At 36.6% G+C, this 129,319-nt stretch overlaps 3 protein-coding genes across 6 annotated transcripts; all 3 read right to left on the bottom strand.

Moving 5' to 3' along the window:
• Nucleotides 1-3,471: 3,471 nt before the first annotated feature.
• LOC141514363 (protein phosphatase 1 regulatory subunit 3C-like) lies at nucleotides 3,472-5,518 on the bottom strand. Its single transcript, XM_074225152.1, has one exon. The coding sequence runs from the start codon at nucleotides 5,421-5,423 to the stop codon at nucleotides 4,740-4,742; it is 684 nt and encodes a 227-aa protein (XP_074081253.1). The 5' UTR covers nucleotides 5,424-5,518; the 3' UTR covers nucleotides 3,472-4,739.
• A 16,244-nt stretch (nucleotides 5,519-21,762) lies between these two features.
• GINS4 (GINS complex subunit 4) lies at nucleotides 21,763-43,225 on the bottom strand. 3 transcript variants are annotated; one of them, XM_074208996.1, is made up of 8 exons: nucleotides 43,135-43,225; nucleotides 40,605-40,710; nucleotides 36,921-37,007; nucleotides 36,118-36,231; nucleotides 35,467-35,564; nucleotides 32,402-32,490; nucleotides 27,712-27,802; nucleotides 21,763-27,617 (listed from the first exon to the last, which is right to left on the bottom strand). In XM_074208996.1, the coding sequence occupies exons 2-8, from the start codon at nucleotides 40,698-40,700 to the stop codon at nucleotides 27,521-27,523; spliced, it is 672 nt and encodes a 223-aa protein (XP_074065097.1). In that variant the 5' UTR covers nucleotides 40,701-40,710; nucleotides 43,135-43,225; the 3' UTR covers nucleotides 21,763-27,520. The 3 variants fall into 3 exon arrangements, with proteins under 3 accessions (XP_074065097.1, XP_074065098.1, XP_074065099.1); XM_074208997.1 differs by lacking the exon at nucleotides 43,135-43,225 and adding an exon at nucleotides 43,045-43,128; XM_074208998.1 differs by lacking the exon at nucleotides 43,135-43,225 and adding an exon at nucleotides 42,084-42,499.
• A 24,406-nt stretch (nucleotides 43,226-67,631) lies between these two features.
• Nucleotides 67,632-85,941, bottom strand: GOLGA7 (golgin A7). 2 transcript variants are annotated; one of them, XR_012473243.1, is made up of 7 exons: nucleotides 85,861-85,941; nucleotides 85,518-85,657; nucleotides 78,598-78,750; nucleotides 72,794-72,895; nucleotides 71,475-71,537; nucleotides 71,075-71,148; nucleotides 67,632-69,089 (listed from the first exon to the last, which is right to left on the bottom strand). XR_012473243.1 is itself a non-coding variant. In XM_074208995.1 (6 exons), exons 2-5 carry the CDS (start codon nucleotides 85,626-85,628, stop codon nucleotides 71,490-71,492), a joined length of 414 nt encoding a protein of 137 aa, XP_074065096.1. In that variant the 5' UTR covers nucleotides 85,629-85,657; nucleotides 85,861-85,941; the 3' UTR covers nucleotides 67,632-69,089; nucleotides 71,475-71,489. The 2 variants fall into 2 exon arrangements, 1 of the variants encoding a protein (XP_074065096.1); XM_074208995.1 differs by lacking the exon at nucleotides 71,075-71,148.
• Nucleotides 85,942-129,319: the final 43,378 nt, after the last annotated feature.

The following is a 129,319-nucleotide window of genomic DNA, read 5'->3' as shown; positions in this document are numbered from 1 at the left end:
TGAGCAATTGAAGGTTTTTGATATGGTCAAACATTTCTACTGAATTGTTACCTACTTGGATAACCCATTTTCACCTCAAACTCAACATGCCTAATGTTGAAAAGTATGAATTTCCCCAGTCAGCAATTTGATCTGACTTATCTGTTTCTGTAACTCACATGAATGAGATGTGTACATACTCTGCCCAAACGATTGTAAAATTTGATCATGGAAACTAGCAAGATACTTTGAAGTTTATCCCCTAGATTTCTTAAAAATCATGCTTTAAACAAAAATCACTTTGACTCTCATTGATTGATCCCACTTGGCCATTATTTAGGCCCTGATTGGCTCTGAGGCAATGTAAATATCAATTGCTATTGTTTTTTGGGGGATCAGAAATCTTAAGGATTTTTTTCCTTCAGATTGATTTTTTTTAAAACTAGGTTAAAGGGGCGGCTAGGTGCAGTAGTGGATAAAGCACTGGCCTTGGGAGTCAGGAGTACCTGGGTTCAGATCCAGTCTCAGACACTTGATAATTACCTAGCTGTGTGGCCTCGGGCAAGCCACTTAGCCCCGTTTGCCTTGCAAAAAAAAAAAAAAAAAACTAGGTTAAAGAGGCCAATCTTTGCCTCATTTCTTGCTTACCTAGCCTTAATTACTGAATGGGCATTGCCTTAGTCAGACTGAGAACTAGAAAGACCTTAGCTCTAAAGAGCTAAGGATCATGGACCCAGATGACCCCAGAGGAGAAAGTAAGACTGGTGACTTGCCCAACCCTCCCTTACTGAAACCCAATTCACTTGCATGTCATGGCATTATCTCTTTGATGTAATCATCCTCCTGTAGAACGGAAGGATAAATGACATTTCTGTGATCAGTTTAAAAACTTGCCTCAAAATTTTAAGCATTTTTTACTTCTCTTTTCCTTTCAATATCATCACCAAACCAACTTTCTTTCACAATTCCTTTTTTTTTTCCTAGTGTTACATTCATCACCCATCATTTAGACTATTACTATGCTTGGCTTATAGCCGTCACCCTAGATCTGACAATTAACATAATTGAACCATTACCAGACTACTATAACAACCTGCTACCTAGCCTCATTGTCTCAAATCATTTCCTTATTCTGTTCCCAGATGTCTTCCTAAAGAATTACATTTTCCTAAATTTTACCAATGAATCATTTGCTTGCTCACAAAACTAAAAATTATCCAGAGGTTAAGGGGTAACCATAGGAATACCTGGTATATTATGTTAAAAGAGAATTTTGATTTTCATATAGATCAGTATCAATATGAAATAATCTAGTTTCTAGAGATCCTTTTCACAGGCAGACTTGTCTGGGAAGCAGGAAAAAGTAGCCTAGAGTAATTTGTTAACCCCAACAAACCTATATTCTTTCCCTAACCTATATTTGCCTGTATTGAGTGAAGTTAATCAGAAAACTGTATAACCACTTGTGTTCCCAAGCAAAATGATTAAAATACCAAGTATACAATCAATTCCCACAGGACTTGAGGACACTTGTGATGTCAGAGCTCAAAACTTGCTGTAATTCTTATATTGCACCAGTGGGCTTATCTTGAGAAAATCATTCAAGCTCCTAAAATGATTTTTTTTGTGATCTACCTCCCCCCCTTCCAATTTGTAAACATGTATATAATCTCTGTTTTCAATGCAGCAAAGTGGAGCATTCCCAATTTGAAAATCTCTTTGCAATGAAAGTAATTAAACTCTTCTTGATTACTGGCACTCTGTCTCTGGCCTGCTCTGTTTCACCCAGATTAGAGACTGGCTCAGAAAAATTCTGTTAACTAAATTAGCTCATAGCCAACCTTAAGAATGTTTCAGGGGACAGCTAGGGGGTGCAGTGGATAGAGCACCGGCCCTGGATTCAGGAGTACCTGAGTTCAAATCCGGCCTCAGACACTTAAAAATTACCTAGCTGTGTGGCCTTGGGCAAGCCACAACCCCATTGCCTTGCAAAAAAAAATGTTTGGGGGGGGGGCAGCTAGGTGGTGCAGTGGATAGAGCACTGATTCTGGAGTCAACTAGAGTTCAAATGTGGCCTCCTAGTTGTGTGACCTTGGGCAAGTCACTCAACCCCATTGCCTTGCAAAAAAAGTGTTTCAGGAGATATGGGGAAAATACCATATATCCAGGAGACACCTGTTACTGGAATGTATATGTAAGGGTTTCATAAAACTACCCATATGTTGGTAACATTCAGTGAGGAATAATTTATACTTGTGACACTGCAGAGAGATGCCCATTTTTTGCTCCCTGATGAGTATCACACCGTATTTCTGCCATTAACCATTCTCACCTCTGGCCCCCCTTTTTTTTTCCTACTGGGTCTTTATTTCTTCTGCTGACTTTTGTGGGTAATAATACACAAAATACAGGTGATTTATGAGCATTTATTTTATATTCTGAAAGATAATATATCATCCCAGGATATTTTTTAAGGCAGAACAAAATATATTCTGTCTTCTTTCAGAATTTAAGCTCCTATTACTGATCATGGAGAATGCAACTTCTGACAGAGAAGTAACAGTAAAGATGCACAGATTTTTAGGATATATTTTAATATATAACCAATGTGGGTATTTGTTTTGTGTATTTACTATAGCTATTTGAAGGTTCCCCCTTCCCCCAAGGAAGGTGGGAAAGAAAAAAATTACTTGTTAACTGAAAAGAGATTCATTAAAAATAAAACAAGTAAAAAAAAGACCTAAAAAATAAATAAATAAATAAAACAAGTAGAAAAAAGCTCCATGAGTTAAATGATTGTCTTCTTTTTACCATGTACACACTGTGGTTTCTCAAAATATAATTAATTCATGGAAGGTCTAAGATTTTAGCCAAAAGAGATATTTTCTACTGAAGTCTCTATACTTTGAGAAACTATAGTGTCATGTAAATTTACTCTCCAAATCTGGCTACCAGCATATGGTTACATTTTTATTTCCATTCTTCTTTTTTTTTTTTTTTTTAGGTTTTTTTGGCAGGGCAAATGGGGTTAAGTGGCTTGCCCAAAGCCACATAGCTAGGTAATTATGGTCTGAGGCCACATTTGAACTCATGTACTCCTGACTCCAGGGCTGATGCTCTATCCACTGCGCCACCTAGCTGTCCCTCCATTATTCTTAACAATGAAATAATGCTTCAGATTTGCAGTTGGCCACAAAAGTTTCCCCTAGTGGAGTCCACTTTGAAAGACATAATAGGTAGGGATGAGTATGAAGGGGAGGGAGAAATGTTCCCAAAGATACTGATGGGACATGCTGCTTGTGATACACTGGAAGTTAATCTGCTGGGAGCATTAGTCAGAGAAATAAAATGTAGCTTGCTCATTATTACCCCAACTTTCACTCCCAAGGACTGCATTTATGAAGCAAGTCAAGTAATCAGACAAAATGTAAGAAAATAAGTTTTATTAAAGCTCTTAAATTATCAGTTAAACTTGGAGTTCAGATAGCCCAAGATATTTTACTAGAATCACAGAGGAACCATGTACATTGGCATAGAGCATGAATTGCAACCCTAAATTATTTTTAAAGTTTTAAATATATACTTATATATTACATTTTAAATAACATCTTTTAATCAAGAGAAAGACAAAGTTGAAATGTGAAGGATTTACTGTTACACAAATGGGAAATTAAAAAAAATTCTTATGTAGGTGGAGGAAGAAAGCTTAGATGCAATAAATATACCTCAAATTATCATAAATGTAATAACACAAGGAATAGAAGGGAACTCTGCCTTTCCTATCATTAGTATGACAAACAAAAAGCACCCTCTTTCCTATAGACACTTTCTATTAGAGTATGTTGCTGTTCAATCCTTCCTGACTGGACCAAAGCATGCCAATACTGTCCATGGGAGTTTTCTTGGCAGTGTGACATAAAAAGTTGAGACATAGTTTCTGAGTAATTAATCATTTTAGTTATTATTAAATTATTAATTAAAATATTAAAGAATTGGTCATTTGACCATCCATCTCATAAACCAAAGGTAGATCTGGGCAGCTTCTTGATGCTCAAAAGCCCAAGAATGGGGCATTCAACTCTAATTGTTTAACAAAGAGAGACTTAATGAGGGGCTGGGGGATGTAACTGATTATATATTCTATCCCAGGCACCCCAATTTAGGCAATACAGACAAAGTGTCTAAACCCTCCCCCTAAGCCTGAGTGGAACACAATGGGCTGGCTCCTCTACTCGGAGTCTAAATAAGATTGAGGAGAAAGTTCGTCCAATCTCTTTATCAGCAAGGTCTTTCAGATGTTGGCTTGATCTAGTAGAGGTAAAATACCAAGGGTCAACACGACTAATAAGTTTCTGAACCCTGAATCCTGACCCACATTAAACAGTTAATGAAAACATTAACTGAGCCCCCCCAACACACACTTTAAAAGGAAACTTAAAATTCTGCAAAAGAACAGTACAGTAACCAGTGGCTTCTAAAGGAAGCTTCACATCTTGAAATAACACCATACTCTCACACACAGAAGCTAGGAGGGTGATTTCAGCTTTGTGGGAGGATGAAAAGCTTGAATCCCAAGCCCAATTAGCAACTTCGTTCAGGAATTTATTGGTATTACTGTAACTCTAGCAGCAGAATACGAAAGAAAACATGCCTTCCTACCTCAAATGAGGTAGAACCCTGCTAGTCAGAGGAAATCCCTCCAGATGTCGGCAAAGAAAATAGGCAGCCGGCGTGTGGAGGCTCAAAGGGGCGCTTCAGGGCTAGGTGCGCTCAGGGGCGCCCGAAGGGGTCTGAGGCTTCAGGTGGTAGTTATAACCCTGATTATTGTCCCAGTAAATCTGCTGAGCGCACCGAAAAGAGAAGCAGAACTGGATGGTGCCGGCTGGGCCTGGGGGCCCGGCGGGCAAGGCCACCTGGAAAGTGAAGGTGTCTGTGTCTCCTCCGAAAAGCATCGGCGCGTAGACACAGGGCTCATCCAGGTAGGCGGTCCAGGCACTGAAGGTGATGCGCATCTGCACAGTCTTCTCGTAGCCCACGTTGCACACCTGGACGGTCCCTTGCAGGCAGCGGCCCCGAACGGTGCATAGCTCCAGACACACCTTCTGGGCCTCCAGGCACCTGCGGAAGCGGTCGTAGTCGTCCAGGGGCTGAGAGAAGCCAAGGGCATAGGCGGCCGGGCCCGGCGGCGGCACCCTGCCCGGCCCCGGCGGCTCGGCTCCAGGCTGCGGGGCGTCGCGGGGGAAGCTGTGCACCGTGATGAGGGCCAGCCCCTTCAAGTCCGCGAAGACCACCCGTTTCTTCGCGCGCGGGCGCTCGGGCCGCCGAACCAAGCAGGGACGGAGGGGCCGCTGGGGCCGCAGCTCGGCCGCGCAGGAGCTGAGGAAGCGCTGCAAGAGCGAGCTGTGGCCCCGCGAGAGGCACAGGGGCAGGTCCAGCCTGAGCATCCTTGGAGGGGCCGGGAAAAGGGCTGGGAGGAAGGAGGAGAAGTTGGAGGAGCTGCGGGGCTCCACATCAGCCTGGCCCTCCCAGTCCCCTTGGGGGTCCCGCCCAACCCTGCCGTGATGGAGGCGCTGCCCGAGCCAGGAGGTGAAGGCGGCTCGCCCCTAGCCAGGACTCACCTAGCGCGGCCGCCGGACGCCGGCGCCTCCGGCAAGTTCCGCGCCCTCTTAGCAGAGGCAGAGCACCCCAGCCCTAGGCGTAAGTCCTCTGGGACTGGCCGGCCCCGGGCTGGCTACTCTTGACCCGGTCGGGTTTAGATTCGGCCAATCAAAAAAATCCCCACTCTTGTAGTTAGCCAATCAGCTAAAGGAGAAAAGTGGACCCAGGTGTCTCCCTTTGATTCTAGAGCCCGACTCTACCAGTCTAGTTTCCAGCTTCATCTGCCAGGTTACTCGCCCTTGGGGTTTTCTTTTTCCGGTGCTTCTGGCATTCAGAACAACCGTAGTCCATCTACTGAGGAAGAGTCAGAGGGCAAAAACCACAACTGCCGGATAATTACTTTTAAAGATGCCATAAAAAAACGTAAGGTGCTTTATTTAACCGAACTAGTTCTGCTTTTAGTTTATTTCTACAAGTCAGTACCACTTAGGATTGTGCTGCATCAATTTAATAGGACTTCCAAAATTACTGTTTGATGTGGTCCCATAAGGTTTAGGGTTCACTGCCTATTGGAACTGAAAGAACTTTCAACCGAACTTTATTTCAAACTTTGTTTTATTAAGGAGGAAATTGAGGTCCATCCAGGCAAAGTGATTTGTCTAAAGTCACAAAGAAAGTTGAGGTCACAAGTGGAATTATAAACTGGATCTTTTGACTCACTCTCCAGTGCTCTTTCTGAAGCAAGGGGATGCTTAAAGGGTTAAAAAAGGGTTAAAAAAAACTTCGATTATCATCATCTCTCCCAGTGGAGATCAGGACCTGTCATTGATTTGCAATAACCAAACCGACAAAATATTGATTTGTAAACAGGAATACTAATTTATTAATTTATGAAAAGGGCAAGAAATAATTAGTACTATCTTTTTGTTTTCTAATGTTCAAGTTCTCCCAACCAGACCATGTTTTTCCAGCATCAAAGAACTTATCTGGAAAAGTCAGACAAATGATTGAACAAAACAATATTGTTTGATGATCATGGCATTACAGAAAAATGAAATTACTTGATTTTTAGGAATCAATTTCTTTCAAATCAAAAGTTTAAATCTTTCCAGTTACTCATATTACTCATAACTTCTTTTAGGAAGTGTAGTAATAACAGACCTGGGTTTGGAGTTAGGAAGACCTGAGTTTACAGACACTTCTGAGTAAGTCACCTAACCTGTGTGTAACCCCTGTTCCAAAGACCATTGGTATGGGTCTTTCTCCTTATTAGTGAATATGAATGCCCTGGGTTTTTTTGGTTTGTTTGGTTTTTTTTTATAAATGGTGGGGCAGAGGAGTTGGTGAAGACAAGAACTTCAGGTCTCAATTAGTCCTCCCTTTGATGAGGACTTCAAGTAGGAGTTTCCTTTCAGGACTCTTTTAGTGAGTCTTCTTCAAGCTTGGCATTCACTTGGCTGTGCAATAAAAGTTAGAAGAATCTGACCTCATTTCAGAATTTTGAAGGAAAAGACTCTTGGGAAGACATGAGAGTGAGCAGTTTCCATCACATCCCTATTTCCAGCTTGCTAATTTAGACTGATGAATGTCCCCTTGGGTAAATTTCCCAATAGTAAAACTACTTTCTTCACTCTCTATTGCCTAGTATATATGCTTTTATGTTTAACTTCTCTGATTTATGTTTTGCTATAATTCAGATAAATAGACCTCTTTGCTATTTGCTATATGTGTACACTGTTAGAACTTGGGGTCTCCCTGCTCCCCAGAAGAGGCAAAGTGAACAAAAGTTAGCTCAAACCTGATCATATCCCTTAGAGTATTTAAGGGAGCAGATAGATACTTCTATCTTGGAACTCAACTTTTTTTTTTTTTGCAAAGCAAACAGGGTTAAGTGGCTTGCCCAAGGCCACATAACTAGGTCATTATTAAGTGTCTGAGACCAGATTTGAACCCAGGTACTCCTGACTACAGGGCTAGTGCTTTGTCCACTATGCCACCTAGCCGCCCCTGGAACTCAACTTCTAACCTGGAACTCAGTCACCCTTTCTGAGAAAATCTTTTGACTAGTAACAATATCTGGGTCTAATGATAAAGACATTTTAGTGTCTTTATTTGCGTAATTCCACATTGTTTTCCAAAATGCATTGGTCCATAGCTCTATTAGCAATGCACTCTTGTACCAATCTTCATAGAATTAATTATTCCCATCTTTTAACACCTTTTCCAATTTTCAGAATATAGGTTAAAAAAGTGGTTTGTTTTAATTTGCATTTTCTTTATTATTAAGAATTTGGAACATTCTTTTGAAAAACTATTTTATTTTTTCCCAGTTACATGTTAAGACAATTTTTAGCATTCATTAATAAAAAATTTAAGTTCCAAATTTTCTCCCTTCTCTCTGTCACCTCTCCCTTCCCTATGACAGTAAGCAATGTGAGATGTTTTGCATATTCTATCATGCAAAAGATATGAGTATATGGTTTCCCAAAGGGAAAAAATATGAAAAAAGTGAACAAATAGTATTCTGTCTGTATTTAGACCCCATCAGTTCTTTCTTTGGAGGTAGATAGGATTTTTAATAAGTCCATTGGAATTGTCTTAGATCCTTGTATTTTGGAGATAGCTAAGTTTTTCATAGTTGATCAATGTACAGAATATTATTGTATATAATATTCTCCTGGTTCTACTTAATTCAGTTTGCATCCATTCTTAAGTCTTTCCAGGTTTTTCCTAAAACAACCTGATCATTTCTTATAGCACAGTAATATTCCATTAAAATTCATTTACTACAACTTGCTTAGTCATTTCCCAAATGATGGGAGCTCCCTAAATTGATTTGGAATTCTCAGATTATTGTTAATAGTTTGTCATTCTCCTTTTGAGAATTTTTTATTCATATCTATCCATTGTTGTTCAGTCATTTTTCAATTATGTTCAACTCTTTGTGATCTCACTTGGGGTTTCCTTGGTAGAAATAATGGAGTAGATTGCCATTTCCTTCTCCAGTTCATTTTAAAGATGCATAAATTGAGGCAAACAGGATTAAATGACTTACCCAGGATTAAGGGACTTTGAATTTAGGAAAGTGATTTTTCCTGACTCCTGACCTAGCACTTTAACCACTGTGCCACCTAAGCTGTTCTATATCCTCTGACTACTTACCGATTGAGGAATGGCTTTTAGTTCTATATAACTGTTAACTATTTGTATATCTTGAATATACCAAACCCTCATGAGAGAAATTTTATGCAGTTTTTTCTTTTCAAATGCCTCTCTTCTTATAAGTCAATTAATTTTGTACAGAAAGTTTTCAGTTTCTTGGAATCAGTTATTTATTTTACATCTTATAATTTCTTCTATCTCTTATTTTGTTAAGAATATATTCCCCAATGTATGGGGAATGGCTTAGCAAATTGTGGTATATGTATGTCATGGAATACTGTTGTTCCATTAGAAACCAGGAGAGACGGGATTTCAGGGAAGCCTGAAGGGATTTGCATGAACCGATGCTGAGTGAGATGAGCAGAACCAGAACAACACTGTACACCCTAACAGCAACATGGGAGTGATAATCAACCTCGAAGGACTTGCTCATTCCAGCAGTGCAACAATTGGGAGCAATTTGGGGCTGTTGGCATAGGAGAGTGCCATCTGCTCCAGTTAAGGAGCTGTGGAGTTTGAACAAAGTTCAAAAGACTATTCCCTTTAATTTAGGAAAAAACAGATATCTTATTGTCTGATCTTGTTACCTCTTAGAATTCTTGTCTTTTCTCTAAGGATATGATTTCTCTCTCATCACACCCAATTTGGATCAAGGTACAACATGGAAACAAAGTAAAGACTGACAGATTGCTTCCTGTGGGGGGGGGGAGAGAAGTAAGATGGGGGGGAATTGTAAAACTCAAATAATATTGTTAATAAAAATTAATTAAAAAAAGAATATATTCCCCAATGTAAAGAATATATTCCCTACTCATAGCTGTGAGAGGCATATATGACTTGTTTCTCTTCAAAATGTTTTATAGCATGATCTTTAATATTTAAGTCATGTGTGAAATATAGTATAAGAGAAATTGAGTTCACATTTTGTAAAAAATATAATATGGAGACCCAAGAGGAGACATTTGTAAGACAGTGCCCACCTTTGCCAAGAAGCTTGCTATGTACCATCAATCTAATTTTAAAGAAGTCAGTCTAACAGAAAATTACCAAGTTATGGTCCAGTTCCTTGCCTTCTGGAAAGGGATTTTTCTTTTTTTGCATTAAAGATGAAATAATAACATTTGACTGGAGTATGATGGAAGGTCATCCTAGACAGATAACTACTTGTCTTTTTTTTTTTTTTGAAGAGCATCAGAAATAGATTCTTTTTATTTTTCAAGATTCTATTCCATTTTTCCATTATCTTGATAGTTAAGATCACCCTTCTTTCTGTTCTCCTGATTTGAAAGAATTGAAAGTGTTCTCAGAGTCTCCTAGTGCAAACTATATCCAAACAGAAATTTCCCTTTATATCATCTCATCTGGTGATGGGAGGACTTCATATTTTCAAAGGCATTTTATTATATTTTTTAAAATTTAACTTTATTTTTTTTGTTACATTTCGAATTCTGAACTACCTCCCTCCCTCTCCATGTGGCTCTACACAAGGCCAGCATTTGACTAAGATACACACACACACACACACACACACACACACACACACGTAAAACTATACTATGAATACTTTTATTTATCAGTTAATATCTTTGGAGGTGGATAGCATCTTCCTTCATGGGTCCTTTGTTGTTGATCTGAATATTTATAATATTCAGAATAGCTTATTTGTTTACAATTATTCTTCAAACAAAATGTTACTGTAAATAGTGTTCTTTTGATTTTGCTCATTTAACTCCATTATTTCATTCAATCTTTCCATGTTTTTCTAAAATGGAACTCTGCCACTTATTATCTATGTAACCTTAGTTAATCATTTGGCCTTAGTTTATGAATCTTTACAGATTCGTGAAAAGTTTGCTCTAAGGTCTCCTCAACTTATATTGTTTTTCATTCCAACTAATACCCGATCCTTTAAAGGATGCCCTTCCTGATTCTTAATGTTAGTACATTCTCTCTGTTGATTAATTGTAATTTATTCTATTTATACTTTATTTTTAAATATATATAATTGTTTGCATGCTGTCTCCCCTATTAGATTTTGAGCTCCTTGAACAAGGACATCATTTTTCACATGCTTTTGCCATTCATTAACCATATGGTTAACATAATGCCTAGGATGTATTAGTTACTTGATATTTATTAACTGATTGATGACTGATGTTCTGTAGTTTTATCTTATTTCCTTAAATAATTCTCCAGTGCAATGTAATCAGGCCCTGTTAATATAATCGTCTTGAATTTTTCTAGAAACACTTTCAGCCTCACTTTCCTTATCTAGAAAATCAGGGTGTTGGACTAACTGATCTCTAAGCTCTAAATCTTATGATACTATGATTTATTTTAATTTGTTCTTTTATCTGTCAATCACATCTTGGAGAGTAAAAAGTTTTTTTTTTGTTTTTTGGAAAAGACAAAACATTAAAATTCTATCTAAAGACCATTCTTTTTTTTAATCAAGAAAATGAATTTTTCTCTGGTCCACCATTGCTTAATATATTTAAAAATTAAAAAATAATACCTGTAGTAATTTCATGTAATTTCTACTTCATATAGCTTCTTTATTTGCCTTTTAACTCTAAAAAGAATTCTGGGTTTAGTTAACTTTATCTCTCCTTTAAGCTTTTCAATACTGTCAAAGTTGGTTCATTTTCAAGAATAATAATAACTCTTACATAGCACTTCAAAGTTTACATAGAATTTTACATATATCTCATTTAAGCCTCACAACAACCCCATGAGGTAGGTAATTTCTTTTAAGTTTTCAATAATCTTTTTTTGCTAGGTCTTGAGTTTTACATTTTCCTCCCTCCTTTTCTTCCCTCCCCTTCCCCTGACAGAAAGCAATTTAATATAGACTCTACAAGTACAACCATTTTAAACACAAATCCATATTAATCATGTGAAAGAAGCATCAAAGTGGAAAAAATATTTTTGAGAAGAAAAATATCTAAGATGTTAAAAAATTGAAGATAGTAAGCTTTGGTCTGCATTTAAACTTCACAGTTCCTTCTCTGGCCATGGATGTTATTTTTCCTTCAAAGTCTTTTAGAATTGTCTTTGATTATTGTATTGCTGAAATGAACAAATTCATCATAGCTGATTATCACTTAATATTGCTGTTAGTGTGTACAGTATTCTTCTGGTTCTGCTCATTTCACTTAGCATCAGTTCATGCAAGTCTTTCCAGGCTATTCTGAAGTCTCATCCCTCATGATTTCCTATAGAAGAATAGTGTTCCATCACATTCATATACCATTTATTCAGCCATTCCTCAATTGGTGGGCATCCCCTTAATTTCCAATTCTTTGCCACTATGAAAAGAGCTGCTGTAAATATTTTTGTACATGTCTGTATTTTAACCCTTTTTCATGATCTCTTTGGGATTCAGACCTAGTAGAGGTATTTCTAGATCAAAGGATATGCACAGTTTTATTGTCTTTTGGGCATAATTCCAAATTCTTTTCTAGAAATGTTGGATCAGTTCATAATTCTACCAATGTTTTAGTGTCCCAGTTTTCCCACATCGAGGTAGGTCATTTTTATCAGAATTATGCAGAGGAAGATACTGAAGCTCAGTAGCTAAGTAATTTGTCCATGATCTTAGGAATTATTTGAAACAGATCTTCCTTACTCCCAGTTCATTTATGTTCCATACCTGCTGCCTCTCTCAATACTAGATTTTTTTTAAACAACAGCCTGCTTTACTAGACTTTTCCTCTTAAGCTTTTATTTTACCTAGTCTTATTTTGGTAAAATTGGTTTTCTTGATATTTATTTTCTTAATCTTGCTGCTTAGTTTAGAATTTCCAATTAAATAATTTTTATTACCTTCCCTAAAGTTAATTTTTAGGTCATCAATTAATTCTTCCTTTTTCGGTTGAAATCTGTTAGAGACTGTTGTGTATAGGAGTACGGTAAATTATCTTCACCTGGTGTCCTTGAGCACCAGAGCCTTATCTTACTAAGTGCCATAGGAGTGGGAGTGGATTAGAGACTGGGGAGGTATTTAAGCGCTGGTATTTGGTTCAATAAATGGAGACCTTGGAGACCTTGCTGTACAAAGGGAGAACTTGTCTTCCTTGTCTCCCACCCCTTCAATGCTCACCTGGGGAAAGATTGAGGGAGTCCAGAAAGGGACTCAACAGAAATCAAATCCAAAAAGTCATCAGTCATAGTTTAGATGCAGCCCAGAAACCCATCTTATAATATGTGTCTCATGGAATTACTTCCGGAAGATATCTTCATAATTAGAAATCCTCCATCACATGACTCTGACACTAAAATTCTTTGGCAAATCAATTCCAATACCATATTGAACTATAGATGCTCTCACATTTATGATTCCTTCAATTCTCTGAATTCTAACCAAATATTAATCACAGAAAATAAAAGCTAAAAGAATCTTCCAGAGATTATGTGGTATAGTTTTCAGATATGTAACTAATCTACTTCATTCATTTAACAGTAACTTGTTAGTCCTTTTTTGAAAGTTTTTGGGTTTGGAGATTCCATTATCCACTCTGTAGTCCATTTTACTGTTTGTTTTCATGTTTGAAGTGTAAACTTTTCCTTTTGACCAAGCATAATTTTTCTTATTTTTAGTCCCTTTTGGAATCTATGCGAAAATAAAGAACTGATCATTATGTGTCTAAAAAACTCATGTTCTTGAAGACAGTAATTGCTGACCATTAGCTGTCTTATTTCAGTTAAACAATAACAGTTTCAGAGGCAGCTAAGTGACACAGTGGACACAGCACCAGCCCTGGAGTCAAGAGGACCTGAGTTCAAATATTCCCTCATATACTTAATAATTACCTAGCTGTGTGACCTTAGGCAAGTCACTTAACCTCATGCCTTGCCAAAAGAAATACCAGTTTAGGGGGCAGCTAGGTGGTGCAGTGGATAGAGCACTGGCCCTGGAGTCAGGAGTACCTGAGCTCAAATCCAGCCTCAGACACTTCATAATTACCTAGCTGTGTGGCCTTGGGCAAGCCACTTAACCCCATTGCCTTGCAAAAAAAACCAACCCAGAACTAGAATTGGGCAAGGAGAAGCTAATGACTTAAGACACCAATAAATAATAAAGCAAAATCAAAAGAATTAAAAAATAGAAGAGAACATGAAAAATCTTATTAAAAAAAAACAACTGGGGCAGAGACAAGATGGCAGCATGAGAACAACCTGTCCTAGAAGCTGTCTCTAAAATATTCCAAAAATCTTAAAATTATGGTTCTAACTAAATTTTTAAGAGATAGAACTCACAGAAAGATCCAGTGAGACAATTCTCCAGCTCAAGGTAACCTGGAAGATCATGGGAAAGCTCTGTTCCATGGAGGTAGAGGGGGTGGCAGCAAAGCCAGGAACATTGCACTGGAGTGAAGGAGTTCCAGTCTTCTAGGAACAGCCCCATGGGTGCCTGGGCACTTGGGTCCTGGGAAGCACCAGCTCCCAGCAACCAAAGCAGTTTCCTGACCTGGCAACTGAGGGAACACCAAGCACAACTTGGCAGATCAGCAGGGAAACCTCTGCTAGAGTGAGTGGGAGCCATTGTAGCCCTTCTCAGTGTGGCCACGGCCCTCATTGCAGCCCAGATCTCAGGAAATGGAAGCAGGCCTGCAGAGCCGCCCAGCAGGGAGCTCCCCAGAAGCTGCTTCCAGAACACTCAGCCCACAGAAGATAAGGGGGTGGGGGGAGACTGTTGAGGTCTCTCCTCTGGCCCTGGGACATATTAAGACCCTGATTGTAATCTGAGGGCCCCCTATTTTCATAGAGCAAGGACCCTCCTAATAGCCCCAGGGCAAAGGGGTGTCCTTATGGTCATACACAGATTAGAGCACAAGCAAGAGGGCAGTCAGACCCCCCCATAAGACTGTGAAGGAACTGAGGTCTTGTGGGGGTGTCCCAATAGTATTCAAAAGCTCAGGAAGCACCCCCCCAAACCAGGCAAAGGCTGGGGAAATGAGTAAACAGAAAAAAAGGAATGGGACCATAGACAATTACTTTGGTTCCATGGAGGACCAAAGCATACTCCAAACTTCTGCATCTAAATCCTCCAAAAAATATAGAAGTTGGTCTCAGGGCTATTTCAGAGCTCAAAAAAGAGTTTGAAAATCAAATAAGGGAGGTAGAGGAAAAATTGGGAAGAGAAATGAGGGAGATGCAGGAAAAATGTGAAAACCAAGTCAGCAGCTTAGTCATGGAGATCTACAAAAAAAGTGCTGAAGAAAATAACATACTAAAAACTAGTATAGGTCAAATGGAAAAAAACAGTTCAAAAAGTTAATGAGGAGAAATATACCTTAAAAAGCAGAATTAGACAGATGGAAAAGGAGATAAGAAAACTCTCTGAAGAAAACAAATCCTTCAAATGTAGAATGGAGCTAAAGGAAGCCAACGACTTTGTAAGGAATCAAGACACAATAAAACAATATTAAAAGAATGAAAAACTAAAAGAAAACATGAAATAGCTTACTGGGAAAAAATGGATCTGGAAAAAGAGATATAGGAGAGAATTTAAAAATGATTGGGCTATCTGAAAGTCATGATCAGGAAAAGAGCCTTGACTTCATTTTTAAAGAATTCCTACAGGAAAATTGCCCTGATAACGTAGAAGCAGAGGGCAAAATAGAAATTGAGAGAATCCACTGATCTTCTCCTGAAAGAGATCCAAAAAAATAACCTCCAGGAATATTATAGCCAAGTTCTAGAATTCCCAAGTCAAAGAGAAAATACTACAAGCAGCCATAACAGAACAATTCCAATATCGTGGAGTGGCAGTCAGGATCACACAGGACTTAACAGCATCCACATTAAGGGCTCGTATGGTTTGGAATATAATATTTCAGAAGGCAAAAGAGCTTGGAATGCAACCAAGAATCAATTACCCAGCAAAACTGAACATCATCTTCCAGGAGAAAAAATTGACTTTCAATGAAATGGAATTTCAAATGCTCCTGTTGAAATGACCAGAGTTGAACAGAAAGTTTGATCTTCAAGTATAGGACTCAGGTGTAGCATAGAGAGTAGATGAGAAGGGTAAATTATGAGGGATTTACTGCTGATGAACTGTGTGTACTCCTCCATGGGAAGATGATACTCATATGAACCTTCTCATTTAATAGAACAGTTAGAGGGGTGGCTAGGTGATGCAGTGGATAGAGCACCTGTCCTGGAGTCAGGAGTAGTTGAGTTCAAATCCAGCCTCAGACACTTCATAATTACCTAGCTGTGTGGCCTTGGGCAAGCCACTTAACCCCATTTGCCTTGCAAAAACCTTTAAAAAAAGAAACTAATAGAGCAGTTAGAAGGAGCTTTTATAGTTGAGACACAGGAGAGAGCCAAATTTGAAGGTATAATATGTTTTTAAATGGAGTCAATGGGTGAAAGGGAAATGTACTGGGAGAAAGGAAAAGAGGGAGAACAGAATAAGATATTCCATGTAAGAGTCAAGAAATATCTTTTGCAATGGTATGGAAGGGGGGAAAGTGAGAGGGATTGAAGGAGCCTTCATTCTCATTGGAAATGGCTCAGAAAGGAAACAATATACATAATAGAGCATAGAAATTGAGAAGAAAAAGCAGAGAAAGGGGATGGGAGAGGGGATGTAGGAGATAGAGGAGATGATAAATTATGGGAGTGGATAATCAGAACACATTTTGTTTTTTACTTTTTTGCAAGGTGGTGGGATTAGATGGCCTGTCTGGGGCCATGGAGTTAGGTGGGTGTGGGGTCTCTGGGGTGGGATGTAGGCTTGGGGCCTCCTGGCCCCAAGACCAATGCTCTGTCTGCTGTGCCACTCAGCTGCCCTACAGTACATTTTTGAAGAGGGATAGAGTGAAAGGAGAGAGAAAAAATATAATAAATGGTAGTGGGGAGAAATGGATGAAGGGCATTACAAGCAGCAATAGCAATTGTGGGGGAAAAAATAAGTAACTTCTCTGATGGACTTATGATAAAGAATGCAATCTACCCCAGAAAGAGAGCTGATGGTATCAGAACATAGACTGAGGCACTTTTTTCCCCTCTTTCATTTTATTTCTTGTGAGGTTTTTTATTTTTCTTGGGAGAGGTGAGGATTATGTTTACTCTTACAATAGGACTGTTTTTAGTATTGTGTAAATAAATAAAAAATGTAAAATATTATAAAAATGTTATTGATTAATTGGTTGATTTCCCACATTCCAAGAGGAGAAAAATGAACTACTTAATGAGGTACAGAATGAGCAGTTAGGCAAAAAGAGAACCAAGAGAACATAGCATCATGAAAGCCAAAGGATGAAGGTGTGTTAGAAAAATGGTTATAATTTAAATTTGTGTGGCATTACATTATGATGGTAAGAGGCAACATGACTATTCCTAGTTGGGAAGACCTGGGTTCAAATCTAGATCATACAAGTTCACCTTTGAGAGGTCAGTTTCAGAAAAAAAATGAATGTAATCCATTCCATTTGCATCTAGACTATAAATTATTCCACCCATTCTGGAGAACTTTAGGACTATGCTGAATGGGTTATAAAACTACATATACCCTTTGATCCAGTAATACAATTCCTAGGTCTATATCCAAAAGAGATCAAAGGGAAAAGGACTTTTTTGTACAAAATATTTATAGGGGCTCTTTTTTGTGGGAGCAAAGAATTGGAAATTGAAGGAGAATGACTAAATAAATTATGATATATATATATATATATATACATATATATATGTATATATATATATATATATATAATTATATTTTTGTGTGTGGCAATGGGATTGGGTGATATACCCAAGGTTACATAGTAAGTTTCAAGTGTCTGAGCCTGGATTTGAACTCAGGTCCTCCTAACTTCAGGGTTGGTGCTAAATTCACTGTACCACCTAATTACCCTTATGATATAATTTATTGTTTTTAGCCATGTCTGACTCTTTGTGAGTCCTTTTGAGGTTTTTCTAGACAAAGAAATGAAAGTAGTTTGCTATTTCTTTCTTTGGCTTATTTTTATAGAAAAGTAATAATTGAGGCAAACAGAGTTAGATAATTTGCTTTAGGTCACATAGCTAGTAGGTGTTTGAACTCACAAGGATGAATCTTCCTGATCCCAAACCCAGTGCTTTAACCATTGTGTCACCTAACTCCAATATAAGAAATGATAATAAGGGAGGTGGTTTCAGAAAAGCCTGGGAAGACTTACATGAACTGATGTAGAAAATGAATTTAGCAGAACCAAGAGAACATTATCCTCAGTAAGAACAGTATTATAAAAATGATCAATTATGATAGATTTAGGTATTCTGATTATGGCAATTATCCAAAACAGTTCCAAAATGCTATCTACCTTCATATAGAGAACTGTTGAACTCTTGAGTGCATATTGAAACATACTTTTTTTTAATTTCATTTTCTTGTGTGTGTGTATGTTTTCTTTTGCAAAATGGCTAATCTTGAAAGATGTTTTGGCTGACTTCACATGTATAATCTATGTTGTCTTACTCATCTTCTCAGGGTGGAATTTAAATTTAAATTCAATTTAAAAAGTGAACATTAATTTTTTTACATGTAATTAGGAAATATTTAATGAAAAAATATAAAAAAGAAAAACAACAGATTTGGTGAACAGATCAAGAAAAGACTGTAAGAATTGTTGGATTACCTGAAAGTTACAATTTTAAAAAGGTGATACAATATTACAAGAAATTATTAAAGAAAACTGCCCTGAAGTTTTAGAATGAGAGAGTAAAGTACAAACTACATACTAAGGCAATAAATATAAAAACTATTTGGTACTAGTTAAGAGATAGAAAGATAGATCAGTGAATGGAGTAGATATACAACACACAGTAGTGAAGGATTATAGTAACCTTGTGTTTGACAAATGTGAAGATTTAAGTTTTGGGGATTAGAATTCATTATTTGGTAAAAAAAAATTATTGAGAAAGCTAGAAAGCAATCTGGCAGAAATTGGCCATAAATCATGAACCAAAATAAAGTAAAAATGGATTCATGACCTAGATAGAAAGGGAGAGATCACAAGAAAATTAGAAGAACATGGAACATATTATTTATCAGGCTTATGAGAGAGAACTATTTTTGAATAAATGAGATAGAGAGCACTGTGAGGTATAAAAAGGATAATTTCAATAATATTAAATTTAAAAGTTCATGTCCAAATAAAACCTATGTGGCTGAGATCAGAAGGAAAGCAGAAAATTGGGAGAAAATTTTGATGGACACTCTGAAATAAAGGTCTCATTTCTCAAATACACAAAGAATTTTGTTAAATTTATAAGAATATTTATCATTCCCTGAGAATCAAAGAATATGAACAAGCAGTATTTTGATAAATCAAAACTATAGCTCATGAAAAAATGCACTAAATCATTATTGGTAAGAGAAATTCAAGTTAAATCAACTTTGATATATCATCTTACACCTATCAAATTTGCTAAAATGTTAGATGTTCTTCAATTGAGGAATGCCAGAACAAGTTGTGATATATAGTTGTGATAGAATACCACTGTGTTATAAGGAATGATGAGTAGGTACCATGAAAAGACTTGGACCTATGAAGGAAGATACTATTCACTTCCAGAGAAACTGATAAATAGAAATATATATCAGATGGCTGTGTGTGTGTGTGTGTGTGTAGATAGACTTGGCTCTATGAAGGTACTATCCACTTCCAGAGAAATCAATACATAGAAGTATGTACCAAATGGCCATGGGTGTGTGTGTGTGTGTGTGTGTGTGTGTGTATGTGTGTGCAGACCTGGAACTATGAAGGAAGATACTGTCTACTTTTTTATATTTTATTTATTTTGTTTTACAATTTTTTTCCCTAATCATACTTGCCTCCCCCAATCCCCCACAAAAGGCAATTTGCCAATCTTTACATTGTTTCCATGGTATACATTGATCCAAATTGAATGTGATGAGAAATTATATCCTTAAGGAAGAAACATAAAGTATGAGAGATAGCAAGATTAGACAATTAAGATATCAGTTTCTTTTTCTAAATTTAAGTTAATAGTCCTTGATCTTTGTTCAAACGCCACAGTTCTTTCTCTGGATACAAATGGTATTCTCCATTGCAGAAAGCACTAAATTGTCCCTGGTTGTTGCTCTGATGGAATGAGTGAGTCCATCAAGGTTGATCATCAGCCCCATGTTGGATACTGTCCACTTCTGGAGAAATTATAAATAGAAGTATATATAGGATGGCCTAATGTATATGTGTGTATGTGTGAGGGAGAGAGAAAAAAGTGCATAGCAGAGAACAAAAGAAAACTTAGAAGTAAGCAAAGCTGGATAGCTTTGAAAAAATATTATTACATAATTTTTCAAAATGAAGTAGTTCGAAATAGAAATTTATGATTTTATATTAAATCTTCTGTGTTGTGCTGGGTACGTGGAAGTTTTTTCTATTTTGTATCTTAGTTTAAAATGAATAAAAATTAAAAAAATATTTAAAAACCCAGTTAGTTACTGTGGTACCATATATTGTAGGAACAGGATAAAATATCACTTCCCCCACCTCAGATCCTGGGGCACACTCTTCCAAAAGTACAGAGAAGTGAACTCAAGCTTTGAGTATATGTGACAAAGGGGGAAACAGAGCTGCTGAAAGTTTTCTTCCCTTCCATTTAGGTATATTGTAGCATTTTGCTGGACCACTTGTAATCATGAAACTGCCTTTCTTCAAGTGAATCTAGCTTGTCCTTAGCTCCCAATGCTGACATTACTAAGAAGTCCACATTTTCAGTCTTTTAAAGGATGGAACACTCAATTTATGTTTCCCTCAATAGCTTATGAACTTGAGGGAAAAGGCTGTTTTCTTGTCTTTACATATCCAATGCCTAACACAGGGCCTGGACTATAAAGAGCAAAAGCAGGTGGCCTCTAGAGGCAGATTTCTTGAATGAGAAGCAAACCACATGTTTATCTTGGAAGAAGCAGTTATACAAGTACAGCATGAAGTGATGAATATAAGTTACATCCAATTCACCAGTTGCTCACCAATGGGCAGGACTGCTGTTACTTTAGTTCTTATCTTCTGTAGAATATATGGTAGATTGAAGAAAAAAATAAACACCTCTCCCATTTCTGGAGGGGGGGGGAGAGGAGAGTCACTTAAAGAAACAGGCTCAAAATGGTGTTAGAGATAATATTGGTTTACCAAGTGCTTTCTTAAATTGTGCAAAGTAAGTTGCAGGGTAAGGTATTATTCCTTCATGATAGCTCTTATTAAATTTCATAAGGCTTGTCATATATAAGACAGATGGACTAGCTATGTTCTTTTCAAACAAATTTTATTTAAGGCAATGGGGTTAAATGATTTGCCCAAAGTCACACAGGCAATTATTAAGTGAATGAAGTTGCATTTAAACTCAGATCCTCCTGACTCCAGGGCTGGTTCTCTAGCCACTGCACCATCTTGCTGTCCCTAGATATGATAATGTCCCTAAGGGGCATTAGAAGATGTAAAATGTTGCTTACCATCCCAACTAGAGAGTGGAACTGTTTAATCCCCAAGGCAGTGAGCTCCTCATCCCTGGATAGCTTCAGGGAGAGGCTGCACACCAGCCTGGAGGACTTCAAGTAGAAGCCAGGAAGGATTCCTGTTCAGTTTGGGGGTCCATTTAGTTTTTGCAAGGCAATGGGGTTAAGTGGCTTGCCCAAGGCCACACAGAGGCCAGATTTGAACTAAGGTACTCCTGACTCCAGGGCCAGTGCTGTATCCACTGCGCCACCTAGCCACCCCTGGGGGATCCACTCACATAAACTTTCAGCTTCTTTGAATTCTGTGACTGTTGCCATTTTTAGAACTCCTCTTTTGGTGCTGGTTTCAGTTTTCTGCTTAATAACTTCAGTGACAGTTTTCTGAGGGTGACTAAATCAGTCAACAAGCATTTACTATTATTATCCCAGACACTTAGGAATATAAAATTTAAAAAAATCTGATCTAGAGGGGCATACAATTTTTTTTGGAAGATTTTATTTTGAGTTTTACAACCCCCCCCCCCATTCTTGCTTCCCTCCTCCCACAGAAGGCAGTCTGTTAGTCTTTACATTGTTTCCATGATATACATTGATCTCAGTTGAATGTGATGACAGAGAAATCAGATCCTTAAGGAAGAAAAATGAAGTATGAGATAGTAAAATTACATAGTAACTTCCCCCGCCCCAATTTGAAGGTAATAGTCTTTGTTCAAACTCCACAATTCTTTCTCTGGATACAGATGGCATTCTCCATTGCAGATAGCTCAAAAACTGTCCCTGGTTGTTGCACTGATGGAATGAGCAAGTCCATCAAGGTTGATCATCACCCCCATGAGGGGTATATATTCTTAAATCACTAGATACATACACAATCTAGAGTAGATGAAGGGGAAGGAGTGAGCATCTGGAGGGTGAAAGTGGAAAGGTTCAGATTTGAGTCATTTTTTTCTTACATTAAAAGATAAAATTTATTTAATTTTATATCAATAGGGTGCAAATCAGGATTTACTGAAATTACACTGCAAGGGGGATGGAACCCCTCCAAAAGTTGTCAGTTTGGGGTGTGGAAGGTGAGTGTCCAATTAGTAACCATGTCACGAGTCATTCATCATGAACGAGGTGGTTCTCATACTGTTGTAGGGGCAAGTAGGCAATTAAAGGGGCACAGGCAGGGAGCCTGGTGGAGGGTGGAGAATACCTCTCTAGAGAAATGCTCAGGGAGCAGCTGAATAGCAGTGAGCAGAAAGATGAGTTGACTGGACAGAGAATCGTGCCCACAGGCTTTGTGGGGTGTCAGGAGAAAAGATGGGTGTGATAGGCTTAGTGAAGAGCACATAAATGAGGGAGCGCTGGAGTACAGTGTAAAATTAGAGTGCCAGGGACATATTTGAGGTACACCCTGACCCTGGGCACAGGCCTTTTCACACTGGATGGTTCGGTGACTGGGGATAACTTTGGAAATAGAAATCCTGTTCCTTTTCAACACAGCTAAGCAGGATCAGAGTAGCACAGGAGGCCTCCTCGTTCCTGCCTGTCATACATGGGGTGTAAATCCCATGTTCACTGAGAGAGCTGGGTGACACTCTGCCCCCCCATCCCCAGTACCAGGGCTCAACTTGAAGGCTACTCAGCAAAGACAAAATGACAAGTGGAGGAGTCCCCCTGCCAGTCCTCTACAGCCTTCACTCTTCAGATCCTCATAAAGTCACACAGGCACCAGCTGATGTGTGATCTAATGTTCACTGAATGGCTGGAGCATCTCTATCATGCCAGGGATGGGATTGTCTCTCAACTCTGAGCCTACAGGCTTGGTCTTTTAGTGCAACACAGCCTTAGTCTTTGTCAGCAATTATTGACATTCTGAAGTGGCTCCACATCAGGTTGGTGACCTACCTCCCGCAGGTCTAGCAGGAGGAGCTGAAGGGTTTGCTTAAGGTGGGATAGTCTATTCTGGCTTGCCCTCTGCTCTTACATCATCCTTTCAGGGCAGTGGGAGTCCTCCTACAGAAAGAAGTTTTGTAGACTCCAATATTCTTTCATCATGGTTTTCCAGTTGACAGCAGCTTCCTCAAACTCCGAATGTGGTGGAACTTCTTCCAGTAATTGTAAAAAGCCTCACCTACAGAAGACAGCATGGAAGCCCCATGCTAGGGGGTATGGCAACAATCATATCTGGTCATCTTTACCAAAGAGTTGGAGCACTTCCTTTGTGAGTGGCACAATGGTTTTGTCCTTCAGTGCTCTGCAAAAGCTGGCAACTGAGCTCTTTGCTCACTAACTACAGGGAATTCTCTGACCTGGGTCACCTGCCCATATTTAAGGCAAGAGAAAATGTGGCTTCAACTCTTCAGCTCCAGGAGAGATGCTTGGCAAAAGCCATGTCCATGCCCAATGGTGACTGGTTCAGAGAAGTAGCTCCCACAGATGCCATGGGTGACCTTCTACACTTCCAGCAGGGTCTCCTTAGCAGCAGTCATTCTTCTCTTTCCAGTTGCTTCTTTTCGGCAGCACCTGAGACTTGAGTTCTACTCCAGGCAACTTTGTTATCTTCCCAGGTGTGGGATTCCCCTGGCTTGGAATCCCGAACCACAACCTGTTTAATCCTTGCTTGTTGCAGCAGCCTGAGCTCTCAGAGTTCATATTTCTGGTTGACTCATGGTTGAGATGGACAGGTTTCACCATACTCAGAGGGCTCCTGTGTCTGTGAGGGGCAATGCTTTGAAATCACGGAGGTTTAATTCAATGGATTTTCAAGATTTGAGTTATCTGAGAGGAAGAGATGGAGGTGACAAGAGCATTCCAAGTGCTAGGGACCAACAATGTTAAGGTACAGAGATGGGAGATGAGCATCAAATTTGAGGAACTGCAAGTAGGCCAATGTAGTTGGATCAAAGGGGTAATAAAGTATAAGAAGGCTGGAAAGTTAGGAAGGAATAGATTAAAAACAATTCTAAATGTCAAAGGACTTCATATTTGATCCATCATTGGGGCTGGGGGAGGGAAGTGGAATGGAGTGGTTTGGTTAAGACCCATTCTTCTGAAATAACACTTTGACAGTTGAGTGAAAGACAAATTGGTGCGGGAAGACTCAAGGAAGAAATACTGAGACCATTGAGAAAGTCTAGACATGAGGTGATGAAGCCTGCACCACCATGATGGCTTTTTGAGTGGAGCAAAGGGGAACAAATGTGAGAAAATGTGAAGGTAGAATATACATTATTTGGCAATGACTGGATGTATGGGGTCACTGAGAAATCAAGGATGATGCTGAAACCATGGACCTGGCTGAATGGGGAAGTGATGCCTTTGAGAATATAAGGGAAGTTCAGAAGGGAGGGAGGGTTAGAGGAAAAGATAAGTTCTATTTTGGTTATTTTTTAAGGTGCTTATGGAATATTTGGTTCAAGATGTTCAAGAGGCATTTAAAGATATGTAACTGTAACTTAACACAGAGACCAGGGAGAGCTATATAAAGCTGTTAATCATTTGCAAAGAAATGATAAATGAACTCCTGGGAGCTAATGAGACAATAAGATTCTATAAAGCAGGGGTTCTTATCCTTTTTGTGGTGTCATAGGTCATAGAATGTTTCTAAATAATGAAGGAAATGTTAAATTTCAATTAAGGGCTGGTGAAAATACAGATTTTTTTTCTCCCCACATAAGTTCATGAATCTCCTGTTAATTAAGAAACCACTGATATAAAGGGAAGGACAGAACCTCTTTGGAATAGGTAGTGGGCATTCATTAATGAAAACTGAAAAGTGGTTAGCTAGACAGAACCAGAAGAAAGCAGTGTCGCAACATTTGCAGTAGTATCTATTAGGTGAATGATAGGTTAAATGCTGCCAAAAGGTCAAAGAAGAACAGGATTGACAAAAGACCATTTGATTTGGCATTTCAGAAACCACTGGTAACTATAGAGGGAAATGACAGTTGAATGATTACCTAGTTGAATAATACAGGTTTCTGATAAAGGAGTTTCATGATGAAGGGGTTAGTTGTATACATTTCAGAAAGAACACTGAATTTGAAGTCAGAAAATTGGAGTTTCAAACTACCTTAGTTACTTTGGGTAAGTGATTTAATTTATTTAGCCTTAGCAAAATGAACTTCATTAGATCTCAAAGATTCCTTCTAGCTCTAAAGCTTTAATAACTATCAATGAAGGTAATTTCAAAAATGGTAGCAATATTAAAGGGGCAGATGGGAACACTGGGTTTGAACTCAGGAAGACTCCTCTTCTAAGTCAAATATTGTCTCAGGTACCTATTAAATCCTGGGCAAGTACTTACCCCCATTTGCCTCAGTTTATTCCTCTGTAAAATGAGTTGGAGGAAATGGCAAACCACTCCTGTCTTTTCAAAGAAAATTCGAAAAGGGGCCACAAAGAGTTGGATATGACTGAAATGACTAAATAACAACAGTAACATTAACATAGACAGCTTTTTATGATGACTACTCAGAACACCTATGTGAATGTGTAAGCTTTGGTATAGTTCTTTTTAAAAAAGTAACTCATTTCTCTATCATCACATTTTCATATATCACAGAATTGTACAAAGGTTTGACATTAAGCCATTGCTGGCAGCCAAAATAGTAGCAGGTAAAAAAGTAGTCTGAGTTTCATTACAAGGTTATACCCTCGTACACAGGAAATGATCAAAGTGTCTTTCTTGAAAACCCTTTTCCAAACGTAATAAAAGAAAACTCCTCCTTTCCTTATGACTGACTGCCTATATGAGGCTGCCAAACCTGGTTCTGAATCATATCAAATGTACCATCTCCAAGAAATTTATGGTCAGTGACTTTTGAGAAAATGATGAAATGAACCTTGTAATCCACCCCAACTCTTCCTTCCATTCAACTTTAAAAGTATAAAATTCAGCAGTGCCACATCATTTCCTCTCCACCTTTATTTTGAAATGCAACTTCCTTTTTATTTTTAACTTGTGTTTCTAAATCATCATCTTCAGAAATGGCCCAGGAAATGTGGCAATCAGCTTTAGAGGCAACTATGGCTACGTGTAGTCTGTCATAAACATAATGGAAATTGATGATATTTAGACATAAGGGAAAAGTCTGGATTTGGCTAGAGAGCAGTCTACCAGTAGTAAGAGTCAAGAAACATGGGATGCTTATTACTATCTAGTAATTAATCTAATTAACTAGTAAATAGTCAATTACTAACTAGCAATAAACCCAACTCTGCTACTAACTAGCTGTAACAGGTGTCAACTTCTCCATTTACACTCATTTTATACACACACACACACAGACTTAAAAATGTCAGAAATGTCTATCTAACATTCTCCATTCCTTCCCAACCAACATCAGGTTCACCTTGGACTATTTCCCACAGAAATAAAGCTAAGAGCAGAACTGGCTTGGAAACCTCCTACTTGATATCAGTAAATTGATATTCCCATGACAATGAAGCATCAATAAAAGATAAGTCAGACTCTCTAAATTAAAGCATAGCCCAAGTTGCTCAAGACTGAGGGCTTTAGTTTCACAACAAAATAAATGTCTTGTGGGGCGGCTAGGTGGTGTAGTGGATAAAGCACTGGCCCTGGAGTCAGGAGTACCTGGGTTCAAATCTGGTCTCAGACACTTAATAATTACCTAGCCGTGTGGCCTTGGGCAAGCCACTTAACCCTGTTTGCCTTGCAAAAACCTAAAAATTAAAAATAAAAAAAAATGTCTTTTAAGACTCAAGATTATGAATTTTCCAGGAATTTATTTTACAGAAGTATAACTAACATATTAATTTTAATATAACTATTAATTGGGTTAAGGTTCTTAGTTGAGCATGTTCAGAAATAAAGGTAGTTTCACAAAAGATTGGGCTTTTCCCCATAATGATCCTATATTCTAAAATAAACACCTCAATACCTACATGCATTTAGTTGTATTGTGCTAGTCCAGGAAGTAATACAAAATGATCCATTATCTTCATAATACACTCATTCTCCCTAGGTACAAGTAATAGTTCCTACTTAATACTACCACTTAATACACGTTTGGTAAACAGTCCCTTAAAGTCCAAAAGATCCTGTTGTCTTATATTCAGAAGAGAATTATGGCCCCATCTGCTGACAAAGGGATACAATAGCAGGTTAGATTTACAATGTTATAATTTCTGCTTTCTTTTTCAGTCCCATATAGTCCATTAGCTCTATTAAAAAAAGATTGAGCTATCTGCAAAAATGTTAAAATTATCACTAGCAAAGACAGAGTTCTCCAAGATATTCCAGTACTCTTCAATGACCTCATAATTTTATCACTTTTCATTTTTTTTTTAGCTTTAAATCAGTTGAACAGCTCCAGAGGCCACAAGAGGTGCAATGGTTTTATATCTGATCAAGTGTTGAGAGCCCTCCTCCAAGTCAATCACATATTCCCTGAAAGGGAAAAAAAAATATGGATTTATAATAGAATATGCCTATTTTTCTTAAGAGTATGACTTTTTGCCTCTGTGATAACTAAGTTACTTACCTTTGTTCATCTGTTTCTGGCTCTACCAAAATATTTTCTTGTCTTTCCTTCACTCTCAGAAATACATATGAATCTAGATCAGGTTTGGGAACTGCCAGAAAAACAATGAATGATTAATGGTAGAAAAAGGGAAGACAAAGACAATATGAAGACAATGTGAAAGATTCCTTCCTGATTCAAGCACAGCTTACACATTCATTCAACAAGTATTTACCACAGTAAATAACCAAAGTAACAATGTTCGATAAACACAAAGACACAGGATTCTGGAACAAGAACTCATTATCTGACAAAAACTGCTGGGAAAGCAGGAAAACACTAGGGTAAAACTAGGTAGAAATCCACATCTCACACCATATAGCAAGATAAAGTCAAAAACAGTACTTGATTTAGACATAAGGGGTGATCCCATAAGCAAATTAGAAAAGCAAGGAATAGTCTACCCATCACATCTATAGGGAAGGAAAGCAGGAGATAGGATTACAAAATACAAAACAAATGAGAAGTAAAATTGAAAGCTGAGACTTTTTTACAGCAAGTATCTATGATAGATGTCTCATATCTCAAATAAATAGAAAATTGAATCAAGTTAAAAATATAAGCCATTCCCCAAATGATTGTCAAAGGATGTGAAAAAAACAGTATTCAGATAAAGAAATAAAAGCTATCAACAGGCATACAAAAAAGTACTCTAAATCACTTTTGATCACAGAAATGCAAATTAAAAACCAACTCTGAAATACCACCTCGCCTCTATCAGATTAGCTAATGTGACAAAAAAGGAAAACGATCAATGTTGGAGAGGAAAACTCTGTTGATGGAGTTGAGAACTGATCCAACCTTTCCGAAAGAATTATTATTTTTTTAAGGTTTTAAAAAAAGGCAGATGGGGTTAAGTGGCTTGCCCAAGGCCACATGGCTAGGTAATAAGTGTCTGAGGCTGGATTTGGACTCAGGTACTCCTGACTTTGGGGTCAGTGCTCTATCCACTGCATCACCTAGCCACCCCTGATCCAACTTTTCTGGAGAGCAATTTGGACTATGCCTAAAGGGTAATGAAATTTTATACCCTTTGATCCAGCAATACCATTATTGGGTCTGGATCCCAAAGAGATCATAGAAAAGGCAAAAGGACCTAAATGTGCAAAATACATAGCTGCTCTCTTCATGGGCAAAATAATGGAAACTGAGAGGATGCTCATCAAATGGGAAATAGCTGAACAAGTTGTGGTATATGAACGTAATGGAATACTACTGTGCAATAAGAAATGATGAGTAGGGAGATTTCAGAAAAACTTGGAAAGTCTGGTATGAACTGATTCAAAGTGAAATGAGCAGAACCAAGAAAACATTGTATACAGGATCAGCAACTTTGTGTGAAGACATGAATAACTTAGCTCTTCTCAGCAACACCATGATCCAAGATAAATCAAAGGACTCATGAATGAAATGCTATCCATATCCAGATAAAGAACTGATGAACGCTAAATGCAGAACAAAGAACACTTTTCTGATTTTTTTATTGCATGGTTTTTTCCTTTTGATTTTTTCTTCTACCATAACTGTGACTAATACAGAAAATGTTTTACAGAACTGCACATATATAATTTATATCAAATCGTTATCATTACATAGTTGTGTGGCCTTGGGCACACCACTTAACCCCATTGCCTTGCCAAAAAAAAAAAAATGAGTACTAAAAATTGTTTTGACATAATTGGGAAAAATTCTATTAAAAAAACTCCCCAAAGACAAAATAGTATTTACTGAACACTGATAATACTTAGCATTATAGAAGAAATGAGCAAATGACTGAGTATCCAGTCCTTGCATTACCCTTAAAATAATGCCAAATAAAAAAATGAGAAGGAAAAAGAAACTTCACAGGAAATAATTTCCAACAAAAGAGAAAAAAATCAAAGTTGTGAATAAGCAAAAATGTCCCAAATACAATGAAGAAAACTGAAAAGGGTCAAAGCAGGAGAAATATATAGAAGGATAAGACTACAACAACTACACATCTAAAACAGAGAATGAACATTTCCAAAGAATCCTCAGAATAGTACAGGATGACTAAAGGAAGATCTGTCATAGAAAAGATGGTTGAATAAAGAATTCAGGAAAATATAAGAATAAACTTTGTAGAAATTTGTATGAGAATATGCATAAAAACAATGGATGTTCTTAAGAGCAGAACAAATTAAATATATGTGAATATGTGAATATATATTTCTATATTTAATTATTTTAAACTGCACCATTAAAGAGTTAGACCCAGCCCAGAATTATGTTCAAAATCACTAATAGTAATAAAAATGCAAATTAAAATAATTAAGACAAAGAACTTTATATTCAAATTATCAATGATGGCAAAATAGGAAAAAATTCAATTTTGCCAGATTTGAGAAAAGGGCTGGTACAAATGAGAATTAGTTCAATGACTTCAAAAATGTAGTATTATGCAAAAAAAAGTATAAAACTATTCATACTTTAAAAACATGACTAGGCAGATAGAGGTGAGATTACCTTGTCTCATAATTTACTCATTGAGAGCAAACCTAATGATACAGAGGCATCTAGAAAAGCCACTCACATAAGCCTAGAGACCTTGCCTCTGCTACATTCCTCTGCCTAGAGGAATGTTCATGTTGTGCTATTCTGATGCTGTCTATCTTGATGATAACTATTTGGGAAGGGGAAAAGATTAGGATTACCAGGGTTCTTTTGGAAGATAATAAGTATCTGGGTTAGCCTACAACTCTGACACTGTAACCAGGACTGGACCATGGACTCAGCCCTTTGACTTAAGACACAGGCTGGCAGATCCAGCTAAGCAAAGAGGGCAGAGTCACCCCCAGGACGAGCCTACAACTCTGCCTCTCTGAACCTGCTGCAGCATAATGGATTGGGGTGGCATGAAGCAAAGCAGGCCAAGGTGCAAATCCAGTTCCAGATGTCTACTAACTGTGTGACACTGTACAAATTCCTTAACCTGCAGGCTTCAGTTTCCTAGTGTAAAATGTACCCACCTTTTAGGGTTGCTGTGACTGTCAAATAAAATATTTTTAATAGGCTTAGTAGTACACTGTTAGTGCTAAATGTCTGTTCCCTTCCCTGCCTACTAAAACACCCTGGAAAATAGGCTGAGGAAATGCATTTAATATACTACCTAAAAAACATGAGAAAAAAAAAAGAATATGGATATCATATTTCAAGAAATTATTGTTTAGATCAGGTGTCCAACCTTTTAGCTCTTCTGGGCCACCTTGCCTGATAAAACCCCTCAAGGGTCACATACAGAATTCAATACCCATTCATGAACATGATGCAACCCACATCATGGAAGAGCACAACTCCAGTGATTGGAATGGTCCCCTGAAGGTTAGACAGACCTGGTCTAGATCAAGTAGAACCAGAGGGTTAAATGAAAGTTAGAAGAATACAATTGGTCTTCTCCTGAAAGGAATCCCAGGATGAAAACTCCCAGGAATATCATAATCAAATCCTAGTAAAAGAACCCCCCCCCCCAAAAAAAATCCAAAACACTGCAAGCAGTCAGAAAGCAAGAGTTCAGAAACAAAGCCACAGTCAGGATTACATAAGATTTGGTGGTTACGATAAAGAGGACTTGGAATATAACATTACAATAGGCAAAAGAGAAGGATTTTAAGCAAGAATAAGTTGGTCAGAAAAAGTAAGGGGGGAAAATGGATCTTTAATGGGTGGGGAAAAGGCAATGAATCTTGAATCTCAATTTCATCTGAACTGGTCAAAGGAGGGTAGAACACACAAAGAGTTTGAGATACACACACATTAAACTCAACAGGGAAATAGGGAATATGGAGAGGATTTTTTCTTTTTTGTTTTTTTTGCAAGGCTATGGGGTTAAGTGACTTGCCCAAGGTCACACAGCTTAGTGAGTATTAAGTGTCCGAGGCCACATTTGAACTCAGGACCTTCTAACTATAGAGTCAGTGGTCTATCCACTGTGTCAACTAGCTGCCCCAAGTGGAGTGGATTTTTTATTCGAAAGCTAATTTGTGACTTACTCAGTTTCTATTTCTGCAATTAGGGTATTTAAATTCTCTATTTCTTGTTTTATTAATATGAGCATTTTATATATATTTTTTCTAACTGCTTCCATTTAAGTTTTCAGTTTTATTGACATAGACAAAAGTTTCTAATAATTTCCTTAATTTTTTTTCTTTTGCTGTGAAATTAAAGGAAAAAAAGATTACAAGATGCTGAGAACAAGTATTTCACTCTTTATTCTTGTACAGCAGGGACAGGGTACAGGTAGAAAAGTGCTGTATAAGGTCCAAAAAATCACTAAGTCTGGGTGCTGCCATGGCAACTACAGGTGGTACTCAAATTCAATAAATCTAGGAGCTTTTTTGGGGTGAATTAATTAAATGTTTGACCAAATATTGCAGACAGGGCGGCTAGGTGGCACAGTGGATAGAGCACCGGCCCTGGAGCCAGGAGGACCTGAATTCAAATCTGAATTCAGACACTTAATTACCTAGCTGTGTGGCCTTGGGCAAGCCACTTAACCCCTTGCCTTGCAAAACAAAAAACAAACCTATAAAAAAAGACAAATATTGCAGACAAATGATGTTATAAATATCCAAACAGTCCTTGGCAGAAAAAAAAGTTCCCCAACCCTGTTGTAAAGGGAGGTTTCACTTACCTGACCTAAGGAGATCCACCTTCTGCAAGTTAGGAGGCATGTGCTTTAAGGCCACAGTTTTCAGAAAGGTTTCCATGTTGGCCATATACCTGTAATATGCAATTCCTGACTATGATGTAGGTAATAGGAAGGAACTGCCATTTTCCAAATATTTAAATAATGTATTCCCAATGTACTTAACAGGGTTTCAAAGACACATAACACCTTGGCCTGATTTAGCCAGGTTATCTTCTGACAAATCTAGCATCAGGGTTGGAAGGGCAGGAGTGTCATTGTTCTAAAAAGAAAGCTTTTAAGTAGGGATAAAATTCACTCAAAGCAAAAAAAAATGACTGTTAAGAACAAAATGGGGTTTTTAAGCTATATAGAGAACAGGGCAAAAGGAAATGAATTACTTTTCTGGGCTGATAAGAAGGTAATTATGAATAGAGATAAGGAAGAACTAAATACCTATTTTGTTGATTTTCAGTAATAAGGAGAATGATCCTCAGAACAGGAAGAACAGAATTAAAAAGGTCAACAAGAAAATGAATCTTAAGACTGAGGAAGATGGCAGCAGTTAGACCTCACAGTAGATAGAGCACTGGCCTTGGAATCAGAAGAATCTGAGCTCCAAATTCAGTCTCAGGCAGACTGACACAATAGCTATGTAACCCTGGACAAGACATACTTAACCCTAACTGCTTAGCAAAAAAACCAACCAAAAAAACCAAAAAGATTGAGGGAGATAAATGAGAGCACCAATCTTTAACAAGTTCCAGTCATCTGGCCAAGATAAACTGCAATATATACTAGAATATCAAAGAACTTGTAAATATAATTGTCAATGATTTCTGAAAAGAGAGGTATTGCAAAAAATGAAAACTGACTATTTCTAACTATATAACTGTGAACTAGAATTCATAGCTGGCAAAATTCCAGCAGTAGCCCCACAACTCAGCACCATGCCTATCAATATAAGCTTGCTACTTAACTCAAGAACAAATCATGCTAAAACCAACTCGTTTTCTTTTCTGACCTCATACCAGACTGGTAGATCAGAGAAATGCTATACTCACTATATATCTGAATTTCAACATAGTATTTAACAGTTTCTCACAATATTCTTATTAGAGAGTTTAACTAGATTACAGAACAGTTAAGTAGATTTGGAACAGGTTAACAGATTTGACCTTTAAATGTGAACATACCCAATGGGGCAATGACAACCTATATCTTCAATCTAGTTCTGTTCATTCTGACCAGTAATTTGTATAAAGACATAGATGACATGTTTATCAAATGTACAAATAACAGGAATCTGAAGTAGATATGTAATATTTTGGATGGTAGATGTGAGATCCAAAAAGATCCTAGTAAGTTGAAATGGGGAATCATATTAATATGCAATTTAAGAGATAAAACATAAATCTAGAAACTGGGGCCCAAAATAGCAACAATAGAAGATAGGAAAGAGCTGACTAAAAAGTAGTTCATTTAAAAAAAAATCCTTCCATGTCAAGTATGAGTTTTAATAGATTTTAAGCTCATTATAGGATGACTGAAAAGGTGACTGACTTTATTGTAAACTGCTTTAATAGAAGTATTTATTTTACAAGACTGTAGGGAGTAAAGCTTACTAGGTAAGTTTGTAGAATAAGGGAGATCATTAGCTCTGCCTAATCTCTTTTGTTCAGACTAGATTTGGCAAATTGTGCACAGCTCTGAGCTCCAAATTTCAGTAGGAATAAAACACCAAAAAACTTGGCAAATTGTGCACAACTCTGAGCTCCAAATTTCAGGAGGAATAAAGCACCAAAAAACTCCACAAATCCATCATGATGTATATGAGAGCTATGCTCCTGAGGAGGCTGAGTATCACTTGAACTTGGGAGATCTAAGTTGCAGTAGGACTAAGCCAGCTGGGAGTCTGCACTAAGTCTGGCATCAATATGTGAAGCCCCTGGGAAAAGAGGCCTCCAGGTTGCCCAAGGAGGGACAAACCAGTTCAGGTTCCCCAACTGGAAACAGAAGTCAATTTCCATACTAATCCAGTAGTGAGAGCAGGTCCATGAGTAGCCAAGAGCCTGAGAGAGCTAGTCTCAAAAAGAAAGAAAGAAAGAAAGAAAGAAAGAAAGAAAGAAAGAAAGAAAGAAAGAAAGAAAGAAAGAAAGAAAGAAAGAAAGAAAGAAAGAAAGAAAAGAAAAGAAAAAAAGGTGGAGGGATACTGGGTACTCAAAGGCTATGCCAGACTAGTCAAGCTCTACTGAATTTATCAACCCCAAAAAGTTTTGGATGTAGAAGTGATAGTAGATTATGTCTACTGCCCAAGGACAAGACTAGCTAAGTATGTAAAGGCTGATCATCAGCAGCCTAGAAGCTAGTCATAGCAACCCATGAAACAAAAAACAGAAAATGGCACTCCTTCCTGTGCAGACTCCTACTTCTGTAGTAAGTGACAGAAAAATGGGGAAAAGTCTTTAGGAATCAGTTTTTATACTATATGGAAGGAAGAGAATAAATACTTATAATTCTACCACATGTCCAGGATTGTGCCAAGTGCTTTTTACAAATGTTATCTCATTTGATCTTTACAACTGCCCTGGAAGGGGGGTGCTATTAAGGTCTGAGGTCATATTTGAACTCAGGTCTTTCTGATTGCAGATCTACTGCTCTATCCACTGAAAAGTTGTATAATCACCCATCAATAATGTAAAGGAGTTAATTTTTCCGGTATGGGTCCAACTAGCTGGACTCTGAGGTCCTTTCCAACTAGTAGAGGGAGTACTATAATAGATGAGTAGAAGCATGAGGATTTCTAACCTGGATAAGAGATGACTTAGTTAGGGATATGACTTAAAAAAACCTTCCAAAAATAGAATAGGTTGACTCAGAAAAGGAATGAGTCTGCTAGTAGCCTGATAATTATATATTATCTTATCAATGAAGGTGTCTCTTAAAAGTGGAATCTGGAAGACCCTCTGTCTGTAATGTGTTACTTAGGACCCATAGTGGGTAAGACTTGGCCTAGATGACCTCCAAAATTCCTTCCATCTCTGAGATGATATGACTTACTGGTCACTCACTCTTTGGCAAAGGCAAACTCTTCTGGGGAGAGAATGGAAGGTTCTCCTTTAGAACGTGTCTTCTCCTTTTCAAGAACATGAGGGAAAAACTTCTCTATCTGTCACAGAGAAGAAAAGTTATTATTCACCAACTCCCACTGTCAAATAACTTTTTCAAAAACAGACACATATCAATTTATCATATCTATCAGAAATAAAAGGCCCAACATTAACTTTAAAAATATATATACTTTTAACAATTGAAATAGTTTTTGATGACCAAAAGGGATGATATCAGCATCTTCTTAAAAGTGTTTTATTTTTATTATCATCATTATAATCTAAATGACTACAAGGCTCAGAAGCCTTACTATGCTTTTAAACATTTCTTATTCTATTGGAAATGTCCAATTCTCTAGTCAAAAGGTATACTCATGGTCTACTTAATCTCTGTTGTATAATAGATTCCATTTAATTGTTCAAACCTGCTATTCCTCTACCCAAATAAGCCAAATTTCTTTCCCTTTTCCACTTTTTTTCATAATAATGCTTACCTTATTTTTCTAGCAGCAGCACTTTTTGCTCCTGTGGAATTTTACAGACTACAAAGCAGTTCTTAGGGACTTTTGCTATACACAAAACTGACCTAATGAAGAAATCTTAATGTCTAACCTTCATCAGTCGACATCTCAAGTAGCTGCTGAGAACATAGCGGATTCTTTCGACCTCCATATGATGGATACTAACCTTCAAATCACCCTTCTTTGCTCGTCTGAGATTGTTTTCCTATTGAAGAAAAAATTCTAATTAAAATATTCTTACTACTAAGTATAAATATAGCTTTGGCAGTTTGTAGTCTACAAAGAAAAATAATACTGAACTTAAAACATATCTGCATTCTAAGATACAAGAAGCTTTTTTTCATTTTCATTTTTAGTTTTTTTTTTTAATACCCCACCCCCCCCAAGGCAATGGGGTTAAGTGGCTTGCCCAAGGCCACACAGCTAGGTAATTATTGAGTGTCTGAGGTCGGATCTGAACTCAGGTACTCCTGACTCCAGGGCTGGTGTTCTATGCACTGTGCCACCTAGCTGCCTCCAGAAGATTTTTTCCAGAAAGACAATCAGTAAACTGCAAATGCCCCAAGTTTGTATTTACCTTGTGACTGAATTTATTTGTACAAATTCTGAAATCCAAGCATCATCAAAAAGAAATAAGAGCCACACCTCTAATAATTAACAATGGTTAGCCACAGATATTTTCAAACAAATAATCTTTAAGATGATGATACAAGAAACATAGGGACAGTACCAAAAAGATATAAACACTAGTTTGAAAATAGCTAAAAATAGGATTTTTGATATTAACTTGTCCTTTTGATAATGATATACTAAAAACAACTTCAGCCTAGGTCAACTATATTAACCAAACCCATTTTGCTTTCTCCTGTTCTGCATTCTGAGACTGACTCTTACCATATGATCCAGCTGTTCTATGACACATTCTACAATTTCACATTTGTTCTCCAGCAGCTCAGGGGAAAATTTTTCATTTAACCAGGCCTATGGAGGAAAGCACAATAACATGAGCACTCACATAAGAAAGCTTTGAAACTGTGTGTCAGTTCCCTCCCCCCACCTGTCCCCTTATACAAGAAAACTATTATTTCCCTAGTAACTGAAAGTACTGGAAATATTCTTAAGATAAAACTGTATTTTAAAGAATACTTGGATGGATCTTCCTTTTTTCTTTGTTTTAATCTGAAAGCTTGAAAGATCTCACATTTGGCAAACACAAAAATGACAGTTTACTTCAAAAAATACATCAGGGCAATATTTTTTTCTCCTGATGTTCAAATAGTACCTCTCCCAAGTAGTAACAACAAAACTTCTATCTCTAGATATTTATGCACTGGTGACATTTCCCCATAAGTTGGCATTTCTCACCACAACGCAGTGGCACTACTTTTGTAATAACAGTTTTTGAAATAACAGTTTGTACATTTACATATCTATTCATCCACATAACTCAAAGAATTTTAGAAGAATTATTACACTCATCTTCCTAAATATCCTTTTGATGTGAACAGGAAATAGTTATTATTAGCAGGTTTTACTGGGAGGAAAACAGAATGAAAGGTCAAATAATTTTTTAAATGCCTAACAATGTGACAGGGATCACACTGGAAATTCCCTAAATATTCTCATTCATTCATAAAGATAGAAGTCTTAATTTTGTCTTAGACATTAAACATGGCTAGTCTACATTTATATACCTGACCATATCTACATTAATTTTTCTTTTACAAGGAATGATTACAATTTTATTTTAGCTTGTGGACTATAGACCTGATTCCTTCCCTTTCTCTTAACTGAATTCTTAGCCTTCCAATCAACACCATTAACAAATATTAAATAAATGCTTTCCAACAGAATTTCTCAAGTACTTGTGGTAAAATTAATCAAATTAGGGGCAGCTAGGTGGTGCAGTGGATAGAGTATAGGCCCTGGAGTCAGGAGGACCTGAGTTCAAATCTGGCCTCAGACACTTAATAATTACCTAGGTGTATGACTGTGGGCAAGTCACTTAACCCCATTGCCTTCCAAAATAAACAAAAACAAAAAAAAAAAAAACAGCAAAAAAGAAATTAAGCAAAAAGATGAAACCTATCCATAAATAGTTTATAGACTAGGAAGATACATTAAAGATAGAGTAAAAATATGTGATTTTTTCAAATAATTTAAAAATTTGTTTCTAAAAGAGCTTTCCCCCCCATTTTAGTCAATTCAACAAAAATTTACTGAAGCTCTATTATGCAATCTCAGCTACAGACCCACTTCTCTGTTTCATCATGACTAGAAATGACGCTGGTTACTTGAAAACTCTGCCATCAAGAACAAGATCTGGAAGACCTTGGACCAAGCTTCACAGATTTTAATGATGCCCTAATGTGCAGGTGAATGAGGCTCATTACCAGAAAACTACCAGGCAATGATGAACTAATTTTGTCTACTATAACTTCTAGAGAGTAAAAGTTACAATTTGATTTAATGAAGGTAGAACTCACATTGATAAAATAAGAGAGACTGAATATCAAGGCAATATGCTAGACATGGAGGGAGAAACAAAACAAATAAGACCTGAAATGTCTGCCATTGGAATAAGCAGATATATGAGGAAAGAAGAGAAGATCACTTCTGTTGGGGGTGGGGGGATGGGTATAGAAGGTAGGAAATTAGAGAAAATTATAAAGAGATGGCATTTGAGCTGTCTTAAAGAATAGCAATCTTTCTAGGGGCAGCTAGGTGGCGTAGTGGATAAAGCACTGGCCTTGGAGTCAGGAGTACCTGGGTTCAAATCCAGTCTTAGACACTTAATAATTACCTAGCTGTGTGGCCTTGGGCAAGCCACTTAACCCCATTTGCCTTGCAAAAATCTAAAAAGAAAAAAAAAAAGAATAGCAATCTTTCAAATAGAGAAATAGTATGAGGGAAGAGTAGAAGAATATTATTCTGGATTTAGGAAACAGAATAGATAAAGGTATAAATTTGGTAAAGCGTGGAATGCATGTTGGGGGTGGTAAGGACTGATTGTGAAGGAAAATAATGATAAGACAGGAAAGAGTCAGATTCTAGAAGGGCTTGAATTTCAAGCTAAGGAGATTGAATTTTAGTTGGTAGGCAATGGAGAGCCCCTGGAATCCTTTGAACAAGGAAATGACATGATGAAAACTACACATTAAGACAACAGCTGAAGATTTGGATTGAAAGTGAGGATATGGGTTTACAGGGTCATGGCTCTAGAGCTAGAAGGAACCTTGGAAGTAATCTCATACACATGAATCTCAAGAGAATGGAAGCCTAGGAAGATTGAGTTATTTTCATTGTACCATGTTGCTTTGAAATATTAAAACAAGAAGGAATGAGGGTTCTAATTATGGCAATGGCAAGATGCTAGAGACATTTCAGAAGTGGAATTAAGAGGATTCCCCTGGCTAATTTGATGTAAATTACAAAGGAAAAGTATGAAGATAGAGTTCAGGTGACACGTAACATCATCATTAATAGAACTCAGGATAGCAGGAAGTCCACATTTTGTGGGGAAGAAGTCAAGACAAAATCAATATGCTGACTTTAAGGTCTCAGATGGAAATATAGAACTAGAACATAGGAGAGAAGTTGGAACTAAACAGCATCATAAGAGATAAAATTGTAGTAATATAATTATGGTAATCTGCTCATTATGAAGTTTATTTATAGAGAGAAAAAGATTAGGAAGGGATAAGGATACTGAAAAGCAAGAGTGTTCCGCTAAGGGATATGAGATAAGGAAGTAGGCAGTAGGATGGAATTTTTAAAAGGTAAGGAGATGAGGAATAGAAATTGTTTCAGAATATAAATAGTGGGGGGGGGGGAGCTTATAAGGAAAAATATAAGAGGAAATAAAAGAGTGACCAAGAATACAGCTGCCAATTTTATTTGCAAGAAGAGATAATTTAGCACTGTTTTCCTATCCCCAATTTTCTCTAATGAGCCACAACAGATATTAAAAGAAGTCAACAGATGTTAAAAGATGGCCAAGTTTTTTTCAACAGTATATAATCAGAAATTCATGTGTATAGGAGTCATAAGTTCTTTATGATTACTAATCAATATAAGCTTGATAGCTTGATTTCAGTCATATAAATAGTAAGTGAATCATTAGTCCCTACTGACCTATTACTTTATTAGGTATGCTAGGTAATCTGGTAGAAGTTTTTGCTAAAAAAGTTTTTTGCTCAAAAAAAAAATTTGGCCCACAGATCTGCAAGTTGAATGGTTAAAGGTTAAGGTATGAAAGCTCTTAAGGTCTCTACATCTCTGTTTCTGCACTTACTGAAAATAACAGAATATGTTAGGTCTCTGCTTCTCTTTAACTGTTCCATCAAATATATCCAAAGGTGTTTCTCATTATTACCATCAGTAGGGGGTAAGAAAGACTTCCTTAGTAGGTCAGTGAAGAATTGAAGGATATTGTTAAATATTAGAATACTCTTTTGGCAAGATTGGTCCCTGTGCTCTTGAGATTAGCTTTGATTTTGTTCCTATTATCTGTAAGTTTTAAAAATATAGCATGTAAAAAACTAAAGTCTAGAGCAAAGTTCTCTTTGAGATGCTTACCTGCTCCAGTTTTCCAATAAGTTCTGCAGGAGTTAGTACCACCTCTTCACTACCTCCATCAGAGTCTTGCTCAGTGAAATCTGTCTCTTCTGTCATTTTCTGAAATCTGAAACCAGATGAATTCATTAAAGAAAGACTTTCATCATGTAATAATAAGAATGATGGCTCATATTTACATAGCAGTTTACAAAAACACTTTCCTCACAACAGCTTGAGGTCTTACCCCAGTAAAGGAAACTGAACAACAGGAAGGTGAAATGGCTTAATATGATTGGGTCTGGAGATAAAAAGACCTCAGAGATAATTTCATCCAATCCCCTTAACTTTACAAAAAAAGTAAAGTGAGCTTTAGAGATAAAACTTTTTTGTTAATTTATTTTGAGGCAATGGGATTAAGTGACTTGTCCAAGGTCACATAGCTGGGTAATTATTAAGTGTCTGAGGCTGGATTTGAGACCTCCTGACTCCAGGGCCAATGCTTTATCCACTGTGCCATCTAGCTACCCCAAGATAAAACGTTCTTAAGATCACAGGTATTAGATAAAAGAATTCAGCACAGAGTCTCTGACCCTAAATCTTATGCTTCTTTCCTAATTTTTAAAAAAATCATTTATTATCCTTTCCCACCACTCCACTTGCCCTATTGAACAGTGTTAAAAAGCTCTTAGTAAATATATTTAGTTCCATTACAACAAATTTCTACATCGTCCAAGGACAAAACTGTGTTTCATTCTGCATTTTAAGTCTATCACACTTCTCACAGGAGATGGAGGTGGGGAGGATGTTTTTATCTACAATCCACTGGATTCACTGATCAGCATTCTAAATCTTTCAAAGTTGTTTTTCCTTATATTATTGTCATTGTATAAATTGCTCATTGTTCTGCTCATTTTAATCTCCATATGATCAGGTCTTCCCAGTTTTCCCTGAAACTATTTTATTATAGTACAATAATATTCTATTACTACACTATAATTTGTTTAGTCATAAAGAAATTTGGTTTACAAGCCTAATAGTGATTCTGCTTGTTCAAAGTACTAATAAGAGTTAATATTTATATAGTGCTTACTATGTGCCTAGACATTCTACAATTATCTCATTTGAAATCACATCAAGTGTGAGAGACAGGTACTATTAACTATCTTTTCACAGATGAAAAAACTGACATGCCCAGGTATATGAGATCAAACTGAACTCAGATCTTCCTAATTTCACTGCTCCATCTAGCTGTTACCTATGCATAATTTATTGTATAAGGTGAAGTTCCAAAACGTTTTCCAGTACTGGACCTATATACACAGCTCCAACAATAGAATGGTAGTGTGTCTATTTGCTATCTACCTTTTTAGTTTTTGCAAGGCGATGGCGTTGTGACTTGCCCAAGGCCATACAGCTAGGTAATTATCATATAAATTTGAACTCGGGTCCTCCTGACTCCAGAGTCAGTGTTCTATGCACTGTGCCACCTAAAAAATTCACCTTTGTCAGTCTGATGAAATGAACTTCAGAGTTCCTTTAATTTGCATTTCTCTTGAAGCAATATTTTGATAGCTTGCATTTATATAATCTTTACAAAAACAATTTCGTTGGATCTTCAACAGTTAATTCGAAGTTAGTGGTAGTTCTAATATTATTAACCTCTTTTAAATGAAGAAACTGAGGCTCAGGGAGATTAACCTATTTCCTTAAGAACACTGAGCCTGGGAGGAAGTGAGATGAGGGGGGAAAATTGTAAAACTCAAAATAAATGAAATCTTTAATTAAAAAAAGCAACATGAAACAATGTAAAGACTGACAAATTGCTTTCTGTGGGAGGGGGTGAGAGGGAAGTGAGATTGGGGGGAAAAATTGTAAAACTCAAAATCTTTAAAAAAAAAGCAACATGAAACAATGTAAAGACTGACAAATTGCTTTCTGTGGGGGTCGGGAAGTGAGACTGGGGGGAAAAATTGCAAAACTCAAAATAAATAAAATCTTTAAAGATAAAAGAAAAGAGGACACTGAGCTGGGAAGCCGTCCGGCAGGGCGGGAAAGATGGATTGGCCTGCTCCTGCTACCCCAGGTCCGGCCGGTTCACTTGAATGAGACCCTGCCCGTCCCCGGGGCCTTCGGAAGCATTCCGGCATCTTCGGCCTCTTCCGGGCGGCGCTTTTAACGGCATAAACTCTATTAAAATCATCATATTCGCTCTAATTCTATAGAACTATTACGTAAACATGTTGGAACAACGAGGCAATTTTTCCCCATCCGCCTTCAAGGGTTCAACCCTGCTGACGGCCCTAAGAATCCGGGGGTCCCGGCGGCGGCGCCCCACACCCGCGGGTGTCTCCGGGGTCACGGAGGTCAGCTCGGACCCCCGGCCCGGCCAGTCGCGGGGTCGGGGGTGGAAGGGCACACAGAGGCCTCAGCCCCCGCCCCCTCCCTGTTGCACCCTCCTCACCTCCACCCCCGGCCCCGGCTTCGGGCTCTGGGCCTCGCCTCCGAGAGCGGGGAGGGAGTCGGAGAAGCGGCGGGGAGGCTCTTACGTTACCTGCTCTTCTCCAAGCAGCTCCGTTTCCCGCCTTTCCCTCTCCGGCGCTGACGTCAGCACGCCAACGTGCACTGGCGCGCGGGGCCAATCACAGCTCGAACTCAGCCTCCACTCGGGCGGGGCTACGAGCGACGGTCGACTGACGCGAGCCCCGCCCTCTCGGTGCCCCAGCCCCCGGCACGCCTCCTCCCCGGCCTGTGATTGGTGGGCGCAGGAGGCGGGGCTCCGCAGGCAGCCTCTGGTTGGCCTGGAGGGGGCGCGCCGGCACCGCGCCTGGGAAGGAAGCGCTTTGTCTGTGGGAGCGGGCTGGTGGGGCGGACTCCTGCGGAATCCGTGGCTTGCTACGGTTTTATAGCCGGAAACTGTCCCTCTTGTCATCTTAACGAAAGTTTGTAAAACGCTCCCCAGGCCTTGTTTTCATGCGCAGCCCTCGCGGACCAATTTGTGAGTCGCGCAGTGTGTAACAGTTACCGGGGGCAGCAGGTGGCGCCATGGAGCACAGCGCGCGGGTCCTGCAGGTCGGTTTGAGTCACGCCACCCTCTCTGCCTCAGTTTCCTCAGCTGTAAGATGAGCCCGAGAAGGAAATGGTAGTGTCTTGGTCAAAAGAAACCCCGGCTGGGGTCACGAAGACTCTGACAGGCTGAACAGTGATCAAAACATTGCCCGTTCTCATGGGCCCCACTGAAGATGATGACCGGGCCATGGGCTAGTCCACGAGTGGCACGCCGTGGCAGCGCAGGGCACGCTGCGGATGCAAAGACACAGGCAGGGATCACTGCCTTCAGGGAGCACAAGGGGGGCTTTGGTGTTGTTCATTCACTATTTTAGCTTTTTTATGTCATACGAGTCATAAACCTATTACATCAGACATAAATACACAGTAACACATTTTACAACAAAATATTTTAAAGTCAATAGCCAACCTATGCACCAATGCCTATCTCAAAAATATTCAAAACATTAATATTTTTAGTAAAAATTTCTAGAAGAAACCAAGTTGACTACTGTAGTAACTCTTATCACAGCACCAAGGGACAACCATGTTGCCATTTCACAGATATAGTTTTCTTCTTCTTCTTCTTTTTTTTTTTTTTTAGGTTTTTTGGAAGGCAAATGGGGTTAAATAGCTTGTCCAAGGCCACACAGCTAGGTAATTATTAAGTGTCTGAGGCTAGATTTGAACCCAGGTACTCCTGACTCCAGAGCCGATGCTTTATCCACTACACCACCTAGCTGCCCCCTCACAGATATAGTTTTAAAAACAATTTGGGGCAGCTAGGTGTCACAGTGGATAGAGCACCGGCTCTGGAGTCAGGAGAACCTGAGTTCAAATCTGGCCTCAGACACTTAATAATTACCTAGCTGTGTGACCTTGAGCAAGCCACTTAAGCCCACTGCCTTGCAAAAACCTAAAAAAAACCCCAAAACAATTGCAAGCATGTATACATATGTGAATATAGGCATCCAGATATCATGTGTACATGCATAGACATATATATTTTTTAAAGGGACTGCACAGGTCTAATAGAAAGGACTTTTTTGTTATTAATAATAAGCAGGATTCCAGAGGGCCCAATGGAAGGGCAAGAAAATGCCTGGTAGGGATCCTGGAAAGATGAGAATGAAGAATGGGCAGGCAGGGAGGCTGTACAGAGGGTGGTCAGTGGAGGGAGCCTCCACCTAGCCTCTGCCTCAGAATCAAAGGGATTTGGGAAGCACAGGGTAATAGATTATCCCCATCTTTCACAAAAGAAAAGATGGTGCTGATTTAATTATCAGTTTCTGAGAAAGAGATGGAAAGAGGGATATGGATGGTGGGCTAAAGTGGACAGGACCAAGGGTAGGAGTGTAATCCTTGATCTTGTCTGATGACAATAATTAATAGTAATAATAGCTGAATTTATTTAGCACCATTATAAATACCATTTCATTCAATCCTCACAACAACCCTGAAAGATTAGTAATGCCTAATGGTAGTGTCCTGGACATTGGAGAATACTAAAATAAAAAAAAAGGTTACTCCCCTCAAGGAGTTCATATTGAACCTGTTTAATCTGGTAATTAGCCTTCCTTATCTAGCAATGTAGCTAGGTAGTATAGTGGTTTAAAGTGATAGGCTAAGGTCAGGAAGATCCAAGTTCAATTCCACCTTTAGACACTACCCTCCTTGGCAAGTCATTTAACCCCTGTTTGCCTCAGTTTCCCCAACTATAAAATAGGGATATTAATGCCTGTCTCACAAGGTTTCTGGCACTATATAAATGCTTAGTCTCTTCCCTTTTCCCACCTCACTTAGATAAGCCTGTCCTCAGATGATACTGTTCACTACCCTTTTCCTTTATATTTTAGTAGGACCTGCCAGATTTGGACTTTAGTGGAGTTTCAAAACTTCAAGGATCCAATTAAAAATAAAAAAGATGTTCCCTTACCTAGCTTACTTCATTGAGATACAACAGATATAAAAGTAGTCACTGTTTGTCATTTATAAGGTTTTTTTTATTTTGTTGGGGTCATCACAACTCCTGTTTCTCTAGTCCCTAAAAGTTGTCCAAGAAGTCTTCTCACAACATTGTGAAGTGGGCATGCAAGCATCCTTATTATTATTCCCATTTTGCTGATGAAACAACTGAGACCTTAGAGATAAAATAACTTGCTCTTCTTGAGGTAAGAACTAGGCTTCTGACTTTTCCCCAATTCTCACATGCCATCCATATTATCTGCCAAGGTTGATCTTTTCTCATGTGACTGGGAATGGATTTCTTCTTCAGAGTAGGAGTGGGCACATGGTTTCATATAGCAGTGAAGTCAGTATGTGAATGCTCTGCTTTTATCCTTCATCTTGTTCCTTAGGACCCTTTAATTCACCACAATCTCCCTGCATTTTCTATTTTAATCTATTGACACCTTCCCTCCTCTACTTACATACACATGGTCTAGTGGAAAGAACAGGCTCAGGAAGCATCTCTAAGGCTACTTGCCTCTGTGACTCTGGGTAAGTGACATATTATTCCCCAATCTGTTTCCTTGTACATGAAATTAAGGCAGTCTAATAAAATCTAGCATTTAAATAGACTCGGAGGTTTGAAAAATGCTACACAGATATTGTCTCATTTGATCCTCACAACATTCCTGAGAGGAGTATTATTGCTACCATTATATGGAAGAAGAAACTGAGGCTGAGAGAGGTTAATTGATTTGAACTCAAGTGGGCAGTCTTCTATCTGCCTCATTTAGGTCTTCTCAACCCTAAACCACCTTTTCTTCCACCTGCATCCTCTTCAGGTTATAATCCTATCTCTTCCTTTCACCACCAAATTTCTAGTAAAAGCAATTTATATTCCTTTATTGGGAGTCTGACTCACGGGTCTTTCCCTTCTTAGACCATCTTTATGTGGAGAGGTTACAACAGTTGATGGAGTCTGAAACTTCATTTTATTCCAATTCCCCCAAAATCATTTTTATATAGGACTTTAAGGTTTATGAATTGTTTTAGTTACACCAATTCATTTTATATTCAAGGAAACAGAACAAAATAGAGGGTTTATGATTGGTAACATGGCTTACAGATGACTGAGCCTGACTTGGTGCCATTTCTACTATACTTCTCTATACTAATTTTTTAATCCTTCACAATTTGGTTTCTGTTCCAACTGCTTTATAAAAATAATTATTTTAAGTCACCAGTGAGTTACTCAACAAATCCAAAGGCTTATTCTCAGTTCTTACCCTCTTTAGTTGCTCTGCAACATGGGACACTGTGGCTTGAGGATCTCTTCTTTTTGATATTCATATTTTCTTTGACTCTTGTGACAATGCACTGTCTTGTCTTTCCTCTAGTTCTTTTCAGTCACCTTCCCTGGCTTCACTACTCTCTTTATAATCTCTCCTAAGGTAACCTTTCTCACTCCCATGACCTCGATGGCCCCATCTGTGTGGATGATTGATTCTCCATTCTCTACTTCTCTTCTAGCTACAGACTCAAATTTGCAAATGTCTGCTTCCCATACATCAAACACAGTATGTTTAAACCATCAACTTTCCTCCAAACCTGTTCTTCCTTTTAACTTCTTCATGCTCAAAATTCTCCCAGGGTTGTTGAGGGGATCAAATGAGATAATTCTTGTAAAATGCTTGTAGCATGGTAGGCATGAAATAAATGTTAGCCATTATTATTAATTATTATTACTACCTGGCAAAACTAAGACTTGGACCCCTGCCCTAGGTCCTGTCTACCTCAGTATCCTGAACTCCTCTTTCCACTTCTTTCTCAAATCAGCATTACTTTTCTTATTAGGAAAGGTGGGGCACCCACCCTATGGCTCCCAAATCCCTTTGATTCTGAGCTGTGGATGGCTAGATCAATGCTTCCTTTCCTGACCACTCCTCTCTACAGAGTCCCACATATACCCATTCCTCAGGCTCATTACTCCAGGGTCCCTACCTTACTTTTTCTTATCCTTCCATTGCACCCTCTAAAAGTGATCTTTTTCTCCCTCAGTCCTCAGTAGATTCAATTATTTATCACATCTTCCAAGTGACATTTTAATCAATTCCTCCTTTTGATTTCTTTTGTTACTGATTATATCTTAGAAGAACTATGGAAATTGTGGTACAAAAATGATATCCTTATCTCCCTCTAGGTTTCCTTCCACTTGGTTCTACACACTCTGGTTAGGTTAATCTTCATTATAATAAATAGGTCTGATGATATCACTCTTGTTTGAAAACTTTCAAAGGCTCCCTATTACTCACTGCATAAATCTGAATTCCTTAGTTTAGCATTTAAAATCCTCTAAGATCAGACTGCATTATATATGTCTAGTTTTATCTCACATTACTCCCTGGCATGCATACTGCATTCTAAGGAACCAAATTATTCATTGTTCTCTAAACATCTCTCACTTTCCTACATCTGAGGATTTTCATTTCATTCTCTGTGTTTAAGCTATCTTCTTCCCTTTCCTCATTTATTTCTTTTTAGCTACTATACATTCTTCAAAGCTCATCTCAAAGCCACCTCTTTTATGGTTATGAATATTAATTTGGCTATTTCCCTCCTTCATATCCTCTTATATGTTTTCCTCTCTTTGAATTTTGTACCCTTTCTCTAAAGAAATAAGTGGTGAGAGAGGAGTGAACTTTAAAATAAATACATTTTGATAACTATTTTAGTTAAGCAACTAGTTGGTACAGGGGATAGTGGGTCCCACCTGGAGTAAAGAAAACTCATCTTTGTGAGCTTGGTCTCAGACACCTTCCAGCTGTGGGAACATAGGCAACTCACTTCACCCTGTTTGCCTCAGTTCCTTATTTGGAAAAATGACTTGGAAAAAGAAATGGTAAATACTCTAATATCTTTGCAAAGAAAGTCCCAAGTGAGTTTACAAATGAAAAACAAGTGAATAACAACAAACCTTATCCTTTCCCAAGTTTTTTTCATCTTTGTTTTAATATTTGTTCTTGTGGGGGCAGCTAGGTGGAGCAGTGGATAGAGCACCAGCCCTGGAATCAGCGCTGCCTGAGTTCAAATCCAGCCTCAGACAATAATTACCTAGTTGTGTGGCCTTGGGCAAGCCCCATTGCCTTGCAAAAACTAAAAAAAAAAAAAAAAATTGTTCTTGTCCCATGGCATCATTGATTTTTGTTTAGTCAATTCTAATTTTCAGGGAGCCTTTTACTTAGGGTAATGCACTTCTTGTATTACAATGCTCCTTTCAGGTCTTTTTACTAGAAGTCTCATTTCTTTTCTAATTATTTCTTCTTCTTTTCAATGTAATTTTTAAAAAATACCCCATTTCTAGGGGCAGCTAGGTGGCGTAGTGGATAAAGTACCGGCCTTGGAGTCAGGAGCTCCTGGGTTCAAATCCGGTCTCAGACACTTAATAATTACCTAGCTGTGTGGCCTTCGGCAAGCCACTTAACCCCATTTGCCTTGCAAAACCCTAAAAAAAAAAAATACCCCATTTCTTCTAGAAATTCTAATTGACCTTGTGGCCAAGCTTAGTTTTTATTTGATTCTTTGCTTGCAATGCTGTAGAATTTTTTCTTTTCCTAAATTCATATCTTGAAGGTCCCTAGAACCATAAAATTTCTTTTGTTTACTCATTTTTCTAGCCTGATGACCTAAATTAGGACTGTTACATCCAGATTTAACATACTTCTGGAAGGAATGGTGAAGTCTTGTTTAGTCCAGATCTATTCTATCATATCTAGATTTCTTTCATTGTTTCCCCTGTGACTTGAGTTTTGTGTTCTTCAAAGGACTCAGGGATGGCTCAGGTCAATGAGATGAGAACTTTCAATGCTCTAAGTAATCTGATCTAGGCTACAGTCTGAGGTCTACCCTCTTTAGCTTTAAAGGCTTTCGGGGTCTGGACAACATAGCTTCAAGTTCACCTCTGACTGAAGATAAAGTAGACAGGTGCCAGTCCTAGTCTGTGGTTTAGGGTACAAGTGATGCCTGATAACTGCAGGCCCACCTCTGATCTGTGCTCCCTCCCTTGGGTACACAAGTGTAGACCCCAGACTCATGACTGGAATGTTTCTACATGAGCTTTCCTGGATAAACCCCCTCCTGAGGGGTTTTAGCTATTTCTGTGAGCTTTTTGCTTTTTGCTTTTGGTTATTTCTCTGAGCTGACCTTGGCTGGAAAAAACATTTTGTCCTTTCCCTTGATATTTCCTGGAGTAGTTCTATGAGAGAGCAGGGCTGTACTTGCTCCTCTGATTTCATCATCTTTGCAAATTCCAGTCACCTACTTCATGAACCTTTCCCTGATCATTCCATTGCAAAATTTTACCTCCTATATTCATGGAATGTTTAACCTTAAAGGCATCTTATGACTCTAAAAACAAAAACCCCTATTAGACCCTCAGAAGCTAGTGCAGTTTTTCTTTCCCTGCTCCACTAAAGGGCCCCTCTATATTGGACTTGGGCACATGATCCTGACCAGGTTCAGTCCTAGGAGATCTTGGCCTCTAATGAGAGGGATTAGGCTTCCTTTTCTCACTTTCTTTGATTCATTATTCTTCCACCCCAGTGCCCTGGAGACGATTTCCTTAGAGCTTAAGTTTTGTCTCATGTCTGAAATCTTCCAAAAGGGGAAAGTAGGAAGGTATTCGATGTACAATATAAATTATGTACAGGACAGGCAGATGGCCAGTCAAAACCAGTTAGGGGTTTCATTATCCCCCAAATACCCAGTCTCTGGGCTAGAAGCAGGAAGGGAAGTTCTGTGGGTATTCTCTATGAGGGCTCCTTACAACTTTCTAGAAGGTAAGCTTTTAGAGAATAAGATTTGGTTTCCATATTTTTCCTTGTATTCCCAATGCTTTTCATAGAGTAGGTGCTGAATAAATATGTGTTGAATTGAATTGAATTCTATCCAATCTATTTTCCAGGAAAGGAAGCTGATGGCCTGCCAGAAAAGGTGATGTACCTCGGGTAAAGCCATAGGGAATACAATCCAGATCTCATGGCCCATGACTCAGGGTTCATTGGTCACTCTGGTTCCTAATCTCACAGAGTTGTCCAGACCCAGGTCCCAAAACCATCATCCTGGGCAGCAGCTGGAGGTGCCACAGCTCCTCAGCAGCTGCAGCTAAGAAAGACCCAGAAAAGAAAGTTCCCACTATTGAAAGTCCTTGGTGCCTTCAAATGTCCAGCATCAGAAATGGATGCAGTTTATCAGTGGAAATAATATTGAAGATCCATTCAGATCTGCTTTGTTGTTGTTGCATTCTAGGGATGGTGGGACCTTTCCACTTGATTTGTCTCTGAAACTTCCCACATTTGTTATCATTCATTGCCATTTGTTTTGAGGAAGGTAAGAGCAGCAGCAATTAGGAGAGGATGGTTTAAGGAAAAGCCTTAAGAGGAAAGCCAAGCCTAAGAGGAAAGCCAGAATACTGAGATAATATTCTGAATTAGGCCTGAAGATTGGAATGAATGAAAGAAGAACTGGAAGAATGAAAGAGAAAACTAAGACAATAGAAAGGTCTATGATGATTAGAAGCTGACTGTAATAATAATAATCATTTTTTATAGTACTTGCCATGAACCAGACACTGTACTAAGTACTTCACAGTATTTTATCTCATTTGATCCTTGCAACAATCCCATTTTACAATTGAAGAAACTGAGGCAACCAGGAGTGAGGTGACTTGCCTAGGGTCACAATGTTTGAGATCAAATTTAAACTCAGGTCTTCCTGACTCCAGACCCAGCACTCTATCCTCTGTGCCACTAACTGTAATTGCCAGCAGTAATAATTTACCCAGTTAGAAGTAGAATAAAAGAAATGATCAAAGATATGCATGACTGAAAAATGAGGTGGATGTACAATTTATTTTTTGTGATTACTATTGGCTCAATAAAGGGAGCAATAGCAGACATTTGCAAATGGGTAGATTTTATTTTTGTTGGTAGTATTGTTCTAATTGATAATCTGTCATTTGGTGGCTTAACACAGACATATTAGGTAGAATGGAAAAAGTTTTATTGCAGACACAAGACATGGATTTCAATCTCGGCTCTCATTTATTGCCTCTGTGTCCCTGGCAAGTCACTGCTATGCACCTCATTTTCCTTAACTGTAAAATGAGAGGTTAGATGAAATGACTTCCAAGGTCTTTTCTAGCTTTAAATCTATGAGTCCATGAATAATTCTGAATATCAACTATAACATTCATTCCACAGATATTTTATGAAGCACCAACTAATTCCAAGTCATTGTGCAATTTCACTTATAGAGGATAAGATGCTACCATTGCCTTTATGGAGCTTACATGTTACAAAGGGAGTTGGCACATAAAAACAAACAACTAGAACAAAGAACACTAGAGCCTAAAATAATCTTATTAAAAAAGAAAAGAAAAAAGGGATGTATCAGTCATATAGTGAGAGTGAAGTATAACAGTGCTCTAGCATCAGTAAAATATTAATTTCCAAATTTCCTTCTTCCTGTTGAGGGAACCATTCTCTTTCCTTTCAAGCCCTTGATAACTTTAGTATCATCCTCAACTCCCTCCCCCTTATTCATAGTCACATATTCATTCAGCTGCCAGTGTTTTTTGTACCCTCAGTTCCACTCAGAGGCTGCAAATTTCTCCCCCCCCAGTTGAACACCATCAGGAAGAAAGATAGAGATTTCATCTTTTCATGCCTTTTGTATATACAGTCACTTCTGGCTTAGCAGGTAATTAAAAGGCTTTTCATTTTAACACAGTTATAGTCACAAAATACTGGTTTGCATTTTGACAGGGAAGGCAGAGTAATTCTATTATCTACCATCACATATTCCAAATGCATCTTCTCTAAGCCTGTATTTGAACTGGCTTTAGGTGGAACCTAATTCATACTCATACTCAAAGGGCTGGACCATTTATTGGCCAGTATCTGTTGCAAAAGAAATAGAAAAACTGTCCCTGACCTCAAAGCACTTAGATTCTAATGAGAGAGAAAACATGTATATTATAACAAAATCATTGTTGTTATTTATCCTTCTTTCTTTTTTCCCTAAAACATTATAATTTTTATTTTTTAATTGATCCTCAGTAGAAACAAGTTACTTAATATATTTAAAGTTACAAGAATGTAACTCTTTCTCTCTCTTCCTTGCTCCTTCTTGGGCTTAAGTTTATCCTTGTCTCTTGTAGAGAACAGTGACATCACAAGAATTATGTCTGGATTTGGCTGTGACAGAGTATATGGAAGGCAACCTTATAAGGAATGGGCTTAACTGCATCATATTCCACTTCAGAAACCAAGGTGTTGCCATAAAATACCTTGTTTTTACTCTTGTTCTGTTATACTGCCTCTAGATTAAAGTATAGACTCATTTAGCATTTAAAGTACTTCACAAACTGGAGGAAGTGGCTCTTGAAGTCAGTGTTAAAGGAAACCGGGCATTCTACAAGTTTAAAGGTTGAGAGGAAAAGCATTTTTAAATTGAGGGAAATGGACAGCATAAAGCTACAGAGACAGGAGATTGATTGTTAAATATAAGAAACAGCAAGTCTTAATATGAATGAATCAAGGACTATTTTGGTTTATTTTTTATTTTTTAGGTTTTTGTAAGGCAATGGGGTTAAATGACTTGCCCAAGGTCACACAGCTAGGTAATTATTAAGTGTCTGAGGCCTGATTTGAACTCAGGTACTTCTGACTCCAGGGCCGGTGCTCTATCCACTGTGCTACCTAGCCACCCCCACAAAGACTATTTGGAAAGAATTAGAGTGATAGATAGCATAAGTCCAGTTCTAAAGAGCAATAAATGCCAGTTGCCAAAATATGGAAGTTTCTAACACCCCAGTATCTCTCACATCTGACTCGTCTCTGTTCACATGGCCATTGCTTTAATCTGGGACCTCTTCATCTCTTGACTGGACTCTTGTAATACTTTCTAATTGATCTCCCAGATCATGTTTCTCTTCTTTCTAATTCATCCTTTATACAAGTGCCAGTGATTTTCCTGTAGTGCAGGACTAACTTTGTCACTGCCCTATTCAGTAAGCCAGATTTTAGCTCATTAAAATGTACTTGCTAAAAAATAACAAACAAACAAAAAACAACCTATAGATTTGAATTCCTGCAATCCCCTTATCTGATAAAGCTCCAAAGGATCTTTCCAATAGAGTACACCTCCCATAATTTTTCCAAGCATATTCGTCAGCCCACTGAAATAAAGGTAGCTCTGTTTAGTTTTCCCCAAACACTTTCTCATGTTCATATTCATTTCTTCAATCATGCTTTTACTTTTCCAGCCATCAAAATCCTAACCATAAAAAAAAACCCTAGCCATCTTTTAAGAATTCTCTCAAAAGCTACCTCCTCTATGACACCTACAAGATTGTAAACTTCAAGAAAGCAAAGCCTATGTGTAATTTTTTCTATTCCCCACTTAATGACTGACATGATGAAATGCATAATGTTATTCTCAATTTATGCTTTTTGGCAGTTCTCTTCTGGACTTCTATAACACCTTCTAGCTTTCATATGTTGTCTTATATTAGTTATTTGCCTCATCTTCCTTATTAGCTCATTTTTTTCTTAAGAGCAAGAATGAAGAGTCTTATGCATCTTTGTTTTACAGTGCATCTGTTTTATAGTACATACTAGGTGTGAATAATAATAATTAGTTGAATAATGTTGTTTTTCAGTGGACTCAGTCCCATTTGGGATTTTCTTGACAAAGCTATTGGAGTGCCATTTCCTTCTCCAGCTCATGTTATAGGTAAGGAAACAGAGGCAAAGAAGATTAAATGACTTGCCCAGCTCCCATAGTTATCTTCTAAGTGTCTGAGGCAAGATTTGAATTTAGGTCTTTATAACTCGATGTTTTATCTATTGTACTGTCTAGCTGCCAAGGTACATAGGTGGACAAATTAGGCCCCTAACAAAGTCTTATTGAATGAAAAAATTGATCATAAAACTATGGAATTCTAGATTTGTCAGTTCCTTCAGAGATCTAAGATCCTTTGTCCAATCTTTTTTTTTTCTGGTAAAAAGTAAAATAGAACTGAAGAAGTTTACAGGAAGATTTTGAGAGAAAAATGAATATAATAAATTTGGAAAGTAAGAAGATTAAGATAATGATGGCATACATATGGTATACATTTGATTCTCATAGCCACTTGGTGAGGTAGATACTATTATTACTCCCATTTTACAGACAAGGAAACTGAGACTCAGAGAAGATAGTTGATGTGCTCAGTTTCATACAGTAAATATATGATATAAGATTTGTGCCCTGGTCTTCTTGATTCCATGTTCAGAACTGTAGTCTCTCTGTGGATCTTTCAAGAAAGCATAAGAAAAGAAATGGAAATGTGAAAGATCTGGATGTCATTCTGTAAGAGATGATATCTTCTTTGCTTCCAATCCTTTTCCTCCTTGTTAAATAACACTATAACCAGAATTCAATTTCTTATAGCAATGATTCTTTGTTATAGTTTGGAATATCAAACTACTTTTATAAAATGACACCATATTTATTGAAAAGAATTAAGGAGAGAGAATTGAAAGCCATAAAATGTTAGCACTAATAAAAGCCTAAACTTTATCTAGTCTGATCATCTAAATTTACAGAAGCAAAAAATTAAGGCCCAAAAGAATATCGAAGTTGGTATATAAAAAGTCAATAGAAAAATCAGAACTAAAATAGAAAAATCTAGCCTAGGTCATAGCTCTTACCACTGTGATTCCACACTTCTGTATCAGGACCAATCAGTTGAATCATGACCACAACCCTTTGTATAATAAAGTAAAGGAATATGATCAGGTCAGGAAGCAATGCTTGGGAAATGCTTATAGGCTTTCAGTTTCACTCTATCCTTGAACTTTTATGTATTGATTTTTTTTTCTATTTAACCTGATTAGAGGAAGTATTAGTAAGGATATGGCTAAAGGAATACCTCAGACCACTAATAAGTATATTAAATTGTAGGCAAGTCATGAGCCTCAGTTATCTCATCTACAAAACAAGTATAAAATGGACAATAAGATTGTAAAGCAGATAACTAAAGTTGTCTTAAGATCCTGTCCAGATCTAAGATGCTTTAAAATTCTAACCAAAAGACACCATACAAAAGTTGTTAGAAGGGAAAGTCAGTTCACAATTAGGTGGGGTAAGATGTGAGGAAAAAAGATTAATGGAATATCAAGAAATTAAAACTATATTAAATGATTAACTACTATTACATTAAAATTACTATTATACCTGAGAGGTGGTAGCAACAAAGGTTTGATGGGCCAGAATGAGAAATTGGTGGTGATAGGGTGATGAAAAGTTTAAGAAGGTGGGAAAAAAGACATGCTGAAGTCAACTTGTGGAGACTGGAGAGAAAACTAGGAATATCTTGTCGATGAGAAGACAATAGAAGAAACTCAAAAAAAAAACAATTACAAAGAAATAGAGATAACATTCATTAAAAACTTGTCATGTGAAAAACTATACAGGGTCTATGCACAAAACAATAGAGTTTGTCATTTGTAAATACAATGAAGCAGATTTTTTCATTTTATTTATTTCAAACTTAATAAATGCCAAGTTGAATGACTATTTCCATATACAGAGCAGAATAGAAAAAGAAGATTGTACATGAAATTGAGAATTTCTATTAGATATAGTTTGCTTTTCCTTTTAAGCATATAATAAATCCAACATGTAATTTTCAAAACCAAAACAGATTTTTAAAGAGATAACCACAGTAGTAAAGATTGTAAGAATGAGATGAACATGCCAAAATTATTTTCAGAGCAAATAAAATATGAAGTCACAAACACAGCAAATAAAAAAAGAAGCTACTTTACAGAAAAGAGGTTGAAAATAAAACAGAGCTTCCTAGAGCTAAGGCAAGTCACTAACTTAATGCAGTTTCCAGCTATCATTTAATGTTTTAGGTTAAAATTTTGATGAACGAAGATAAATGAGTAAGTTAGCAGTATAGAAATAGCCAGTTGCAAGAGCCAAAATTTTTGTGGATATCTAAGGAAATGAATATTAACTATTGCAAGAAGGAAATCTATCCACATAATTAACTTTGACTAGTTTTATATTGGCAGGATAAAGAATCTGTTCTTTATAAAGCTCCATGAGTGAAAGATGCTATATAAATACAGTCTCATACTATTATTCTCATATAATCACTGCTTGCAAGGTGTGGTCAGCAGCTGTTTCTCATCGACTCCTTCTTCTTCTAGGCACCACCACACACTGGGCCTAATTTGTTGTGAGTTAAAGCCAAGTTTCACATGGCATCCTAAAGGAGATGAAGCGGTAGGTGCTTGTGAGGATGTGAGCTAAGTGCATTCCCCAGTATTTCTAAATAAATGAAAACTTGTGGGAAAGGAACTACATGACAAGGGAGGGAAAAAACCTGTTCTTTATAACATTTCACTTCATTTCCCCCCAAGTAAGACTATTCAAAGGTGAGCTATCTCAACATTCCTCTACCAAACATTAAACATTTTTCCTTCATCAGCGATGCCTGGAGAGTTCATGAGGTTAAGGGTTATAGGGCACACATTGGGGTAGACCCCTATCCTCCTCGATAAATGTCAAATGTGGTTGGTTTGTGGTATTCTCAATCCCTTAATTAGTTTCCCTTTTAATGTTCCCTCTTTATCCCTTAATCCTCTCTTCTTGAACTTGGCCACTTTTTAGTTTGGGTCATGGACATCCTCATCAGAGGTATACACTTTTCAAACCTCTACTTTTTGTTTTAGAGCTCAGTAATTTTTAGTAGTCAAAGAGGAATGAATCCTTAAGTATTTCAATATTACTATGAATTTTCATCTCATTGATAGTGATATAGCCTCAATTTAGTTCTACATTATTTAAATTAAGAGCAAATTCCAGCTCAGTCCTAAGTCCTATTTGTTTTGTGGAAGATTCTTAGGAGAGATTCTGGTGCATTCACTTGAAATTTTATTACAGTCTGATATCTGCACTATAAATCCTTGTTTTAACTGCTGTGTTTTACATGCCACCTCATAGTTAGCATAAAAGTGGCATATTACTTGACAAAGATACTGGAGTAGTCTAGTATTAACCTGAGAAAAGCAATCTAGATTCAATAGAGAGAGTTCTGGATCTTCTAACTAGAACAATGATTATTGAGAACCAGAAAAGTTGGTTTTACTTTTGAACTCTGACGGTCATTTTCTGTGTTTCCTTGGAGAAGTCATTTCCTTTCTATAGTAACTAATTTTTTTGTTCTGTTTTTGGTTGAGGAAATTCATCAGATGCAGTCAAAACCTGCCTGTCTTACTTAATGAGCTATAACTTCAAAGTTCCTTATATAAAAATATAGCTTAATAATCATACTACTAAAATAGTAATAGTAATAGTAATAGCAATAACAATAATAATAATAATAATAATAATAATAATAATAATAATAATTGTTCAGGAAAAATCTGTGATTTCAGATTTCATCATTGTTGGAACTCCCAGAGATAATCCCTAGAGAGTATCTTCCCTGAGAAGCTCTGGAATTTATTTTTATTTATAGATTTATATCTGTATATGCATTTTTCACATATTACTAGTATGTATATACTTATATGTCAGTATCTGTATGTTTTGCATTGCTGTCTCCTTCTCATATACCACATTGCCATATGAGAAACCTTTTGGTCTTCATTGTCTACTTCTTTCTTGAACCACCATTTTAGAAAGTACAGCTATGTACTTCATGTATCTCATTCATAACTGAACTATTTTTGGAATACTCTTCCTTCTCCTCATCTGCCCTCTCTTGATTAACCTCCCCCCCCTTCTATTGTAGTATCTTCCCCTCTAAAATTTAAGTTTCTTGAGGGAAGGGACTGTCTTATTTGCTTGCATTTTTATCTCCTTAGCACAGTATCTGGAGTTTTTTTGTTTTTGTGCAGCCAGTTCAGTCTTGTCTGACTCTTTGTGGTCCCATTTGGAATTTTCTTGACAAAGACACTGGAGTAGCTTTCCATTTTATTTCTCCAGCTCATTGTATACATGAGGAAATGGAGGCAGAGTTAAGTAATTTGCTCAGGGTCACCTAACTAGTAAGTATCTGAGGCCAAATTTGAACTCAGGTTTTCCTTAGTCTAGACCAGCTAATTTAATTACCTCTACTTCCTCTTCCCTTTTCTTATTTCACTTCTCAACTCATTGCAATCTTGTTTTAGGCCCCCATCATTGTACTGAAGTTGTTTTTACCAAGATTACCAAGAAAGTCTAAATTACTAAATCCAATGACCCTTCTCATTTTTCATCTTTTTTTTGACATCTACACAATTTGTTTGCCAACCTCTTTTCCTAGGTTCTCTTATCTCCTATCTCCATTTTCTTCTTTCCTACTTAGATGAGCACTATTCCTTTTCTTCATTCATAATTCTTTTTCTATTCCTTTTGCAAAGCTGGATCATGGACCATTCTTCCTGAGTGATTTCATCAGCTCCAATGGGTTCAATGATAATTTCTGTGTATCAACTTTCATCTCTATAAATTCAGTCATATTATCTGACTTGAACATCAGTCTTGCCTTTCCAGCTGTCTGAAGGACAATTAGAACAGAATGCCCCTTTCACACTTCAAACTTAACATGTTTTTTATAGTGTTTTTCCCAATTACATGTAAAAACAATTTTAACATTCATTTTTTGTAAAATTTTGAGTTTCAAATTTTCTCTCTTCCTACCTTCTCCCTTCCCTAAGACAGTAAGCAATATATATGCAATATATATGCAATCATGTAAAACCTATTTCCATGTTAGTTATGTTGTGAAAGAGAAAAGAGTTTGCAAAACAATTGCAGTTTGTAAAAGGGGAAAAAACATGAAAAAATAAAGAAAAAGTGAAAATAGCATGCTTCAATCTGCATTCAGACTCCATCAGTTCTTTCACTGGATATGGATCTGTCTTTTGGAGTTGTCTTAGATTATTGTAGTTCTGAGAAGAGCTAAGTCAATCATAGTTGAACATCACACAATATTGCTTATTTGTACAGTGTTCTCCTGGTTCTACTCACTTCACTTTGCATCTTATACTTAACATTTCTAAAATGGAATAGATCTCTTCCAAACTCAACCACCTTCATTAAGCTTTCCTATTTCTGTTAAGGATATACCATTTTCCCACTTATCTAAGCTTGTAACAAAAGACCCATTCTAGGTTCTTTTGTTTCCTCCTCCATTCAAAATCTTACCAAATCTTATTAATTTTATTGCCACAACATTTCCTGTATCTGTTCCTTTCTTATCACTGACTCTCCCCCCCCCCACTAGATTTGAAGTCAGAGGCTCTGGGTTCAAATCCTTTTTTATAGTTACAGCTTATTGCTTGTATAACTGGGACAATATAATTAACCTTTTTAGTTTTCTCAAAATGGTAGAGTTGCACAGTGCTGTAATAAGCTCCCAGTTGATCTCCTCATTTCCATTCTTTCTGACTTCTTAATCTGTCCTACATGCAACTATCAAAATAGTCTTTCTCAGTCACAGATCTATGTCATTCTCTTGCTAGAATAAACAAAAACAAAGACCCCAACTTCAGTGACTCCCTATTACTTCTAAGAAATAAACTCAACATGACATTTAAGATCCTCCACAATCTGGTTTCAATCAACATTTCCAATCTCATGTCATATTATTTATTTCTTCATGTCCTATGCTTCAGTCAAACTGAACTACTCACTATTGTCTGAACTTGATATTTCATTTCCACCTCCATGAATATGCCAAAACTATCTTCTAGTCTTGAGATGCATTCCTTTTCGATGCCTCTCCTTTTTCTTTCTTCTGGGTTCAGGTGCTTCCTCCTATGTGAAACTTTTCCTGATCCTTCAGTTGTTAAGGCTTTCTCTCTCCTCTGTTTATCTATTATTATCAGTAATATGAAGCAGTTAATAAACATTTAATATATGAAGAAATAAACATTTGATATAAAGAAAGGTATATAACAGTCCCTACTCTGAAAGAGCTCATATTCTAGTGAGGGAAGGGAACATACAAACAACTATGTAAAGCTAAACTATACAAAATATACAAATTAGCTATACAAATTAGCAGGTAAGTTTGATGAGGGCAGAGATTGTTTTATTTGTGTCTTTGTTCTCCCAGTACCTAGCATGGTGCCTTCTATGCTCTAATAAATGTTGGCTGAATTGGGAAATATAGAAGTGGGTAGGTACAAAGATTCTTCCTTTAGGCTGGAGATTATCAATTTTTCTCTTAGAAGAAATACATTGACTTGAATTCAGGCATATTTTAGCTTAATCAGTGGTTTCCTTGTTCCTTGTCTGGCATCCAATAGTCCAACTCAGACTTCATAAGATATAATAAGCTTCATTCTACAAATTATTATTGCTCCAAAGTTTCTAATTAGAGCCAGTGCTATGGTAAGATAACCTGTACTATAATTTACAAACGTGAACATTTTCTTTCCTACAGGGAGCTTCTAGGGAATATATATCTCCTCAAATAGAAAAAACTCTAATGAGATATGGATGACCTGAGTTGACATGGGATAGTTTTTCCATTTCAAGCATGAATGAAATCTTGAAAACTTCCTGGCACTTGGTTAAAGTTTACAATTGAATAGTTCTCTAGCAATTTTTTTGGAACAGTTACCTCCTTTCTGTTAGTGAAACTAAAGACCTTAGTTAATTAATGAAGTCTGTAATTCTCCCTTCTTCTGATCAGAAGGCATTTGAAAGGATGGAATGATTAACTACACTCTGTCATACATGGATATCTGATTATTGTGTCAATCTCAAGTTAGTTTAGGCAGATGTTACAATTCCACCTCAATGGCATTCTAAAATGATGGAAATTTAGCTTTTCAGGTTATATTTTAGATTAGCTTTTCAGCTGAAAATACTTTTACATTGTGGTCATGAAATTGTGTTAATTGTTCCCTGAAGTTGGTATTTTTTTGAAATAAGAACCCAGAGCATTGAGTCACTTGGTCTGTTGTGGCCTTGCTAAGGAGCAGCTGCCATTTTTGTGAGTTACTTAAACAGTTCTAGTGTGCAAAATTTGCTCAGGAATTGGATTTGCAACTGGATTTCCCTCTTTTCTTGGGGAGGCAAAAATATAAAGTGTCCTGGTCATTTTTTCTTTGGATTTATCTTTGTTATTAAGCATATTTACTTGTTAAAAAAAACTTGTCTTATGTATATTTTTTTCCTCTCTAATGTTTTTCTTTTTCCATTTTGATTTATTCTTTCACAACTTGATTAATATGGATTGATGTTTAGCATGGTTATACAAATATAGCTTAGATTGCTTTTTGCTTGGGGGGGGAGAAAGGGAAGGAGAAAAATGTGATATTTGAACCTTGCAAAAAGAAAAATGTTGAAATCTACCATTGTTTGTAGTTGGAAAAATAAATATTTAAAAAAAAATAAAAAATGCAGGTTGATTTCCAACTTTGACCTTATAGGCTACTTTTGAGACTCAACCCACCATTTTCTAAACAAGTGATCGTCATTTGTCCCTTTTCTTTTCTAGTAGTGTCTGTTTGAATCCACAAGCGATTAATAACAAATTTGTAGAAGTCTACAGGTATTTTCTTTTTTGGGTTTACCACCATAACCAAGTATTGACAGTGGGTGACAAAAGTGGAAATCCCACTTCAGTACAAAATAGTGGATTAAGTGATCAATTGTTCTCTTTGTCTAATTTGGTAATTCTGTGCAGAGTGGGCTTTTGAAGATTTCACTTAATGAACACAGAACTTGGATTCTGATCATTTGTACAAATGATTCAATTTCCTAATTGGAATTCCTTACTAAATAAGTTATTTTGAGTAAATTCCTATTCTATGTTTGTTGAAATCTCTGCAATTTTAAGGACATCTTAAGTTTTTGTATAAGATTGCTATGCCCTGGTGACCAAAACCATTATATTATTATTATTATTTAATCATATTTGGGATTATTTGGGACATCAAAAAAGTTACAGACAAAAGTAACAGTTACATATAAATGTAGGAATCAGCATAGAAAATGACCTTACATGACCTTAAAGTGATAAAATTATATACTCCAAAACATGTTAGGTGAGGATATGTTTGGATTGGTTCATTAGATGTGAACATGAACTGGACACATCCCCTGAGTCTACAGGAAGTCTGGTTGGTTGAGGAGCTTGGTAACTGGTAATTAAGTCTGATTGAATAATTTATTTCACTGATAATCCTGGAGGAACAACATAGTCTGGGTCATGAATTATATGGCATTAAAAAAAAATACTCCCTCAGCGTTACCCTTTGAGCCTTGTAAGGATATAGTGCCCACCTCTATCATACTCTGCCAGTGGGAGTTGAGATGGTTACCTCAGAGCCTATGTCACACTAGTAAGCTTGTAACACTTATTTTTTTTGCAAGGCAAATGGGGTTAAGTGGCTTGCTCAAGGCCACACAGCTAGGTAATTAAGTGTCCAAGGCTGGATTTGAACCCAGGTACTCCTGACTCCAGGGCAAGTGCTTTATCCACTATGCCACCTAGCTGCCCCCAACACTTGTTCTTATAAAAACTTCCCCCCAGAAAATCTGGTTGTGATCAGATTTTTTTTTTCACTTTCATCTCTATAATCCTTGTAGTCTAGCTTTGTTAATGATACTTTGACAAATGGTTTCATTCCCCCCCCCCCCTTTTTGGAGTATTGGCTTCTTTGTCAAGATGTTGGAAAGTTAGATTTTGTTTGTTAATATATATTCCAAATGAAAATCAGGTGCATTTATAGATAAAATACTCTATTTCCACCCCCAAAACATGAATAATGTTGCCAATTTTCTACTGCAATCTTTGAGTTTTATATTTAGACACAATAATGTGGGTATGCATACATTATAGGTAAATAATATACATGCTAAATCAAAATTTGCCTTAGTTATTGACCTACCTCTCATTTACATTCATATGTGACTGCAAAATGAAAATCTTTTTATAGTAATTTCTTTCATATACCAAGTCTTTTCCTTCTTTTGCTACCTGGGGTAATTCAATCTCTTCTTATTTCTTATTTAGACATATTCTTCTTTCCAACAAAGTTCCTTTTTCCAGCTCAAATCCTTTAAGTATTTGAGAACACAGGCATTAGAGTAAATGAAACACTTGCACATTGTATGAGACACACACAGATGTGCAAAGGCTATACACATTATTCCTTTAATTGTAAAGAAAATGCCAAATGACATCCATGTTTCTGAGCCCTCCTATATACCACAGGACCTGTGGTTACATAGTCATGTTGTTCAACAGTTGGTTGCCCCCAAAAGTGTAATTGCAAAAACATTTTCAGTACAAATTATTACATTAATTTCCTGGCAATAAACTGGTCTGTGAAAATATGAGGGAAAGCAGCATGTACATGAACAGAAACTTTAGGATCAAGGAAGTCAGCTCTGGGAGCCTGTGGCTTCAGATTTCTGATTTTTAAGGCATTCCGATTTTTTTAAAGAAACTTTGTAAGGAGAAAGGAAAAGAAATTCTTCAAAGACAAAGTGATTTATGAACCTCAATATTAAAGATTCTACTATCAGGGTAGTAAAGTGACTGCCTAAGTTGCAGGTTGTCTATTCCTACAGTCCATCAATATGAAACTCTTGCTAGCATTAATTTGTGCTTTTTATTTGGTAATGACTCCTGAATTCCTTGGTTCAGTCTTTTTGTAGGGTTTGCCCCATTGTTTCCTAATGTAGTAATTTTTTCCTCAGTACTGTCAAAAGCAATACTTCCACCCCTCTGAAAAACATCTTATTTTTTTTCTTTTTCTTGGAAGGTATGGGGATGACTGGGAGGTTTCCCTAGTTTATGAAAAGATTTATCACGGAATCCACTGGATGGATTTTAATTTTATACAGTTTCAAACACTGTACACCTTTTGGGGTGGGTAAAACAGGATAGCATAGAGAATAAAAAGGTGGCTTGGAGACCAGGAAGGCATGGGTTCCAGTTCTGTCTAACACATATTGACTATGTGATCTTGGGCGATCACAACATTTCAGTGTTCTAGACAATTCTAAGATTATAAGTTGCAAAGATGGTGCCAATATGCATTAGAAAAGGAGTTTTCTCATTTGGAAATTCTCCACAGCAACAGCAAAGAAAATCAGATAGTCTATATCTCCTGTGTAAGAGATTAGTATGAGATTAGCATGGAGAACGAATCAGCATTTATATTTTCATAATTTAAACAGTCTTTAGCTTACTACTTGTGGTGGCAAAACATACTGATTTTACAAGTTATTCCAAAATTCACATTATATGTTCAACCAATAATTCATGGATAGTAATCTGTCAAATGTATACAATTTCTACTTTCTGTGCACTCGAGCAAAATGTCTAATAAAGAAGTTATTAGCATTCCTTTCAATGTCCATCTAAGCCACCCACCATAGCTCTTCAGAAGGGAAGAATGGAGCCTTTCACATTGATTTCATTTTCTTAAACTAAGGCCAAGTCAGGTTGTCATTTCATCCTCTCTCTAATAAGCATGAAGGATGAAGTCTGACAATCCCTAAAGAAAACATGCTTCTCTATATAAGCTCTTTTCTTAATAACTTGAGCACAAAATTTTTGTGTACCTGGAAATGGAACAAAACTTTTAGGAAAGAAAATTTCTTGCTCCATTTTATTCACTATTACTCTCTTGGATTAGGGTTATTTTTTAAGTTTAGATTAAAAGCTTTTTTTGTTCATGTGATCTATTTCTAAGGGATAACCAATACTTTTTCCACACTGCTCATTATTTAAATTGTACACAGAGAAAACAAGTAGTACAGACCTCAGTTGTGTACAAAGTATTAGTCATCCTTTTATTGGCTCCTTAGAGAATTTTGAAAAATGGAAACTTTCTTAAAAATCAAGTTTTATCAAAAAGCTATATGCAAAAAGATAATTTGAGATCTAAAAAATAAAATTTGAAAAACATTTTCACTTTCAATCATAGCCAAGATTTATTAACACAATAAATTAGCTATGTCAATGGATTTTATAGTGTCATAAAAAGGGAAAAGTATGAGTTGGAGGGTAGCTCATTATTTGCCCAAATTACTACTTAGGTTGTCATGAATGCAATCCATCTGCTGTTCCTCTGACCCTCTTACTAACTTAGTGAAATCCTCAAATTTTAGGTGATGAGGTTCCAGAAAATTTAGCACTACTTTTTAGGCCAAATAGTATTTTACATATAAATAAGATACATTTTTAGTTGCTCTTTTGCTTTTACATCATTTCCAACTACTTCTCTCTCTTCATCCTTCATAATAAAATTTTTTTAAAATGGAGTTAAAAATGATTTCAGTAAAAATAACCAATGTATTAAAGAAATTTGACAACATATGGCACTATACTTCTCTATATATTCATCATATTCATGTGTATGTGCCAAGAAACCACTTTCCCCATGCCTTAAACCACCATCTCTTCTCAGACCTCATGAAGACAGTCCAGGACTGTAAACCCAAGTACCTTGGGATTAGTATTGCCTCAGCAGACCAATGGCCCTGATGCCACCATCCAGAAAAATCAATCCTTAGAAATATAAAATGCTGCCACCAAGGTCACTGGCATCATGAAATGGTTCAACATTAGAACTAGATATAGCATTCAAGATTGCCATCCAACAGGTAGTTGAAATTTTCTTTGATTTCTCCTAAGACACTGAGGAACCATATAGATTTTTTATTTGTAATCTCAGCAGATATAGCACAGAAGTTTGAAGCCATTCTTCAAATGATATGTATCTTTATTTTCTAGTTCTTTGCAAACACAAAGGATTGCTATATGCATTTTGGTACAGAGTACTTGTCTTTTCTTCTGTCATTCATTTTGGGGTATATACCTAGTAGTGATCCTTTTAGTCCCTCTTCACATAATTTCAAATTTCTTTCCAGAAACGAAAACCAATATATTCTTGTTTTTCTTTTTCTTCAGAGCCTCAGGCCAATTCATACCTGAAGAACAGTTATCTCTAATGCCTCCTGCTATCAAGCTCATTAAAATAAATATAAAAGACAGACATATTTTCTCCTCTCACACACTATGGAACATTAGAAATTTCTTTAGGGCAAGAATATTTAGGGTCTCAGCAATCCTGAATGAAGACCCTACGTCCAGCAAAGACAGGGTACTACTAAAGAGAGGCCTAATCCTCAAGTTTAGTCAGTACTAGACCATCACAGATCTCTCCCCTGAAATTTAATTCAGGCACTATTGTACTTTCCCTTCAATGTTTATAGACTTCAAAGATCAGTGATTTTATCAATGTGGTCTCACCACCACCCAGTGGAACCTTTCCACTCTTTAGGAGACAGTACTCATGAGTATCTGAATGGCCACCTGGTGGCCAACTTTGTGGTAAGACTATAACTTGACTACACCTAAAGTAGTCCTTGAACAATAGAGCTTATCTTTGGTAATATATGTAGAGCCTTTCCAATTAAATGGATCTGGGTTCACCTTCATGCCAGATGAGGTAAAATGGAAATTTATTGTTAGTACTGATATAAATTATGACTCTAACTAGGGCTTAAATCCAGAGAAACTTTAATTCTAAACTCATCATGTTGAAAAGCACTTACCTAAAGTCTTAGTAATTTCAATTTCTTTTGTAAGTAAAAGGAGATAACTACTGATATTTCAGGTGTGGAAGAAGCTTAAAACTTAGGGTGATAAACTTCCTTAAGTGAGAGGATGAATGCACACAAAATTGCCTTTCAACCTATCAAAGCTGATTATCAAATATTATAAGAGATTACTCATCTCTCCCTGTCCACCCTAAAGAAAACAACTATCACTAAGATGCTCTTCCATTAACCAGCATTTTTGGCTGATGGAATGCTTCGATAAACTGACTTACGGAAAGAACTCTGAAAAGTATAAAGTGCTATACAAACATAAGGAATTATTATTTTTAAAAAGGAAAATAGGAAACTCAGGAGTCACAGAATATTTTAAAAACAATTAGGAAGATATACAACATTGTCAAATGAGATTTACCACCAAACTATCAAGCAAACATAACGGAGCCAATTTATTTAAGAAAAGTTTTACTAATGCATTAATATTTGGGCAAAGTTATTGCAATGGGTGTGAAAGGCAGACAGACATACTGTTACAGGCTATAGAAAAACAAAAAGGGTTTTATACAATTAAAATACTAAACAAGCTTCTTGGGATTTAGATGAATGACTTAACAAATCCATAACAGAAATTAAATCTGGAAGATTAGATCCAGTTTTAGCACCTACAATATCACTGGAAGTAGAACTTTAAATTTTTCTTTCTTTTCTAGTAAATAAATTCCTTGGCTCTTCCCAAAGAACAATGCTCTCAAACCATAATGATTAACTTAATTTCAAGGTCTTAGAAAACACTGCCATGTAGGTAAAAGAAAAACAAATATTAACTTAGGTTTTGGGGAATTTTACTCAGGAAACATTCATATTATTTTACCTGAACTAATTACAAGATCTATGTGCATCCTGAATACTGAATTAAAATGAAAAGTTTATGATTCATAAGTTTTGCCAGTGGAAATAGTTAAAAATGAGCACATACATACAGTATTATTCCTACCAGATTATTTTCCCCATAAGTTATATTTATAATAAAGCCATAAGGAAAATGTTCATTACACTTGCTTATTACACATTAAGGGACAGAGCAAGGATGTCTATGTCTGATGGTTTAGCATCCACTTTATTGTGCTTACATAGTTTTAATAAAACAAGCAACATATACTACATCCTCCCAACATTCATGGCAATGCAGTAATGATATAAAATTCTCCAAGGAGAATCAAGGTAACTGGAAATCACATGAAATACTGGTTCATTTAGTAATAAGTGCTACATTAAAAACAAATAGCATTATACATTATCTTTCCAATGACTTCAATATGAGAAACCAACAGTAGAAACAGATCTTCTGGCAATCCTGTGAGTTCTTTGAGGTCTGGGAGATGTATCAGCAGGTCACAGGCATAGCTTAACCCTCAGCAAAAAACATGCCTGGAAGAAAAAACATTCTTCAATTCAGGGGAAATGAAACCAAACCTGGATATGACTTGCTGAAATCAAAAAACCACCTGGTAGAGATGACAGCATAAATACTGAGCAGAACCAATAGTCCTGGTGGCAGATAAGAAATGGATTTTGGATTGGGCTGATATATACAGCTCATCATCTTATTAAATTGTTTTGAATTAAAAAAGTGAAATGCTTCATTATATTTTCTCAGAAATAACTACAAAGATTACAGAGTCCTACACAGTTTAAAGACACAAAGTGGATGCTGAGTGACTAGATGTCACCCCAGGAGCGGAATTTTAGAAAGTTAGTCCTTGGAGTAGAATGGCACCGTGACTCTGGCAGCAGATACAAAGGAATGATGCTTGGAGAGGAGGTAGGGGACACTCTGCAGTTGGCCGGTGGACAGAAGAGAGTCCCATTCTGAGATGGACTCTGAAAAAGGAATCAACACAAGGTTTTAGAAAGTTATACAGAAATATTCAAATGTATGCTTTTACTCATCTCTCCTGAATCAACTGACACAGACTCATAGAACACTTTTATTTTGTGAGTCTTCTGGATTTGCATGTTTATATTGCATCTAACTCAATGACCTACATAGAAACCAAGTACTGTGAATTTAAATTCTTAAAAAGTCATTACTTTACTGTGACACTGAGCAAATCACTTCTCTTTTTTCACATGAGAAGCCTGACAAAGATAACATCAGATACTTCACAGGGCTGTGAGGGTAGAGAGATCAATGGCACATTTACAATATGTTTTCCATAGTACTTTACCAAAAGTTTAACAAAAACTAAAATAAATGAAACAAACCAAAAAAAGCTCAAGTGACAAAATGCTACTTTACTAAAGTTATCTTCATTTTGAAGGTTCCTTCATTAAAATATTCACTGGGTCCCCAAACACTAACTCTAATCTCCAGACAACTTGAAGATTAGAGGTGGGGAGCTTAGAGAAGTGTTATGTGGGACTGGTGAAGCAACAAGTACACTTTTTACAAGCATTCACATACACATTCGTACAGCTGTTTGACATGCCCCCAGCCCTTACTGGGTCCTGCCCCTGATGAGCCTACAGTTCTAAAAACACAATTGTGCTCAACAAAAACAATTGCAATTCATGAAACTATCCAGAAGTTTGTAATGTAAATCTTTCCCATTTCAAAAATTTCACAGTTGTTTGAACATTGATAGATTAGCCTCTTGTGTATAATTGCTCAAAACCCCACACTACCTCAGAAAAACATTCTGTTTAGCAATAATAGCTGCAAAATGAGTCATGACAAATGAATTGTGCCAAGTTAACGCAGCTGCAATTGATAAAACAAATTTATTCCAATGGCATATAACAAAAGCCACACATAAGGTTTCTGATTGCTCATTTTTAGAAATACCAGTTAGAAAATTGCAAATCAGACACTGTATGGACAAGTGACACTACATAATCCAAAGTAGTTTGTTATCTAAGGTTTTTTTTTTTTTAAATAAGAAGTAAGCATATGGCACAGGCACCATTATTTATGTTCTTTGGGTTTTAAGGAAAATTCAGGTGACATTTCCTGGTGCCAGAGTAGACAGACTTTAAGAACAGTGAGGTTAACGTCAGGAGTTGCAAATAAACTGAAGGGAAGCTACTAACAGTTTTATTTCAAAAGTGGTGAAAAGATCTTAAAGTAAAGGAGGGGGGAAAGTTCTCATTTTTACTACATGAAAGTTTCTGCTTTCTATGTGGTTCCTTCCACATCTGGGAAAAGTTGTTTATCTTTGCTACTCTCTGCCACTGTGCAGGGCACTAGTCATGACAGAAACCAGTTGACAAAGTCATCAAAAGTGGATCTCCAGGAAAACTGAGACTCTAACCTCCTGAAAGATCTGATACAACTTTGAGAAACTGACATAAATGAGGGAATACAAAACTCCTGTTCTAAAGGTGGCATTATGGCACTGTGGCCAGATGGGGCAGACTTAATGTTTCAGAGAGCTTAGAACACAATTGGGGAGAGAGTATTTTTGTAACATTAATGCATTTATTTACATGACATTCATGGAGGGCAGAGAGAGATATGGCAGCTACAAAGATCAGGTCAAGGCCCGGTCTTGTGACTTTATTCAAGAGAATACTCTTTCCAAAGGCAGATTAGGATCTTTTTTGCAATGATCAGCGAGCTGCCTTGGACCCAGAGAGGTTTGGTGCCTTGAGTCAGATCTTTATCCACTGTGGCCCCCCTCTCCATGTCATTGTATTGCCACCCAACCAAGTCAAATGATTCCTCTAAACATATTTTTAAACATGAGAAAAAAATAAAGTGTATGCTTCCCCCAAAGCCCTTAGGATTGCTTTTCTTGACATCCCAAATGCCCTGCATATACTAAGTCCTTAACAAAGGTTTGTGGAATTGAAGTGCTGGTACTCACATTTCTATGTGAACTGATTGATGGCAGGGCCTGAGCAGTCATGTGAGGAGGCTAGTCTAATATATAAAAATAATCTGACACAATATAGACAAAATTAGATTTAGATTTCTATCTAACCAAATTAAATTTTGATTAAGCCAGCTTTTACATATTATACTAATATAATTAATCATTTAAAGACAACACCATTCAATTATGCACCACCTCCCATATGTATGTATGTATGTATGTATGTATGTATGTATGTGTATATATATATATATATATATATTTATATGAAAGGTTTAAAGTTTTTTATATTTCCATGCAGTGGAAATGCTTATTATGATTAGGAAAGAAAAATCTTGTGTTCTGAATGAATGGAAAATACTTAAAAATGGAACTCTAATTTGTTTTTTACCTTAGACTCCATGGTTTATCTTCCACTGCTCATGCCTCTGTCTTCGTAAATGGTAATTTCAATCTATACAATATAGCTGTTAAGAAAACATACTCCTGGAGACTAAATGAGGTAAAAGAGTTGAATTTATTCACTTGTGTCATCACTATTGTTGATTTTTAAAAAAATGCTCTAGCTATGTTCACTTATTAATGTTCTTTGAGATAATTTTTACTTAACTCAAAAATATTTCCACTTTCTGATTAGTTTGAGATTTGGACTTGTTCCTCTAAATTATTCCTATAAAGTATCAAAACATCGTGATTAAAAATAAAAGATTAATAACCGTTGAGTAGGTTCACATGTTACTTATCAGAAGAGATTTTTGGTTCATTTTTTCCTCATTAATTTTATTTTTATGTAGTTCAGTATCATAGCTTTATAGATATGGAAAAAACAGCAATAAATGTAAGAATATGAGTCTTTTCCTTAACTCTAGAGTATAGTGAAATGACCACAATGGCTAACAAAATAGAGTTGGGATTTTTTTTTTTCCCGCAAGGGAGGAATATAATGGATAGAGATAACTGGATAGTGAAAAGAAGAAATGCTGAACTTACTTCTGAAAGTCTGAATTCAAATGTAACTTCAGAACTAGCTGTGTGAATCTGAACAAGTCAATTAATCTTTGTCTCAGTTTCTTTATCTGTAAAGGGAACCTATTAATATTAACTACCTCCCAGAGTTGTGAGGAAAAAATGAGATATTTGTAAAGTGATGTGCAAACCTTAAGTGCTACATAAATGGTAGTAAGTAGCAGGGATTCAAAGTCCCAAGCAACTATAATCTAATTACCAAATTACCTTAATTATTTATAATTTTATTTACCCAGTTCACCCATTGCTTTTCAAAGCTTATAGCTTCTGAAAATGTGCACAATATGTCACAGATCATGAAATCAAACATCTGGCAGCTGTAACTGATTTAGGCAACTAAATAGATGAACCTATGGAACTGTAATTTATTTGGATGACAAGTTCCACCACACACTGAGTTTATCCATTTCAAAAGGGCTTTTAGTTCAGATCTCTACAGCTGAAAAGAATTATTCATATCAAAACTAATATTACTACAAAATGCCCTCAGAATCACCAAAAAAAGATAGTCTCTAGAAAACTGAATAGTTTGAAAAATATAAAAAAAGTCAGAAGATACCAAAGAAAAGTAGTTTGTAGAAAAAAAAATGCAAGAAACATACACAAAAACTTTCTAGGGCAGGTGGTAAAATCAATATTACATTGTCTCCAGCCTTAGTGTTCTTATCCTTAACAAAAAGATACAACACGAAGTCCTCTCTCAATTGGGTCTGTCAGAAGAAGGCCCTGTGGAGCATAAATCTTCTCATTCTGTTCCTGAATATACTTGGTGATTTTCTTCAGAACCTGTCAGAAAGAAACAATCTTTTAGATTTTAGTGGAAGTTCTTTTTTTTTGGTTTTTTTGGATTTTTGTAAGGCATTGGGTTAAGTGACTTGCCCAAGGTCACATAGCTAAACTAAGCAAGTATCAAGTGTCTAAGACTGGATTTGAAGTCAGATCCTCCTGACTCCATAATTATCCAAAATTATCCACTGTGCCACCAAGTTTAAAATCTTTTAAATCTCAGATGACTGTATTAATCTAGTTTTGATACAGGGCATACTGAAGTTCCTATGGCTTCCTACAGTATTGTTATTTGCTTTTTACACAAGTAACAGTAGGTTGATCAACAGGCATTTATTTAGCACCTACTACATGTTAGCAACACACTGAGGATGCAAAGAACTAGATGGTTTCTGTTCTCAAGGATCTTAAATCTAGATCTAGGGGAGACAAGATGTAAACAATTATGTACAAAGAAGCTAAATACAGGACATACTGGAGATAATCAATGGAAGGAAACCACTGAAGGAACAGACAACTTCCAGAAAGAGTATATTCTTGTTTCTTCTACTTCCTCAAGATCCATTCACTATACAAATTCTTGCAATCTGGTCTTCCTTCCCACTGCTTCATGGAGTCACTATTCTATAGGTTTTTTTTGTTTTTAGGTTTTTACAAGGCAATGGGGTTAAGTGGCTTGCCTAAGGCCACACAGCTAGGTAATTATTAAGTGTCTGAGGCTGGATTTGAACTCAGATACTCCTGACTCCAGGGCCAGTCAGTGCTCTATCCACTGTGCCACCTAGCCACCCCCCCCCTTCTATAGGTTTTGACAGAACCTTTTTTTGTAGCATTTCACAACAATCACAGAATCTTATAGCTGGAAGGAACCCTAATGACAATCTGGATCAGCCAATACTTAACTAATAATCCCTTATGGAACAAACACTAATCATTTAGTCTTAATTTGAAAAGTATCCAGGAGGGAACCCAAACTCTCCCACCTTCCTTCTAAACTCTGATGGTTACAAGATTTTCCTTACATTGAATCAAAACTTGACTATAACTTCTAACTATTGTTTCCTGGAATCAAGCAGAAAAAAAAATGAATCTTTTCCACATTCAAATACTGTATGATCGCTATCCTATATCTCCTGAAGTCCTCTATTCTTCAGGCTAAAACTCTCCATCTCCTCCAACAGTGTAAATATATATTTTGTTCTGAACACTATTTTTGTTTTTTTTTAAACACAGATTAGAATAGCACTGCTCCTTGTTTTTTGGCTATGTCTTGATACTGCTTCATTTTGAGTTTGAAGTCTAAAAGTTCCCACATATTCTAGTTTCTAGACTACCTGGAGGCAGAGATTTGCCATTTTTTACCCTTGTATCCCTATTGCTAAGCACTACACATAGGAGATGCTTAAAACAGTGAAATTAACTGCATACAGTCAAAGTTTTCCTATTTTTCCTTAAAGAATATCGCTGATATTCAAAGAATGATTTTGTTAACATGATGCCTTCCAATATTAAGGACAGTTCTTTAGTTTCTCCTTTAAGCTAATTTTAGCGATTTTCTTTTTGACTAGGTAGCATAGGACAATTATTCTAGGTAATTATTATGACAAAGGTAAAATAGTTATTTCAAAACAGCAAGATTCTTTTCTTTGTAATATACATGACCTTTAATTTCCCAAAGGTTTCCATAGTAATTAAATTCCTAATACTAAGATAACTTGCAACAACATTAAGTGTGATACTAGCCTTTGACCCTGCCCACCCAAGTGAACTGACTAGAGTAATAAATAGAATACTGGAGTTTATTCATCTCAAGGAAAATGGAGACAATATCCAAACAGAATGCAAGGTAAATTCTACTAATTCTCAGTTCTTCAGATTCGATAAAGGAGATTCTGGGATTCAAGAAAGACATTTAAAGCTATTACAATATGAAGAGAATTGGATGATCCTGGGTTCTTGATGATTATTTTAACAAAGTGGAATAATCTCCTACCCAAGATGGAAAATCTCTAAGTATAGATCCAACAATGATTTTTGTATTTGAGGAATAGCCTAGATGAGCTAAGAGATTCATCATCAAATGGCTGGTCATCAAGTGATGCAATGTTTCAGTCCTTATAACTCAGAAAGGCTAAATATTATTAAGGTTTTGAGGAGATGTGAAAGGCATAGGTGGAAGGAGTGCTCTTACCAATGAAATCACAATTACAAAATACTGAATTATCAACTAGAAATGAGTAAGTCATAAAATTTATTACCAACTAGACAGCTTTTGCAATCCCTCTTCTGGCCTAATTTTCAAAAGAACTTGAAGTTTTTAAATATAAGGCTCCAATTTCTACATATTTCTTTAAATTAATACTTTCTGGAGATTTAAATCACTAGGAAAAAAACTGTGGAAATATTGTTGGAAATAAACTTTTTGAATTTAGGTTGGTAACATAGTGGGCCAAACTAACCAGCATATTGAAGACAGCAAACTAGATTTGTAATTATAAAGTTTTGTAAAGAATTTGTAATTATAAAGTTATTACTAGCTAGATTGTTTTTTTTAAAGAGGATGATAAGCATTTAAATGGTAAAATCTTGAAACAGTAGTTGGTTTGGAAAGGAGATCTACTGTAGTAAGCCCCAATAAATTTGTGTTATTATCCTAAGAGAGAGGGAGTTTTCATTTCTTCCTAGAACAAAAAATTTATCTTCAGTAATACAGAATATCTTCCTTCTTTCAATTTCAAGGAAAGTTTAAGTTCAATTAATCTTTAAGAAGCAAAAAGTCTTGCCTATCTCTGAATCACTACCTGTCAATCACCCTTAAATAATGAATGGAAGGAAGTAAGCCATAAAGATGGCTAGCTCAAGTCTCTCAAACTCTCCAATTTCCTTCTCGGTTCAGCCGCCAGAAATGGAAATTGGAGATTCGGTATCCCCTCACCCAAATCCATTAGAACTTAAGGATACTCTCTCAGAAAATGTCTGCATGACTGATTTCAAAGAAAGGATGCCTTCAGAAAAGCTTCCCTCCCTCTTTTCTTGGGTAGAGATTACTACCAGAGAAATAACACACCATTTTGTTCTATCAAATTCAACTTTTTGTTGGGTAAGGTTTTAATTTAAGCTTTAATAGCAATAATGTGCCCTTGGACACCAGATCAGAAAGAAGACAATTATGTGTGTGAGATTTCAAATCCTGTTAAGAAGCCATCACTATTCCAAACAAGGTGTTAAAAAAACCAAAAAATAATTTTGGTCCCTTCAGTAACAGAACAGGTTTTTATATCTTTCAGTTTATATCTTTCAGTAATGCAACAGTTTTTATATCATTCAGCACCCTAGAAAGAGCACATTGTATGTACCATTCTTAACTCAATAACCCTTCATCTTATGGAATTTCAGCCATTTTACTCACCATTTCTATTTCTTGCAAATCACATCATCCAACAAAAACTACTCCCTTCCTCAAACCTTTAACACAACCATAATTTGTATAATGTGCATTTTTAAAATAAAGCCTTTTAAAATTCATTAAGCTTTCTGAATAGCTAACTTCTCTGTAAGAATACCAAATTCCAGTAAGACTGACTGACCTTCAAGAGAAAAGACTAGGTTTATTCAAATGAACAACAATATCTCCCCAAACCCTTTCCCTCTTGGGATTTAGCCTTTTTATTAAAGGTAACAAAAGTTCTTGCCTTTCTATATCAGGGATTTTTTGGGGGGCGGGGATACACCATAGAAGTAAATAATCCCTTTTTATTTTATGAGCTAATATACTCATATTAGGACAGTTTTCAATATAGGCTTTCCTGTTCCCTAAAATCAATGAGATGGCAACAGAGATATAACAATGAAGTCCTTATTATTCCTTTACTTTTAAATAATAATATTTTACAGGAAGACATTTCTAGATAAATGTTTAAGGAAAACATCAAAATTTCTGGTTCTTTCTTTTTCCACAACTTTTTTTTTTTTTTTTACTACATGTAGCTCTTTGTCTTGATTTGGCTTATGGACTGCATTTACTTGGGATGCCAAATAATAGAAGAGACCCTTGATTAAGTAGAACCATAAGCATTATCAGTAGATATCTAAGTAGAAAAATATCTACAAGATCAACGTTTCTTTTGTGTTTGATACCACAAACTCCCTTCTAAAGTTTCAAATTAAGATCTATAATACTTTTTAAAGTGCTTCAACACTTCAATTAAGATTATTATTTCTAAAATATAAATCTTTTTAAAGAGATTTAAGTCTATTAAGATAAATAGAATTTTTATATATTCAGATTAAAATCTACCAGCATGACTAATATTTAAAAAAACTACAGTTTATGAAGATAATAAGCTAAATGTTGTTCATTTCTCAAATAATTATATTTATTGTTGTTGTCAGCCTGAAGTTTGCATAATTACTCTCCACAGAGAAATTTCTTCAGATATCTAGATAATTACTAAAGGAAGTCTACTACAACCTGACAAAGTTTGTCACCAAGTCTGAAAGAGAGAAAAGTACTCTATTCATGTACTACATATACTACTAAACACGAATAAGATATTTTGTGGTAATATTTTTACTTCAATTCAGAATAATATATTAGAGTATCAGGCTTTAAATGCCAATCTCCAAGGAAATTATTATCTAGAAATACATTCAGTGATTCTTCTCTTACTAAAAGGAGTACAAAAACATTGTACAATACATGATCAGGACGGGAAGATGCCTTATCCAAAAGCAGATATGAACCATTTAATATTTCTGATACCATGTGATTTAAGAATGAAAGGCTGTGACTTTTCTACTAGTAAATAAAACTAAGTTTTTAAGTCAAAAAATCTTCAGAGTTTGTTAAGTGCATATATTGTACCCATCAAATTATCTTGATATTTTAAAATAAACTGCATAAAACAGGGTTGCTGCTCAGTCATGCTTAATTCTTTGTGACTCCATTTAGGGTTCTTGGTAAAGAAAATGTGAGTGGTTTGTTATTTTCTTCTCATTTTTATAGATGAGGAAACTAAAACAAACAGGATTAAGTGACTTACCCAGGGTTACACAGCTAGTAAGTGTCTGAGGCTGTACAGTCATTCTCTTTTTTGTTTAAAAAAGCAATATATTAGCTGTGATTAACTCAAGGTCTTACTAGTTAAAAAATTTTTAGGAAAGCTGAATTAGGCTGTAAGCAAATACTTGAGCTAAATACTTGGTTTAAAAGTCTAGGAATGGTACCTTCATTTAGAAATAACTATTTTAGCTATGTTTCTGAAAGTCTAAGAGTACTCATTCTCATAAAGTGCTCTGAACACAGGAGCAAAAAAATTAACTCAAATACTATTACACTGTAAATGTCCCTAGAAAGCAGTTTTAAAACAAACCAAAAAAATTTCCCCAAAAGCTCTAGGCTCCATAAATATCTGGTGTGGATGTTCCTTCCACTGATGCAGACTGCCAGTCTTCCAATGGCTGGATAGGTGGTTTTTACAAATTGTAAATTTGTCACCTAGTGATTAGCCTCTCCACACTTAGCAAGGTCATTTTATAAAAGATAAATCTCACTGTTGAGCATATATCTGAAGACTTTTAAGTTTGAGAGCCTCCCAGAACACCATGTGCATCACAGACATAGTTTTTAACAACCTAGGTTCACTATTACACTAGGATGAGGCACCAGAGAAAGACTTTCGTGAAGGCAAGAACAACTTTACCTTCTCATAATGTGTTTCCATGCACAAAAAGATAGTATATGCTGTCAAACAAGCTAGACAGCCTTCAAGGTAAGATTGGCCCCCAAGCTTTTCTGCTTCTGCATAAAGATTATTTAGAGTACGAACTGTTTCTTCAAACTGCTGCCGATCAATCTGTAGGAAAAGCAGAAATGGAAAAAACACTTTTGAGAAATGTGTAGTCATTATTGTGTAATAGGTTATTTTGGATTTAAAGAAATTAGAACTGTTTTCTGATTAATCAAAACTATTAGCAAAGATCACAAGCTTTCCTTTTGCCTACCTGTGTTTCTTTTAAAATATCTCAATGTATACTGTTAACATCTCAAAGTGAACATGTGGTTCAATTAAACAAATTTAGTATAATTCTTTTCACTAAAACATTTCCAAATGACTTTTTTTTAGGTCTTTGCAAGGCAAATGGGGTTAAGTGGCTTGCCCAAGGCCACACAGCTAGGTAATTATTAAGTGTCTGAGGCCGGATTTGAACTCAGGTACTCCTGACTCCAGGACTGGTGCTCTATCCACTGCACCACCTAGCCACCCCCAATCCACATGACTTCTTGATCAATATGTGAGTTCCTTATGATCTCCACGTCTGTCTCCCAGGCATAATATTTCTTTTTTTTTAAATTTAAAATTTTTTTTGTATTTCTTTTTTTAAAAGAACGTTTTATTTATTTATTTTCCCAAGTACATGTCCCAGGTATACTATTTCAAAATTTTTTTTAATCCTTCACTGTTCCCTGTTCCAAACAGACTTGTCACCATATTCTGCATCTCTGGTCTGTATTACAATGATTAAAACTTTGATCAGGTATATATTTTGTCTTCTACAAATATATACATTTCTTCCTTTTCTCAGATTCCTTGATAAAGGAGTTGCTGCCTAATTCCTTTTCTTTCATTCACTCCTTAACCCTTTATAATCTTGCTTCTGACTTCATTACTGAACTGAAGTTCTTCACAAAATTACCAAGGATTTCTTCACTGCCAAATCTGTTAATCATTTCACAGTCCTAATCCTTCTTGAGCTTAACAGTCCCTTCCTGAATATTTTTTTTTCCTCTCTCTGGGTTTTCATGATGGTACTCTCTCCTATTTCACCTCCTGTCTCTTTGCTCCTCAGTCTTGTTTGAAAATTTTTTATTCATTTTGAACTTAAAAAGAACATCTCCATATACACAGCACAACATAAAATGAGGATTCAATATAAAACCATGAATTTTAAATTCATACTGCTTACTTTTTTTGAAGTCTTTGTTGGTATTTCCTCCATTATCATGTTCCCTAACTGAGGGTATTCCCCAAGATTCAGATCTGGGTTCTCTTCTCCCTCTACATTCTCAGTAACCTCATCTGCCTCCAATCCAACAATCTCTATGCAGCTGACTCCCAGGCCTATATGTTCAGTTCCAGGTTTTCCCTCAGATTTTAGTCCAACATCACCTATTGTCTATTGGATATTTCAAATTGGAGGTCCTGACATCTTAAACTCAGTGTGTTTAAAACTGAGTTTCTTTAGTTTTTCCCTTAAACCTTCGTTTCTCTACCAAATTTCCTTATTTCTATTTAAGGCACATTCTTCTAAGTCTTCCAGGTTTGTAACCTTGGCATTATTCGTGATTCCTCACTTTTCCTTAATCACATATCTAATTGTTTGTAAAATCTTGGCTTTTTTACCTTTACAATATCTTTTGCAATTTACTCCTCTCCTACAGCCTAGTACAGGCCCTTATCACCTCTGGCTTAGATTGTTATAACTGCCTTCAACTGATCTCTCTGCCTTAAGTCTTGGTCTATGCAGATATTGTCCATCCTACACCCTTCTGTCAAACTAATTCTCCTTAGCGCAATAAGATGGCACAGTGGATAGTGTCAAGACCTGGAGTCAGGAAGAACTTCAGCTCAAATCCCACCTCAGAAACTAGCTGTAAGACCTTGGCTACGTGACTTAACCCTGTTGGCCTCAGTTTCCTCATTTGTAAAATGAGTTGGAGAAGGAAATGGCAAACCACTCTAGTATTTCTGCCAAGAAAACCTCAAATGGGGTCATTTGGACATGCTTGGAATAACTGCACTTTTGTCTGATTGATTATATCTAGGTTAATACCATTACTTCTAACTTCTTTTTATTTCAATCGATATAGAATCCAGATACAAAAGTCAGTTTGGTCACTTGCCAGTTTGACTAGTTCTCTTTCAATTCTCTTTCCCTGCAATTCAAAGTACTTAAAACTAAACCACATTCTTCTTATCATCAAGTTATAATCTTACACCTTTCTTAAGGCACAATCAGTATCTCAAGAGCTAAACTTTCTCTCCTCTATAAGATCTTTGGCATGAAAATAGTAGAACCTTAAAATCTTAGATCGGCTACATAACATGATAGCTACAATTATTACTTCCTATTGAATTGTGTCTATCAAACCCATGAAATAATAAGGAATATATAGCTAGTTACAAAATGTGCCTGCAAAGTTAAAATGTAGCAAAGAAGATCCTTTAAAACCAAAGTTGCTTCAAAATATCTTGTTCCTTTATGATCAGAACCACTCAGCAAGAGCTAGTTATGCTGAAGCTGTGGATAGAGAGGTCACTGTATATTATATAGAAGAGAATGAATTGAATTTTATAAAAAGCAGGAGTCAAAGAACCATTTTCAAGGTTTTTAAAAATTCTTTATAAAAAGAATAAAGGATAAAAAAGTGACCACCAGCAGTAAATACAGACAGCACACAGAAGTAAGAAAGGACTCTAGGGAACATACCTAGGAATTTCAATCTCACTACTTTATCTTCACACATTTGGGAGAGAACTTTTAATGCCCTACTTTGACACTTGGGTGGATGATATCAGAGCCACAATAAAAGAGAGATAAGAGAAATACAACCTAGCAGAAATTTGAGCTAAGTTGGGTTGAAAGAGTGAAGAAAAGTAGGAACCAAGTTGTATGATGCCAGAATTTTTTATATTTTTGATGATATATATGATGAAAAGCAAAGAACCAAAATCTAATCAGTTTTCTCTCCATAATTCTCTTATTTAACTGAGTCAAAAAATTTCTTATTTTGACTAAATTACAAAAACTTCTTAAGAATTTTTTTTAGATTAAAAAAAGAATTTTTTTAAGAAACAAAGTCAAATAAAAAGAAACATTCTAATGGAGACTGTGGGGAAAAATCAATTTATATCAACAGAACTCTTCAGCCAGTAACTAAAAAGATGTAAGTATGTTTAGAAAATGGAATTTCTTCAGCCCATGTTTAGAAGTACTACAAAACCTAAAATATCAGTTTTCTCTATATTAACTTGCCAACTTTATACTGTTAGGAAAGGACAATCAATGCCTCCTGCAAAGCAGTAAACAGAATTTCTAGGGTAAGGGAACAACAACAACAAAAAGAGGTCTTTCAAACTGCCAGCAAACAAAGCAAGGAAAATTTAACCCTGTAATTTAAATTTAATCTTAACACATAGACATAACAAAGCTTTCAAAAATGCCTGTTTAAAGTATAAGCTGGTGTTTTTGTACAAACATTTTAAAAGAACTGCCCCCAAAGCCACACTTACCCAGCACCATACATGATTCTACAGAGTGTTCACTAATACAAAGGATTTCAAGATTTTAAAACATCAATTTCCTGTTAAGAATGAGCAGAGACCTTAGTAAATTTTGTTGCTGTAATCAGGCTATAAAGTGAAGGTTCTGCCACACACAGAGACTTAGAAGACTAATGTCTGACTACATATGCACATTTAGCAAGTGACTATAACTAAGCATTTGATTTTTAAGACCTGTAAACAAGTCTTGTCATATCCAAAGTAAACGGCAGTGAAAAAAGGAGAACCTCTACATTATATGTGAGTTTGATATTCTGAATTTGAAAGTTCATACCATGCAGTCCTATGCTTCCATTTAATAAATACTAGCTGTGACACAGGTTGGGGCTATAGTAAAACAATCTCTGCTCTCAAATCACTTATGTAGGGGAATAATAGAAGCTACACATGCTTGTAATCAAAAACTGTCATACTGAAAGGTACAAATTGCCACAGGATGGTTCAGGAGAGATTACATTCAGTTTGGGAGAAAGACAGGGCCAAGTACATCAGGGAGGGCTCAAGAAAGACTTTTCAGGATTGCTTGTGTGATTGGATTTTCCACAGGTGGCAACTGTGGGGAAGAACACTCCAGATGGAAGGAATAGTTCAAGAATGAGAGCAAAGGTAAGAAAGTAGGGGGTAGCTGGATAGAGTACCAGCCCTGGAGTTAGGAAGACCTTAGTTCAAATCCAGTCTCAAACACTTGATACCTGTGTGACCTTGGGCAAGTCACTTAATTCCATTGCCTCACAAATACAAAAAGAAAGTGGATAGATGGGAAATAGACTATAGTCTACTTTTTTCAAGAGTGTAATGAATATGAAGGAAAAAGGGAGACAAGGATGGAAAGGTAGGTTAAGGATATATTGTGGGATACTCTGAAAGGCTGTGTTTGAACTTAATTTTATATGAGAGGGAGATTAACTAAATGTTTTAAATGTGGGAGTCACAAAATTGGAATTGTGCTTTAGGATTAATTTGGCAGCAGTATATAGTATTGCTTGGAAGAAACATGAGTTTCAGAGGTCAATAACAAGGCTGTTAGCAGTAATTTTGAGGAAGTGGCAATTAAAGAGCAACAAATGTAAAAGAAGAGATATGAAAAACTTTGTGTAGGTAGAGAGTGATCTTATGAACTGAGTTGAGAAAATCAAGGCTAAGAACAAAACCAAGAATCTAGCCATAGAAAAATATCATTGAGAAGCAACTAACCTCTATGATAAAATACTGATCAAGCTGACTTAAAACTGATCAGCTGGCAACCTTTAATGAGGCAGAAATAAGAATCAAAGTCCATCTTGAGCCCAGATAAAAAGGGAGCTTTGAATGAGTTAACTGACATAATTATAGAATTACAACTTAAATAGAATTTTGAGGTCATTTAGTCCAAACCCCTTACTTTACAGATGATGATCTAAGACTCAAAGAAGTGCAATGACTTGATCAAGCAGCAGAGAAAAAGTTAAATTTGAATCCAGATCCTGATTTCAAATCCAGCACTTTCCCCTCTGCCACGATATTTTCCAGCTGGAGACTGAAGAGAAAATTTGGTGAGAAACACAACGTAGTTCTGGGCATGCTAAGTCAGAAATGCTAGAAGAGGATCCAGATCTGAATGTCAGTCAGAAAGCAGATCTAGGAATCAGCATTGTGGGAGAAAAGTCAAGGCTTACACACCATGAGAGACATAGTAAGAAAAGGGTACAAGATAATCAGAGACAAAATCTTGGAGACTGGAGTGAAGGAAGCTCAAGGAGTCAAGAGAATAATCTATGAAAATGAAGAGAACCATAAGAGTACAGGGTCTTAGAAGTCAAGAAGAGAATTTTATGAAAAGTAAAGTAATAAATATTGCAGTAGAAGCCAAAGACAATGAAGACCAGAGGAAAGGCCAATTGTCACTTAGAAGGGCAATGATGAATGGACAGATTCAGCAAAGTTTTGGGAGGCAGTGGAGGTGGAAATCAGATTGCTAAATTTCTAATTCTCTTCTGTCATAGATTTTTAAAGATAATTAATTTTGCCTAATCATATGGATTTTAACATTTAAAATATGCTATAGTGTTTCTTATTAAGAAGCCAACTCTATTTACTTAATGCCCCTCAAAAGTCCAGCAGAACTGATTTCAATGCTGGTCCTTTAGAAAGTTTATGGTAGAAATGGCAACCTTTCCTGCTTGGTTGAGGCATTATTTACTTTACGATGACTGATATTTTGCTGAATCACAGCTTCAGGATTAATAAGAACCTCAATATTTATTTGACATTTCACAAACATGTATGGGTTAATCCACAAAACATCTTTATAAAGTGGCTTGATTTTCATTTTCAAGATGAGAAAACTGAGGTGCACGGTGCTAATCTATCCCTGGCCTTAAAGGAAACTGAGGGAGGGGCAGAAATTATAGTAGGGTACTGTAGATTTGCTACTCCTACTCTGAATGGCTAGGCTATCCCGTAGAGCAACCCTACTGATTTCAGAATGACTTTATATTAGTTCTGTAGGAAATTTCTCAAGTACAGACTCATCTACACCCACAGATTCCACGACCATAGTTCCTTAGACTCACACCCACCACTTGCCTAATCACCTCAGAGTAAACCATCCACAAGAGGAAAACAAAAAAACAAAAACAAGCAACCAAACCTGATTCCATCTAACCACCAATTGACCTCAGTATCGGAAATAGCTAGTATAGCTACACCCACTCACATATATAAAAATACTGTTAATAAACCACACCTAGTCCATGGCTGCTATATAAATATTGCTAGTTGTATTAATGGAGAGTATTAGATAATATTGATACTATATGGTGTTTATGTCATTCGTGATAAATATAGTAGCATACAATATATAATACAAATACTATATACATAAATACCACTATAGAAGAATTTATGTAAAAGTCATGGACTAAGTATGGCTTATTAATGGAGTATTATGCGTGTGAACATATACATAAGACATGGAGCATATTATACATACTACTAGTATAGAAACACATGTACAAAACACATATATGCGTATCTACACTACTTTTGTAGGATATTGGGGGGGGGGAAAGGAAATATATGTGACTGTTCCACTGCCACAGTGCAGTTCAAACAAAGCCTCCTAGCCGACGGCTGCTCTGCTCCACGGAGCGGGGCGCCCGGAGTCGGCAGCGCGCCCAGGACCACCGCCACCCGGGCTTCCGGGCAGGCGCCCTGCCCCTCCCCCCTCGCGCCCTGCCTCAGTTTCCCCTTCGGCGAACCCTGGAGCAGGGCCCCGGCCCTCCCCCGGCCCTCCGTACCCGGTTCTCCAACTCGGCGGGGAACTTGGTCTGGAACTGGCACCGGGTGCCGCTGCTGTAGTCCCGCTGGATGAAGACCTTGCCGGACACGGGCGCCTGCTGCGGCCTCATGGCGGGCGGGCGGGCCGGGCCGCGCTGCGCTGCGGGGACACGACGCCACGGTTCCCCTCAGGCCCCCGGCTCCGGCCGCGCCCGGGGAGCCCGGGCAGGGGCGCGGGCCCGTGACAGCGGCCCCTCCGCCCCCGCCCGCCCCTCCGCCCCCGCCCCGCGCCCGCGCCCCGACCACCCCGGGCCGGCCCGGCCCACCCTCGCCGCCCCTCTCCCGGCCCAGGGCGACACCGACCCGCCTCCTCCGTGGCCCTCCGGCGGCTGTCGCGCGGCCTCGCCCCTCACTTACGGCCTGCCGCAAACGGGCCTCCTGTCCCCTCCCTCCCCGGAGCCCTCCCCCCGCCCCGCCGGCCGTAAAGCGAAGCGGCCGCGATGGCGCCCGAGCCGGCTGGGCGGGGCTTCCCGGCCAGGCCCCGCCCGGGTGTCGGCGCGTGGGAGGGGGCGGGGCGGGGGCGGGGCCGACCCTGCCCCTGAGTCACCGCGGGCCGCCCCGGCCGCCGCTTCCTGCTGCGCATGCCCGCCGGCTCCGAGGCCCAGCGGGCGCCTTCTCCGGCGGAAGCTTCTCGAAGGCCCGGACATTTTCTCCTCATCTTCTTCGCCCAGCCTTGCCTTTAGCCCTGCGGCCGGCTCCAAGTTGGCGCTTCAAAAATGCGCCTTGAATGGAAAATGTGACCGGGCCACTCCAGGGGAGGGTTCACCACGGGACTCCCGGGAATGTGTCGTATTTTTTTATTTTTAAGTTGTTTTTTTTTTTTTTAGATTGAATTTTACGATCTCCCAACCCGTCACTGAGAAGGCAGGTAAAACCAACCCCAGCCTTCGGGGATGTGTAGTCCTGACACGCGGGCACTGGCCTTGGCCCAGGCCTCCCCGCCAAGATGGCGCCGGCAAGAAGAGCTGGCACAGGGCCGCCCGCCCCAGGCCCCCCGGCGGGCATCCTCGGGCCCCGGCCGCCCCGGCCGCCCCAAAGCTGGGGAGCAGAGAGCCCAGGGCAAGCAGCTCTTGGGGCTGGGCCTTGGTGAAGGCCGGAGCCACGCCGAGAATTCCCTTTTGAAAAAGGAAATATTAACAAAACACAAATTCCAAGACTTCCGGACTATGTTTTTTTTTTACTTTATTTTTTTCACATTATTACAATAGTCTTGTAGTAAAAAATAAACATAATCCCTTCTCCCCTTCCTCCCACAAAGAGAAACCTCAAGAAAAGTAAAGTGGGTATTCAGACAGCATCAGCTCTGTCTTTGGCACAGATAGAATTCTCTATCATAGCCCGGCAGAGAAATTGTTTTCAATATGTTTTTGCTCATTTCCCTCCATGCTATTCCTCCCCACCTCCATTTATTGGATTTTCTTTTTCCTCTCTCCCTGTTCCTCCTCAAAAAGGTGTTGTATCTGACTACTCTCCCACAATCTGCCCTCTTTTCTATTACCTTCTCTCCCCCATCCCCTTTCTCTCATTCTTTTCTTCTCTGTTTTTCCTCCAGGGTTAAGATAGATTTCTATTCCCTATTGAGTATGTATATTATTACCTCTCTGAGCCACTTCAGATGAGTATGAAGACTCTCTCATTCCCCACTAACCTTCCACCTCTTCCACTTCATTGCAAAAGTGTTTCCTAGCCTCTTTCATGTGAAATAACCCATTCTACCTCTCATTTCCCTTTTTCTTAATACATTCCTTTCTCACCCATTAAATCCATCTTTAAAATATACCTTCATAATCAGTTCCCTCCTGTGTCTTGTCCATATATATGCTCCTTCTAACTGCCCTAACAAATGAGAAGGTTCTATGAGTTATCAGTATCATCTTCCCAGGTAGGAATACAAGCAATTGAACATCATTAAATCCCTCATTTTTTATATAAATATTTTATTTTCCAATTATATACAATAGCAGTTTCTATCATTTTTGTAAGGTTTTGAATTTTACAATTTCCCTTTCCTCCCCCCCCACAGAAGGCAGTCTGATAATCTTTACATTGTTTCCATGCTATGTATTGATCAAAATTGAATGTGTTGAGAGAAAAAAAACCATAACGTTGAGGAACAAGTACACAGTATTAGAAATAGCAAAAGTATATAGTACATAAGACAACTTTTTAAAGAAAAAATTGAAGGTAATAATCTTTGGTCTTTGTTTAAAATCCCCAGTTCTTTCTCTGGATTCCAATGGTATTCACCATCATAGATACCCTAAAATTGCCCCTGATTATTGCACTGATGGAATGAGTCCATCACCCTCATGTTGTTAAAATCCCTCATAATTTGCCCTTCCCCTTCACCTTCTCATGCTTCACCTGAGTCCTGTACTTGAAGATCAAGCTTTCTGTTCAGCTCTGTTGTTTCAACAGGAAAGTTTGAAAGTCCCCTATTTCATTGAATTGGACTATGTTTCTGCACAGGTGATAGACATCCCCAAACTCATTCTCCAGCTTCAGTGAAACTAATTGGACAGATAAGAATAACAGCACAGGGAAAGGGATACCAAAAAAATAGAACTACAAAGCTTAATATGATTTTTTTTTTTGGCAAGGCAATGGGGTTAAGTGACTTGCTCAAGCTAGGCAATTATTAAATGTCTGAGATGGGATTCAAGATTTGAACTGAAGTCCTTCTGTTCTTATGAAATGAACTATGTAATAAAAATTTAGTTTCTTATGTAATCTTGTTCTTTATGTATTGAAACATTTGAGTTTATTGATGATTGATTGGCTGGTGTGCTTTCAGAGGTGTTGGGAAGGAACTCTTGAATGTTGATCACTTCCTTTATCAATTTAGCTAACTCCTTGTCTGCAGTTTACTTAGAATATTGCCTAGAACAGAGAGGTAAAACCCTAGGACTGGCTGGCCCCATTGGGTGCAGGACACTTCTGAGAGCTGCTGAGTCATATTAAAATGTTTCTGGGAAATAGTTAACAAAATAAATAAAAATAAAACAAAACTTAGATAATATTATTGTATAGGGTTTCTTTTTAGGGTTTTGCAAGGCAAATGGGGTTAATTGGCTTGCCCAAGGCCACACAGCTAGGTAATTGTCTGAGACCAGATTTGAACTCAGGTACTCCTGACTCCAGGGCCGGTGCTCTATCCATTGTGCCACCTAGCTGCCCCAATGTGCAGTTTTCTAAGCCAATGTGCATCATGCAGGGATCCTGATGTATAATTTAATGGCCTCATTTCTCTTTGAGGTTGACATCATAGGCCTAGGGCACTGAGAGTTAATGACCTGTTCAATCCCACACAATCAGTATAGATCACAGGAAACTTAACTCTTCTTGATTCCAAGTCTAGTTTTGTATCTATTGTATTATACTAACTCTTGAAGTTCATAATTTTAAAAAAGTTACAAATAATCATATTGTTTAGCCTTAAACAATGAACATTTAGAATTAGTAGATCATGCCACTTGGGAGCATTCTGATCTCCCCTCATATACTATGTTTATTTTGTTCCTCTGTGATAAATTTGTAATAAGGCATTTCACAGTCATAACCTGCAACTCTACCCCATATAGACAAGCATAGTAGATTGGAGGATGGATTTGGAAAGAGGAAGACCTGGATGCAAATCTCATCATAGATACTTATTAGATGAGGTCCAGAGAAATTAAGTGATTGGTCTGAAGGGTAATTATATGATCCCTCAGGCAAATCACTTAACTTCTCTGGACCTCAGTTTCTCATCTCTAAAAATGCTGGGATAGGACTAGATGGTTTCTAAGATCCTTTTCAGTTATAAATATAAATCTAGTTCTATAATTGTATGTATATTTACTCTATGGTTCCTTTTGCTCCAATTCTAGGTTTCCCTAGGAGTATCAGAATCTGACTCTTGTTAATAGAAATAGTAGCTAACATTTGTATAGTGTGCTAGGAACTGTCCTAAGTACTTTACAATTATTATCTTGTTAACTCCTCAGAAAAACCCTGGGAGATAGACACAATTATTATCTTCATTTTATAGAGATGAAAACTGAGGGATAACAAGATTAAGTCACATACCTAGTAAGTGTTTGATTTCAGGTCTTCCTGATTCTAGGAACAGCACTCTCTCAATTTCATACCTAACTGCCTCTAAACTACTTATTTTTCCTGCTTGGGTCCCTTCAATCCCCTGCAATGAAAGCATTTAAAAATAGGATAGGAGAGAAAGGAGCAGAAAAGGGACCTGGAACCTAATCTACAAGGTATTAGTGTTAAGCTGCTCAACTGTCAGGGACCAAGTACTCAAATCCTTGCTCTGTGTACCTCTACTCAGACTCCATTGGAGTCTACTGGACTGTCTTAGGACTCACTACTCCTATCTGGGGACTGTGCACCTTGGTCTGGCATTTGCTGTCAATTTTCCCATCTCCAAACTGCTGGCCCGCCTTCCCTTACTGGAGTTCCACAGTAAACCTGTTTCCTGGTTTGTCCCAGAAACTCACTACATTCATCTTATTAACATCTATCTGCCTTTACTTCTGGCTCCTGCTTCAATCAACTTCTATACTCTTATGGCTGGATAGTCAAGAAGTCTTTTCTTCCTTTTATTCCATATGCTCTTCAGACCCTTGGCAGAGGAAAGAATTATTCTACTTTCAGAACTGCTTCTTACATTTGTATTGGTGTCTTTTTCCTGTGCTAGATTAGAAACTTCAAGGGGACAGGATAGTGTCTTATCTAAAGTTTCTATTCCCTTAGTTATTAAAACAATAGCAAGTAAATTCAGGCTAACTCCTTTTCTGCAGTTTATAGACTGCATACATATTTGTCTTATTGTGTTTGCTGTGTACCTTCAAGAGGAAACTCTGGAAGCCTCTAGTCAGCACACACACATATTACCTTCCAAATTCTTCCAGGACACATTCTCATACGAATATATATACTTAGTCAATGGAAAGATCATTCAAGCTGGGGTTGTGCTGATAACAGATGAGTGAGAGCTGATTGTTAAATTTCATTCTAAGTACACCTGGGAAATCTGGAATACTATAAATCAGGGTTTGCTTTGACTCATTTTGTGGATAGTCTACAGATCTAAGAAAGTGGCGGAGAAAATGTTGAAAATGCAGATTAAACTTGAAAGTGTGCCATGTGCATATCCCACCCCCCTCCAAGCTGCAAAGCCAATTATCAAACATTTACTAGCACTTGCCTGGATGTAGATGTTGAGCAGCACATAGATGGACAGTGATTGTGTTTTCAATTTGTTGACAAACTAATTGATTTATACTCAGCTTGAGAGCACTGTATTTGATTGTTTACAACCTAATGGTATGAATTTAGCATTGATGCAAAAATGCCAAAGTAACTCACAACTCTGGAAGTGCAGGACATCAGAATCCTTTTAGTATCTTAGGTGGATAGGAAAATACACTACTAGATTGTATCACACAATTAACTTGGCTGCTAAATTGACTCCTCATCATCATTATCAGCTGCTGCTGGGCTTCACCAGGAAGGTCATTTAGCAGCTGTCAGACTGGACTAGGCAGATTGTTTGGACACTGATCAATGACTAACCACTTCCTTAGCTAGGTAGTTACTTGAAGCTAGGCAGACATTCATAGCTCAGTGGAATATTCACCCATCAGACTCTTCTCAGAGTTTGGTGTCTAGGCTGAATAGATGAATCTGCTAGGCTCTTTAGATTTGGTCATTATTGTGAAGTTGCAGTTTTTTCTTCTCCTTTAGTTACTGACAGCTTAGTAGTACTGCATTTTCTTCTGTGGGAGTGTTGTTTTTTTTTTTCAGCTGGAATGCTACTTTACTTTCTCAACCAGGGCAAAACCCCTAATTTTAGGATTGCCAGAAGTCTCTTTCTTTTGCTCTAGTCTTAGCCTCTACTCTCTACAACAGGGCAGGTAAGTTGATCAGAGGGATAGAGTGCTGGACCTTGAATCTGGAAGACTTATAGTCATTAGTTCAAATACAACCTCAGACATTTACTAGCTCTTTGACCCTGGGAAAGTCACTTAACCCTTTTTGCCTCAGTTTCCTCATCTGTAAAACAAGTTGGAGAAGACAATGGCAGAATACTCCGGTATCTTTACCAAGGAAAACCCCAAATGGGGTCATGAAGAATCAGACATGACTAAACAGGTCTCTGCTCTCATCTTGATTAGCTTCAGGCTGATGGTGGTGAGAGATCTAGCTTCTCCAGTTCAAAAATTTTCCTGAGTCAGAGGTGATTTCCCTCAGAGAAGAACTCCACCTTACATTCTGTGACCACCCAAGCTACATTTCCTAGAACTGGGTTGAATGTTAAACAGAAAGGCAATCTGTGCCCTCAGAGCAAGTTTCTGCTGGCTTGTCATTCATTGTTTAAAGCTTCAGACTTTTTTTTTCAAGACATGCAGTGTTTTCTTAACTTTGGAAAGGACTTCCCTTTCTGTTCTAAAGACCTTTTCGCTATACTGAGGTCTGCATGGGACCACCACTTTCACTTATTTTTATATCACCTTCAATTCTAAATATATCCTTCTTTATTTTCCTACCCAGAAAGCCATTTTTCATTATTCATCTTTCTTCTAGCTTTTCCTAATGTTGATTTTTATTAATCTTTTTTATTTTGTTGATTTTTAAAAAAAATCTTTCTACTAATTTTGTAACTAATGATTAATTTTTTTTCTGTTGATGGTTTGTCCATAGAGAGTAGATTTGTTAACTGAAACCCACATCAATGATGACTTCTGACTGTTCATTTTTACTTGAGGTTTGCTATGCAGGTGCTTTCTAATTCTTTAATCAAAGAAAATATTCATATTGACTATCAATAAATATTTAATAAGTACCTATTCTGTGCTATACTTTGCATTGTGATCTACAAATCTCTGGTCTCTTTCATTCCTTCTTCCTGATTTGTCCTGTACAGTGCATATCTAGTCATCTTGCCAGTTATAAAGTCTATGTTGATATAATTTCATGAATCTTTTGGTGTTCTTTGTAGAGTTTCTCTACTGAATATTCTGCAATCAGTGTTACTGCATAAGTTCAATTATTTTCATGGTGGTCTTTTTGTAAATGCTTTTCGTTAAGTAATGTGATAGGGTGCTCAAATATCCCATGAAATATTGATTTTGTTGCCTTCGGGTGTACAATAAAGCTAACAGTGCCAACTCCTTTCTTTGCCTCTCCAAGGAGTATTTATGAGTCATCCTTCCATTAGCCATGTTATGGGCTAATTAGGTCTATGACCTGCTGGACAAGAGTACCACCCATGGAGCTAGCCAAGCCTTCTTTGGCTTCATTTTCTGATCCCCCACTATAGGACACATACCACCTTATATACACAATTCCTGTGTCTGGGGACTGTGCCAAAGATGTTTGTGACTGAACCAGAGTAAGTCGTCCCCTTTTTGGGTTCTGAGAAGTGAGGAGAGATGGCTTCCAGTCTCTTTCAAAGCACTGATGATGTCTCTTTGTTCAGACACAATCCATTCCACTGAGATATGTGAGAACCAGCCAAGAGCAGCAGCTGGTCCTCCAGCTTACCTTTTTCTTCTGCCTTTATTCGGAAAATATGTAGATTGAGGCAATTCAATTCATCCAGTAGTATGTCCATTCCACTGGACAAGTGTTTCTTGTGTTTAGAGTACCAGATGATAATTAAAAGTTAATAATCTAAAAAAGGACCATTCTTACTTCCTCTCCCTCTTTCCCCACCCTCAATCTGCCACATTCCCCACTGAAGTAACAGAGGTCCCACACAAGACTGAAGATCATTTTGTCTTTTGTTTTGTTAAATTAATTGTCATATCTTAACCACTGACCTTATTTCATGTTACTTCCCTTTTCTAAATTCTGCATCTTAGTCAATCTTTTTTTTTTAGATTTGATATTCTATTTACAGTCACAAAAGATGTAATCCATCTCAATCCTCCTCTCCACTTCTCAAAAATTTGGTCTTCCTTCAAAGCTCAACTCAGTATCCATGTCCTCTGAGATGGACTCTTTAATCCCTCCAGTTGTTAGTACTCTTTTCCTTCTCAAGTTTCTTGTCACTAACCTTGGGGATATAAAGAAAAGCAAAAAACAGTTCCTGCTATCAAGGAGCTCAGATTCTAGTGAGGGAAACAATCTGTGAATAACTATGTACAAACAAAATATATACAGAATAAATTAAAGATAAGAGTAGCGGAAGGCACTAGTTTTAAAAGTGATTAAGGAACACTTTTTGGGAAGGTAAAATTTTAGCTGGAACTTAAAAGAAGCCAGGTGGGCAGAAGACCTAGTTAAGGTGGGAGAGAATTCCAGGCAAGGGAGACAATAGGCACAACAATGTTATCAAGTTTCTGTATGCAAGCTAAGCTGTTAAAAATTTTTATTCTGTCATATAAATGAAAATGCTTACATTTGTTTTGGCATACTCAATTGGGAATGTAGGGTGAGGAACTGAGTTCCCTAATCACTGTTGTAAGCTTGTGTGTTAAAAGAGAAGGGGGCAGAGTATAGAGGTCAATCTTTGGGAAGAATATTAATTATGCTACTGAAGAAAGAATCCAGAAAAATGGTAATTTCCTTGATGAGACAGGGAACAGAAGGGTATACTACTGTTATATGCCTAAAACTACAACATAGGCCAGAAAAGTTGATAACTCTCAAATGGCATTCATAAGGAGTAAGTCAACCTTCTCTTGTCATCAGGTGGGGATGTGGAGTGGTTTCCAGTCTACCTACTTGACTTGTACATGGATGGATTAATCATTTTTCAGATAAGTCAGTAGTGTGACCATAAGTGTTCATAATTTGTGTGCTAAAGCACACAAGTGTGGTGTTGTGGCACAACTAGGGGTGAGCATTACTTTTGCCTTTGGCTTTTTCCTTTGCCTTGTCTTAAGATTTAGGAAGTCATTTCACAGACATTATTTCTTCCGATATCCTCAACAATTCTATGGAAGAGTAATGCAAGTACTGTACAATGAACCAGACGTTAAGTGAGAGTATGGGATAAATGAAGGATGACCCATGTGCACTGCTATCCCTAGGCAAGAAAATGGAAATTACCTTCTCAACTTGCAATATTTTGTTTCAGGAATATTCTATTCTCAATTCAGGGTCTAATTCCTAATGACAATCACCAATTTCCTAACTTTTTTTTGTTTTTGCATGCAAAGCAATAGGATTAAGTGACTTGCCCATAGTTACACAGCTAGATAATTATTAAATGTCTGAAGTCAGATTTGAGCTCAGGTCCTCCAGATTCTAGGGCTGGTGCTGTGTTCACTTTGCTACCTAGCTGCTCCTTAACTTTTAAACTTCTTTCTATCATCACTGGGGGCAGTGAGGTGGTGGATAGAGTGGATAGAAGACTGGTCCTGGAGTAAGGAAGACATTTTTGTGAGTTCAAATCTGGCATCAGACATTATTTGTATGACCCTGTGCAAGTCACTTAAATTTGCCTTAGTTTCCTCATCTGTAAAACGAACTGGTGAAGGAAATGTCAAATCACTTCAGCATCTTTGCCAAGAAAAAACCCCAAATGGGTCACAAGGAGTCCGAAGCAACTGATCAATAACTGTCAGCATTTATTATAAGATTAATGACCCTGGACAATGGTAATTTCTTAGGGGGTGTGTGTGTGTCCAAGCAGCATATTCTGTTCACGCCTCTGAATATAATGTGAGCTGTTCGGTGATGTTGGAGAGAGAAAAATCTTTCTCAACATTTAATATGGATTCAACTCTTCTATGCAAAAGGCTATCAGATTTATACATCTTCTCATCACTCTCCTGAATTTGTTTTTAGTCTTAGATCTTAACTTGCTTTCTTAACATTTACACCTGGAGGTTAAATAAAGTCAACATATCCCTAACAGAATTCTATTTTTTCCCCTACTAACCCACCTCTCCTCCTAACTTCTCAGTTCTTCTAAGGCAACCACCATTATTTCAGTTGCCCAGCATCATAACCTAGAAGTCATCTGTAATGCTTCAGTCTCCCTTACACTACCTATCTAATCAGTTGCCAAGTCTTGTCCATTCTGCCTCCCCAAGATCTCTCATCTATCACCTTCTTTCTATTCACACCACAATCAACCTAATCCAGTCTCTTATCACCTCTTGCCTGGACTATTTCAATTGCTTTCTAATTGGTCTCCCTGCATCCAGTCTTCTTCCAGTTCTCCAATCTGCCAAATTGCTATTTCAAAAGTACAGGTCTGACCCTGTCACTCCTCCTCCTCCACCCAAGAAACTTCTGTGGCTTCCTGGTTACTTTTAGGGTTATACTAAATCTTCTATGTGGCATTTAAAGTCCTTTATAAATGTCTCCCCTTATGTATCCTATACTCTAGTCAACTGACTTACTTTTCATTCCTTGTATATAACATTCCATTTCTCACTTCTTTTTCTCTTTCTAAACCTCTGCCTTTTGGAGCCCATTTTCCTCTTGAAGGCTTAGCTTAAGAGGCATTTACTTCAAAAGGCCTTTCTTGATTCCTCTAGTTGGCTGTCCAAATAAAGAGAATGGTTTAGTGCTACTCAAAAAAATATTAGCCAACTAAGATTTGAAATAAGAATAAAGCCCTTCCCAACTAATAATAACTAAATTACACTTATAATAATAGTGGCATTTATAAAATACATTTTAAAGACTTTGAAGGCATTATTTCACTTGATCCTCACAATAATTTGATGAGGGTTGCTAACCACAGCCCTAAGGCAGCAGTAAACCTGGATAGAGCACTGAACCTGGAGTCAGGAAGAATTCAAATCTGACCTCAGATGCTTAGCTAGCTGTGTGACCCTAGACAAGTCACTTAACCTTCTTTGCCTCAGTTTATCATGTGCAAATTGAACTCAAGAAGAAAATGGAAAACTACTCTGGTATCTTTGCCAAGAAAACCCCATAGACTTTGTCATGTAGAATTGGATACAATTGAACAACAACAAAAACAACAACTTTGATAAGTTAATAAGACTGCTAGACTTGGAGTCAGAGTTCTTGGTTTCAATTCCCTTCGACACTTAATACCTGTGTGACCTTGGGGAAGTTATTTCCCTTCTCTGGACACTCCTTTTCTCATCTATAAAATGAAGGTGTAAGACCAGATAAGTTTTAAATTTCCTTCTAGCTCCAAATTGATGGTTTTAGAGATATCTATTTAGATATTTAGAGATATTAATATCCGCATTTTATAGATATTAATACCCCCATTTTATAGACAAGAAAACAGGCTCAAAGTAGTTAAGTGACCAATTATTAAGAAATTGGTTCTACCCACTTTTCAAAGTGAATATTGCAAAGTCAGGAGAGCCATAATGTTTCCCAAATTTAATCGTTCAAATATGGCTTGTTGTACAGTTTAGTTTTTTCAAATCAAATGTGTAGCAAAGCCAGTCTAGGGTTACTATTCTAAAGTTAGGCTGTTACATCTTCTAGTTAGGATTCTAAGGCTACCACTGAGGGAATGAGTTGTTTCTTATTTTACATCTTTGGATCAAGCTCTACTTAGTTGAATTCCTTACTCTGTTACCACCAGCGATTAGCACTCTAGTTCTAGTCAACTAATAATAATATCAATTTCCTTTTAAAAAGTGATATCTATTTTGAAGCTATAGCAAAAACTATCCAGACACTTTACTTCTATCACTATTAGGACACATTTTCCCCCTATACCTCCTTATTCTTTTGGAAAGCTAGGCTTAATTTTAGTGCAGTCTCTTCATAGCATTGGTATCACCAAGTTTCTGGACCAAATATCACATTTTTTAAGTCACTGATAGGCTGGGTCCAAAGGTTCCTCCTTAATCCTTGAGATATAGATGCTAGACCAGCTGCAAAACCTGGCCTGGACTCTGATTCCTAGATTCTTAAACCGCCAGACAACTGGCTCTTCTGATCTTTCAGAACCCATAAGCTCTTTACCTCCAATTTCCTTTGCTTAAAAAAGGAAAGAAAGAACCCTACCAAGGCAAAGAACTGAAGCCCATACTCTTGGAGTCTATGTAAATCTCAATGGAGAGAAGACTTACATTAAAACATGTCTCACTGGATACTATCTAACAGGAACTGAGACCAAATCAAAGAAAAGATAACTAAAAAATGTTGGTTGTCTGAGAACAACTATATTAGGACCAGAAGAAAAGAAGCCAAATCAAGAGAGAAGATAAACCAAGACAACTGTAGCTAAGAACAGTTACAGTTATCACTTCCATATCAGCATAAAAAAAATTAAATGGGAATTATCTTTGGAGTTTTGTGAAGGGCAAAAAGGACACTTAAAGGCCAACAGATGACATACAAGTTTAGAAACTCAGAAATGCATATTATATATAATATTATATAAGACCAGCAATTTTATCTTTTAATACCATAATCATTCAAACCTCCTCTGATATGAATGGAGGGCCCCAAAATTTTTCAGATTTTCCAGATCTAGGGGTTGCCACACTCATGCCCCTTCCCCCTGTTGAAAATTATCTTTACATGCAACTGGAAAAAAATTAAATGCTATTAAGTGCAAAAAACCACAAACAAACCCCAAAGAAGTTGGTGTTAAATAATTAGGTTAGTAGACTGGAATTGGTTACAGAATGGTTAACATGCTCCAAAATCCCTCCCAGGTATTTCCATATGTGTCATCACCTTTCTCCCTAGGGAAACAGGCTCCCTGCCTCTTCCAAAAGGAGAATTACAAAATTGACACTAAAAAAATGCCCAGAGGGAATGGGCTTATTGCCCAGACCCTTCATTATAGATATACATTAATATCTATTGCTTATAATTTTCTTTTTAAATGTTCTGATACCAACTGGTTTTGAATGATCCTACATTATTCTCTAGAGTGGAATATTTAACTAATAGGTCTGGCTATCTGTAAAGGAGAGCATTCATAAATATTCTGTAATTAAAAGATAGATTTGTTGCTTGGTATGCACAGAGTAATAATGATGATTTTTTTAAATCAAGGATGATGATTATTAGATTGTAAAGGTTGAACAAAAGAGTTTTTCTATTTTGAAACCTGAGATAAGTTAAAAGATAAACAGAACCCAGTTTCCTTAAAAATAATCTAAATTATATAGATGGGCAAACATTTTCAAAAAATGGGAGAAAGTAGATTCTGCTCACTATGGGTAGAACACTTGACTTTTATTAATTTAAAAACTCTAGGAGGGAATATTAATAATGATTCATATTTACTTAGTATTCTAAGGTTTACAAAGCACTTATCTCATTTGATCCTTTACAAGCTCTTTCCATCTCCAAATCTATGATTCTCTGATTGTCTCACAACTCTATGTGGTAGGTATCATTATCCCCATTTTAAGATGAAGACATAGAGAATCAGAGAAGTTGAAGACTGAATCAAAGTTAAAAATCTTGTAAGTATGTGAGACAGGATTCAAATAAAAGTCTTCCTGACTTCAAATATAGTTCTTTATCTATTATCCTATCTGGTGGTTTTAAAGTCATCAGTATAAGTCAATCATTTAAGCCCTTAGTAGGTGACTGAAACTTTGCATAGGAAACAGAGAAACAACATTTATACACATACATGTAAAACATGTATTAAATACACACACATATATGTTTATTATCTTTGGCCTTGCCTCTATCCCATATACAGCTGCCAAAATGATTTCCTTAGAATTGGTGTGGATGAAATATCCAATAAACAATTTATGACACATGATAAAAATTCAGGAGAAGGACTAAGTCTGGATATATAAACCTGAGAGTGAGCAATAGAGAGATGATAGTAGAACCTATGGAACTGAGGAAGTTATCAAAAGAGAGAGAGAGAGAGAGAGAGAGAGAGAGAGAGAGAGAGAGAGAGAGAGAGAGAGAGAGAGAGAGAGAGAGAGAGAAGAAGAAGAAGAAGAAGAAGAAGAAGAAGAAGAAGAAGAAGAAGAAGAGGAGGAGGAGGAGGAGGAGGAGGAGGAGGAGGAGGAGGAGCAGAAGAGAGAGACAAGGATTCTTTGGAGGATTTAGCCATAGTTAGAGATAGAATATGAAGCCTTTCCTGATTCTTCCAAATTCCATATAGTATTTCCTTCCAAAGTATATAGTATTTAACTGCTTTGTGTATAATTGTGTTTCTTCTCTCTCTTTTTTATTTTTTTAGTTTTTGCAAGGCTATAGGGTTAAGTGGCTTGCCCAAGGCCACATGGCTAGGTAATTATTAAGTGTCTGATGCCGGATTTGAACTCAGGTACTACTGACTCCAAGGCCAGTGCTCTATCCATTGAGCCACCTGGCTGCCCCATATGTCTTCTCTCTTAATTTACACTATATATATTTTATATATAAGGATATAATGTTATTATGCTATATGTTATATATATGTTATACTTATAGGTTATATATAGTGATCTCTATATATGTAAATATATACATATATTTATATCTCATTTTATATATCTATATCTATAGCTATATATCTGTATCTTTGAGGATAGGGATTGTTTCATTCTTTATACTTACATTCTCAGTGCATACCACAGTGCCTGGGATGAAGTTAGCATTTAATACTTTCTGACTAAATGATTTTTTGATCCAACCAAGGAGAATGAGGAGGAAAAATTGGATAAGAGAAGAACTGAGAGAGCAATGTAATGAAGAGGGCAAGAATCCAGGTGAGATGGTCAGCAGTGTCAGATGGTGCAGAGAGATAGGGAAGGATGGGGATTAATAAAAAGACAATAATTTTGGTAATGAAGAGATTATTGGTAACATAGAGCAGTTTTAGTTGAGTGATAACATTTGAAGCCAGACTACAAGTGACTGAAAATAAGCAGGAGGTGAGGAAGTAGAGGGAACAATATAGATATCTTTTTTTAAAAAATCAATTTGACTGAGAAAGGGATAAAAGGTTTAGGAAAATAGCTTGATTAGATGGTAAAATTATTTAAAGGAGGGTAGCAGTGAAGGAACCAGTATATTGGGAGAGATTGAAGATAAAATAGGGGGGGATTATTATAAGGGCAGTGAGTCAGTCAATGAATTATTTATTAATCACCTACTATTTGCCAGACAGTGCTAAGGGTTGGACATATAGGGGAAAGGCTAAAAATAGTCCCTGCTCTCAAGTAGCACAGAATCTAACAGAAGAGGCAACATTAAAAAAATTCTGTACAAACTAACTATCTACAAGTTAAATTGGAGATAATCTACAAAGGAAAATCACTAATATTCAAACGGATAAGAAAAATTTCTTATAGAAGGTAAGATTATAACTGACAATTGAAGGAAGCCAGGGAGGGTAAGAGGTAGAGATGAGGAAGATGTGATTTGAATATATGGGGAGCAATCAGGGTGACTGGTCAGACCTGGGAGATGGGCAAGGAATAGCAAAGAAACCAGAGTCACTGGATTGCAAAGAATTTTGGGTGAAAGGTTAAGACTGAGATGGGACAGCTAGGTGGCACAGTGGAAAGTGCACTGACCCTGGAGTCAGGAGGACCTGAATTCAAATATGACCTCAGACTTTTAATGCGTAGCTGTATGACCTTGGGCAAGTCACTAAACCCCACTGCCTTGCAAAAACCAAAAAGAAAAAAAGAAAAAAGAAAAGAAAAGAAAAGAAGACTGAGAAAATATGAGGTCAGGTTATGAAAGAATTTGAGGCAAACAGGTTTTAGATTTGATCCTGACAGTGATAGGAACCACCCGAGTTTATTGACTAGGGAGGTGAGGTGGTCAGATCTGTACTAGATTAGAATAGGAAGAAACTTAAGGAAATCAGAAAATTTCTGCAGTAGTAGTCTAGATATAAGATGAAAAAGACCTTGGCACCAACTTGGTGTCAGTGTCAGAAGAGAGAAGGAAACAAGTATTATTGATGCTATGAAAGTAAAATAGGCTTTGGTAATAGATTAGATCAGATCTTTGAGGTGAGGAAGAATTAGTAGTCAAAGATGACACCAGGCTGTGAACCTGAGTGACTGGAAGGATGGTGGTACTCTCAATAGTAATAGTAAGTCAAGAAGAGGGGAGGGCTTTGGAAAGAGAATGAATTCAGGTTTTAGACCTGTAGAGTTTAGAATGTTTATGGGACATCTAGTTAAGTAGGCAGTTGGAGATGTGAGACTGGAAATCAGAAGAGAAGTTAGAATTGGATAAGCATGTCTGGGAAATACCTGGATAAACATGATATTTGAATCAATGGGCATTGAAATAGTATAGTGGAGAAAGGAAGGGAGTCTAGAACAAAGTCCTGTGACTATCTATAGTCAGTGAGTATGACTGGGATAAAGACCTAATAGAAGAGACCTAAAAGGATCAATCAGACAGGTAGGAAGAGAATCAAGAGAGAGGAATGTCACAAAAACCTAGAGAGAAGAGAGTATCAAGGAGAAAAGGGTGTCAAAGGCTGTAGAGGTCAAGAAAGAAGAGGAATGAGAAAGACCATTAGATTTTCTTTTCTTTTTTCTTTCTTTCAGAAGCAATCAGAGTTCAGAATTGAACTTAAATCCTTCGAATTCCAGGACCAGGGCTCTCTATCATGGTGTAACCTAATGGTCTCTGGCCATTAGATATGATAGTTAAGAAATTATTATTAATTTTGAAGACAGTTGCAGTTGAATGATGAGATCAGAAGGCAGGCTTGCAGAGGGTTAAGAAAATGGGAAAGAAGAAATAAAAGCATTGATTATGGATAAATTTCTCAAGCCGTTTAGCCACAAAAGTGGAGATTGATATGAAATGATAGTTAACAGGAATGGAGGGATCAAGTGAGGGTATTTTGATGTGAGTGACACAGACCTGTTTGTAAATGGTAGGTTAGAATTAGTCAACAGACAATTCACTAGAAAAGGTAAGAGGGAGCCAAGATAAGGAAGAGATACATACAAAGCTTGGCTTTGATATAGAGAGGGGCCAAGCACCATCTCTTTGTCAGATACTGGAGCTCATTATGAAATGATTGAGAATAAGTAATGGCTATTTAAACCCCATTTTCTTTCTTTCTTTCTTTTTTAAAAGATAGCCTATTTAGATCAGAAGAGGAGAAAAATGCTGGATAAATAGTGCACTTAGGTTTCTGCAAGATATTTGGTAAAATTTCTAATAATATCATTATGGACAAGAAACATGGAGTATTATTTAATACTGAATAGTTGGAATTTGGAATATGAGGTCCATTCTGGAGATCTTTCTTGGAGTGCCATAGACCTGTCTCCATATAATATCTTAATGAATGATTTGCATCAGGGGATTCTATGACATGTCTATTGTACAAATAAATATTTATTGTACAAATACAGGATGAATAAGATATGATTAGACAGTAGTTCATGCTAAAAAGACTAAAAGGTTTAAGTGAGATAAATATTGATCAAAGATGTGAGGAACAAATGTAGTAAAGAATAGATTAGGGGCAGCTAAGTTGCTTAGTGGGTAGAGAACTGGCCCTGGAGTCGTGAGGACCTAAGTTCAAATCCAACCTCAGACTTAATAATTGTCTAGCTCTGTGACCTGGGGCAAGTCACTTAACCCCATTACTGTAAATTAAAAAAAGAATAGTTTAGTAATAACAATAACAGCAATGATAGCTACTTTGTACCTAATACTTTAAGATTTGTAAAATCACATTTCCTTCAATTAGGAATTGAATGTCTTCCTCCTAAAGGTTAGGTTTAGAGAATTAAATGAATTTTCATTGTAAAGGCTAAGAACTGAGAGTTTCCCAACATAGCCATCTCATTACTACATTTATTTATACCTGACTTTGACTACTGGCAAGTGATCTTGTTGCCAGAAAGAGGGACAGCTGTGGTTTGTTTGTGTGATGAAATAACCAATTTCTCTGACTCAGGGAAGTAAGAAAGGTTTAGACTTGCACAGATTACTACAAATGGTTCACAATTTACTACAAAAAGTTCCCAAGTTATATATTTATTTTTTAAAATTAGGAACAAAAAAATTTAAGTAGTTAAAGGGAAAGAGAGACTAAAGGGCAGGAAACCACTGATTCCTAAATAACCTAAAAGGTTGAACAGTGAGGAAAGCTAGAGGAGCATGAGAAGTTATTTGGTGGTGGGCTAGCTTCCCAAAGCAAAAAAGCAATCAGATTATTAGCAATAAGGTAGAACATAGGGGCAGGGAATCATGTTCTTCCAGCTCGGGTTAGCTTCTATAGAATAGATTTGACCCAGAGAGAGAGTAAGATGCATTCTCACTTGGGTTTAAAAATCTATCCTAATCTACAAGGAAGTGGGAATGGGGAAAGGGAAAGATAAGGGAAAAGGTACTGTTAAAAGGGAAGATGAAGGTATAAGTGAAAAAAAAACTGAAAGTTAAATTTTAAAAGAAAAGTTAAAGGGGAAACTTTGGTGAAGAGGAATAAGAGGAAAGGAAAGAGAAAAATATAAATGGAGAAAGATAGCACACAGAGAGAAATACAGACTTAGTAATCTTAACTGTAAATATGGTTGGGATGAACTGTGCCCTAAAACAGAAGCACATAGCAGAATGGATTAAAAACCAGAATCCTACAATATGTTGTTTACAAGAAATACATTTGAAGCAGAGAGATACACACAGGATAAAGATAAAAGTTTGGAGCAAAATATATTATGCCTCTGCTGAAAAAATCAGGGTTAGTGATCCTAATCTCAGATAAAGCAAAAGCAAAAATAGATCTCATTAAAAGGGATAAGGAAGGAAACTACATCTTCTTAAAAGGCATCATTGGTAATGAAGCTATATCATTACTAAACATGTATGTACCTAGTGGTATAGCATCCAAATTCCTAGAGGAAAAGCTGAATGAATTACAAGGAGACATAGCCAGCAAAACTTTAATAATGGGAAACCTCAACCTCCCTCTCTCAAGAATAGATAAATCTAACCACAAAATAAACAAGAAGGAAATTAAGAAGGTGAATGAAATTTTAGAAAACTTGGATATGATAGACCTCTGGAGAAAACTTAATGGAGATAGAAAAGAATATACCTTTTTCTTGGCAGTACCTGGCACCTAAACCAAAATTGAGCATGTACTAGGGCACAAAAAACCATAATCAAATGCAGAAAGGCAGAAATAATATATATATACTTCTCAGACCATGGTGCAATAAAAATTACATGTAATAAAGGGCCATGGAAAGATAAACTAAAAAACTAATTGGAAACTAAATGGAATTTTAAAAAATGGGTGGATCAAACAACAAATAATAGAAATAATAATTATATCCAAGAAAATGGTAATAATAAAATATCATACCAAAATTTATGGGATGCAACCAAGGCAGTTTTGAGGGGAAACTTTATAGCTCTAAAGGCCTATATGAATAAAACAGAGAAAGAGGAGATCAATGAATTGGACATGCAATTAAAAAAGTAAAAAAAAGAACAAATTAAAAATCCCCAATTAAATACCAAATTAGAAATTCTGAAAATCAAGGGAGAGATTATTAAAACTGAAAGCAAGAAAACCATTGACATCATAAATAAAACTAAGAGTTGGTTTTATGAAAAAGCTGATAAAATAGACTAACTTTTGGTTTTTCTTTTTTTTAATCAGAAAAGAGATAACCAAATTACCAGTATCAAAAATGAAAAGGGTGAACTAACCACCAATGAAGAAGAAATTAAAGTGATAAGTTGGAGCTACTTTGCCTAACTAACTGTATGCCAATAAATTTGATAACCTGAGTGAAATGAATGAATATTTACAAAAATATAAAGTGCACAGATTAACAGAAGAGGAAATAAAATACTTAAATAACCCCATTTCAGAAAAAGAAATTGAAGAAACTATCAATTAGCTCCTTAAGAAAAAGTCTCCAGGTCCAGATGGATTTACAGATGAATTCTACCAAACATTTAAGGAACAATTAATTCCTATTCTACATAAAAAAAATAGGGAAAAAAGGAGTTCTGCCAAATTCCTTTTATGAAACCAACATGGTGCTGATACCTAAACCAGGAAGAACCAAAACAGACAGAGAAAATTATAGACCAATTTCCCTAATTAATATCGATGCAAAAATCTTAAATTAAGTTTTGGTAATGAGACTACAGCAAATTATTACTAGGATAATACACTATGATCAGGTAGGATTTATATCAGGTAGACAGGGATGGTTCATCATTAGGAAAACACTCAACATAATTTAACATATCAATAGCAAAACCAACAGAAATCATATGATTATCGAAATAGATGCTAAAAAAGCCTTTGATAAAATGCAACATCCATTTCTATTAAAAACACTAGAAAGTTTAGGAATAAATGGAGTTTTCCTTAAAAAAATAAATAGTATATAAAACTGTCAACAAATATTATATGTAATGGGAATAAACACAGAGCATTTCCAATCAGAGATGAAACAAGGATACATATTATCACCATTAGTATTCAATATAGTATCCTGAATGCTAGCTGTAGCAATTTGAGAAGAAAAAGAAATTAAAGGAATCAGAGTTGGCAATGAGGAAGTAAAGCTTTCACTCTTTGTGGATGACATGATAGTATACTCAGAGAAGCAGAGAAAATCATCTAAAAAAGTCCTTGAAACTGAACAAATTCAGCAAAATAGCAGGATATAAAACAAACCCATATAAATCATTAGCATTTCTATATATGAACAACAAAATCCAAGAGCAAGGGATAGAAAGAGAAATTCCACTTAAAGTAACTATAAGACAACATTAATTACTTAGGAATCTACCTCCCAAGACAAAACCCAGAAACTGTATGGACACAATTATAAAGCACTTCTCACTCAAAGTCAGATCTAAATAATTAGAAAAATGTCAATTGCTCATGGTTAGGTTGAGTTAACATGATAAAAATGACAATTCTTCCCAAATTAAATTACTTATTCAGTGCCATACCAATCAAACTACCAAATAATTTTGTTATCAAGCTAGGGAAAAACAGCAACAAAATAGCAAGAATAGAAAGGGAACTAATGAAAAAAATGTAAAGGAAAGTGGCCAAGCTCTACCAGATCATCAAAATTGCTTGGTACTGGTTAAGAAATAGAGTATTCAGTGGATTAGGGTAGGTTCAAATGAAGTCACAGAAAAAGACCATAACAAGCTATTGTTTGACAAACCCAAAGACATCAGCTTCTAGGATAAGAATTCACTATTTTACAAAAATTATTGGGAAAACTGGAAAATAGTATGGCAAAACTAGGCACAGATCCATATATCACCCCCTATACCAAAATAAGGTCAAAATGAGTACGGGATTTAGACATAAAGGGCAACACCATAGATAAATTAATAGACTAAGAAATACTCTATCACATCTATGGAAAGGGGACAAATTTATGACCAAACAAGAATTAGAGTCCATTATAAACTGCAAAATGAATGATTTTTGACTATATTAAATTCAAAAACTTTTGCACTAATAAAATCAATGCTGCCAAAATTAGAAAAAAAGCAGAAAGCTGGGAAACAATCTTCACAACTAGGAGTTCTGATAAAGGACTCATTTCTAAAATATATAGACAGCATCAAATTTATAAGTTTACAAGTCATTCCCATTTGATAAATGGTCAAAGGACATGAATACAGTTTTCAAATGAAAGTTATACTTAATCTTATGAAAAATACTCCAAATTATTATTGATTAGAGAAATGCAAACCACTATTAGATATCACTTCACACCTATCAAATTGACTAAGATGAGAAAAAAAGGAAAATAATCAGTGCTGGAGGATTGGGACATTCATTGTTGGTGGAGTTGTGAAACAATCCAACTATTTTGGAGAGCACAGATCCAACTATTTTGCCCAAAGAGAATAAAAGTGTTCATACTCTTTGACCCAGCAATTCCAATTCTAGGTCTATATCCAGAAGAAATCATAAAAAAATGGGAAAAGTCCCACATGTTCCAAAATATTCATAGCAACTCTTTTTTTTTTAGTGACAAAGAATTGGAAATTGAGGGGATGCCCATCAGTTGGGGAATGGCTAAACAAGTTATGGAACATGAAAACTTTGGAATATTATTGTTCTATAAGAAACCATAAATGATCAAACTCTAAATGAATGAGTTGTTGGATCTGATGCTGAGTGAAGGAAGCAGAACCAAGAGAACAAAGTACGCATTAACAAAAGCATTGTGAGATGGTCAACCTTGATGGAAGCAGCTCCCCTCAGCAGTCCAGAGAGCTAGGCCAACTGTTTTTGACTGCCTATGGACAATGTTATCCCTATCCAGAGGAAGAAAAACAAAACAAAAACCCCCCAAACAAACCTACTCTTCAGAATCTGATGAACACTTTATAAAAATTATCTCTTATGTATCTCTTTTCCTCATTCCTAATTCCTCATACTGAAAATGACTAATCTGTAAATATGTTTGTCAAAAATATGTATGTACAATGTTAACCTGTTTGCCACTGAGGGGAGGGGGAGGGAAGGGAGGGTGGAAGGAAAATTTGTAACTTAAAAATATATATATGCATATGGATGAATGTATAAAATAGATGAACTTAAAAAAAAACTTTGGATACAAGCATTAGGAGCTTACCCATTTGGAGGCAAAAATCAATTTGTTAGAAAATGTTGAATGATATGATTACTTATATAGAAGGAACAGCTTAAAAGAATCCAGTTCCATTGAATTATTACCTATGTCCAAGTCATTGGACATATTAGGTCACTCTTTTGAATCAAGAGAGACCTGGACTACAGTCTTAGTTCTAACACTTAACTGGCTTGATGACTCTAGGCAAGTCAACTACCATCATTGAGCTAATTTCCTTTGTTATAAAATTACGAAATAATACCCACATCATGTTCTTCAAAGTATTGTTGAGACAACTTGTAAACCCTAACGTCTATAAAAATGTGAGTTCTTGTCAGTATCCACTGCTGGCTTTCTACACTAACTCTTTTGTTCTGTCTGTTGTGCTGTTGTGACTCTATATCCTAGAGCAGGGTGGCAGGACCATTGTCATTGGGTACTGGTAGGAACCTCAAACACCATTGTCTTCATTGTTTTCAAAAATTTGCCTATACTTGCAAATCTATTGAAGACATCAGTGTTAACCTACCTGAACATCTGTTCCTTTCCTTTAATATAGCACTATGAAAAGCAACCTATTGGGAGAAGACTGAACACATGCCTCTTCTTGATGAAGTTTTTTGGTATTATTTCCCATGACAAGATCTGCTTTTGTTTGCATTTTTGTTTTCCATTCATTGTGAAGAGTTAGGGGAGAAGAACAACTAAAGAGGGTCATGACAAAACAGGGGTCCTTTGGTTTCAGTATATAGGGTACAAGGGCAACCTGAATATTTTTAGACTGAAGGAAGAGAGAAGGAAGAGAGGAGGAGAAGATAGAGAGTTCTTAGAGCGCATATATTATCTCATAAATCATAGGACTGGAAGGAATCTCAAGAGGATATCTAGTCTTGCCCTACCACAGATGTGTGTGTGTGTGTGTGTGTGTGTGTGTGTGTGTGTGTGTGAGAGAGAGAGAGAGAGAGAGAGAGAGAGAGAGAGAGAGAGAGAGAGAGAGAGATTGCTTTGGCAGTCTAGTGAAGTCTTATTCTCAGAATAAGGTTTTTTGCCTAGCATCATAACTGTCCAAATTCAGTTACAGATTAATGAAAATAAAGGTATAGTTTTTTTTGCCCATCCAACAGCATAGATAACCTGAAATGTATTCACAAGGAGGGTTGGGGAACCCATATTAAGAACTCCTGTTCTCATAGGACTATGATTATCCCCTATAGAGATAAACATTCAAATCTTTTTTGATCTTTTGGGTTTTTCTAATATTCATTCTAATATTTGAGCTCTCAAAGAACAAATGCCCTTTAAATTGTTTAAAAATAAAATTAATTTTAATTTATAGATATAAAAGCATCTCCATAGCAAAGTATAATAAAAATTGCATAAGAAGCTGCAAATCTGCTATGCAAAACTTGTTATTCCTCAGATCTTAAGTCATATCTTAACAGATATAACAAAATTATGTAACTTTTTTCTCTTTCCTCTCTCCACCCTGCCAAGTCTAGAGATAGCTAATTTCAAACACAAATAGGCATATATATATATATATATATATATATATATATATATAATATATGTGTATGTATGTATAAAATTATTTTATACATACTTCTTTTTATCAATTCTTTCTTCATATGCCCTCATAGTTAATTTGGGAATATGTAACAATTGAAATAACTTGTTTGCTTGAAATCACTCTTAAGCCAATAGTGTTACTATATACAACGATTTCTTGATTCTGCTCATTTCATTCTTTATTTCATACAAGACTTTCTAAAATTATGAGTTCATCATTTCTTATGCCACAATAGTATACCATCACAATTATATACTTTAACTTGTTCAGTCATTTTCCAATTAATGATATCCCTGAAATTTCCAGTTTCTTTTGCCATTACAAAGATAGCTGCTATAAACATTTTAGAACATGTAGGTTATTTTCCTTTCCCCAATTATCTTCAAAAATAGATCAAGTATGGTATTGTGGAGTCAAAGGGTAGTTTAATAACTCTGTATGGGGCAGCTATGTGGTGCAGTGGATAGAGCACTGACCTGGAGTCAAGAGGACCTGAGTTCAAATTTGACCTCAGACATTTAATAATTACATAGTTGTGTGATCTTGGGCAAGTCACTTAACCTCATTGCCTTTTAAAAAAAAAGCTAGAAAAAGTAATTCTTTGGACACAATTCCAGTCGGCTCTCCAGAATCATTGCATCATCAATCTGGTAGGTGTAAAATGGTATCTCAAGGTTGTTTGAATTTACATTTCTTTAATAATAATGATTTAGAGCATTTTTTCATATGACTATATATTATTTTGATTCCTTAATTGAAAAGCTTTCTGTTCATACCCTTTGACCTTTTGTGTTCTATTTATCAATACTCTAATTTCTTTTGGAATTAGAGAATCCTTGGGTGGAAGGGATTGAGAGCAACAAGAGACTGTGTAAACTATTGAGGTTGGATTTATAGTTATTTCTTCATTTCAACCCTGTCAAGTAGATCATTAGAAATTATTGGAAATGAGTTGTTCATAGTCACAAAAAAGCTCAGATCTTAAATTAAAGTTTTAGGTCTCAAAATTGTAAAGGGGAAGGACTCAAATTAAGATATTCTGACTTTGACTTCAAATCTTGTGCTTTTCCCCCTTATTCCATGCTACCTTTTGTAGTCCCAGGATATCCTCACTATCATAACCAATTCCACCATTATCATTATCATTATTATAATAGGTAGGATTCTTGGACACAAAATTATCACAACTTCTATGAATACTTTCTCCAGGCTCTTCATTCCCAATATTTAGTTCTTACATTTTTTGCTATATGACATAGACTCAAGGACTTTAATCCACCAGTTATTCTCCTCTGCATACTTTTTAGGTTATCAATACCATTATTATACTTTGCTAAAAACTAAACTGCTAAAAACTGGACATTATATTGGAGATGTGCCCATAACAAGGCAAAGACCAAAAGAACCATCATTTCTTTATTTCTGGAAGCCATGCCTCTCTTAATGCTGCCCAAGATTTCACTGTTTACTCTGTACTTTGCAGATAATAGATGTTGAATAAAAAATTGTTGATTATTTAGCTTTTATGCTTGCTATATATCACATTGCTGGCTTTTATTGAGTTTATAGTCTGCTAAAATCCCCAGATCTTTTCTCAGGTAAATAGTTATCTAGTCATGTCTCTCCTATCTTGTTTCTTGCTAAATTGATTTTTTTGAACCAAAGGTTTCAGAATTAACATTTAATATTCTTGAATTTCATCTTATTAGTTTTAGCTGAGTGTTCTAGCTGGGGCACCTGGGTGGCACAATGGATAGAATGTCAAGCAATCTGGTCTCAGATACTGACTATGTTACCCCAACCAAGTCACATTCCTGTTTGCCTCAATTTTCTCAGTTCTAAAATGAGTTGGAGAAGGAAATGGTAAACCATTCCAGTACCTTTGCTGAGAAAACTCCAAATGGGGTCACAAAGTATTAGATATGATTAAATGACAAAACAACAGCAATAAAAAAGTGGTCTAACTTGTTAAGCTCTTGTTGGATCTTGACCTCATTACCCAATAGGTTACCTACCCCACTCTCTTTATATTATCTATAAATTTAAGAAGCATGTCCTTCTATGCCTTTATCAAAGTCATTGATTATTGTTAACTCTTCATATCCAACTCTTCATGACCTGATGGACCATGATGTCCATGAGGTTTTCTTGGCAATGATACTGTACCATTTCCTTCTCTGATGTATTGAGGTGAACAGAGGTTAAGTGACTTGCCCAGGGACTTACCCAGCTATTAAATGTCTGAGACTGGATTTAGATTCAGGTCTTCCTGACTCCAGGTTCAGCTCTATCCATTGAGCCATGTAGCTGCCTCTGAAGTGATAGATACAATATTAGATGACACATTTCCACAGTGCCAAGTACACATCTATGGGGAACTCCATTGGAGACCTCTCGTCAATCTGATATTGAATTTTTTTCATTCTAATTCTTCAACTGATTCGGAATTGATTAAATTATCCTGCTGTCTAATCTTTATCTCTGTCTTTTCTATGAAAATAGTATGTTATTTCAACAATTATTTTGCTCAAATATAGGTAAAATGACATTTAAAGCATTTTCTTGGTCTACTACTTTAGCCACTGTTTTCTTGGTTGAGTGGTATGTTTGGGATTAATTATTAAGATAAGGTAATCTTTCTACACTGGGCTCAGCATAGCATTCTAATAAAGGCTTGAGTAATGCCAACTATAACAGAAGGATTAATTCCTAAAATTGCTGTTGTAATATGCACCTCAGAATATCTGAGTATTTAGTAGATTTGGGCCAGAGAGAGAATAACATCCATTACCAATTGGGTTTAAAAAAAAATCTATCCTACCCTACAGGGAAGGGGTGGGGGGCGGGGTGGGGTGGGGAGATGAAGTTAAAAGTGAAAGTAAACAAAGTTAAAATTTAAAAAAAAGTTAAAGGGGAAAAGGAGCAAAACATTGGTGAAGAGGAATAAAAGAAAAGGAAAGAGAAAAAGTACAAATAGGTAAAGATAGCAAATAACATGCTGTTTATAAGAAACACATTTGAAGCAGAGAGATACACAGGGTACAGGTAAAAGGCTGGAGCAAAATATATTATGCTTCAGTGGAAGTTAAAAAAAAAACAGGGGTAGTGATCCTTATCCTGAACAAAGCAAAAACAAAAATAGATCTCAATAAAAAGGAAAAGGAAGGAAATCACATCTTCTTAAAAGACCTATAGGCAATGAAGTTATATCATTATTAGATATATATGCACCTAGTAATAGAGCACTCAAATTCTTAGAGGAGAAATTGAATGAGTTACAAGGAGACATAGATAGCAAAACTATAATAATGGGGGACCTCAACCTCCCTCTCTTGGACTAGATAAATCTAACCACAAAATAAACAAAAGAAGGAAGTTAAGAAGGTGAATAAAATCTTTAAAAACTTATATATAATAGACTTCTGGGGAAAACCGAATAGGAATTGAAAAGAATATATCTTTTTCTCTGCAGTCCATGACATCTATTCCAAAACTGACCATGTACCAGGGCATAAAAACCTTACAATCAAACTCAGAAAGACAAAAGTTTTTCAGATCATGATGCAATGAAAATTGCATGTAGTAAAGGACTATGGAAAGATAAAACAAAAATTAATTGGAAATTAAATAACTTAATTTTAAAGAATGGATTAAATAACAAACCATGGGAGAAATCAGTCATTTCATCCAAGAAAATGTTAACAATGAGACAATATACCAAAATTTATGGGAAGTTATAGAAATTTACATTTGAAGTAAGAGAAATCTTTCTAATAATTAAATATGTGGAAAAGTGAAATGGACCTTCTTACATGGTACCAGTTTCCCTTTCATTAGATGTTTTCATTAGATGTTTTCAAAAGAATGTTATTCTTGTAACATTCTTCTTATTCTTCTTATTCATGTAATCTGTGTAGATTCCTGGGGATGGGTCTGATCCTGGAGGCAGACTGCAAAGGTGACTTTACTCTTAGAAGTATCAAAATATAAAGCTTATATTCGGGTTTCCCCAAATATAGATAACTGAATTCACAAGTAATCTACAAACATACAAGGATTATAGTTTGAATATTTCAAAATAAAGAAGATGAAATTGACTCACAGAATACCATAAACTAATATAGAAAAAGGAGAAGTACTTACAATATCTCATAGAATTTCCATAGAAGGAAACTGAATTTTGGGTACTCCTGGGGCTGTATTTTGACTTTATGATGAAATCTTTCTCTTTGCAAACTCTTAGCACCACTCTGAGGTTTAAATTCCAATAAATATACTTTTGGAGTATTGAACCACAAATCTTCCTTCACAAAGGATCTGTACTACTGGAACAACTATACTAGTAAGATGTTATTCTTATTGGGATGGCAAAGACCAAATTTCTAGCCTCTACCCTTTCTAAGCCACCTCATATTTGTTATTTAGCTGTGGGACCTGCAATGGTGATCCTTCTCTTTCTTGAAATGGTAATGCAGATCAGGAAATATCTTTATCTCTCTAGAAGTTTGGATTGATTTTTAAAACTTGAAAATTCTCAAACTTTGAGTTAACCAGGCAGTAGCTATCAAGGTTTGTGTTTCTATTTATTTAATTTAACCTTTGCAAAGCACTCAGCACAGTGCTCAGCACATAGTAAGTGCTTCTTCTCCCCTAGTCTGGGAAATCTCCCTTCTTTGACTAAATTCTGGGATCATCCTGCTTAGGAAATTACAGTTCCCTCTCTTTTATATGGGGGGGGGTTGAAATTCAGGAATGCTATCCATTAATTATTCTCTCAGCTTGTGTGGGTGAGCACATCTGCTTCTGTCATGTGTTTCTATAGGAACTCTATCCATTATCCTGGCTGCTGCTATCTCTTGGACTGGGAGAGTGTACCTCTGCCATATGTTTTTGCTGCAAATTGCCATCAGTTTTTTGGAGTGGGTGAGAAATCCCCTTTTAGTCCTTATTTCAGAAGAAAGGCACAAAAGAAAGATGAAAAGAAAAAAGTGGGAAGGAGAATGGGGGAGAGAGAAAGGCTCAGGGCTATCTTCAAATAAGGATCATTCTTTTTTAGTGTATTAGTCAGTCAGTTATTTGGGGGACATCATGAAATCTATCTTTGTCTTCTTAACAAAGTATAAATAAATTGCTATGCTCATACTTTATAGGAAAAGAAGTGTGCTTGAAGAATGCGGTCCATTAGATTGGTGGTGGTGGGCAGAATCCTTTCACATGTGGGGATATTTGAAAGGGAATCTTTGTTCAGATACTAGATCTGTTTAGACGACTTCTGAATCAAGTTTAAAATACTTTGTCTATGTGAAATTTTTTGAGAAAAATGGAAATTCCAACAGAGATACTGAATTCAAAAAATAGCTTCTTTTACTTTACAATTTCATACTCAGTGCCTCCTATTAATAGTAGTAGACATAATTTGATCCTTATCTTGTTTGTGAGACACATTAATAATCATTTCAGTAGTTCAGGTCTTAGTGGCTCCTAGGAAAATGCAAATGTGTTGCCTGAGAAAGAGAAGGTGTGACTATAATAAATCTCTCCAAGCCTTAGGAATTATTTTCCACTGACTACCTGAATAACCTTAAGAAAGTAACTTTATTTTTCTGAGTCTCACTGTTCTCTTAAAAAATGAATATTTTATTTCCCCCCCCAATTATATGGAAAAACAATTTTAAACTTTTGTGTTTTTTTAAAATTTCAGTTCCAAATTCTTTCCCTTCCTTCCCTCCCTCCTCATTGAGAAGGCAAGCAATTTGATATAGGTTATACATGTACAGTCATGCAAAACATATTTACTTTTTAGTCATGCTGTAAAAGAAAACACAGATAAAAAGAAAACCCAAGAAAAATAAAAGTTATAAAAAAGAATGCTTCAATCTTTATTTCTTTCTCTGGAAGAGAATTTCAGCATAAACCCTTCAAATTGCCTTGGATCATCATATTATAAAGAATAGCTAATTCATTCACAGTTCATCATTATATAATATTGCTGTTACTGTGTACATTGTTCTTCTAGTTATGTTCATTTCACTTTGCATCAGTTCATATAAGTCTTTCAAGGATTTTTTGTCCTGCTCATTGTTTCTTTTTAAAATTTTAAAAAATTTTATTTTTTAATCATCATTTTTATAGTACAATAGTATTCCATATAATCAAATGACACAACTTGTTCAGTCATTCTCCAATTGGTGGCTTTCCCCTCCAGTTCTTTGCCACCACTGAAAGTGCCACTATAAATATTTTTGTCCATATAGTTCCTGCTCCTTTTTATTTTCTATCTCTTTGGGATACAGACCTAGGAGTCTTTACTGGGTCAGAGGATATGCATGCTTTTATAGCCCTTAAGGCATAGTTTCAAATGGTTGAATCACTTCCATTGTCGATTTTTTTTTTGTCCTTTGTTCTTGAAAAGGACCATGATGTCAGGGATGTGATTCCATGTCATGTAAATGAATTGAATTTAAGGGAGGGGAACTGTGCAAAGTCACCAACCTCACTGAGCCATCTGGGTCCTGGGACCAGATATGAATCAGGATGACTAGAGATGTAATGGGAGACCTTGACCTTTTTAACCTAAGGTTTTTAACAGGTCTCAGTTTGACTGAGATAATATCCATTAGGCATTAAGACAGGTAAGAAAGATGACTTCTTTTGCGTAGTCAAAAAATCAACCTGGGAGGAGAGGGAGCAAAAGGAATCAAGAAAAAGAAGAGGAAGGAGGAGGAGGAGAAAGGAAGAAGAGGAGGAAGAAAGGAGGCCTTAGGTAATGTAGTTGCTGTCACAAAGACAACCACCAATTCAGAATTTACTGACTCTCAGTCTATATAAAGATTTTCTACTTTGTGAGCTCATTTTCCCTTCCATAGAAGATTAATGCATTAGTGGTCTCAATTTTCCTACAACCCCTCCAACATTTGTCATTTTCCTTTTTTGCTATATTAGTCAATGTGATAGGTATAAGGTGGAATCTTAGAGTTATTTTATTTATTTTTTATAATTGTACATGCAAATCATATTAAACATATTTCTATATTAGCTATGTTGAAAAAGAAACATTAGAATGAAAGGGAAAAAACCATGAGAAAGAAAAAATGAATTTAAAAATGTGAAAAGAGAATGTTTTAATTTGCATTCAAACTCCCTACTTCTTTCTCTGAATATGGATTGCATTTTCCATCACAAGTCTTTTAGAATTGCCTTTGATCAATGTTTTGCTGAGAAGAGCTATGTCAGTCATAGTTGATCACCACACAATGTTAGTATTAATGTATACAATGGTTTCCTGATTCTACTCCTTTCACTCAATATCAGTTCATCTAAGTCTTTCCAGATTTTTCTAAAATTCACCTTCACACCATTTCTTATAGAATAATAATATTCCATTACATTCATATACTTGTTCAGCAAGTATATGGGCAGAATCTTCTTAATTTCCATTTCTTTGCTATCAATATTTTTTTTACATATGAGTCTTTTCCTCTTTATGATATTTTCAAGTTACACACCTAGTAGTGATATTGCTGGATCAAAGGGGTATACACAGTTTTATAGCCTATTGGGCATATTCTTGGAATTATTTTAATTCTCATTTCTCTAGGGAATAGTTATTTAGGGCATTTTTTTCATATGACTATAGATAGCTTTGATTACTTCATCTGAAAAAAAGCCTATTCCTATCCTGTGACCATTTATCAATTGTGGAATAGTTCTTATCTTTTTAATTTTTTTATTTTATTTATAAATTATTGATATTTCATTATACTTATATTATAAATATAATTTTATAAATTCAACTCAATTTTTTATATATTTGACAGATGAGACCTCAGTATTCTCAATACTTCACACAATGCCTGGTTCATAATAAGCTCAAATAGTGCAAAGAACACTAGGCTTGGAATCAGGAAGACTCATCTTCCTGAGTTCAAATCCAGTCTAAGACTCTTTCCAACTGATGATCCATAGCAAGTCCCTTAACTCTGTCTCAGTTTCTTCATCTCTAAAATGAAAAAATGCCAAACCACTCCAATATCTTTGCCAAGAAAACCCTGAAATGGGACTACAGAGAGCTGACATAACTGAAATGATTGAGCAACAACAGTAAGTATTTATGGATTGATTGAGATATTCACTACTTGGTACTTGCTGTGTGTGTGCTTAGTCCTATTTAAAATCCAAAGATATGCTTTTTGGTTTTGAGAGAGAGAGAGAGAGAGAGAGAGAGAGAGAGAAAGGTTTTAAAGATGCAGACAGTTTTGGCTATATAGCCAATGGAAAGGGTTGCTCCAATCCCAGGGTGGGCCAATGCAGAGTGTCCAGGAATATATTAGTCCTCCTGTTTCTTCAAAACAGATCTCTGACATCTCCCTCCTCTCCATCTTAGGTAATCTGGGCATGCTCCAACTAACAACTATATGCATACAAATATTTACAATGAATTAGAATTTGACCCTGGAGAAAGGAGGAAAAGCAAAATGAAATGTGCAGACATATAACATTGCAAATAACAAAGACATGGGGGAATGGTGAAGTAATATGGCAGAAGCTCATAGACTATAGGGAAATGACACATACATAGGATCTCTTAAGAGCAAAACAAGTGAATATAGAACTGCCCAAAGGAATGTTGCAGTAAATAAGGGAATGAGAAAATAGGACCTGAATAATTGGGGAAAGTTTCATAGAGAGAGCTCTATCACTGGAGATCTTTCATAGGCTGGATAGCTACTATAGTAGCTATTATAGAGGACATTCCCATTTAGGTGCAGACTGGCCTATATGGCATTTGAGTCCTTCTAGTTTCAAGATTCTGCCATTCTATGATCTTCATTGTAACTCTATTTGATACTGTCTTTGACTAGTTTGGGAAGTCCTGTTCTTGCACTTGACCCATTTCTATGTCTGGATCAAGAGACTGGAATATATCCATTAGTTAAGATTGATTCTTGACTGGATGAAATTAATTTTCTCCCTAGTAGATAAGCCTAACCTAACCTCAATCAATCTATGTGGTTGTTAATGATTCTGTCATTTTCCCTTTATAAAATATATATCACTTGTACCTCTCATTTCCCCATAGGGTTGTAGTGAGGAAAGTAACTTAGAAACTTTAAAGCACTATATAAATGTGCGTCACTGTTATTATCTTAATTACCTAAGGCCTTTTTTTGTAGGTAGTTCTGTCCTCTAAGACTTCTAACCAAATCACTTGCCTTTTGAGACTTTTAAGCCTGACATGTTTCCTTGGACAGTCTACCAAGTTTCACCTGAGGCAACTGAGGGCACTTCTGGTTCTTTGTGCATAGGTAAGGAAGGGTAATGAAACTTCTAGCCTTTCACAGATGTTCTACATCATTCTTACAGATGACTCACTTGTTCCCAGGCAAATGACTGTCTAAAGTGTCCTGTCTTAAAATTTTACAGTATATGGCAATGTAAACATATGTCCCATGCAATTTACTCTCATGATAAGAGAAGAATCATTTCATTACACACTCAGGGGAGAGATGCTTTAGGTTCCCAGGTACTCCAAACCAGTTCTGTGGCATGTAGTGTATCTGGTCAGGTGAGATGGAAACTGGTCTTTTCATAACTTAGCTGAAGAATAATAGGATGCTTAGTTTTGTGTTATCTGTCCCTGGAGTTTCTCAAGTTTCTTTGAATTATTTTTTTAACATTAATTTCCTTCAATTTGTTGCTAACTTGAAAAGACAGCTTGCCCAACTTATCAAATGATGAATTCCTTACATGCTAAATGGCTTAGACCTGTACTTCTGTACATTGATAAGGGATAGAATGGAGATAGAGGCAATTGTGTAAAGTTTCTTATCCCTCCTTTTTCTCTGGATAGTGACTTAGGGAGTTCAGGAAATGATTTAAGGTCACAACTGATGGATAGAGAGGAGGACAAAGTCAATTATATTTCAAATACTTCTATAACTATAAATTATGGTGGGATTTTCTTATGTAGCTTAGAGTATCAATTTCTTCCTCATTCCAAACTGGTTTTCACTATGAGTGATTTTACCTTGTCTTGACTCAGCTTAGAAAAGTTGTCAGTGGTTCCCTACTTCCTAACAAGCAAGTAGAACAAGAACTTTATGCACCATCCACAACCTGGCACCTCCCTAGTTTTCTCCCTGCCAGCTTGGCTCTGCCCCCCCACTACCCTTTCTTTCTAGCTGTATCTCACATAACTGGAGTACCATTTCCCTATGTCCTTTGCAAATTGGATAACTCTCAATCCTTCTCAAGCCTTTGTTCACCCACATTAGTCTCTATGTCTGTGATGTCATCCTTTTACTTCTTCACCTATTGAATTCGTACACATTCTTTAGCTATGTACCTGAAAAACTTTTCTCTATAAAACCTCTTCTGATTCCCACCATGTATTGTGCTTCTGTAGCATACTTACAATGATTTGTATGTAGGAAGATATGCTTATTTAAACTTTTCATTTCCTTCAGTCCCTAGCAGAGTGCTCTGCAAAGAGCTGGTGCTAATAAATGCTACTTGAATTTAATTTCTGTATATTTAAACTCATACATATATCTAAGTGACATAATGGTATGAATGCTGGACCTGAAGTCAGTAATACCCAAGTTCAAAACCTGTCACAGACACTTAGCTGTGTGACTCTGGAGAAGTAACTTAGCCGCTATCTGCCTCAGTTTCCTTATTTGTAAGATGGAGATAATAATATTGTCCCAACAAAACACCCACTTTCCATTTATTTAGTTATCAGTTTCACCAAAGTTAGTCTTCATTTCTACCAAAAATTTCATCATTATTTTAGATTTGAGCAGTGTTGTAAGGGACCTGGTATAGCCTATACTTGAACAAGATCTTTTCTACATTTTACCTGACAAGTATTCATTTTCCCTTTACTTTATGAATTTCAGTGATTGTCAACACACTATCTCCTAAGACCATTCTATCTTTGGACAGCTGAGTTAGGAAGGTTTTTTCCCCTTCAGCAAAATTAAATTGACCTCTCTGGAACTTCCATCCCTTGTTACTTGTTTTGTTCTCTGGGGTTGAGATGAATGAGGTTAATCCTTCTTCCACATGACAGCTATTCAGATATTGAAGACAACTAACCTCTTCTTTAGGCTAAATATTCTCAATTCTTTCAATCAACTGCTTCATGTAGCATGAAATATAGGCTTTTTATCATGCCAGGTTTCCTCCTCTGATTGTTTGCTATCAAACTAAAGTCCTTCCTAAAATGTGAAATCAGATCTGAACCCGGATGTGATATGATCAGAGCAAAATACAGTAGGATGATTACTTTCATACCCACCCTTAGCCTGCTTTTCCTTTCAAGTAAGGTTTTTCCCCTTCAAGGATGGTTCCCCCTTCCCTAAATTTTTTATCCAGATTTCAAACCCCAAAAACACTTCTTTGGGGATTGGAAAGAAAAGTGTGCCTTGTCCTCAGTCCTGTAAAGGCTTGGACATAGTCCTATATCTTCCATTATCTCTGACATTTCTGGTTTCAATTTAATTTTCTTTCTCAGTTTCTTTGACTCAGGACTACAAACTAATCATGTATAGCCTGAGAACAATACCACCTTAAAGGGTGGTACTGTGAATGAACTATAAAGAGTAAATTTCATATTTTGAGCAGTTTTTCATTTCACATCCTACACCAAATTGGAAATTCAGGATTAGAAATAAAGCCCACTTCTGAGAGAAATCATTCTAGTTCATCTATTGGACATTGAAGGGATGTGATCTACAGGATTAAACATTCTCTGCTTCTCTGAAATACAAGTCATATCCTTAACCTACTCTCCATTCTTACTAGTTATATCACTTTGCTTAATTGCTTCTATACTTTATATATTGCCATATGGTCTCAGTAACAATGTTTTTAGTATTGCTTAATAAGTATTTCTGAAAGCATATAGAATGTGTCAAAATCCTCTTAATTAAAAACAGATGGATTCTTTTTGGGAGGTATCTATTTCCATGAACCTTGCTCTGGGTCAATATTTTACCTCTCAGCTAATTACTGGGATTTCAGTTGATGTGGGCCCTGTAGCAGAATGGTCTCAATACTCAAACAAACTTTCACTCATTTACTGATAAATCCATTAAGTATTTATTAAGTACTATCATTCCTCTCTTAGTTCACCTTCTGATTGTTTCCAATTTATCTTGTATATAACCTATGTATGCACTGTTAATTGCTTGTTGACTCCCCCCATTAGATTGTGAATTCCTACAAAACAGGCTTTTTTTTTAAACTTTTCTTTGTGTCCTCAGAGTTTAGCAGTTTCTGGTATATAGTAGGCACTTTTTTTTAAAGTTTTTTTTTGCAAGCCAATGGGGTTAAGTGGCTTGCCCAAGGCCATACAGCTAGGTAATTATTAAGTGTCTGAGGCTGGATTTGAACTCAGGTACTCTTGACTCCAGGGCTGGTGCTCTATCCACTGCGCCACCTAGCCACCCCAGTAGGCACTTTTTAAATGTTTATTGACTGATTGCCAGACTGGCAATTACTAGGATACACACTTGAGCAAACAAGACAATTTCTGTTCTCAATGAGGGAAAAATCACACATAAAAGGAGAGGAGAAATTCAGATCTGAGTAAGGTGTGGAAATGATGCCAGGAACAGAAGGGGAATACTCATTCATCAAAGCAAAGGAATGATCTAGGGGCAGAGTCCCAACCTTGTGGTGGAGGGAGATAACTGGAGAGATCCTGGCATAGGCAACATGGTGAGAAGATGGCCTCCATTTTTCTTTCCTTTTTTCCATGCCTGATAGGACTTAAAAGGGTTTTACAGCATCTCTTATCCAGTTAATAATAATTATTATTTTCAGTAAGGAAAAAGGATTATATTAATAGAAAGGATATGATGATATTTAAAAAGAGCTATTATTTCATCACAATACTTCCATTGATACAGATCCAAAGCCCTTTGTGGCTTAGCAAATGGACTTTCTTTCTTTCTTTCTTTCTTTCTTTCTTTCTTTCTTTCTTTCTTTCTTTCTTTCTCTCTCTCTCTCTCTCTCTCTCTCTCTCTTTCTTTCTTTCTTTCTTTCTTTCTTTCTTTCTTTCTTTCTTTCTCTCTGTCTCCCTTCCTTCCTTCCTTCCTTCCTTCCTTCCTTCCTTCCTTCCTTCCTTCCTTCCTTCCTTCCTTCCTTCTCTCTCTCTCTCTGGTTTGTGACCAAAGAAATTTATTCCCTTATAGCCACCCTTTCACAATTTAGGTAGGTTACTCCTCAGATGATGGTAGGGCCCACCCTCTAAAACATTTTGCCTTGATAGCATCTACCAGACCTTGCATTTAGATTCCATGGTATTGGAATACCAAGGGTCACCTCCAAACTGGAATAATGGGAATAATGCTCCATAGGAGGACTTTAGTGAAGGAAAAGATTTCTCATTTATTATTTGGTCCCAATTTCCAGTGACCATGTATAGGTAATGTGACTAATTTATGGGAAAACTGAGTCTCAGGTGCCTGAGTTTCTAGTACTGGCTGATTTGTATCCCACAAATCTAATAGAGTAGTTTTATTGGGACTCCAGGGTCTTCATTTACTATATAAGAGTACTGATCAAGATAACTTTTAAGGCCCCTGCTCACACTAAATCTTGTGTTCCTATGATACAATGATCTTGCATAGTATTTTTTTAAAAAAGTGAACTCATAATGTTATTTTATGTAGTAAGTAAAAGGATTTGCAAATATATTTTAACTAGATTTGCAGGAAGAGGAATTGGTGCTTTTAATTAAAAAAATAAACAAATAAACAACATCTTCCTGTCCTACAAAACCAAATCAAACCAAAAAACATCTAGTTGTTTTGATTCACTCAAAAAACTTAGGTTCAAATTGGTCCAGGACCCTTTAGATCCAGAAAGAATTAAAAATATTCTTTTTGTGTAGAGCTATCATGGTGGGTTAATTTCATGGTGTCTTCCTAGAAATTTAAGACAATGAGAACAGATTGGTCTTTGTTCATACATTATTCCAAGTTTATTTTACGTAGACATATTATAATTTCCAGGCATATTAACCTTTGAACTCTAGAATCTTGCCTTTGCTAGAAGCAAAAAAAGTCCATAGTTATTTAGTTTAAGGAAATGTTAGACCTGTTGTTACTTAATCAACTCAAAATATAGCAGAATTTAACTTTGTTTTTGTCATGTTGCTATAAAATATTCTGAAAAGAGCAGGAACCTCTTTAGGTACTGATAAAGATAGGCAGAGGAAAAAAATGTATGATTTTTATTCTATTCTATAAATTTGAATATGGGATTTGGAGCCCTTGGACTCAGTAGTGTTATTTACTTATTTATTAGTTACTCCAGTATACCAAGAAGCCAGAGAAAGTTTGGATCCTGACATCTTGGTTTGAAATCGATTACCCTTGTTTCAGTCTTCAATTTATCTGCTCTTTCAAAGCAATTTAGTGTTCTCTACCTCTTATGACCTCCATGAAGAAAGAATTTTCCAGTAGAGTGGGTCAGAGGGAGCTCTCTTTGCAATTTTTTAAAAATTAGATCTTCCAAATTTAAGCTATGGCACTGATTTAAATATTTCCCTAAATGCATTTTCAAAAATTTTTTCCTTTAATTTTTATGCCCACAATATCTATAGGCAGCCCAAAGGTTTTGCATTTTATCTCTCCAATTACCATATTTCTCCATGTATAAGACACACCCTAATTTTGGGGCCCAAAATTTGAAAAAAAAGTATTATATAAAGTCATTGAATTCAAGTTTTATTCATCATAAAATTAACACAACTCTTCATCACTGTCAAAACTGCCATCCATTTGCTTATCCTTATCTACATTTGATGGTGAATCACTGTTTTAGGAAAGGCTCTGACTACTCTCCTGCCTGTGCTCTGGACTGTGATTGACCACAAGCACTCCCTGGGCAAGTCTGGTACATGAACACACTCTTAGTCTATTCCATTTCATGAGCCTGAAGCACCAGTTGTGTCCTCCTTTGAAATCAGTCACTTCTTTTTTTTATCAGCAATTCTTCTTGCCTCCTGCTGAACCGTCTTTGTGGATACAGGAATTCCAATAGCCCTCTGTTCTTCAATCCATCTCTTTAATTCTCTCTCTAAATCAGGCCATTTGCCCAACTTGCCTCTCATGGCCTTCTTCTGCCATGGCATTTTTCAGTAGGGTTTCTTCTTCCCTTAACCAATCTTGGATTTTTTTCTCAGTTGGAGGAGGACCAAACTGACATTCAGCAGCATGATTTCCATTCACTTTTGCAAAGTGTATCACTTTGAACTTGAATCCAGCACTGGATGAAAATCTTTTCTGAGTCATTTCTGGGCAGAATGTGTGCAAAGACAAGCACAAAAAAGTGGGAAATGCAAGTAAAAAAAATCTGCAAGCACTGTATAAGACACTCCCAGTTTTTAGACCTCAAAGTTTTGGAAAAAGAGTGAGTGTTAAACATGGGAAAATATGGTACTTCCTATTAGTCTTTGCCTTCGTCGTCCTCCTTCTTCTCCAGGGTACCACATTTTAGATTTGCTGATTGCTTCTGTAGCTGACTTTTCCCATTGATTTATTATTTTCTTCTCGACCTGAGGAAATGGTTTGAGGAGACTTTGGAACATTAATTTCTGAAGTTGTGACACTAGAAAAGGACTGTCTCTGAGATCATAATGACATATAACTTCTGAGTCAGGAGCAGAAATTGGCTCAACAGGATAAAAGGATGAGTTTTGTGTCTTGTGCCCCTCCTTCATTTTCCTTCTTTTCTCTTCCTCTGTGATAGCAATATGATGGGACACTGGATTAGACAGGGTCAACCTGGGCTGGTAGGATCATAACTATACCTGGAATCAACTGGAGTTTGGCAGCTTCTTCTGTTGACTGATGAGCCTAGGAAATATCCATTTCCTCCTTTTCCTATAATCTAGGAGCCCCAGATGGGATGAGGGAAGGGGGGAAATGCCTTTTCACTCATTCCTTTTCATAAGATGAATGGTGTTTTCCCATCTGCATATAATATCTGGGATGATCTCTAGTCTAACTGATTCATATCTGGCCACTGAACCCAGATGACTGGAAGAGAAAGTGAGGTTGGTGACTTAGCAAAGACCCCCTTCCCCCCAATTCACATGCTTGTCTTGGCATCACCTCTCTGATGTCATGGTCTTCTTTGAGGATGAAGGACAAGTCTGGGAGGGAATTGGGAAGAAGATGAGGAGAAGGAAAGAGTGGTTTCTATCTCTGCATGGGAATATTTGCTTCTATTTCCTTTTCATTTTATTGTATGTACGATAAAGTATGTATCACAGAATACTACTTATCTGAATCTATGTGTACCATGGGAAGAGACTTGAGAGGATGGAATAGCCCAATGCAGTGGTACTCTGAGTGAACTACAAAGAGTAGTTTTCATATTTCACTTTCTAGACCAAATTGGAAACTTTAGGGTTAAAAAAAGTTCACTTCCAAGCCAAGCACTTGGAATCACATTCGGATTGTACAGAAGCTCTGCCTGGTTCAATCTCTCTATCCTTTACAGAAGGAAAAATCCATTAATGGCAGACCTGGAAGTGTAGGTCTTTGAAGATAGCCACCTGGTGGCTGACTCAGTTGTTGCACTTTGAGTTAACAAATTCCCTTGACTGGATAGTTAACCCCGTGAGTTATTTCCCTGTATAAATTGGGACAAAATGCTATGTCCATTTTCTCAGCTTATTTTTGTGTTGGATAACTTAGATAGCAACCCTCAAGAATAAGCATTACTGGGGCAGCTAGGTGGCAAGTGGATAGAGCACTGATCCTGGAGACAGGAGGACCGGAATTCAAATTTGGCCTCAGACGCTCAATAATTACTCAGCTGTGTAACCTTGGGCAAGTCACTTAACCCCATTGCCTTGCCAAAAAACCCAAAACAAAACAAACAATAAGAATTACTTTCCAGCTTACAAATATTATTACCCCAAAGAGCATTACTTTTCAACTTACAAATAGTATTACACCTAAGTACTTCTACCCCCCTAAGACAGTATGGTATACATAAGATTTGGACATCTTAATATGATATGGATTAGATGATTAATCTCTGAATATCACTTCTTCCTTCCTTTCTTTCCCCAACTTTTTCCTTATGTGAAATGAAAGAGCTGGATTTGATCATCTTTATGATCAAATCTAGCTCTAACATTCTAAAATTCCATTAAACAATGTCAATAGAAGTAACTTGTGAGGGAAGAAAGAAAAACTAAAAGATTATCAAACCCTTGCTTTCCTTCTATTCCTTTATTGTAACTAATGTTTAATATTTAAAATTCAATAGAAACATTATTGCAACAAAGGATAGCCTGGACAGGAATGATCTAGGAATCTGTCTGTGAACTTGAGAGAGACAAAGCCATTGTTGTTGCTTGAGTAGAGTCAAGTTAATTTTCTGGTATGGGTTAGAATAGTGTAAGGAAGTATAGACAAAGTAGATATAAGTTTCTAGCACAGATGGACCTGGGGCACATAGTTTCTATTTGATCCAGGAGGTTTAGGGTGCTACTAGAGTTTATTGAATTGGGGGAGAGGGCTATGTTACATGGTTCCTATGCTTTAGAAAGATCACATTTAGAAATAGATGTTTATTTTGAAGTCATAGTGCAAACATATATATGTGTGTACATATATCTTTATCTATATCTATATCTATCTATCCATCTATCTATTTATCATCTCTCTCTCTCTCTCTCTCTCTCTCTCTATATATATATATATATATATATATATATACAGGTCTTAAAGGAGAGGAAGTACAAATTAGCTCAGTTTCTACAAAGCATTGGTTCCATCAATGGTGGCATTGCTTCAGGATGGGTTCTTATCTCAGCTACCAGTGTACAAGGTATAATGATCTGTGAATTATGACAAACTTCATTTTCTCATGTTATATGGAAGTAATAATGTCAGTGTGACCTTCCTCATGGAATTGTGGTAAAGAAAGTGTTTTTAAATCTTAATGTACTATATAAATGTGAATTATCATTAGTCTAGACCTGTGATTAAATTGATATGGGCCTCTCATTTTGGAAACTGCATGCATCAGTGCAGATCAGAAATTCCTCTGTAACTTATAGTCTGAGAGAATTTCCTGGGGCATTGTGAGATCAAGTAAACTTACCCATGTTCACACAGATAGTCTTGGTCAGAGACAGGAGTTAAATCCGTGACTTCCTGACTCCAAGGTCATTGCTCTACCTATTTATACATACCTTTTTAAACTATTATTGGCAATAAAATTATTATAATATTGTTATTATTATTTTATTTCTGTGTCTTTCCTCCATTTTTATGTACCTTGTGATTTTATATTCCTTCCTCTTCATATTCTTTTCTATAATATCTTTCTCTTAGGTAAAAACCTCTGATAAACTCATTCACACTTTTAGATGATTATCTGATAAGGCAAATTCCCTATAAGAGAAACAAATTGGGAGCCTATGGATATCTGAGACTAGACTTACTATAAATGAAGACTGTCCTGGTTACCAATTTCCTCTTCAAAATGTCAAATTATATGTAATATATTAAACCTTGGTTCAAGGTCTTGACCAATTATAGCTAAAAGTTCCTAGCTCTGCTCCATGAATGTTTGACTGAATGACTGCAATTCATAGCATTTTTCTCTCTTTTTTATTCATTTATTTCTACCTCTGCGATGACTAACAAATCCCAAATGCTTTATTACAGAGATTCATTAATAAAGAACAAATATATATAAAACCATATCTCTCTGTCTCTCTATCTCTGTCTCCTCTGTCTTTCTCTCTCTCTCTCTCTCTCTCTCTCTATCTTACTTGAAAAAATATTATAAAGATAAAGAATCAAATTCAGGCAAAAACAAGTCTCTATTTAGGGATTTTTCCATATTTATTAAATATACCTACCTGTCCAGCTTCCAGACTGTCTCATCAACTCTGGTTCTTGGTTTCCTCCCTGACCTGATGTCAGAATAGTATTCTCCTTCCATAAAACATTGGCTAATAGTATTTGAATATATTTAGGTTCTGATTTGGACTGAGTTCATTGGTTCTTTTAGAAACCTGCATCAAATACCAATCAGGAATTGTCATTATTGGCTGGTTGAGTCTTGGACTCACACTTTTATACTCACTTGAGAACAAGAACTATTCCCCTCCATCACCCCAATGAAAAAGAAATATGTATCAATATTAACAGAAATAGTTATATTTCACTAAAAAGAAATAATTTATCCATAAGGTTTGTAAGATGTTTTGCTTCATCATGTCTAACCAGGATTTTTTTTTTACATTTTAATACAATCTAAAACCAAAGGAATAAATCTCTAATGGTGAACTTATGGACAATACAGGGTAGAGCTGAAAAGGGAGAAAGGTTATATTTTTTTTCCAGGTTGTAAGGGAGATAATTAGCTGATTGTCCAATAAATTATTTATATATCTTGTTTGTAAATAGTTATGACTTCTCTCTTATTAGACTGTGAACTCCTTGAGAACAGGTACTGTCTTTAGCCTTTGTATCTCCAACATTTAGCACAATGTCTGATACATAATTCATACCTAATGAATGCCTATTGACTGACTGACTTGACTGATAATGGATTACTTCAGGATCTAGAATGAACAACTAATGCTTAATGGTGGCAGTGCACTATTGATGTAGCCCCCCACCCCCTTTAAAAAACATTTTCAATTTTGTTTTCAGCT

Source organism: Macrotis lagotis, chromosome 1 (assembly GCF_037893015.1).
Source record: "Macrotis lagotis isolate mMagLag1 chromosome 1, bilby.v1.9.chrom.fasta, whole genome shotgun sequence".
NCBI classification, from domain to species: Eukaryota; Metazoa; Chordata; class Mammalia; order Peramelemorphia; family Peramelidae; genus Macrotis; species Macrotis lagotis.
The sequence above is the reverse complement of the archived record's forward strand: the minus strand, read 5'-3'. Positions and strand labels throughout refer to the sequence as shown.

Bases quoted from the DNA above. Each gene is read 5' to 3' on its own strand.
- LOC141514363 (XM_074225152.1), bottom strand. From the start codon at position 5,423: ATGCTCAGGCTGGACCTGCCCCTGTGCCTCTCGCGGGGCCACAGCTCG.
- GINS4 (XM_074208996.1), bottom strand. From the start codon at position 40,700: ATGACAGAAGAGACAGATTTCACTGAGCAAGACTCTGATGGAGGTAGT. The intron at 35,565-36,117 runs GTTAGACATTAA...TCTCTGTGACAG, and splicing joins TGAGATGTCGACTGATGAAG to ATAGAGAAGTTTTTCCCTCA. The intron at 27,618-27,711 runs GTAAGTAACTTA...TTTCCCTTTCAG, and splicing joins CCAGAAACAGATGAACAAAG to GGAATATGTGATTGACTTGG.
- GOLGA7 (XM_074208995.1), bottom strand. From the start codon at position 85,628: ATGAGGCCGCAGCAGGCGCCCGTGTCCGGCAAGGTCTTCATCCAGCGG. The intron at 78,751-85,517 runs GTACGGAGGGCC...CTTTTCCTACAG, and splicing joins CCGCCGAGTTGGAGAACCGG to ATTGATCGGCAGCAGTTTGA. The intron at 72,896-78,597 runs GTAAAGTTGTTC...TCTTTCTGACAG, and splicing joins TGGAAACACATTATGAGAAG to GTTCTGAAGAAAATCACCAA.